Genomic DNA, 144,179 nt, shown 5'->3' on the forward strand with positions numbered 1-144,179 from the left:
CTATAGAAATTGTGAGATAGTATGATTTTAAAAATTATTAATGTAACTCCAGAAATGTGCTGCTAGTGACAAATTGTAGTATAGTGTAAGAGAATAAATTAGAATTCTAACTTCAGGAACGTAGAGCAGTAAGAAAGCTTATATTGAATGGTGTAGGGGTAAAAATTATGATTATAACTCCAGTAACGTAGAGCAGTAGGGAAAGCGTTGGATGGTGTAGGGGTAAAAATTACTGTTCTAACTCCAGGAAGGTGCAGCAGTAGGGAAAGTGTTGGATGGTGTAGGGGTAAAATTAACTTTTCTAACTCCAGAAAGTTAGAAATGGTGTAGGGGTAAAAATTCCTATTCTAATTCCATAAAGTTAGAGCAGTAGAAAAAGTGTTGCATGGTGTAGAGGTATCAATTACTATTCTAACTCCAGTAAGTTGTAGCAGTAGTAAAACTTTTCAAAACAGTACAGATACACTATAATAAATTATCATCAAAGCACAGAAATGTTTACATATTTTAAATTTTAAATAAACGTTTTTATAAATGTACATGAACATTTTTTTTCTTATAGATCCTGACACAAATCTATTCAACTCTTGAACAAAACTCGAAGCACATAGAACCAGCCAACCCAAATCACCAGAAAATTACAACATAGAAGACAGGAAGCCAGACCAAAAAGAAATCACCCAAACCAAAAGGTATTTGAAATAAACACACCCAAATACTGCACAAATTAATAGTTAAAACTTTTTATAAACTAATCAATATAGCTTAAAAAATACAGAAATTGTAGGATCCTCTAGGGGTAAAAATTTCTATTCTAACTCCATGAAGGTGCAGCAGTAGGGAAAGTAATGAATGCTGTAAGGGTAAAAATGACTATTCTAACTCCAGTAACATGCAGCAGTAGAGAAAGTGTTGGATAGTGTAGGTGTAAAAATTACTATTCTAACTCCAGGAAGGTGCAGCAGTATGGAAAGTGATAGATGCAGTAGGAAAAAAAATTACTATTCTAACTGCAGTAAGATGCAGCAGTACGGAAATTGTTGGATATTTTTAGGGTATCAATTAATATTGTAACTCAAGGAAGGTGCAGCAGTAGAGAAAGTGATGGATGGTGTAGGGGAAAACATTACTATTCTAACTCCAGGAAGATGCAGCAGTAGAGAAAGTTTTGAATGGTGTAGGCATAAAAATTAATATTCTAACTCCAGGAAGGTAGAGCAGTAGAAAAAGTGTTGCATGGTAAACAGGTATCAATTACTATTCTAACTCCTGGAAGATGTAGCAGTAGTAAAACTTTTTAAAACAGTACAGGTACACTATAATAAATGATCATCAAAGCACAGAAATGTTTACATATTTGCAATTTTAAATATAGGTTTGCATAAATGTACATTAACATTTTTTATTCTTATAGATCCTGACACAAATCTATTCAACTCTTGAACAAAACTCGAATCACATAAAACCAGCCAACCCAAATCACCAGAAAATTTCAACATAGAAGACAAAAAGCCAGAGCAAGAAAAAATCACCCAAACCAAAAGGTATTTGAAATAAACACTCCTAAATACTGCACTAATTAATATTCAAAACTTTTTTAAATAATCAATATAGCTTAAAAAATAAAGAAATTGTGGGATACTCTACGAGTAAAAATTACTATTCTAACTCCAGGAAGTTGCAGCAGAAGGGTAAATGATGGTTAATTTTGGTGTATCAATTACTAATCTAACTCCAGAAGGTGCAGCAGTAGGGAAAGTGTTAGATAGTGTAGGGGCAAAAATTACTATTCTTACTCCAGGAAGGTGCAGCAGTAGGGAGATTGATGGATGCTGTAGGGGTAAAAATGACTATTCAAACTCCAGTAAGATACAGCAGTAGAGAAAGTGTTGGATAGTGTAAGTGTAAAAATTACTATTCTAACTCCAAGAAGATGCAGCAATCGTGAAATTGATGGATGCTGTAGGGGTAAAAATGACTATTCAAACTCCAGTAAGATGCAGCAGTAGGGAAAGCGTTGGATGGTGTAGGGGTAAAAATTACTATTCTAACTCCAGGAAGATGCAGCAGTAGTGAAATTGATGGATGCTGTAGGGGAAAAAATAACTATTCTAACTCCAGTAAGATGCAGCAGTAGGGAAACTGTTGGATAGTTTTGGTGTATCAATTAATATTCTAACTCAAGGAAGGTGCAGCAGTAGAGAAAGTGATGGATGGTGTAGGGGAAAACATTACTATTCTAACTCCAGGAAGATGCAGCAGTAGGGAAAGTTTTGAATGGTGTAGGGATAAAAATTAATATTCTAACTCCAGGAAAGTATAGCATTAGAAAACGTGTTGCATGGTAAAGAGGTATCAAATACTATTCTAACTCCAGAAAGGTGTAGCAGTAGTTAAACTTTTTAAAACAGTACATGTACACTATAATAAATTATCATCAAAGCACAGAAATGTTTACATATTTGCAATTGTAAATAAAGGTTTGCATAAATGTACATTTTCCTTTTTTATTCTTATAGATCCTGACACAAATCTATTCAACTCTTGAACAAAACTCGAATCACATAAAACCAGCCAACCCAAATCACCAGAAAATTACAACATAGAAGACAGGAAGCCAGACCAAGAAAAAATCACCCAAACCAAAAGGTATTTGAAATAAACACACCTAAATACTGTACAAATTAATAGTTAAAACGTTTTTTAAAATAATCAATATAGCTTAAAAAATACAGAAATTGTGGCATACTCTAGGAGTAAAAATTATTATTCTAACTCCAGGAAGGTGCAGCAGCAGGGAACATAATGGATACTTTTGGTGTATCAATTACTATTCTAACTCCAGAAGGTGCAGCAGTAGGGAAAGTGTTGGATAGTGTAGGGGTAAAAATGACTATTCTAACTCCAGGAAGGTGCAGCAGTAGGAAAAGTGATGGATGCTGTAGGGGTAAAAATTACTATTCTAACTCCAGTAACATGCAGCAGTAGAGAAAGTGTTGGCTAGTGTAGGTGTTAAAATGACTATTTTAACTCCAAGAAGATGCAGCAATAGTGAAAGTGATGGATGCTGTAGGGGTAAAAATGACTATTCTAACTCCAGTAAGATGCAGCAGTAGGGAAAGTATTGGAAGGTGTAGCAGTAGACTTATTGTGGAATATTTTAAAGTACCTCTAAAGCCATTTTTTTGTAAAACTAAATAAATTAGAACACAGATTTTTCGATAAATGCAGCATATGCTTCACTCATATATCTCATTTTAATTTTTAAAGTTAATTTTTTCTTTTTTTCTTCACAGATAATGTCTACACAAGAAACTGCTACCTATATTAAATCTAGAAAAGGGAAAAACTTACTAAACCATGCTGGATACATATATTGTAAAGAAAGAATAAGTTTCCCAAGAAATCATTGGAGGTGTGTGCAATACTACTCTACCCATTGCACTGGCAGTGCGGTAACACGTGATAATTTCAGAGAGGTTGCACAGCATGTCCCCAGTCATGTTGCTAGTAATATGCCTATAATTCCTAATTTGAGACGAATTATTCAAAGACAAAAGCAGGCAAGTAACACACAAACCACTACACTTCATACATTTTCTGAAATTATTATTCCACATGAACTTTCTATTTCTTTTGCTGATGAACCCTTCCTCCTGCATGACAACGAAAACCCTCAAAAACATATTCTTATCTTTAGTACACCACGTAACCTTGTTAAATTAGAAAATAGTGAAATTTGGATGATGGATGGGACATTTAAAAGTACACCCCATCCTTTCCCTCAAATTTACACTATACATGCTAAAATTAACCATAATGTGATCCCCTTAGTATATAGTTTGCTACCTGATAAGACTTCTGCTACTTACTCTGAACTTTTATCAGTTATTAAAAATTCTACATCAAAAAGTCCTAGGAAAATTATAGTTGATTTTGAATTGAGCATGATCAATGTGATCAGTCAAACGTACATGGATACCCAAATTCAGGGATGTTTTTTCCATTTTTCCCAGGCATTTTGGCGTAAATTACAAAAAACATCCCTGGTAGCAGAATACTCTCGTGATAGCAAACTACAATTTGAATTAAAAAAATTAACAGCTCTTTGTTTTGTTCCTCCCGATAGTGTGGACGAGTACTACACTTCCATTACAGAATCAGAATTTTACAATGTAAATGAAGAAAAATTGGCCACCATTCTAAATTATTTTGAAGACACATGGATTGGACACCTAAGCAGATCTGGTCACAGGAGGAAGCCACGTTTCCATGTGGAGTGGTGGAACTGCTATACGAGCTGCTTAGAGGGAGAAGCTAAAACAAATAATGCCATTGAGGGATGGCATAACTCCTTCAATCATACCATTGGTAAACCACACCCTAACTTCTAATCTTTCTTGGAAAATTTGAAGAAGGAGCAAAGTTTTCAAGAAATGAGACTTTCACAAACACTAGCTGGTAGTCTAAACCCACGAGTTTCTCTAAAAACAAAGGAAATGTCTGAAAGACTATTGGCTGTTATACAACAATTTTCGTTGTGTGTGGCTTTAGACTACCTTGAAAATCTTGCTAACATTCCTAACTTCTAATTATCTTTTTCAAGATACTTTCCTGCTTTGCATTAAATTTTATTCCACATTAATTCCAATTGGCAATAACATTTTTCTAAAACATTTTTCTAAATTAATAGTCGGGTCAGCCTATGTTATTTTTCCATTTCCCTATTTCATCTCCTTATTCCATCAAAATAAGATTTATTTTTCAAACAACCAAACTCTAAATCTACAGTACATTTTTCTAAATGTGAAAAACCATTCCTATATTACAATTACTACTACCTACAAAATTATAATCTCACTACCTCTGCAAATTACCCAATATAAAACCACAACCTGAATAAATCAATAAACCTTTTTCCACAGTAAATAAAGGACATTTTTTTTACCCCTAACAAAACAATTTTTTTTTTATCGATCTTTATTTAAATCGCCTTTTTAAATTCCTAAATTTTGTTTCGAACATATATTATCAAACAGTTTTTGGTTTTTCACAAAATAATAAGAATAAATAACTTTACAATGTAACTTTCAGCGACCCGACATAGGCATACGCTATTAACTCGATTGGGGACATGCATTTTTACAATTTTTACATCTAATTGTTAAACCGCAACCTCTCCTTATTCTTTCTTTACAATATATGTATCCTTTTTTTAAATTACAAATATAAATAAAGTTAAAATAGTTTCCAACCTGGACGTAGATCAGCTTCCAGCTGCTTCCTCCATCGATGCTGTTCAAAATGGCCGCTTATGTTCACGTTTACGTGTTGACGTCATTGCTGCAAAGAAGAAAAACGGACTATTTTTTTATATATTTTTGTTTTAAATATATGTTTTATTTTATAAAAAAATATTATGTTAAGTTTATTAAAAAATGTAAAAATATGATATTTAAAAATGTAAAAGCATTTTTTCCAATATTTTGTTTAATAAAAAAAAATGTTTTAAACCATATGTGCAATATTTCTTATAATCTTTATATTTATCCTTTACATGTAACTTGTATGTTATATGTTCTTAAATAACCTTAAATCATCCTTACCTCGACAATATTTCGTATTTCTTTCCAAACTTCCCCTTTCTTCTTTTTTCACTCCTTCCTTTCCAGTTCCGCGGGTTGATACTGCTTGAGCTATAGAAATAAATAAAGGACAGTTTTTCACATTGACTTCAATACAAAAGCGTGGGAAAAATATTAAATTACATTCTTTTTTTTAAACCAGATTGGTCGCACACTGCTACACCTACCAGGCGTGTTCCCCCAATGAAAATGGTCCCTGAAGGTCAGCGTCGGCGGATACACCTATGCTCGAGTGTGAATGCAAGTATGCGTGGCATGTGCCATCCCTGGACACGTGTTTCGAGGTAGTTGCCTCTCGTCAGCAGGGAGTAGGAAAATGTGTGGGGTTGCTGTGTAAGCTGCTAAAATCGTTATCAAGTCTAGTACCTCTCGTAGCGCGCAGGTGCGTAACCATGAGTCCGTCGACTCCACCGGCTCAAGGGAGCCTGAATATAAAGTTAAACCAGATTGGTCACACACTGCTACACCTACCAGGCGTGTTCCCCCAATGAAAATGGTCCCTGAAGGTCAGCGTCGGCGGATACACCTATGCTCGAGTGTGAATGCAAGTATGCGTGGCGTGTGCCATCCCTGGACACGTGTTTCGAGGTAGTTGCCTCTCGTCAGCAGGGAGTAGGAAAATGTGTGGGGTTGCTGTGTAAGCTGCTAAAATCATTATTAGGTCTAGTACCTCTCGTAGCGCGCAGGTGCGTAACCATGAGTCCGTCGACTCCACCGGCTCAAGGGAGCCTGAATATAAAGTTAAACCAGATTGGTCGCACACTGCTACACCTACCAGGCGTGTTCCGCCAATGAAAATGGTCCCTGAAGGTCAGCGTCGGCGGATACACCTATGCTCGAGTGTGAATGCAAGTATGCGTGGCGTGTGCCATCCCTGGACACGTGTTTCGAGGTAGTTGCCTCTCGTCAGCAGGGAGTAGGAAAATGTGTGGGGTTGCTGTGTAAGCTGCTAAAATCGTTATCAGGTCTAGTACCTCGCCGTGAGAGGTACTAGACCTGATAATTTTTGGCAGTCTACAGCACCCCGCATACGTACCTGCTCCCTGCTGACGAGAGGCAATTACCTCGAAACACGTGTCCAGGGATGGCATTTTAAACTTTTTACTCGTGGCATAAGTGTACCCGCCGCTGTCACTACATCCTACAGAATCCTATGGGGCTATTTGCTAGTATGACGAGCGGTGTGCGACCCACTTCGCATTTTACATTCTTTTTTTTAAATACATTTTTTTTTTATGTAATTAATAAATATATATTTTAGAAATAATGTTGAAGTTTGTCATACATTTAGATCATGATAATTTCAATGTTTAAAAATTATAATAAACAACTTTTTTTTTTTCTATACCTTAACACTAATATTTTTTTTGCTGAACTGTATTAATAATTATTAACTTTTTATTCACACACTTAACATGTTTTATAAAAAAAAAATTTAATAATATTTTTAATAAACTTTGTATTCGTTTTAAATATTTAATTCATAATTTTTAAATTTTTTAAATGTTTTCACCCTTTATTAATATGTTTAAAAATGTACACAGTTTATTTTAACCCATTAATACAACTTTATCAATACAGTAATATAAATCTTTATTTGTTTTTTATTTTCCTTAAATAATATATACACTTTATATTAAATAAAATAAATACTTGAGTATCTTTTTTTTTTAAACCTCTATCAATAATTTATAGTCTGTTATTTTTTTTTATTCTTGAGTAATTTTTTGAGATAATTTTGGGAACTATTAATAAAACTAAATTACATTTTTTTTTCATTTTTAAATAATATTATTTTTTATCATCCCAAAATGTTTTTGTTTTTTAAATGAATTTATTACCAAATTATTACATATACTAAATACTTGCGTTTTGTTCAAATAATTAATACTCAAGTATTTTTTTAATACTATAGTACTAAATACATATTAAATTTGTATAATATTAATATAACAAAATCACTTTATTTCTTCATTTTGAAACACAATTTTTATTATACATCACAAAAAAAATTATATATTATTGTTACATTATTTAAAAAAAAATACAGATAATAAATACTTACATTTTGAAGGTACTTTAGCGTTGTAAAAGTATGCGTGGTAATGCAACTTGCGTTGTAAATGCATGCGTTGTAAAATTCTGCGATGTAAATGAAACAGCGTTGTAAAAGTTGCGTTGTAATGGTAGTGCGTTGTAAAAGTTGCGTTGTAAAGGTTGTTAACCAATAATAAGTGAACTAAGTTGGTGAGCAAACTGACAGAAAACAATGTTGCTTATGTGATGTTATTGTGTGTTGCGCTTATAATTAACATGCCTTAATTGCTTATGATGTCGCAAATGGCTAGATAAATACACACACATAAGGGTATTAGCAGGGGAATAACACTGTTTAATCATTTCTATGCAGTAATTATGTTTTATGTTTCTTTACTCTTAAGTTGACAATTGTGGCCTACTGAAAGATGGCCACCTCCTGCAGCCTGCAGTCTAGTAGATGACATAATGGAGAATCTGCAAGAAGGCTTCGCGTTGCCTGTGACCTTGCACCTCCGGTGAACCAAAAAGTCATATGCAGGATGACAAGTCTGGGCCGTCTGCCAAGCGCCCCTGAACACCAAGAACTGTTGCAAAACTGTGGAAAACTGACCCGTTGAACTTATTAGCCTTTTAAACAAGATACATTTTATCCTGATTGAACATCCGTGGAAATAACAAATTTGACATGAACATTCAATTTTTTCTATTCATTATTGGGACAATCTAAGTGTGAGAAAATTCCGCAAAGTAACGTAAATGTACCAAGATGACATTATTTCCGCCATTCATCCGTTCTGAATTACAAATTGTAACTATACAGAATGTAAATTTTAGTATAAATATACGTAGACTAGAGAGGTCTAGCGCCACTTCTTCCCGAGCTGATGATCCGAGGTCCCTATGCTGACGGAGAGGACGATGACTCTACATGACATCAGGAGACTTTAATTCTTCCACAGAGGACCGATTCTGACTTAGGATCTGACATTTAGACAGAATAGGTAAATATAAGAGAAATGTCTTTTTGCATATAATTGGCTTTTCATGAAATATTAGATAAATGAACCATTTGTTTGAATTCCTGTCTCGGGTGATTATTTCTGGTCATGTATATTGATTTTATTGTGTATTCTTTGATATGTATTTCGCTAGATCTATAGCAACTAAGCAGGTCACATTGACCTCAAAGTACAGGCAGATTAGATAGAACATATGTGAAAGGTGTTTTCTCCTTTACAGAGCACGGATAGGGTGAAATAGGGTGAATGTTGGTGTAATGGGCCCCACCAGCGTGTGATGTGTGTATGCGTGTGTGACTGTGGAATCATTCCATCCGTGGAAGTAGAGGGGATTTGGAAGCTCTGATCTGCACCACCTGCACGCCAGAAAAAGGACAAGAAAAACTCATACTATGCACCCAGTAAGGGTAATACTAAGCGCGTGCAGGAATGACCTCGAGAAGAGATCTGAATATTGTGCACTGTCAAAAAAAACATGACCAACGCTAGACACCTTAGGAAAGGTAAAACGTGCACTGCAGTGAAGGCATAAGACATGTAATGTGATGTCCATGTACGGACGCACCTCGACTGTGGGTCAACTGATATGCACTTTAAAGTGGGAAATAAATCCAAAACACCCCTCGCGGAGAGGTCATTAGTGTATGAGTGAGTGGGACAACAGTCCACGCAACACCTCGTATACATGAAGAGAGACACTGTACACTGCAACAATGGGCGAAAACAACGCAATAAACGCCACGTGTGAGGAAAGAAACGTTGTGCACTAGTGAGGTAAGATAAACAAAACAAGCAGTAAAGACACCTCGTAAGGAGGTAAATATTGTGTACCCCCATGCTGTGACCAAAAATCCTCACGACACCCTATGTATAATGACAACGTAAGAGGTTGCACCTCGATTGGCGGTCAATGTGTATGCACATGAGAAAAGTGAGACCCAAAAGACACACCTCACGGAGAGGTCAAGAGACATTGTGCATTGAAGAATAGGGTGAAACAGTGTACATGGAACAAAACCCTTTAAACTGTAAACAAAAATGTAGACCTTCAAAATTGACGTATCAATACAGAACAATGAGGCACTGAACATGGAGCTAACAGATACAGACTTGCGAACATTGAACTCTATGTATAAAAACAGACAAGCAGTAGGAATAAATTCCATTCATTATACCACAGTGCAGAGAAAACAGCTCCGTAGCACTAGTGTACTGTTAATAGAGCTACAAAAAGACTGAGAACTTAGCATACGTCTCTGAACAGGTTCAACATATCACCATCAAACTAGATCTGTAATAAGGAAGTGATTCAAGACCTGTACAACACGATGTGTAAAACAGGCTTAACCAGGGTGGTGAGCGATCTCTCACCCGAGTAGTGTGAACGGAACACACCCCAAATTGCACACCCAGATATCAAACCTGTAAAGAAAACAGTCATGAATAGTAACATGTAGACTCTGTAAAGCCAAAAAAAAAATTGCAATGGCACATCAGATGGAGAAATGTCATTAGTGTTGGAGAAAATGTCAAAACTGCAGAAAAAGATTACATTCAAAACGAATATGTGACATACGGAACTGCAGCGTGTGAAGTCCGAAATTACACAGGTAGGATCTCGCTCGAGGAATCCCTTTAATTCTGACGAAAAGTACAGTTTGTAGATGGACAGTAACAGCATACGTACGTTAATAGATACATGTGACGAATGAAAGGGGAAAGCACGGTGTCGGCTACACAGCTGACAGTCTTGTGGAGTACGCAAAAATGAAGCGATGAGGACGTACACCTTGCGTTGTCCCCAGATGAAATTGAGTTTCACTAGAACTTTATTGAATAAACAAAACTTGGTTGGCAAAGCAGGCTGGATAAAGCAGATGTAACCCCAGATGGCTCCCGGCACGTCTGTGGATACGAAATGCCAATGAAGCACTGCGACCATGAGAGCACCATGACCGGAGGAGTCTAGAGGCAACAGCACATCATCACAATGCAGGTGAGACACCGCGCGCCGTTGCGTGCTCGTGTCCCAACAACTTCAAATTTGAAAGCGGCAGTTGACACTGCAAACATCAGGTAAAAAAAAATGACAAAAAATCAGAGTTAAAAAACAATGATAAGTCTCACCTGACATTGCCCATCGTAGTACTGCAGTAGTATTGCCCTTAACCAGCGCTGCCACCCAACAACAGACAGCCAACCAAAATGAGGGGAGACTCTTACAACAGTAGCTTGTCCTGAGACTCTGAGCTAAATCCAGAACTCTCCGTCATCCACAGCAAACAAATGACTTTTGAGCATGACAAGTGTAGGGTCTCTATACCTGTAGTATGAGAGGACAAACTGGACCAAAAAAATGGATGTTGGTAAGAGGGTATCCCCAATCCTAGTGTTGACTTGAGGCACTGTAGAAACATTTGTTGTATCGTAGAAACATCTGTACAACGTAGGCAGCATTGAGATAGGCTGTAGGAACAGCATGAAGAGACTATTTGGGACGCTGTAGGAACAGCAATAACAGACCTTTTGAGATTCTGTGGAGACTACATCACACGAAGCATAGATAAACATAAAATATTCATTAGAACGACGTAGATGGGTGACCCACCCACTACAAAAACATGGGACATGAACCCATAATAACCATGTAGATGGGACTAACACCCACTACAAACACATGAGACTTGTACCCATAAGAACGAGGTAGGTGGGACTAACACCCACTACAAACACATGAGACTTGTACCCATAAGAACGAAGTAGATGGGACTAACACCCCCTACAAACACATGAGACTTGTACCCATAAGAACGAGGTAGGTGGGACTAACACCCACTACAAACACATGAGACTTGTACCCATAAGAACGAGGTAGGTGGGACTAACACCCACTACAAACACATGAGACTTGTACCCATAAGAACGAGGTAGGTGGGACTAACACCCACTACAAACACATGGGACTTGTACCATAAGAACAAAGTAGATGGGACTAACACCCCCTACAAACACATGGGACTTGTACACATAAGAGACAACATGGGACTTGAACTCATTAGAAACACGTGTGCAGAGGTTGAAAAAGTGAAGACACAAACCACAAAAATGGGACTAATACCCATTTGAACATAAGTGAGAGCACTGCACAATTAGGCACTCATGTCTTACATAGACAATAACATTAACAATAATGCGGCAAAAAAAAAATGTGAGTACCTCACCAAATTTTTTAAACCAACATATGTGTGTAACAAACTTCAACACCACGACCCAAGAGTCTATGTAAATGCGATGCGGTGTGCATGTCACCATAGTTTAGCAGGAGATTGCCTGTAAATATCAAAGGAATTGCATGCAGTGTAATAGTACATTTGGCTGAGAGCCGTAAAAAAAACATAGCACAGGCAATACATTAATTACCATTTTCATGAAAACATGGTCTCAACACAAGAATGTCATTTAGAAAACGTCTAATCTTACACGCTAGACTTGTCGTTTGGCAATAAATACATTTTCCCTTAAACTAAAGCATCTGTGGCAGCCTGAATAAAACAATTTAAAAGCACGTACCCTGCAGCGACATTCAAGCAAAGTATCCACGACATGACAAGCTTTCTCCATGGTTTTGTAACACCACACCAAACCATTCCTTTGATCAACAGAAAAGCAGCCCACTTTGATACATCGACGTACCCGGTCTCCTTCTGTGTCATTTACAACTTTAAGCAGGTCTAGGGTCAACACTTGTCATGCTTACAAAACGTCCGATGAATGCCACAGCGGAGATCCAGCATCTGGTCTGCGGGTGAAAAAAAATGGCAGTCTTAACTGCAGAGCGCACCACGAAAACCACAACGTAGATTGTCAGCTGCGCGCTGAAGAAAGACAAAGATGGTGGCACGCTGTCAGTACCGCGCCGGGTGGCTTGCGGTAAAAGCGTGCTCTCCAACATTGCACAGCAGCAGGAAAGATGGTGGCACGCTGTCAGTACCGTGCCGGCTGGCTAGGGGTAAAAGCATGCTCTCCAACGTTGCACAGCAGCAGGCTGTGGCGCGAAGAGGAATATCATCACAGAAAATCCGTGGCACGGAGAAGGACGAAGGTAGGTGTGCACATGCTATTTATGACTCGCGCCACCGTTTTTAAAAGAGAACAAAACGGATCAACTGGCACTGTCGGCGAAAAAGCTCAAAAACACCAAACAATAAAATACAACAAATGTCTCACCTCAAACGTCCAATGTGCAGACATCATGTCAATATCCTTATGAAGTTGCCTCCAATGTAGCAAGACTTGCCAAGCAAACACTACCAAACACTCCTTGCCAGCATTAAGATCACAATGTATAGAATAGTTCCTTCGAACGCCCACACCATATGGAAATGATGATTGATCCCTTTGTGTTTGTTAGAGGTAATCAAAACACACTTTGCAGTTTACAAAGATGATAAAATGTCTATGAGAATCACGATGTGCGCAGCGTCGACAAAATCAGAGTTCCCATCTAGAACAGCAAAGATGAAGTGGCTTACTTTATTTGAAGGCGCAATCCTTGATGAGGCCACGTGAGACAGAGTGCTGCACGCTTGAGTAGGATGTGATGGACAATGGTGGAGTGCTGAGGGTCACACAAGCTGTCACAGAAACTGGAAAAGACAAGAAGTACAAGCCGGCTGGAGGTGTCTTCTTAATTTTCTGTAGGTTTCCTTTGAAGATGTCTTGTTTCAAGAGTCCTTTTTAAAACACGCGTAGTTTCTTTTGATGAATCCTCGCTGAAATGTTGATGAATGGTTGGCTTACACTCACGAAGGCACAGCTCAGGACCAAGGTGATGTAGAGTGCCAGGCTTACCCTCACTGAGGGCACAGCACGGGAACCGACTGAAAACTGATGCGGGCGACCGATGTAGGGGTCACTGGTGGGGCTGACATGGCAGTTTGATGGTAGTACGCAAACAGGTACAGAAGAAGATTGCTCGAGGTTCCCAGACACTTCCACTTGAACTTGAGAGGTAGATATTGCAGGTTCTTTTTTAACTCGTCACCAATAAAATGGAGTAATCAAGTCCACATCCAGAATGAAGTTTGAAGTAGATTTATTGAAGTTGGTTACAGGATATAGGTTCAGGGGAGAATCAGCCCCACCAGGAGCAGCCAGCAAGGCGCTCAGCCCTTCTCCAGCTGTGGGTTTCATAGATGAACATTCCACATTACATCATCTCCACAGTGTTCCACTGGAGAAGCAGTGGATGACATGAACAGCACTAACACCAAGATACCACAGCATTCCACCGTGACGTGAATGTAGTCAGGTGCCATGGTGTGTGCACATTGTTACAGCATGGCATGCAACTCTAGATGCAATGCGCACAGATGACAAAACAATGAATTCACCTAATAGATACAACTGAGAGGTATTTAATTATTTATTTCACCCAGCATACCGCCACACCTTTCTTTTTAAATAAATTGCATTTCCCCTTTCTACTGTTATGTCATCTGTGCGCATTGCATCTACAGATGCGCGCCATTCTGTAACTTTGTGCACACACCATGGCACCTGACTACATTCACTTCACGGTGGAATGCAAAGGATTTCAAGCAGCAGGTGTGTTTCATTTACTTTCCCATATGGGTCCCCGCAGTACACCGCCGGCTCCTCTTTTGTCTTTATTTAAGTTGCCATCTAACCAGAACAGGAACTACTATTAAATGTAATCCTTGTGAATAATGCCATCAGGTACATACCAGGCACAAGAGCCTCAGCTGGCAGTGAACCTGATTCTGAAATCCATCTCTATGTGACGTGGTTCAGAACACTTTGCATTATTTTCTCTTGTGTCTCCTATCTTTCTTTGGACACCAGAATTCATTCTCAGTGTCTCTCAGTGCTTGTATCCATCATCTGTTCTTTAACTTCCTCTTCTGTCTACTTGATGTAATAATCCACTACCAATATAATATATTTGATTTGTTACCCTCACACCTGAATAGGACCAACACCAGCACACACAACTTCCTCCTAAAACATGCCAAGGCATGCCAAAGGCACCAATGATGGGCAGAGTTTTGTGACACTTGAGGTGGACCGAACCTTTATATCCTGGTATTGGGTATAGCTCAACGTCACACCTCCCCCCAAATCACTGTCCCACAACTCTCTCTCTCTCATTCTCTCTCACACCACTGTCTCACTTTCACACACTAATCCAGCATTTATCATATTAATTCACTTCATATCTTTCGGCACACTTTCAATACCATAACTTTTCAAAAAATAACAACAAACACGCGTTCGCCTCTTCTTCTTTCACTTTGTTCTACATACACAACGTCAGCCTCTTTATACGTCTATAATATTCTCTCCCCTTCTATCTCTCTTTATTTTATACTACTTGGGGGCATAATATCAAGACAGGAGATAAAATGATCGCTGTTGCCGCTAAAACAGCGATAATGGGCTTGATAATATGCTCTATGGAATTCCAATAGAAGCCCATGTTCGATGTGAAGGACATCTAACCTGAGCTTCAATTGGAATTCCATAGAGGATATTATCAAGCCCATTGTAGTGTCCTGCGAGACACGTTCTGGTGTCCCGCAGGAAGCTGTACTTCCAGCCACTCCCCTGGACACACTGCACCCGACACCCATCCATCACGGGTGTCACGAGTGACGTGGCCCCGTCAATAAAAGAGCTCGAGTGCACGTGCTCGTGGCTAGTTGCTACCTGATATATCCATGTGTCTGTGTCGCTCCTTCATCCTCATGCGGGCCTGAGGCCCAACATTACACTGGCGACAAGGCGGGTCTGACCCCGTGTGCCTGCGTCTCGGCGCTTCATCGTCCCTCGAGGGGAGGGAACATGCCAGAGATGTGACTTTCCCGCAGCCCGTGGAGCGTGCTTGACATCGTCACGGGGTGTCCACCGGAGACTGGCTGTCTCCCAACCTCATCAGCTAGGGTGAAACGGAGAGAAGACGCCGATGCCCAGCTCCGGTGCGAGGGTGATAAGCCTACGGCCCCCACTGCGACGCTTGCACCCCCCCCCCCCCCGAGGGCAGTAGCCAGCCACCTCGGCGTCAGCCGACTGGCGACCATCGCGGCGCAGCTGAACGCCTCCTGAAGCACCTACACCGGAGGGAAAAGTGGGCCACCCTATGACACCCCTGCAGAGCGCCGGCATCAGTGAGCCCTGCCACAGGAGAGCACCAGCGGACACCGGTGCACCAGAGCGGCTGTAGCACCTGAGGTAGGACTGAAATTGCCCCGGGAGGACACGCTGCACCCCCACTCAGCGACTTCTCAGTGAGCGCCGGGGAGGAAGTGACAGTGAGGCGGCATTGCGGGGAATGGGTCCGTGCCCCCTTACCTGCTCAGGAGTGGGTAGTCCATCTTGCCTGGCGCCGGCTGCCCAGCAAAGCCGCGTCACAGCAGAAGGTTCCGATCAATCGCCGCGAAATGACCCGGCAAATGCCTCTGTCTCCCACACCCGGATGCGGCCCACAAAAGGAGAAGCCCGCCTAACTCCGACATCACGCTCGTGAGCTAAGAAACGTCTACGACGGCTGAGAGAGCGGCCCGCAGCACCACCTGGCGGTTGCCCGGGAATTCCGCAGCGTCCCACAAGAAGCGGCACAAAGGAAAAGCCCCGATTGTCCCGCAAACTCAATGCACGCACCAAAGCCCGTAAAGTGCTGGAAAGGAAAAGGGGGCCTCAACACACAAAGACACTCGTGAGGTTCAAGCCAACTCTGCCCCAGGCACGGCTGCACAGCCTGCAATACCCTTGCGTACCTTGGAAGCCTCCCGCGCTATCGCCTGACTGCGCTCCTCTCTCCTGCAGAGCCGCACCTGCCCAGTAGTAGAGTCTGCCCCTCGTGTGCTGGGAGGCGGTGAGCGTATCCGGAGTGCCACAGAGTCACCGCGCTAACGCCAAGGAAGATCGTGGGAGGGGCGAAGAACTTTGGCCTCCGTTGACATCCACAGAGCACTGTTTCTGCACCCACTGCCTCACCGTGCATGGTGTGCACCGCACGGCGCATGAGCGGGTCTGCCAGCATGAGCAGTATGTCTGGCCTGGAAGCATGAAGTCAAACTGCCGTGACCTCTCTACAAGCGCTTGCTGGTGCATAATCCCTATCACAGTGCATCGAAACAACACAAGCCGGTACTGGCATCGCCTGCACCAGCAGAAGCCCACAGTCCAAGGACAGACTTACCCTGAGGCCCATGAAGCCAGTACCACGAAAGAGGGGTAAATGTCATTGTCATGGTACTTATAGAGCGCACTGTCACCAGACGGTCACCTTGCGGTGTCGCCTATCGGTTTCCTGGCGCTGATACTCATACCGCTGTGGAACCCCTCCTGGCTTTCCCTGTGAAGTGTCCACTTCTGGGCACCCCCAGGGTGAAGCCAGGCATCCTTAGCGCTGTTGGGGCCGGTGTGGAGGCTAAGCAAGCTATTGCCCAGAGTTGCAGCGTGGGGCCCGTGATTAGAATAGGCACCGAGGCGAGAATTAACAGGTCCGAGGAAATTGAGCCCGAGCCCCGCCGAGGCAGGAATCGAACCCTGGTCCCTGGCCAGAACTTTGCATCAGGGTCTGCCGCTCTAACCATTGAGCCACACAGGGGTGCCTCATATGCCTCTCCAAGCACACAGGCCAGCAAGCATCAACTGCAACAGCCTTTGCAGACAAGGGCAGTAGCCCCTAATGATGGTGTGCAGTACGGCAGGAAGGGAATCGTACCCCTACACCCTGTCTCACAGGGATTGTCCACAGTACACCCTAGCGGTCGTCTGGCCACATCGCACAGAAAATTAGCAGGCTGCAGGATGCCAACATGTTTCCTTCGCCAGGCTGACACAGCTGAGGTTGCTGAGGAAGGAAGATAAGCCAGGGAGGCCGCGTATAGCTCCCACCACTCCTGCAAGACAAAAGCCAAGACTTACCTCGCTGGCAACCGCAAGAAGGACTGACCGGGGTCTCCTACAGTGACCACGTTTCCCCGCAGACAGGATTGAAGAAGGACGTGCTGCCCCGTCACAGAAGCACCAAGCCTCAACACACGTCGGCCTCTCACTGCACGTCAATGAAGAAGGGGCAAGACATCTGCTAAGATCTGCCAGCACATGTAGTCACCGCATGACTGAGATACAACCAGAGGCCCAGGACTACGACAGCACGAGAAAGTGCCGAGACGCACAAGACAGCAAACTCCAAGAGAAGCATATGGCGGCGGGGTGCGTAGCGCGACACCCTAACAGGCTGTTTAGACTTTGACAAGAAAATACTGTTACACAACACTGAGTACTCCTTGGAAGCCCATAACTTTCTCCAGCCCAGGCAAGCACCGACCAAGCTCAAGCAGCAACACCAACTACGCTGCGACACAAGCCACACGAGCAAGAGCGGACGACCAGCCGAGACAGCAACGTCTCAAGGGAGCAGCCTCCAGCAATAGCACAAGAACGACTGGTGCAGAGCACGCACCACACGTGGCTGCCCAACACCACCACCAGGGAAGAGGTTGCATCACCCACCTGTACTGGTGAATAGGCATAACCACCGACCACACCACAGGCACCGCAAGTGCCAGGAGAAAGCGTCCAAGAACGAGACGTCTCAACAAAGAAACACAGCTGAACGCAGCACAGAGAGCGACCACGTCTCCACTGCTCAGCAAAGCACCCGCAGCGGCCCGAAAGCGGCACAGTGTCCGCGATACAGTGTCCTCCTCAACACAGCCTCAAGATGGAGTTGGCGGTGACCCACGACAGGCAAGAAATGAGTCGCACCCGCAGCGGCCCGAAAGCGACACAGTGTCCGCGACACAGTGTCCTCCTCAACACAGCCTCAAGATGGAGTCGGCGGTGACCCACGACAGGCAAGAGAGGAGTCGCCCACTCCACGTGGCAGGCCGCCACAGCAACAGGCGCTCCAACGCCAGCGACACGCGACTGGACATCACGTCGCCCAGCAAGCAAGGAGCGCGCCGGAGCGAAGGCAGAAGCCGGCGCCATGACAGCGCCGCCTCGAGGTCCAAGTGCAATGCCCTCGAAGAAAGAAGAGTGACAGCCCTGTCACCCTGAAAAACCGGAAGACACAGGTAGACTGAATAGACCAGCAAAAGGAGAAGACCAGGGACTCACGGCAAGCCAAGAGCTCACCCTGACACATCTGAGAGCCACCAAGGCGGACCACCGTCCCTGGACCCAGCCTCATGGGAGAACCGAATGTAAGTCGCAGCAGTCGCGAACTGCGTCTCTCCACAACGCTTCCCCAGGTGAACGGCCACTCCCCAAGTGTTGGACGTCCAAGTCAAGTGGCACCCCTGCTCCTGTCCGCAGATGCCACGGGTGACGATCTGCTCTGAGTGTCCGTCCTCACACCGCCTCAAGATGGAGTCGGCAGTGGCCCCAAGCCAGGCAAGAGAGGATCAACACACTCTACGGGTTAAGCCGCCACAGACACTCAACATCAGCAAGGCGGAGGCACGTGGCTGCCCAGGTCCATCATAACATCCGAACTCTCCCAGCAAATCACCACCACCTGTCATTCTGAATCACCACATGGCTGGCAACCATCACCACGCCAGCCATCGGCACATGCGTCAAGCACCACTCCCTGAGTACCGATGGACTGGAGTCCGAAACCGTTGCCACACAAGCCGACTAAATGGAACCCAAAACCACCTGTGAACCTGGCTGTGAGACCGGCCTCGCGGCGTTGCCCTCCCAATCATCCAGCCAACCTGCAACCACCCTCAAGACACGACATCTCCGACTCCGGCCGCCCCAGCCACCCAGATCCGAGGGCCGGCCAGAGCCCTGACAGACTCGACACCCTACCACGCATGTCCGACCAAGGGAGCGGGAACCCTCGAGCCAGACCCAGAGGCGCCAGCCCAGTCACATCTCGGGTCGCCTTCCCCCGGGAAGACTCGATCGGCCACCAGGCCCCTGGGGAGCAGGCGCCTCCTCTGCCGAGCGTCTGGGGTCCCTCCCAGACCCACCAGAAAAGACCAAAGAAGTGAGCGGCAGGAAATCCCGCCGAACCCCCTCCGTCACCCCAGGCCCCCCTCTGCGAGGACTCCGGACTTCAAAGGGCAGGGGGAGTATAACAAGGGGTGCCGGGGGAACGAAGGTAGAGAAGACCTGGAACCATCCAAGCCTGCTGACGCGGCTCCTGAACGCTGAAGTCACCTGGGCCTGCTGAGTGACTCGCGGCCTCCCGCTATTGAACCATCTGAGCCCTGCTGACGAGATCGCGGCTCCCGAACACTGAACCACCTGGGCCTGCTGAGTGACTCGCGGCCCCCAGCTATTGAACCATCTGAGCCCTGCTGACGGAATCGCGGCTCCCGAACTCCGACCACCTGTGCCTGCTGAGAGACTCGCGGCGCTCCCCTTGAGGACGACTCTGTAAGAGATCGCCCAGAGGCACGACACCCTCCAGCTCTAGGATTGTGAGCTATCCGCAGGGTACTTCGCAGAGACACTACCTTTAAAGACTGTCCCGCTACCCCCATTCCCCAACTACCGATTTGTGGTACCTTGTGCCACTGCTGTACTGCTTGCACCTTGGATCATAAAGATCCCTTGAAACCATTGATAAAAGAACCTATCGTCCTACAAAGAATACGTGTGGTGTCACTCTGTTCGCAGTGTTAGCTCAGGGTGTGCGCGCCTGGTTCGGCCTACTTGGGAGAGGTGGGTCAAAGGGGTGGGCAAGACCGGTATCGAACCCCCCTCCGGCGAACGCCTTTCCAACATTTGGTGGCAGACGACGGGATCCGAGCCGACACCGAAAGAGAGCGTGCAGTGAACGACTGACGCACTACCAAACAGAGATGGAAGGAGAAACCTCCCTGGGTGCCGCAGGTACCGAAATAAGCTCACCGTTCCGAGAGGATCAATTGGACTATTACACGCATAGAGAATTAAAACAGTTTTGCAAGGACCTTGGCATCGCTACCACCGGATTAAGCACAAAGGAAGACTTCCAGAAAGTATTGAAAACCTGGGTCGAGACGGGGGCGCCCCCGACCCAAACAGAAGGCGACTCTGCCCATGAACCACCAAGCATCCCGGTGAGAAACAACGGGCCAGGGGGGAACCTGTCCCCCGAGGAGCTAGCGGACCGAGAGAGATGCCACAACCACGAACTTGAACTGGCAAAGCTAAAAATCGAGGGAGAAATAAAACTGGCAGAGAAAAAGTTAGCCGTCGAGCAGTTACGGCTACAAGGGGAACTCGAGGAGAAGAGACGCCAAAGAGAGCACGACGAAAAAAAACTCCAGCTGGAACATGAACGCAGCCTGAAGGAGATCGAGTGGCGGGCTAAAAACGAAAAGTCACAGCCGTCCGGGAATCTACCGTCCGCTTCCACCGGGGAAGCCAAAGTCCACATCCCCAAGGATGTGGTAAAAGAGTATTACAAAAACGACGATATCCAGCAGTGGTTTAAGGCCTACGAAGTCGCCATGACCTCTCACCGAGTCCCGCAGAAGGATTGGGGGGCTGGCCTATGGGGCCGGTTCTTAAGCGAAGGAAGAGACACCCTGCTAGATCTGCCCTCCACGGTCATGAACTCCTACAGCCACATGAAGGAAGCCCTCGTGGGCCGGTATGGACTCACCCCCGAAATGTACCGACAACGGTTCCGAGATTGCAAGAAGATAGCGGGCACCACGTGGGTAGAGTACGTGAACTTTTACAGCCGAGCCTTGGACGGGTGGATCAAGGGCAGCAAGGTCTCCACCTTCGAAGAACTGTTTGATCTGATTGCCTGGGAACATTTAGCGGCCAATTGCTTTGTAGAACTGCGCCAACATCTCCTGGACAGTAAACTCACCGACCCTCGGAAGCTGGCCGCTGAGGCTGATCGTTGGGTGAACACCCGGGCCACCCGGGGCCCCGTGGGGGACTACGGTCGCCACAGTCAAGGGCCCCCCCGCCAGAGGGACGGAGGAAACCACGGCCGACCAAGAGACTTCCCCGGGGGGCCCTCACACAGCCCCCCCAGCAGCCCACCAGCGGCAGGTTCAGCCCCGTCCCCAGCCAGCGCCGGAGCCCCAGGATGGCTAGGTCCACGAGCTAGGATCACCTGCTTCCGCTGCCAACAGCCCGGACACTACGCCAATGACCCCCAGTGTCCCCAGTATCAGCGAACCGCAACGACCAACCCCCCAGCCCGGCAGATGGCCTCCGTGGCTCTGGGGGAAGAGATGGAGGACTCCGAAGAATGGGAACCAGTGGCCATGGCCCTGGTCTCCCTTGGTGATCGAGAAATGGTCCCCGGGACACCCTTGCCCGCCAACACAAAGAAATACCGACAGCAGGTGACCATCAACGGCCACCGAGTCGAAGGCCTCCGCGACACCGGGGCGAGTGTCACCGCGGTCCACCGCAGCCTAATCTCAAAAGACCAGATCCTAACCGGTGCCCTCTGTCCGGTCATATCCTCCGACAATTCTGAGAGCCTCTGCCAGATGGCTCTGGTGCCTTTCGAGTGGGGAGGGGTCTCCGGAGAATTGAAGGTAGCCGTCCGAACATCACAGCCCGTAGACTGCCTCCTGGGCAACGACCTGGAGAGTTCCCCGTGGGGGCAAGTGGAACGAAGAGCCCATCTCGAGATGATGGGCCTACCAGAATGGGTCTGCGCCACCACGCGCTCCATGACCGCGCGATTGCCTCTCGCCGCGGGTAGCGAGGGCCGCGCCCCGAACACTGTCCCTGAGGACCGGGACGCCCTACCAAAGCTGGACAACCCTCCTTTGGACGGAGGAGAAGCCACTGACCCGGGAGAGGGGCCGGAACTGTCCGCCCCTGAGGCACTGACTGAGCTCGGAGAACTGCCCGAGATGGCCCAATGGCGCTGTGAGGGAGGGCCCTCCCATGAAGAGTTCTGCCAGGAACAGGCCACCTGCCCTTCCCTCGTGGGACTCAGACAACAAGCCGAAGCCCAGTCCGCCGGTGACCGAACCGGAACCCATTGGGTCTATTGGGACAATGGCCTCCTATACAGCGAACAAAAGTCAGCCGAGCTAGGCGCAGCCCGAGTACTGGTGGTACCCCTGCGCTTCCGAAGCCTCCTCCTGGGCCTGGCCCACGATGTACCCTTGGCAGGACACTTAGGCCAAGACAAAACATATCAGCGATTAGTTACCCACTTCTATTGGCCCAAGATGCGAGCGAATGTAGAAGTACACTGCAAATCCTGCCTCACGTGCCAGGGCAGTGGGAAGAGTGGCGGAAAACGCAAAGCTCCCTTACAACCGTTTCCCGTTGTGAGTACCCCGTTCGAGCGGGTCGGCATCGACATCGTGGGACACCTGGATCCGAAGACCGCCCAGGGCCACCGCTTCATCCTTGTCCTGGTGGACCATGCCACCCGCTACCCCGAGGCCATTCCCCTCCGCACCTTGACGGCTCCCGTGGTGGGCCGGGCTCTCATGGGGATCTTCTCCCGTGTCGGATTTCCCCGCGAGGTTGTGAGTGATCGCGGCACTAACTTCATATCCCGCTACATGAAGTCCCTGTGGCAGCAGTGCGGAGTCACATATAAGTTCACGACCCCCTACCATCCCCAGGGCAACGGCCTAGTGGAACGCTTCAACCGAACCCTGAAGGGGATGATCCTGGGCCTCGAAGAGCCCCTGCGCCGGAGATGGGACGTCCTCCTCCCTTGCCTCCTGTTCGCGTACCGAGAAGTTCCCCAGAAGTCTCTGGGGTTCAGCCCCTTCAAACTGCTATACGGACACCCCGTCCGAGGGCCCCTGAGCCTGGTCAAAGAGGGCTGGGAGACAAGCCCCCGGGGGACACCCCCTGATGTGTTCCGCTACATCCTGGCGCTCCGCAACCAGACGAGGAAGTTCAGAGAACTCGCAGAGGCTAACCTCGAGGCCAGCCAAGAAGAAATGAAGCGCTGGTATGACCAGAACGCAACCCTGGTCGAGTTCCAGCCGGGCCAGCAGGTTTGGGTCATGGCCCCGGTGAAGCCCTGCGCCCTACAAGACAAATGGACTGGTCCCTTCAAGGTGATCGAGCGGAAGAGTCAGGTCACGTACCTGATCGATGTACAGTCCCCACGGAACCCCCTCCGGGTCCTCCACGTGAACCGTCTCAAGCCCCACTTTGTGAGAACGGAGTTAAGTTTGCTACTGGCCACCGATGATGGGGCGGAAGAAGACACCGAACCCCTGCCCGACCCCCTGTGCGCTAAAGACCTGGATGGTTCCGTGGAGGGAGTGAAACTTTCAACCACCCTCACTCCCCAACAGTCCGACGACTGCCGCCAGCTGCTCAGACAATTCGCAGACCTCTTCTCCCTCATTCCAAGGGTCACCGACTGGTGTGTCCACGACGTGGACACCGGCGACAGCCCGCCTGTGAGACACCGAGCCTACCGGGTGCCTGACCGGGTCCGCACCTGCATCAAGACCGAGGTACAGAAGATGCTAACCCTTGGAGTAATCGAACCCTCCGACAGCCCCTGGGCCAGCCCGGTAGTCCTGGTCCCGAAAGCGGCTTCCCCTGGGGTCGCCCCCGAACTAAGATTCTGTGTGGACTACCGGGGGCTCAATGCGGTCACCCGAGCAGACGCTCACCCTATTCCCCGCGCCGACGAGCTCATCGACCGCCTTGGGGCCGCACGGTTCCTCAGCACTTTCGACCTGACCTGCGGATACTGGCAGATTGCTCTCACGGAGGGAGCGAAAGAACGCTCCGCCTTCTCCACGCCAGATGGACACTACCGCTTCAGGGTCATGCCGTTCGGGATGAAGAACGCCCCAGCCACGTTCCAGCGGTTGGTAAACAAGGTCCTGGCCGGACTCGAGGAGTTCAGCGCAGCGTACCTTGACGACATCGCCGTATTCAGCTCTCAATGGCACGAGCATCTCCAGCACCTCCGGCAAGTACTAATGGCCCTGCGCCAAACCGGACTAACCGTGAAGGCCAGCAAATGCCAGCTCGGGCAAGGCTTCGTGGTCTACCTGGGGCATCAGGTGGGCAGCGGGCAGGTCGCCCCCCTCCAACCGAAGATCGACACCATCAAGTCCTGGGAGCCCCCCACCACTCAGACGGAGGTCCGGGCCTTCCTGGGCCTTACAGGGTACTACCGGCGGTTCATTAAAAACTATGGTAGCCTCGCGGGGCCCCTCACGGAGTTGACCTCCAAAAAGCTCCCGAAGAAGGTGCAGTGGACCCCCCCGTGCCAGCAGGCGTTCGACGCCTTGAAAACCGCCATGTGCACCGCCCCCGTACTCAAGGCCCCCGACTACTCCCAAGAGTTTGTGGTCCAGACCGACGCATCCGAACACGGCATCGGGGCCGTCCTCTCGCAGTTCAACGACAAGGGCATCGATCAGCCCATAGCCTTCATCAGCCGAAGGCTGCTGCCGCGAGAGCAACGTTGGAGTACTATAGAACGAGAGACCTTCGCCGTAGTCTGGGCCCTCAAGAAACTACGGCCCTACTTGTTCGGAACCCATTTCCGAGTACAGACGGACCACCGGCCTTTGCGGTGGCTAATGCAGATGAGGGGGGAGAACCCCAAGCTACTACGATGGTCCATCTCCCTCCAAGGGATGGACTTCACTGTCGAGCATCGCCCCGGGACGGATCATGCCAACGCTGACGGCCTGTCCCGGTTCTTCCGCTTCGGCGAGGAGAACCCCCCAGTGGATGGGTAGTTCTCCACGCCTTTCAGCTGGGGGGGACGCGTGTGAGACCGGCCTCGCGGCGTTGCCCTCCCAATCATCCAGCCAACCTGCAACCACCCTCAAGACACGACATCTCCGACTCCGGCTGCCCCAGCCACCCAGATCCGAGGGCCGGCCAGAGCCCTGACAGACTCGACACCCTACCACGCATGTCCGACCAAGGGAGCGGGAACCCTCGAGCCAGACCCAGAGGCGCCAGCCCAGTCACACCTCGGGTCGCCTTCCCCCGGGAAGACTCGATCGGCCACCAGGCCCCTGGGGAGCAGGCGCCTCCCCTGCCGAGCGTCTGGGGTCCCTCCCAGACCCACCTGAAAAGACCAAAGAAGTGAGCGGCAGGAAATCCCGCCGAACCCCCTCCGTCACCCCAGGCCCCCCTCTGCGAGGACTCCGGACTTCAAAGGGCAGGGGGAGTATAACAAGGGGTGCCGGGGGAACGAAGGTAGAGAAGACCTGGAACCATCCAAGCCTGCTGACGCGGCTCCTGAACGCTGAAGTCACCTGGGCCTGCTGAGTGACTCGCGGCCTCCCGCTATTGAACCATCTGAGCCCTGCTGACGAGATCGCGGCTCCCGAACACTGAACCACCTGGGCCTGCTGAGTGACTCGCGGCCCCCAGCTATTGAACCATCTGAGCCCTGCTGACGGAATCGCGGCTCCCGAACTCCGACCACCTGTGCCTGCTGAGAGACTCGCGGCGCTCCCCTTGAGGACGACTCTGTAAGAGATCGCCCAGAGGCACGACACCCTCCAGCTCTAGGATTGTGAGCTATCCGCAGGGTACTTCGCAGAGACACTACCTTTAAAGACTGTCCCGCTACCCCCATTCCCCAACTACCGATTTGTGGTACCTTGTGCCACTGCTGTACTGCTTGCACCTTGGATCATAAAGATCCCTTGAAACCATCGATAAAAGAACCTATCGTCCTACAAAGAATACGTGTGGTGTCACTCTGTTCGCAGTGTTAGCTCAGGGTGTGCGCGCCTGGTTCGGCCTACTTGGGAGAGGTGGGTCAAAGGGGTGGGCAAGACCGGTATCGAACCCCCCTCCGGCGAACGCCTTTCCAACATTGGCCTACACTGGAACCGCGGCAGCGAGTGCAAGTCTTGGCCAAGCCTCGTCCACCCGGGAGGGTTGTGCGTGCGACCAAGCCAGGGCTCCTCGGCGGTCCTGCAGCTGCCCCCAGACGGCACACAAGCAGCGGCTCCAGTGCAGCCTTCCTATAGTCCCGCAGCAACCCCGACGACGGGCCTCCCCAGGCGGGAGAGCGAGAAGAGACATTGCCCCACCGACAGGGTACCGGTCACAGCCAAGTAGTTCAACAGGGACAGTCGGTCAAGCAACACCTCCGTGAACTCTCACGTTAGACTCCATCCATGGTCATGACGCAGCCCACCAAAAGAACTGGTAGATCTCACCACAGACCATCACCGACGTCAGCCAAGAGGAAGCCATGCAAGACACGTCATTGTAAGCGAACGGACGGTATGCCGCGGACATCTCCAAGCCAGCAGTCGTGTCCTGAGTCCCTCAGGTTAAATTACGGGTCTCCGCCGAGAAGGTCCTGCGGCTAGCCAAGTTCACCAGCCCATGTCTGATGTCGTCCTGCCACCTGACTCGTGAGACTGATGGACCCTGTGGTATTCAATTAACCGTTTGTTTCTTCCCCACAGGTTGGACTGACACTTTTTTTGTCCTTCAATAAAGTTGGGGAGGAATGTAGTGTCCTGCGAGACACGTTCTAGTGTCCCGCAGGAAGCTGTACTTCCAGCCACTCCCCTGAGGACTGGACATACTGCACCCGACACCCATCCATCACGGGTGCCACGAGTGACGTGGCCCCGTCAATAAAAGAGCCCGAGTGCACGTGCTCGTGGCTAGTTGCTACCTGATATATCCATGTGTCTGTGTCGCTTCTTCATCCTCATTACACCGATTATCGCCGTTTTAGCGGCAGTTTTCTGTCGCTAAAGCGGCGATAATTTAATCTCCTGTCTTGATAATATGCCCCTTGATCTGCACTTCATTCACCACTTCATACACAAACTACTATCCCTCTCATTCTTATCTTCAATCTATTCTATAGCTCTTACCCCGATCTCTTCACCATACAACATATTTGCAATATACAAATACACTACACAATTCAATCCCACACAATGCAGCAACTAACATTCCATGTTCAAACACATAATCTCACTACAAACCTACATCTACTGCACTGCAGACTACACATAGACAATTAACTTTACAGATGAGAATATCCGCAATTTAGCCTCACTACAAGACATTCAGTTCGCAGCATTACTGTCCTTAACGTAACCAGGTAGACCTCAAGGGTCCTCAAAAATTACCGAATTCTCGTGTTCAGCCACCACACGTAGTGCAACTGATAACAAGAACGGGTCGTCTATGGAATAGTGCAAATATGACGGAAACTTTGATGTCCACTGATTGCACTTTGGTGGATGTTAGAGTGTCTTTACGGAATCAAAGGGGAGAGACGCAGAAGGATGATTACCATGTACAGTACAAAAAAAAAAGACAATAACGTCTAATTAAATGAAAAGTTGAATGTGTTTAGTTAGATGCGAAAGTGTTTGTCATCCTTGCAATGCATTATGGGCAGCCGGATATCCGTTCACAGTTTTGTCATGTTGCAGGAAGTGCTACGCTCAGCGTCGCTCCTGGATAAACAAAGCAGGCGTGGTGACGTCACACCTTTAATCCGCCAGCCGTCTCTAGTTGTCCCTGTATAGCTCGGACGCCTGCTGCAATGGGACACCTAGTGACGTCGTGTGGTAATGCACCCTGGTATTCTGTGGGAGCCTTTGACCTCACTTCTCTTGTGCAAAGCATCACAGAATCTATACTATTTTCTTAATGCAGCCCGACCACAGACCTCAAGATAAAAAACCCAGAAAAAATATTGCACCACTCACATGTGCTTTAAAAACTGAGCATGTTGACAAAGTCTCTGCAAATATTATGACATCTTATCTATCACCACACGAACAAGCATTGGCATAGCCAATAGGTCTCGCCTTTGGGACCTTATAGTGTTTAGCTATCCAGCACAATATCCTTGGTGCAACAACATCAAGTGTTGCATTGCTGAACACTAAGGGGCAGATTTATGACGACTGGCGCATCCCTGCATATCAGCAGGGATGCGCCAGTTATTATGCGCCACTGCTGCGCCACCATGGATGTGCCGCATTTATAAAGTGGCGCATTGCTGGAGTTGCGTCGCAAGCGCGACGCAGCTCCAGCAATGATCTGGGGGGCCCTATCTTGACAATGCTGCGTCAATCCTTACGCCTGCTTCAAGCAGGCGCAGGGTTTTGACGCAGCATGGGCCTAAAAGTGACTGAGTGAAATCTTGTAGATTTCACTCAGCCACTTTTAGGAGGCGTTCCTGCGCCGGAATGCCCCCACCTGCCCTGGAACGCCTACATGTGGCGCAGGACTTTTGCGCCGCCGTTGCGTCACTTTTGTGACGCAGCAGCGGCGCAAATCCTGCGCCATGGTGCGGGATATTTACAACGTGACGCATCTCAATATTGAAGTGCTGAACATCCCGTCATGCATAAAGGTATTGCAGATTCTTGTTACAGATTTCACCCTCCATTATTGGCGAACTGTACTTCAGTGCGACGCACTGCACATACGTACTGTCGATTATTGTTAGCGATTCTGCAGCACTTTCTGGTAGTACTGTGTTTCTCACTGTTCCACTCTGTACAGCACTGCACAGAGGCACCCCCATTTGCTGTTAACACGTATACAGTCAAGCACAGCTAGTGCTTGAAATGGAATTATTAAAGTGCAGGTACTCACTGTCCCTCAGTATCTTTTAGCTACTGAGAAGTGCTGGAATGCTCTTGCATTAAAAGTCCTTCACCCATGCTGAGAAGTGCCGATACACCCCAGTCCAAGTTAAGGAAGTGCAGTGATCAGCACCTGCCCATTTCAAGCACTGTCCATAGTGTAGTGCCTGCTCCGCTTACAGCGTTTGTAGTCCTGCACAGAATTGTTGTACATTACAGTTAAAGCTTATGCAGCTCTAAACAGAAGAAGCATAGAACACTTCTACATGGAGCTGCATAAACTATAAGCACTTTCTTTTAAACCTTTTGAATGACGTTCAGCCTGCATACCTGCTGTACTTTTGCCACGCCTCTAGGAAGGGATTGTACTTTCCAGATAAAGCGTGTACATAACTGCCTACAGGTATTGTACTCCAGTTTACAGCTTCTTAAAGTGCTGCACCCTCATGTTAAAATGTGGGCAGACTTGCATGGAACCCCCGATGACACAGACACACTGTCCTTTTCTGTTATGCCATGCACAGTCCTATTTTGAAGCGCTGTATCCTTCTGTTTAAAATGATGCCAGCCTGTATAGAAGTAACACACTCCTTTTAAAGCATAGGTGTACTATACCATCCTGTTGAGTGCTGTATGCAAATGCATGCACTCCTTGTTAAGGTTTTCACAGACCTCCACGGGGGTTCTGTATACTGAACCCTTCCTCTTTCTAGTGCAGCTGGGTATGATTGCCGCCCCCCCCGCCTGTTAGAAAAGGTAGACGGACCGGGAGGGCCGGCCGGGGTCAGGAGGAGAGGTCTCCGGGGAGAGCCGTCTCCAGCGATCGTACAGACAAGTAACTTCCCCCCCACAGACAGATACCACACACGGATAAGGTTCAGTGTTCTTTATAAGCACTTCTTAAGGTACGGTTGAATGGTACAAGGAGGTCTGGACTCAGGGGTCCCCTCGATTCGAGTCTCGCAAGATAGGGAAGGGGGTAGCAGGACAGTCTGTTACCAGTCAGGTAGTTCGGATGAGCTCACAATCCTCGAGCTTGGTGGTTAGGTGGTACGGGCCGCGGCAGCGCCAGCAGGTCCCAGAAAGATGGACGATGTACGGTCAGCGGCAGCGCCAGCAGGTCCCGGTGAGGATGGTCGTTACAACGGGCCGCGGCAGCGCCAGCAGGTCCCAGGAAGATGGTCGATGTACGGTCCGCGGCAGCGCCAGCAGGTCCCGGTGAGGATGGTCGTTACAACGGGCCGCGGCAGCGCCAGCAGGTCCCAGGAAGATGGTCGATGTACGGTCCGCGGCAGCGCCAGCAGGTCCCGGTGAGGATGGTCGTTACAGAAGGCCGCGGCAGCGCCAGCAGGCAGGACGATGGTTCACAAGAGCGGGCTACGGCAGCACCAGTAGACCGTCAAGGCTGAGTTCACTCGGTGTCTCTCGACTCCAGGATACAACTGCCTTCCTGCTCTGGAGCTGCCCCAGTTATAGGGCTGGTGCCCTTTGATGTCCGGACCCTCGCACTTGGAGGTCAGAGGGTCCAGGATGAAGGTGTCCAGACACCCAGCAGGGGGTGGAGCCAGTGCCTGGGGGAGCTGGGGGCGATCGGCACCTGGCGGGGGAGAGCCCTTGACACTTCGTTCTCCCATTGACCTGCCAAGTGGTCCGCTCACCTCCTGGGTGGATGGTGGTGCCGGGATGTCGGGGCCGGCCAGGCCCGGGGTTAGGGTCGGGGTGAGGCCACACGGCTGCGTGGTGCAGGGCCCAAGATGGCGGCTTGACCCGGCCGGAGAAGCCGGTGGGGCTGGACCCCGTGATGAGTAGAGGTCCGAGGGCAGAAGATCTGTCGGGAGACGGGGTACAGGTGCTTGTCGCGGGGATATGCCTGGTGGGCCGGAGCTCGGGCCCTGTCGTGCGGGGAGGGCGCAAGCCATCTGTGTGGCCTGTCCAACATGCGTCCCCCCCAGCTGAAGGCGGGGAGAGTCACCCATCTCCTTGGGGACTCTCTTCGTCGAGGCGGAAAAAGCGGGACAGGCCATCCGCGTTGGCGTGGTCTTGGCCTGGTCGGTGCTCCACTGTGAAGTCCATTCCCTGCAGGGAAATGGACCAGCGCAAGAGTTTTGGGTTCTCCCCCCGCATCTGCATGAGCCATTGCAGGGGTCGATGGTCGGTTTGTACCCAGAAGTGGGTACCGAAGAGATAGGGTCGGAGCTTTTTGAGGGCCCACACTACTGCAAATGCCTCCCTCTCGATGGTGCTCCAACGCTGTTCTCGGGCCAGGAGACGTCGACTGATGAAGGCCACCGGCTGGTCATGACCTTCGGGGTTCAACTGAGAGAGGACGGCTCCGATGCCGTGGTCGGAGGCGTCGGTCTGCACCACAAATTCCCGACTGTAATCGGGGGCCTGGAGCACAGGGGCGGTGCACAGGGCGGCCTTCAGCTTCTCGAAGGCCGCTTGACAATCAGGAGTCCAGTTGATCCGCTTCGGTTGGTTCTTGGACGTGAGACCCGTGAGGGGCCCCACGATGCTGCCGTAGTCCTTCACGAACCGCCGGTAGTAGCCGGTGAGCCCCAAGAAGGCTCGGACCTCGGTCTGGGTGACGGGGTGCTGCCAGGACTGGATGGCAGCAATCTTAAGTTGTAGTGGGGCCACCAGCCCGCTTCCCACTTGGTGCCCAAGGTAGGTCACAGACCCTTGGCCAATTTGGCACTTGCCGGCCTTAATGGTGAGGCCGGCCCGCTGGAGGGCTTGTAGGACCTCTTGGAGGTGACGGAGGTGGTCGGACCAGTGGCGGCTGTATACAGCGATATCGTCCAGGTAGGCAGCGCTGAACTCTTCGAGCCCCGCCAAGACCTGGTTCACAAGGCGTTGAAACGTGGCGGGGGCATTCTTCATGCCAAAGGGCATGACCTTGAATTGATAGTGGCCATCGGGGGTAGAGAAGGCTGACCGTTCCTGAGCCCTGGGTGTGAGGCCGATCTGCCAGTAGCCCGCTGTTAGGTCAAAGATACTAAGGTAGCGGGCGGCCCCCAGCCGGTCGATCAGCTCGTCTGCTCGGGGGATGGGATGAGCGTCGGTCCGGGTGACAGCGTTCAAGCCCCGGTAGTCGACGCAGAATCTCAGTTCAGGTGCGGTGCCGGGGGCAGCGGCTTTGGGAACCAATACAACCGGACTGGCCCAGGGACTGTCCGAGGGCTCGATGACCCCGATCGTGAGCATCTTGGCCACTTCCTCCTGTATGCAGGCCCGCACCCGATCTGGTACGCGGTAGGCCCGGTGTCGGACAGGGGGACTGTCCCCGGTGTCTACGTCGTGCAAACACCAGGGGGTGACCCCGGGGGTGAGGGAGAACAGGGCAGCGAACTGCAGCAGGAGGTTCCGGCAGTCCTGGCGTTGCTCCGAAGTGAGGGCGTCAGAGAGCCGGACCCCGTCCACGGAGCCGTCATTCTCCTGAGTCTCCAGGAGATCCGGGAGGGGTTCGGAGTCTTCTTCTGCACCACTGTCCGTAGCCATCAGGAGGCTAAGTTCTGAGCGCACAAAGTGTGGTTTGAGTCGGTTGGTGTGGAGGACCCGAAGGGGGTTCCGGGAGGACCCCATGTCGATGAGGTAAGTGACGGGGCTTTTGCGCTCGACCACTTTGAAGGGCCCCGTCCACTTATCTTGCAAGGCACAGGGTTCGGTGGGGGACATCACCCATACTTGCTGACCAGGCTCGAATTCAACGGAGGAGGCATTGTGATCATACCACCTCTTCATGTCCTCCTGGCTGGTCTCGAGGTTCGCCTTGGCCATCTCCCTGAAGCGCCGGGTCTGGTTTCGTAGGGCCAGGATGTATTTGAAGACGTCTGGGGGGGTCGTTAGGGGGGCCATCTCCCAACCTTCCTTGACTAGGCTGAGGGGCCCTCGCACAGGGTGCCCGTACAGGAGTTCGAAAGGGCTAAAACTGAGGGACTTCTGGGGAACTTCCCGGTAGGCGAAGAGGAGGCACGGGAGTAGTACATCCCACTGGCGACGGAGGGGCTCTTCCAATCCCCCAATCATCCCCTTGAGAGTGCGGTTAAAACGCTCCACTAGTCCGTTCCCTTGGGGGTGATAGGGGGTCGTGAATCTGTAGGTGACCCCGCATTGTTGCCAGAGGGACTTCATGTATTTGGATATGAAATTCGTGCCTCGGTCGCTGACGACTTCTCGGGGGAAGCCTACCCGGGAGAAGATCCCCATTAGGGCCCGGCCAACCACCGGAGCTGTCACGGTCCGTAGGGGCACCGCCTCGGGGTAGCGGGTGGCATGGTCCACCAGTACTAAGATGAACCTGTGTCCTTGTGCCGTGCGGGGGTCCAGAGGCCCCACAATGTCTATCCCCACCCTCTCGAACGGGGTGGTGACCACAGGGAAGGGTTGCAGAGGGGCTTTCAGCTTCCGACCACTCTTCCCGCTGGCTTGGCATGTGGGGCAAGATCGGCAGTGGTTCAGGACGTCATTCCTCATTTTTGGCCAGAAAAAGTGGGTCACTAGGCGACTGTACGTTTTGTCCTGGCCCAGGTGTCCAGCCAGGGGGACATCGTGGGCTAAGTTGAGCAGAAAGTCTCTGAAGCGGAGAGGTACCACCAGAACTCGACCGGCCCCCAGCTCGGCGATTCTTTGCTCGCTGTAGAGCAGGTCGTTATCCCAGTAGACCCAGTGAGTTCCGGTGGCGTCCCCTGCGTTTTGGGCGCTGGCTTGTTGGCGGAGTCCCTCGAGGGAGGGACAGGTCTTTTGTTCCTGGCGGAACTGTTCTTGGGTGGGCCCCCCTTCTTGACGCCACTGAGCCAGATCCGGAAGGTCCTGGGGTTGCGCGTCCTCTTCGGTCGTCGGGTCCGGGAGGCCGGCCTCGCCGTTGTCCTCTACGGGGGCGACCGGGGGCGGAGGTGCTGGCCATTCGGGTTCTTCTGATCGGGGGGCGGCACGGGCGGCCATGGACCGGGTGGTTATGCAGGCCCAGTCCGGGAGGCCCAGCATCCCCAGGTGCTCTCTTCTCTCGACGGTGGCCCACGGGGAACTCTCGAGGTCATTCCCCAGGAGGCAGTCCACGGGGGCATCGTCCCGGACCGTCACCTTCAGCAGGCCGGAGACCCCTCCCCATTCAAATGGGACGCAGGCCATTTTACACATACTCTCAGAGTTATCTGCCGAGCGGACGGGGCAGAGAATGTTCGGCAGGACCTGCTCGGGCTTCACCAGGTGACAGCGGACGGCCGTCACACTGGCGCCGGTGTCACGCAAGGCCTCGGCTCTCTGTCCATTAATGGTCACCCACTGACCGTATTTCCTGGTGTTGGCGGGTAGGGGAGCCCGCGGGACCATGTCTCTTCCCCCTAAGCACGCCAGGACCATGGCGGCCGGTTCCCACCCTTGCTGGGCCGGCTCATACTCTTCGGGTTCCTCCGATAATCGCTCTTCCCCTAGGGCGGCGGCAGCTACCTGGCGGGGCTTGGGTGTTTGGTTTAGCGGGCAGCTCGGGTCATTGGCGTAGTGGCCTAGTCGCTGGCACCGGTGGCACGTGACGTTGGCTCGGAACCCAGGCCGCAACGGGGGGTTGCCCCGGCCGGCTGGAGGCGGGGTGCTGGCCACGGGTGTTGCTGGCAAGGCGTCTCTCCCTCGACCCTGGCCCCCTCCTCCTCCCCGAGGACGGTGCTGGCCTTGGCTGCTTCTGTTCTGGTCGTGTGGCCCTTTCCGGCCCACTCGGGTGCTTTCCCATCGGTCAGCTTCGGCGGCGAGTTGCCGGGGGTCAGTCAGCTTACTGTCGAGGAGGTGCTGCCTGAGCTCGACGAAACAGTTGTTTGACAGGTGCTCCCATACCATAAGGTTGAAGAGTTGTTCGTAGGTGGTGACCTGACTCCCCTTGATCCAACCCTCGAAGGCACGGCTGAAATAGTTCACGTATTCCACCCAAGTTGTACCTGGGATCCGGGTGCAATCTCTGAACCTCTGGCGGTACATCTCGGGTGTGAGGCCGTAGCGGGTGAGGAGGGCAGCCTTCATGTGGTCGTAGGACGACATTTGGTGATCTGGGAGCTGCAGTAGGGCATCGCGACCCTCGTTGATAAACCTCCCCCAAAGTCCGGCTCCCCAATCACTCCGGTCGATCCGGTGGGAGGTCATGGCGATCTCATAGGCTTTAAACCACTGTTGTATGTCGTCTTCTCGGACATACTCGCGGACAACATCCTTGGGGATATGGACTTTTTTCTCAATTGGCCCCGGGGTGTGTGGTCGCTCAGGCACCCCCAGTTCCTTATTCTGTTTTCGCAGTTCTATTTCCGCTAGTCGGCGCTCGTGCTCGAGCGTTATTTTTTTCTCTTCCAGCTCTCTCTGTCTCTGCTTTTCTTCTCGTTCCTCTCGAAGCCGCATATGCTCGAGGTTGAGTTTCTGTTCAGCTAACTTGAGTTCCCCATCCATCTTGAGTCGTGCCATCTCCAACTCGTGTAATCTGATTCTGTCTCTTTCTCGGATCTCCTCCTGTGAGAGGCCCGTTCCCCGCTCCTCGGGAGCCGTGGCGTTCCCCTCTGGTGTGATGCTGTTTTGGTCTGGTGTGACGCTGCTTTGGTCGGAGGGTCCTGCGACCCCAGTTTCTGTCCATGACTCAAGAGCGCGCTTTAGATCATCCTTGGTACTCAGGCCGGTGGTAGCAATGCCAAGTTCTATGCAAAATTGTCTCAGTTCGCGGTGGTTGTATTCTTCTAATTTCTCCATTTGGAATTTCTCGGTGGGGCTGCTATCTTTGGTCGACATCGTGTTTTTGTCGTGGGGTGAGCTACTCTCTGTACGATTACGCGTTGATTCGGATCGCGCCGCTGGCCACCAATGTTAGAAAAGGTAGACGGACCGGGAGGGCCGGCCGGGGTCAGGAGGAGAGGTCTCCGGGGAGAGCCGTCTCCAGCGATCGTACAGACAAGTAACTTCCCCCCCACAGACAGATACCACACACGGATAAGGTTCAGTGTTCTTTATAAGCACTTCTTAAGGTACGGTTGAATGGTACAAGGAGGTCTGGACTCAGGGGTCCCCTCGATTCGAGTCTCGCAAGATAGGGAAGGGGGTAGCGGGACAGTCTGTTACCAGTCAGGTAGTTCGGATGAGCTCACAATCCTCGAGCTTGGTGGTTAGGTGGTACGGGCCGCGGCAGCGCCAGCAGGTCCCAGAAAGATGGACGATGTACGGTCCGCGGCAGCGCCAGCAGGTCCCGGTGAGGATGGTCGTTACAACGGGCCGCGGCAGCGCCAGCAGGTCCCAGGAAGATGGTCGATGTACGGTCCGCGGCAGCGCCAGCAGGTCCCGGTGAGGATGGTCGTTACAACGGGCCGCGGCAGCGCCAGCAGGTCCCAGGAAGATGGTCGATGTACGGTCCGCGGCAGCGCCAGCAGGTCCCGGTGAGGATGGTCGTTACAGAAGGCCGCGGCAGCGCCAGCAGGCAGGACGATGGTTCACAAGAGCGGGCTACGGCAGCGCCAGTAGACCGTCAAGGCTGAGTTCACTCGGTGTCTCTCGACTCCAGGATACAACTGCGTTCCTGCTCCGGAGCTGCCCCAGTTATAGGGCTGGTGCCCTTTGATGTCCGGACCCTCGCACTTGGAGGTCGGAGGGTCCGGGATGAAGGTGTCCAGACACCCAGCAGGGGGTGGAGCCAGTGCCTGGGGGAGCTGGGGGCGATCGGCACCTGGCGGGGGAGAGCCCTTGACACTTCGTTCTCCCATTGACCTGCCAAGTGGTCCGCTCACCTCCTGGGTGGATGGTGGTGCCGGGATGTCGGGGCCGGCCAGGCCCGGGGTTAGGGTCGGGGTGAGGCCACACGGCCGCGTGGTGCAGGGCCCAAGATGGCGGCTTGACCCGGCCGGGGAAGCCGGTGGGGCTGGACCCAGTGATGAGTAGAGGTCCGAGGGCAGAAGATCTGTCGGGAGACGGGGTACAGGTGCTTGTCGCGGGGATATGCCTGGTGGGCCGGAGCTCGGGCCCTGTCGTGCGGGGAGGGCGCAAGCCATCTGTGTGGCCTGTCCAACACCGCCCCTCGCCCCCCTTCCCGGGACAGAGAAGCTTTGAAAATCACACATACTGCAGAAAATACATATCTTTTTCTTTGAATAAAACAAAGACCTTCCATTGTAATTCTAGCCACAAAATCACAGGCTGGTGGGGAGAAACCCGACATGTTTCTCATATTATTTACACAAAACGCTATAAATGGTCTGGCGGCTCAGTCCTGACCTCACTGCTTTGTTATTTCATAACAATCCCATTTTTAGGTTGCGGAGTGATGTTTAGGTGATAAAGAAGGGACACTTCCTTTTTCTGCAGCTTGTCCAATGTTGTCTAGCGTGTGTAGGAGCCACACAAATTCTTACAACAATCGTTTTCGACTGATGGGCATGCAAGCCATTCCAAGTTTAGGCATTGAAAAGAATAGAGCTGCTCTTATAAGGCACTTCCGAGTAGGTAAGACCTGCTGGGAATCTACCAGGCAAGATCATTCATCCAAACATCCACCATCAAAAGCACCACCAAACTGCTACAGAATTATGGGGCATATCAGCAACAACCGGCGATACTTATCGCTACGCGCACTTAACGCTAGGATAATTATCGCGGGCTATCGCTGGTTTCTATTGCTGAGATAGCGTGCTATCAGAGACGCTTATCTCAAAAGTGATAGAAATACCAGCGATAGCTACATATTGTGCGATTATCGCTGGAAATCCAGCAATAATCGTACAACGATCGGCGAAAAGTAAAGTTAGGAAAACATGCCTTTTTGAGAAACCCCACCTCCTTTTCGTTATACTTAAAACATTAAGGCAGTGTTTTGCAAAAAGATACAATACGCAAATGTGGGACACTTTTTTAGGGTGCCTGGCCCATTTTTGATCCAATCCAACCCCGTAAACATGAACATCAATGACCCTCGCTCCTCGATATCACAGCGTGAGACACCCTCAGTAAAGGCTCATTCGCCCCACATACCTTGCCCCATACAATTCAGCCCTCTATGACTCGCCTATAGGGTTTCCCTGAGGTTTCTCAGCCCCCCTGCGTACTTGCTGCGGTCACACCCCTGCGGTGAGGTACAAGGGATGTGGGGGCGAATGAGCCTTTACTAAGGGGGGGCGGGGGTTAACAAGCAATCAGCTGAAACCATTCAACACGCACGCCTGCAGCGTGCCCTCCCTTGAGCCCCTATGCGGCGCCCAGGCACCTGCACCTGGCCCGCTGCCAGACCACACCCCCTGCGGCACCAGACAGGCCTACCGCACTACCCCTCCCTCCTCTGCGAGTTCAGCCGCCACCAGTCCCTGAGAGAAGAACTCCTGTATCCAGTCAGAAGCTGCCATATGTAAACGGAGCCTCCACCCCCACGCTTGTGACTTGGGAGTTTCCAGGGAGCAGCTCAGAGCACCGGCCGCGTCCAAGGAGGGCCGCCCTGGGGTGGGCGTGGAGCGCACTGTTTATGTTTCTTTGCGCTACAGATAGATGGCTGCCTTTTTGAAAGGGAGCATGGAAGAGTGACTGCACCCCCCTCCACAGCACTGCTTCCTCCTGTAGGCCGAGGCCTGTGACGGAGACACCTGTGGGCGAGCAGGTGTGCAGGCCGAGGCCTGTGAGGGAGACACCTGTGGGCGAGCCAGTGTGCAGGCCGAGGCCTGTGACGGAGACACCTGTGGGCGAGCCGGTGTACAGGCCGAGGCCTGTGACGGAGACACCTGTGGGCGAGCAGGTGTGCAGGCCGAGGCCTGTGACGGAGACACCTGTGGGCGAGCAGGTGTGCAGGCCGAGGCATGTGACGGAGGACACCTGTGGGCGAGCAGGTGTGCAGGCCGAGGACTTGACGGAGACACCTGTGAGCAAGCAGGTGGGAAGGCCAAGGCCTGTGACGGAGGACACCTGTGGGCGCGCAGGTGTGCAGGCCGAGACCTGTGACGGAGACACCTGTGGGCGAGCAGGTGTGCAGGCCGAGGCCTGTGAGGGAGGACACTTGTGGGCGAGCAGGTGTGCAGGCCGAGGCCTGTGACGGAGACACCTGTGGGCGAGCCGGTGTGCATGCCGAGGCCTGTGACGGACACACCTGTGGGTGAGCAGGTGTGCAGGCCGAGGCCTGTGAGGGAGGACACTTGTGGGCGAGCAGGTGTGCAGGCCGAGGCCTGTGACGGAGACACCTGTGGGCGAGCAGGTGTGCAGGCCGAGGCCTGTGACGGAGGGCACCTGTGGGCGAGCAGGTGTGCAGGCAGAGGCCTGTGACGGAGGACACCTGTGGGCGAGCAGGTGTGCAGGCCAAGGCCTGTGATGGAGGACACCTGTGGGTGAGCAGGTGTGCAGGCCGAGGCCTGTGACGGAGACACCTGTGGGCGAGCAGGTGTGCAGGCCGAGGCCTGTGAGGGAGGACACTTATGGGCGTGCAGGTGTGCAGGCCGAGGCTTGTGACGGAGACACCTGTGGGTGAGCAGGTGTGCAGGCCGAGGCCTGTGAGGGATACACCTGTGGGCGAGCAGGTGTGCAGGCTGAGGCCTGTGACGAAGACACCTGTGGGCGAGCAGGTGTGCAGGCCGAGGCCTGTGACGGAGGACACCTGTGGGCGAGCAGATGGGCAGGCTGAGGCCTGTGACGAGGACACCTGTGGGCGAGCAGGTGCGCAGGCCGAGCCCTGTGACGGAGACACCTGTGGGTGAGCAGGTGCGCAGGCCGAGGCCTGTGACGGAGGACACCTGTGGGCGAGCAGGTGTGCAGGCCGAGGCCTGTGAGGGAGACACCTGTGGGCGAGCAGGTGTGCAGGCCGAGGCATGTGACGGAGGACACCTGTGGGCGCGCCGGTGTGCAGGCCGAGGCCTGTGACGGAGACACCTGTGGGTGAGCAGGTGTGCAGGCCGAGGCCTGTGACGGAGACACCTGTGGGCGAGCCGGTGTGCAGGCCGAGGCCTGTGACGGACACACCTGTGGGTGAGCAGGTGTGCAGGCCGAGGCCTGTGAGGGAGACACCTGTGGGCGAGCAGGTGTGCAGGCTGAGGCATGTGACGGAGGACACCTGTGGGCGAGCAGGTGTGCAGGCCGAGGACTGTGACGGAGACACCTGTGAGCAAGCAGGTGTGAAGGCCGAGGCCTGTGACGGAGGACACCTGTGGGCGCGCCGGTGTGCAGGCCGAGGCCTGTGACGGAGACACCTGTGGGTGAGCAGGTGTGCAGGCCGAGGCCTGTGACGGAGACACCTGTGGGCGAGCCGGTGTGCAGGCCGAGGCCTGTGACGGACACACCTGTGGGTGAGCAGGTGTGCAGGCCGAGGCCTGTGAGGGAGGACACTTTTGGGCGAGCAGGTGTGCAGGCCGAGGCCTGTGACGGAGACACCTGTGGGCGAGCAGGTGTGCAGGCCGAGGCCTGTGACGGAGGGCACCTGTGGGCGAGCAGGTGTGCAGGCAGAGGCCTGTGACGGAGGACACCTGTGGGCGAGCAGGTATGCAGGCCAAGGCCTGTGACGGAGGACACCTGTGGGTGAGCAGGTGTGCAGGCCGAGGCCTGTGACGGAGACACCTGTGGGCGAGCAGGTGTGCAGGCCGAGGCCTGTGAGGGGGGACACTTGTGGGCGAGCAGGTGTGCAGGCCGAGGCTTGTGACGGAGACACCTGTGGGTGAGCAGGTGTGCAGGCCGAGGCCTGTGAGGGAGACACCTGTGGACGAGCAGGTGTGCAGGCTGAGGCCTGTGACGAAGACACCTGTGGGCGAGCAGGTGTGCAGGCCGAGGCCTGTGACGGAGGACACCTGTGGGCGAGCAGGTGTGCAGGCTGAGGCCTGTGACGAAGACAACTGTGGGCGAGCAGGTGTGCAGGCCGAGCCCTGTGACGGAGACACCTATGGGCGAGCAGGTGCGCAGGCCGAGGCCTGTGACGGAGGACACCTGTGGGCGAGTGTTGGAAAGGCGTTCGCCGGAGAGGGGTTCGATACACGTCTTGCCCACCCCTTTGACCCACCTCTCCCCAACTAGGCCGAACCAGGCGCGCACACCTTGCTGACGCTACGAACAGAGGGACACCACAACGTATTTTCTTGTAAGACGATAGGTTTGTTTATCGAAGGGTTCAAGGGATCTTTATGATCCAAATTGCGAGTAGTACATCAGTGGCCCAAGGGGCTACAAATCGGTGGTAGGGAATGGGGTAGCGGGTCAGTCTTTGAATAAGTGTCTCTGCCAAGTACCCGGTGGACAGCTCACAATCCTCGAGCTGGAGGGGTTGCTTCTCTTGGCGATGTCTTGCCACTCTTCTCGAAGGGGAGCGCCGCGAGTCACTCAGCAGGCACAGATGGTTCGGAGTTCGGGGAGCCGCGAGTCACTCGGCAGGCTCAGATGTTTCAGAGGTCGGGGGCCGCGAGTCGCTCAGCAGGCTCAGATGTTTCAGAGTTCCGGGAGCCGCGAGTCGCTCAGCGGGCTCAGATGTTTCAGAGTTTGGGGGCCGCGAGTCGCTCAGCAGGCTCAGATGTTTCAGAGTTCCGGGAGCCGCGAGTCGCTCAGCGGGCTCAGATGTTTCAGCGTTCGGGGGCCGCGAGTCACTCAGCAGGTCCAGGTGCTTCGGTGTTCACGAGCCGCGACAGCGTCAGCAGGGCTCCGTTGGTTCCAGGTCTTCTCTAGCTCCCGTCTCTCCGGCACCCCTTATTATACTCCCCAGGCCCTTTGAAGTCCGGAGTCCTCGCAGAGAGGGGCCTTGGTGACTGAGGGGGTTCGGCGGGATTTCCGGCCGCTCGTTCCTTGGGTCTTTTGAGGTGGTTCGGGGAGGGACCCCAGACGCTCGGCAGGCGAGGCGCCTACGCCGCAGGGGCCGGGTTGCCGATCAAGCCCTCCCGGGGGAAGGCGATCCGAGGTGTGACTGGGCTGGTGCCTCTTGGTCTGGCTCGGGGGGGTCCTGTTCCCGTGGTCGGGCATGCGTGGTAGGGTGTCGAGGCTGGCGGGGTTCTGGCCGGCCCTCGGGTCTGTGTGGCTGGGGCGGCCGGAGTCGGAGATGTCGTGTCGTGGGGTGGTTGCAGGTTGGCTGGATGGTCGGGAGGGCCTACGCCGTGAGGCCGGTCTCACACGCGTCCCCCCCAGCTGAAAGGCGTGGAGAACTACCCATCCACTGGGGGGTTCTCCTCGCTGAAGCAGAAGAATCGGGACAGGCCGTCGGCGTTGGCATGATCCGCCCCGGGGCGATGCTCGACGGTGAAGTCCATCCCTTGGAGGGAGATCGACCATCGTAATAGCTTGGGGTTCTCTCCCCTCATCTGCATCAACCACCGCAAGGGTCGGTGGTCCGTCTGCACTCGGAAGTGGGTTCCGAATAAGTAGGGCCGTAGTTTCTTGAGGGCCCAGACTACGGCGAAGGTCTCTTGTTCTATGGTACTCCAGCGCTGTTCTCGAGGCAGCAGCCTTCGGCTGATGAAGGCTATGGGTTGATCGATGCCCTTGTCGTTGAACTGCGAGAGGACGGCCCCGATGCCGTGTTCGGAGGCGTCGGTCTGAACCACAAACTCTTGGGAGTAGTCGGGGGCCTTGAGTACCGGAGCAGTGCACATGGCGGTTTTCAAGGCGTCGAACGCTTGCTGGCACGGGAGGGTCCACTGCACCTTCTTCGGGAGCTTTTTGGAGGTCAACTCTGTGAGAGGCCCTGCGAGGCTACCATAGTTCTTAATGAACCGCCGGTAGTATCCTGTGAGGCCCAGGAAGGCCCGGACTTCCGTCTGTGTGGTGGGGGGCTCCCAGGACTTGATGGCGTCGATCTTTGGTTGGAGGGGGGCGACCTGCCCGCTGCCCACCTGATGCCCCAGATAGACCACGGAGCCTTGCCCGAGCTGACATTTGCTGGCTTTCACGGTTAGGCCGGCTTGGCGCAGGGCCAGGAGTACTTGCCGGAGGTGCTGGAGATGTTCGTGCCACTGAGAGCTGAATACGGCTATGTCGTCAAGGTACGCTGCGCTGAACCCCTCGAGTCCCGCCAAGACCTTGTTTACCAACCGTTGGAAGGTGGCCGGGGCATTTTTCATTCCAAACGGCATGACCCTGAAGCGGTAGTGTCCATCGGGTGTGGAGAAGGCGGAGCGTTCCTTCGCTCCCTCCGTGAGCGCAATCTGCCAGTACCCGCAGGTCAGGGCAAAGGTACGGTGGGCCATCAACCTTCAACCTTCAACAATACCACCTCACTGTAGTATATAGGCCAGGGGCCAAAAACCCCGCAGACTTCCTATCCCGACACCCCGAGGCCCATAGCAAACCGGCACCGATGGATGGGGAAGAGGAAGCGGAAGGTCATCTCGACATGGTAGCTGCCCTGGCGTGCCCCCGGGCCTTAACGCTAGAAGAAATCATGGAGGCGGCCGAACAAGACCTGGTGCTCATCAAGGTCAAGGACACCATACTCGCGGGGACCTGGCAGCATTTTCTCCAGGCAGCAAACTCATGGTCTCATGAAGGGAGAGATGATCTCCAACACATGTGGAGAGTGCGTCACGAGCTAAGCATGACTAGAGGAGGGCTCGTTATCCGAGGATCCAGAATCGTCATCCAGGCTGCTCTCAGGACCAGGGCCACGCAACTGGCGCATAAAGGTCACCAAGGAACCGAGAGAATGAAGGCTCGGATGAGGGAGAAAGTGTGGTTCCCGAGCATGGACGCATACGTGGACGACGTGGTTCGCAGCTGCCAGTCATGCCAGTTGACCAGCGGAGCCCAACCGCCGGCTCCCATCATCACCGACGAGCATGGGAAAGGCCCGTGGGAGAAGATCAGTGTGGACTTCGGGAGCCTACCGGACGGGCGAGTCACGCTGGTGGTCATTGACAGTTACTCGAAATACCCAATAGCGGAGGCGTTGCCGTCCACGGCCTTCGTGCACGTAGGCCCTGGAAAAGATATTCGGGATGTTTGGATGTCCCGAGGAGCTGCGGGGCGACAACGCGCCCCCATTTCAAGGACACGAATTTGGAGAACTCCTAAAGTCCCATGGCATACGCCATCGACGCATCACCCCGCAGTGGCCACAAGCCAATGGAGAGGTAGAGAGGCTCATGCGTACCATCAACAAGATACTGCGCATTGCCGTATCAGAACAATCGGACCCAGAACAAGAACTGCAGCGGTTTCTGGGGGAATACCGCAGCACCCCACACGGCTCCACTCGTCAAGCACCTTGGGCCTTGATTTTCAAAGGGGTTCGCCGAGACGGGCTACCAGTCGCCCCGGGATGGACAGCCCCGCCGTTCGACGTGGAGTGTGCGTTCCGGAGGTGCCAGGAGCGCAACGACAAAGTCAGCAAAGCGTGGAGGGCGGTGCCCAGGGAGGTCCATGCGGGAGACCTGGTGGTTCTACGAGAGCGGCGACCTGGAGGAAAGTTCAAGACTCGGTATGAACAGGGCTACTGGAGAGTAGTCGACCGACAAGGAACTATGGTGACAGCGCGCCAGGGAAGCAAACTGGTCACCCGGATCATCTCATGGTTCAAGGTGGTAAGGAGGCCTGCAGCCGACCATGAAGCTACAGTTGTAGGTGAAGAGCCTGACCCAGAGGTCCTCCCAGCGGGTGTGCCGAGCCCCACCCCGCAGGACAACCCAAGGGCCGGTCCAGATAGTGCCGGACGCCCGGACGACGGGCTGGAGCAAGAAGCCGCACCAATGGCCCAAGCCCCAACTCATCGGGGAACTGCGGGGTATGGACTGAGAGAAAATCCCAGGCCCAGCAGCCGATTGCGGGACTTTGCATGTCAAGTAAGTGGCGCCGCGAAGTGACGTTGGGACTATTGTCAAGGGCTAACTTGGAGAGGGATGTTACAGTTAGCACTCTAGACTTCAGCTAGAGCGCAATACAAAATGCGTAGTTTGCGCTCACGTCGGCGGACGTGAGCGCGTATATAAAAATAAAGGGGCGGGCGAACCAAGGCAGTTCGCGCCCGACTATCCAACAGTGTGTGCCTCCTTTCTTGCGCGCTGCTCGCGCTAGGCCCGACGCACGTGGCGCGCCCCCACCAAGCATGCCTTATGCCCCTGCTGCACAGCAGACACTCTAATCATAACATCACTGTCCCTCAGTATCTTTTAGCTACTGAGAAGTGCAGGAATGCTCTTGCATTAAAAGTCCTTCACCCATGCTGAGAAGTGCCGATACACCCCAGTCCAAGTTAAGGAAGTGCAGTGCTCAGCACCTGCCCATTTCAAGCACTGTCCATAGTGTAGTACCTGCTCCGCTTACAGAGTTTGTAGTCCTGCACAGAATTGTTGTACATTACAGTTAAAGCTTATGCAGCCCTAAACAGAAGAAGCATAGAACACTTCTACGTGGAGCTGCATAAACTATAAGCACTTTCTTTTAAACCTTTTAAATGATGTTTAGCCTGCATACCTGCTGCACTTTTGCCACTCCTCTAGGAAGGTATTGTACTTCCCAGATAAAGCGTGTACATAACTGCCTACAGGTATTGTACTCCAGTTTACAGCTTCATAAAGTGCTGCACCCTCATGTTAAAATGTGGGCAGACTTGCATGGAACCCCCGATGACACAGACACACTGCCTTTTTCTGTTATGCCATGCACAGTCCTATTTTGAAGCGCTGTATACTTCTGTTTAAAATGATGCCAGCCTGTATAGAAGTAACACACTCCTTTTAAAGCATAGGTGTACTATACCATCCTGTTGAGTGCTGTATGCAAATGCATGCACTCCTTGTTAAGGTTTTCACAGACCTCCACGGGGGTTCTGTATACTGAACCCTTCCTCTTTCTAGTGCAGCTGGGGATGATTGCCCCCCCCCTGACCTCCCCCCCCCGCCCCTCGCCCCCCTTCCCGGGACAGAGAAGCATTGAAAATCATACTGCAGAAAAGACATATCTTTTTCTTTGAATAAAACAAAGACCTTCCATTGTAATTCTAGCCACAAAATCACAGGCTGGTGGGGAGAAACCCGACATGTTTCTCATATTATTTACACAAAACGCTATAAATGGTCTGGCGGCTCAGTCCTGACCTCACTGCTTTGTTATTTCATAACAATCCCATTTTTAGGTTGCGGAGTGATGTTTACGTGATAAAGAAGGGACACTTCCTTTTTCTGCAGCTTGTCCAATGTTGTCTAGCGCGTGTAGGAGCCACACAAATTCTTATAACAATCGTTTTCGACTGATGGGCATGCAAGCCCTTCCAAGTTTAGGCATTGAAAAGAATAGAGCTGCTCTTATAAGGCACTTCCGAGTAGGTAAGACCTGCTGGGAATCTACCAGGCAAGATCATTCATACAAACATCCACCATCAAAAGCACCACCAAACTGCTACAGAATTATGGGGCATATCAGCAACAACCAGCGATACTTATCGCTATGCGCACTTAGCGCTAGGATAATTATCGCGGGCTATTGCTGGTTTCTATTGCGGAGATAGCGCGCTATCAGAGACGCTTATCTCAAAACTGATAGAAATACCAGCGATAGCTACATATTGTGCGATTATCGCTGGAAGTCAGATTAAAAGCAGGCGTAAGGAAAGTAGCAATAAGCGTGGTTAGCGCTACTTTTCTTATCGCCATGCCAGTTAGCTGGAGATTTGATAATAGAAGAAATGTCAGTTAGCGACATTTCTCCCATTATTTGGGAAGGAACGCCCACTTTGCATCTCATTAGAGATGCACAGCTGGGCGTTCAGGGAAAGGGTGAAAATGCATGGAAACACAAGCTATCGTGTCCATGCTGATAGGGCGTTAAGATTATCGCCGCTTTAGCAGCAAAAAGTGCCGCTAAAGTGGTGATAATGCCCTTGATGATATGCCCCTATGATCCTACGCCCACACTCCCACAATTAGACAGACATTCGCGCAACCCTAGGCTAATAATCCAACACCACAACCATCACTAAACCTCTACAGGACCAGTATACGTCCATGCACCCCAGTCATCCACAAACACAACCATCAATAAATGTGTACAAAACAGACGTCATAAGCCCTCACTCCCCCCATTGGACATCCATATACCAACACAATCACCACCATGATCTTACACAACCATCACATGCCCGCACTCCACACAGCCATCACCATACACACACAGAAAAGCCATATTGAGCAAAAAAAAACATTAAATCCCCCTCCCCCAATTCTTTTTTAATTAAGTTCTCCTGGAGCTTAGGTTTAGTAATGGGGTTAATTGACTTCCCATAAAAACTAAAAAGTCATGGAATTTATGAATGAGGGTGTTACCTTCACCTAATGTCAACTTTCACTCCCACCCCAGGATACAATATTCACAACTTCAAACACCTTTTCAAAAATGAACACGCTACATAATGTCAAACATCATTAACGACACAATGCGGCAACACCGCAACCATCATGTTTCCATCCACGCGATCAACATCATATCTCACTTGGAAGTGCAAGTCAAGTGTCCTAACGGGCTCCAGAGCTGCGGTCACTTGGAGCACAGCGACAGTCACCAGATGTCTCCATGCCACTGTGGGCTCCTTTTGTCTTCAAATCAAAGACACAAAAAGATGAACACGTCCTCCTTGTGATACTCCTTGGGCATTTCACATGGAGCGTCAGCGCCAATCACAAACACATCACAGCTTGCAGGAAATTCAATAAAGTATTGCTCCTTAGCTTAAATACAAAAGACTACTCATGTTTCCCTGTAATAGAAAAATATTAAGATAATAAAATATTAACAGCACTGGGTGAAACAGTCTCCTAAAACAAGAAGCAATACGTAGAGAATACACCTAACACCCAGTGTACTGAAACCCTGTGATGGAGCAGGGTTTTACTTTTAAAACCGAATACCTGTTTCATTTTCGCATGTTATAACTAAAAGTACTATTTTTTTTTTTTTTTTTTTTAAAACCTTTATTCTTCAAAAACATGTACACAGCTATTCAGCCGACAACCCGGAGGTTCGGCAGCTTTAAGAGAGCAGAACAAGAAGCGTCCACAGTACATAAAAGGAGAAGTAAAAAACGTTCTATTTTAAATAAACACAAACACACACCAAACCCAAGCAAGGCGAAAAACACTGAATACCACTGGTGATTGCCCCTCAGGGGAGACCGGACCCCCCTCGTCTAACCGTCACAGTGCTGTGATAAGAGGAAAAAGGGGGAAAAGCAGAGGCCCAAGAAATCAACTAACAATCAGATATATATACAGAGCTGGAAAGAATGTTAAGGAGAGAGCTGCTCCTCGGGGGGATCCAGATCAGGGGCAAGACATATGCCCCCCCTATATTGGTTCCACCGCCCCCAAATGGCATGCCACTTCCGAGGGCGCCCTCTAGCGCAATATACTGTCTTTTCCCTGAGCATACTCCAGTCCATATTTTCCTTCCACGCAGTCAATGTGGGGGGTCCCGCAGATCCCCACAGGCGCGCGATGTCTCGCTTAGCCACCATGTTACCCAGAGTCACCCACAGGGTCTGTGCCTCATCGTGATCAGTAGGCCCCCAAACATTCAGGAGACAACACCGCGCCTCCGGCTGCATAGCAATGCCCGTCACCTCCCCCATTACCGCATGGATTCTCCTCCAAAATTCCATGATGACGCCACATTCCCAAATGATATGCAGGAAGGTACCCACCATACCACAGCCCCTCCTACATAAGCCCTCCTCAGAGAATCCCATATGAACCAGCCTTGGCCCCGTGACATAGACTCTGTGGAGTATTTTGAGCTGCACCAGCCTCAGACGCGATGGGATCGCGACCTCCTTAGGAGAGGAAACCGCAGACTGCCAGTCCTCGTCACCCAGCTCAAGTCCGTCCCTAGTCCACTGGTCCCGCAGCCCCAATAGCAGGTCCGCCCGAACATTAATCAATTTCTTATAGATGAGAGAGATCGTGCTCTCTGGCATATGGCCATCGAGGATCCGGTCCTCCAATGGAGAGGACTCAGGCACCTTCTCACCTTCTACGAGGACTGACCGCAGGGCATGACGCACCTGAACATAGCGGAAGAACTCGGATTTCCCCAACTCATACTCCTTCTGCAGCTCTTCAAAGGACTTCACCCTCCCCTTAATCAGCAAATCTCCAACCCTGGAGATACCGATCAAGTCCCATTTATCAAAACCTTTCGTATGCCAAAGCCTCCCCAATTTTTCAGATTCAAACAACGGGGTAGCAAGGGTGAGCCTATCCTTCCAGCCCAGCGAGTCAGTCGCCAACTTCCACACGCGCACCGCCACCCCAGTGGGCCCTGTGAGGGACGAGTCCAGCGACCGCGAGTACAACGCTCTGTGATAATTACCGCCGCGCAACAACCATCGGTCCATGGCGTAGCCGGGGCTTAGAGCCGGACCATAGAAACCATGATTAATCGCGCTCAACTGGGTGGCCCAATAATAGCGTCGTATGTCCGGAAGCGCAATACCCCCGTCGTACCACGGAAGCGTCAACTTAGCAATCGCTATGCGCAGCCGCCCATCCCACAACAACGATCGTTGGAGGCTTTCGACCTCCCGAAAGTAACTGGCCGGTACCCAATCAAGAGTATTCTGCAAGGCGTAGAGGAACCGGGGAAGAGACATCATTTTGAACAAGGCGGCGCGCCCGACGAGGGAGAGCGGCAGCCTCCGCCAGCCCGCGACATCCCGCCGCAAATGCGCCAGGGGGGGGAGCAGGTTCTTCTCATACCGCAAAGTGGAATCAGTGGAGATAAAAATCCCCAGGTACACGAAGCCCTGCTGGGCGATCTGGATCGAACAAGTTCGCGGGACAGGTGGAACATCGCCGCTCAGAACATACAGATATGATTTACTCCAATTGATGACGAGACCCGAGTTCCTACCAAAAGATGTCAGAACGTCACAAACCACTATAAGCGAGTTCTTGGGCGAGGCGAGATATAACAGGATGTCATCGGCATATAGCGAAATACGGTCCTCGTGCTCGGGCGACCATCTAAGTCCACGTATATCCGGGTGCCAGCGTATCCACGCCGCCAGCGGCTCGAGGGCGAACAACAAAGGCGACAGGGGGCAACCCTGCCGGGTGCCCCTCCCAAGCTGGAACGGAGTCGACGCCCGCCCGTTCACCACAACACTCGCAAGGGGACCCTCATAAAGCAACCTCACCCAGCTCACAAAACCAGGGCCAAAGCCGAACTTGGCAAGCACAGCCCACAGATATGCCCATTCCACCGTATCAAAAGCCATCGTGGCATCAAGAGACGCCACAATAGCTGGTTCTCGCAGCGTGCTCGCCCTGGCAATCACTCCATGAAGACGCCGAAGGTTTAACGCAGTGTTACGGTGCGGGATAAAACCGGATTGATCCGGGTGGATCAAGTCTCCAAGCACCCTGACCAAGCGGCCCGCCAGAATTTAGGCAGAATTTTCGGCTCAGCATTAAGGAGTGATATTGGCCGATAGGAGGCACACTTGTCTCGGGGTTTACCATCCTTGTGTATCACAACAATCGTCGCCAGTCGCTGGTACAACGGAAGGGGCCCACTCCCCCGCGCCTCCACGAACATGGCGCGCAGGTGAGGGGCAACCCTATCCGGGAACAGCTTATACAAGTCAATCGGCAAACCATTAGGGCCTGAGGCCTTGCCCGAGTTCAGCGCGCGGATAGCACCCGCCACCTCATCAACCGGTATATCTCCATCGAGGTCATCTCTATCTACGTCAGAAAGGCAGGGCAGAGCGATGTCACGCAGGAGGTCAAGCGAATCCTCAGTCGGCCTATCCGAAACTGAGGCATAAACCATACGGAAATAATCCGAAAAACACTGTACTATACCCTCGGAATCAACAACCACCTCTCCCCCCTCTCTCGTCAGCTCCGGCACCACTCTATTAACACGTTCTTTTTTGTCCAGCCAAGCTAGAAGTTTCCCGGCCTTATCGCCAACATCGTACAAGCGACCCTGCTGTTCCCTACTGAGGGTCTTGGCGGCATTCGTCACCAGATCCTTATATTCCGCTTGCTTCAAGCTCAGATCATGCAGTGAGGCCGCTGTAACCTCCCCCTCAAGGGCCACCTTTAAAGCCGCGATCTCCTCCTCAACCTGTATAACCTCGCCATCTCTCCGTCGCTTGGCTGCCACTACCAAGGAGAGGGCCTCTCCTCTCAGCACGGTCTTAAATGCTTCCCACAACGACACGGCCGAGTCAACAGAACCCTGATTGTCCTTAAAATAGTGATCAACTGTCTTCAACAGTGCACTGCGCATCTTGGGATCACGAAAGTACCAGGGGTTAATAGGAGCAACCCTGCCCCCTCCCTCGCGGCCGACATCCAGCCGGACCCACACTGGCGAATGATCAGATATGCCCCGCGCCATATGCCTAGCCTCAGATACCAATGAGGCGTGCGCAGCCAGAGTGAGCAGGTAATCAATCCGAGAGAGACTACCATGCGCCCCGGAGTGGAAGGTATATTGGCTTTGTGTGGGGTGCCGGAGCCTCCAGCAGTCTACCAAGCCGAGTGTATCTATAAAGTCTGGAAGCCACTTCTGAGCCCCCCCGGTGTCCCTGGGCGGGTACCTATCCAGCAACCCAGAGCCGACAGCATTAAAGTCTCCCCCCACCACTAGCATACCCCCCGGGAGGTCCAACAAAGCCCTACCCAGATCTGCAAACGTGGAGGCCTGCAGGGCAGGAGGGACATAAACCGAAACCAAAACCAACGTTCTTCCCTCCCACCTCCCCGCCACCGCCACAAACCTCCCCCTATCATCAACAATGGTGGAGTCCACCTCGAAAGGTAGTGAAGCTCTAACAAGGATGCCCACACCCCTGGAGCCGGAGGAGAATCCCGAGTGAGCTATGAATTTGTAACCTTTTCTATTAAGAGCATAGCAAGTATTACCTATAAGGTGTGTCTCCTGCAGTAGGGCCACATCCGGCAAAGACCGTTTCAAGAACTGCAAGACTATCCCCCGCTTAATACGATCTCCCAAACCATTAACATTCCAGCTAATAACATTTAAGCCCCTACCCCCCATCCCCACACACAAAGAGGCCCACCCCACACCCGAAGAGCCACCATTGAACAACCCTGACAGTCATTACTACGCCTTGCAAAAACAAACCCCCCAACAACAACCCCAAAATCCCAACTCTCCCCCCCACCCTGCACCCCTGCTGCAGCTTACAAAGCCCCCCCAACTTGCAGTGTGCTTGTCGCCCTACCAGAACCCAAAACTACAAAAAGTACCCTGAGGGGGGAAAGAGCACCCATCTTCCTCCCGCAACCCTCCGTATTTACTGCAATCAGCTCAAGTCATTGTCTGGAACCAAAGCAAGTCAGTCCGGCTCCAAAGGCATCAACCCTGCCCATCCCGGCCACTCTCCCCGTCTGTGGCAGCATCCTCGCCAGTCCGTCGTCAGGGCAAAGCGTCCAACCATTCTCCGGCCATAGCAGGCGACTCAAAGAAGAAAGTTCGGTCCTCATACACCACACGTAATCTGGCAGGGAAAAGCATGGCATACTTCAGGTCCCTCTCCCGAAGACGTCTCTTCACCCCCAGGAAACTCTGCCTTTGCTTTTGCACCAGCTGGGTGAAGTCAGGATAGAAACTCAATGATGCGTTCTGAAAAGGGACCGGGCCCGTCACCCGCGATGCTTGCAGGATAGCGTCCCGATCTCGGAAGTGAAAGAGCCGGGCGACAATCGGTCTCGGAGGGGCTCCCGCCCTGGGCCTCCCGCCAGGAACTCTGTGAGCCCGCTCGACTGCAAAAAACTTCCCAAGGCCCTTAGGCTTCAGATGGTTAAGCACCAAGTCCTCCACGAGCAGGTCTGCGGAGATCTCATCCGAGGATTCCGGGACCCCAATAATGCGCACGTTGTTGCGCCTGGCCCGGACCTCAAAGTCCTCAAGCCTACGGGCGGAGAGGTCACCCTCGGCCCGCAGCTTACGAACTTCAGTCTGAAGTTCCGAGACATCATCTGCGAGGCCTGTGGTCTTGAGATCAAGGGTTTTAAGCCGCTCATTAGTTTTGCCCAAATCCGCGCGGATCAGGTTAACATCCACCAAGATGGTATCCACTTTGTGCGCCAGGGCATCGAACTGTCTCCCAATCGAGGCCTGCATCCCCTCGAGCGCGCCCATGACATCCTGCAACGAGAGCTCCGAGGTCGGGGATGAGGCAGTCTTCTGTACATCCGGCGACTGGCCCGATCCACCAGGCGATCCCTTCTGCTGGGCATAGCGATCCATATTATTGGATTGAATATAGGCTCCCCGCCTGGTAGCCTTGGGTTTCAGCCTATCCACCTCTGCTTTACCCGACATGTCTGGCACCGGGCAGTCCGGTGCAAAAAAGACGACCCTCTCTCAGTCAAAGGGAACAGGAGAAGCCAGATCTGCAATAACCAGTCTGAGTAGGGCGCAGGACGTCCAGAGGATAGTGAAGCATCTGAAGGCACTCCCGGGCCAAGGCAAACAAAGGGCGAGAAAGTGAAAGTGAAAGTACGGCGTTCTCCGTCCGCCAGTTCACACCTCGCCAGGCCGCTGTTGTTCAATTAGAGGCCGGGCATCCTGCCAACGCCAGCCCCTGGCATCCCTCGGAGATAGGTCTCAATCTTCCGCAGTGCACAACTCCGGTTCCCGGTGGGCGATCCGAACTCGGGCAGCATCAATCGCCTCCACAACGAGTCATCTGCAAGATGCCGTGCATATAAAACAGGATTTAAGACAGGATAATCGACGGAGGGCGCGTGGGTCCCGGGAGCTCAAAGCTCACGCAGCCATCTTGGTCAAGCGCTAGGCTCCTCCCCCACTAAAAGTACTATTGACTAATAATTAATGATTTAAAAGTTTGTCGAATGTTGACTAATCAACCTTATTAACAAGAGAATTACACGTGGGAATGCTATTGCATGGCTAAATAATAAGTGAACTAAGTTGGTGAGCAAACTGACAGAAAACGATGTTGCTTATGTGATGTTATTGTGTGTTGCGCTTATAATTAACATGCCTTAATTGCTTATGATGTCGCAAATGGCTAGATAAATACACACCCCTAAGGGTATTAGCAGGGGAATAACACTGTTTAATCATTTCTATGCAGTAATTATGTTTTATGTTTCTTTACTCTTAAGTTGACAATTGTGGCCTACTGAAAGATGGCCACCTCCTGCAGCCTGCAGTCGAGTAGATGACATAATGGAGAATCTGCAAGAAGGCTTCGCGTTGCCTGTGACCTTGCACCTCCGGTGAACCAAAAAGTCATATGCAGGATGACAAGTCTGGGCCGTCTGCCAAGCGCCCCTGAACACCGCGAACTGTTGCAAAACTGTGGAAAACTGACCCGTTGAAGTTATTAGCCTTTTAAACAATATACATTTTATCCTGATTGAACATCCGTGGAAATAACAAATTTGACATGAACATTCAATTTTTTCTATTCATTATTGGGACAATCTAAGTGTGAGAAAATTCCGCAAAGTAACGTAAATGTACCAAGATGACATTATTTCCGCCATTCATCCGTTCTGAATTACAAATTGTAACTATACAGAATGTAAATTTTAGTATAAATATACGTAGACTAGAGAGGTCTAGCGCCACTTCTTCCCGAGCTGATGATCCGAGGGCCCTATGCTGACGGAGAGGACGATGACTCTACATGACATCAGGAGACTTTAATTCTTCCACAGAGGACCGATTCTGACTTAGGATCTGACATTTAGACAGAATAGGTATATATGAGAGAAATGTCTTTTTGCATATAATTGGCTTTTCATGAAATATTAGATAAATGAACCATTTGTTTGAATTCCTGTCTCGGGTGATTATTTCTGGTCATGTATATTGATTTTATTGTGTATTCTTTGATATGTATTTCGCTAGATCTATAGCAACTAAGCAGGTCGCATTGACCTCAAAGTACAGGCAGATTAGATAGAACATATGTGAAAGGTGTTTTCTCCTTTACAGAGCACGGATAGGGTGAAATAGGGTGAATGTTGGTGTAATGGGCCCCACCAGCGTGTGATGTGTGTATGCGTGTGTGACTGTGGAATCATTCCATCCGTGGAAGTAGAGGGGATGTATGACGTTACAACGCATGCTATTACAACGCATGTCTTTGCAACGTATATTTTACAACGCAAATACTTTTACAACGCATGTTGTTACTACGAAAACTGTTACAATGCGAGAAAGAGATATTAAATAAAAAGTACTTTTACAACGAACACAATTATATCGCATACCTTTACAACGCATCAATAAATATATATATATATTTTTTTGATAAATAAAACCTGGCACGGGATGCAGGGAAATTAGGGTTTTTTGGGTGGGGGAGTGTTTTAAAACGTAGAGAAAAACTGAACGTAAATGTATTGAAAAGCATATTATTTTTAAAAATTAATACTCGAGTACTAAAATTAATACTCGAGTATTAAAATTAATACTTGTATATTAAAAAAATATCTATTATTCAACATTTATAAAAGTATACCACAAACAACAATTTATTAAATATAATAAACATACAAAACACTATTAACTAACAAAACAAATGAACGAAAAAAAACATGTCACATACACATAGTCGCCATTTTAAACATTCTACTTCCAAAACATGTCCTACAACACTTTCCATGAAAATAATACCCCAACACTACTTTCAAAATGGATGCCAAAACGGAACTTAAAAGTAAAAACAACACATCTTAAAATGTTTTTTAAATTATAAGTTTCCACAGCAAATGAAACCACATTAAAAATTATAACCAACGCTGTGTTTAAAAAAATTAATAATGACACTGACTAAAACTTATAAATACAAGCAAGACACCATTTTTAAACCAGTTGATTCTCAACTCCCAGAGAGACCAGACTCAGAAACCTGACCCTCTGACCTCTTCACCGAGAAAACGCCGAAATACATTTGAGAAGCATTTTTCGTTTCGAAATACAAGTAAGTTTCTATTAAAATTAAACACAAACTGTTTCTTTATTCATTTTACATTTCAAACATTGCATACACTGCACCTAATAAAATACAAACATTATTTTGTAATCACAAACATGTTAAGCAAAATTATCAATAAATGAAATATATGTTAACTAAATATTAAGATGTATTATTTTTCAAAAAATACAAACAAATTCTTTTTTTTACTATAGCATAAGTTGTATCAACTGTGACGAAAAAGACAACGTAAAAAAAAAGTTTATCTAAAGAACCTACACTCCTCATCTTTACTAATGTGAAGGTATATTACTAAATAATTGTATGCACAATTTTAAAATAGGAAATAGAAAATATTTGTTGCGTAGCATAAATATTTTATATGTTTATCATACAAATCCAACATCGTAAATAAAGTTTTTTTTTTGTTAAACTATAGAAATTGTGAGATAGTATGATTTTAAAAATTATTAATGTAACTCCAGAAATGTGCTGCTAGTGACAAATTGTAGTATAGTGTAAGAGAATAAATTAGAATTCTAACTTCAGGAACGTAGAGCAGTAAGAAAGCTTATATTGAATGGTGTAGGGGTAAAAATGATGATTATAACTCCAGTAACGTAGAGCAGTAGGGAAAGCGTTGGATGGTGTAGGGGTAAAAATTACTATTCTAACTCCAGGAAGGTGCAGCAGTAGGGAAAGTGTTGGATGGTGTAGGGGTAAAATTAACTTTTCTAACTCCAGAAAGTTAGAAATGGTGTAGGGGTAAAAATTACTATTCTAATTCCATAAAGTTAGAGCAGTAGAAAAAGTGTTGCATGGTGTAGAGGTATCAATTACTATTCTAACTCCAGTAAGTTGAAGCAGTAGTAAAACTTTTCAAAACAGTACAGATACACTATAATAAATTATCATCAAAGCACAGAAATGTTTACATATTTTAAATTTTAAATAAACGTTTTTATAAATGTACATGAACATTTTTTTTCTTATAGATCCTGACACAAATCTATTCAACTCTTGAACAAAACTCGAAGCACATAGAACCAGCCAACCCAAATCACCAGAAAATTACAACATAGAAGACAGGAAGCCAGACCAAAAAGAAATCACCCAAACCAAAAGGTATTTGAAATAAACACACCCAAATACTGCACAAATTAATAGTTAAAACTTTTTATAAACTAATCAATATAGCTTAAAAAATACAGAAATTGTAGGATCCTCTAGGGGTAAAAATTTCTATTCTAACTCCATGAAGGTGCAGCAGTAGGGAAAGTAATGAATGCTGTAAGGGTAAAAATTACTATTCTAACTCCAGTAACATGCAGCAGTAGAGAAAGTGTTGGATAGTGTAGGTGTAAAAATTACTATTCTAACTCCAGGAAGGTGCAGCAGTATGGAAAGTGATAGATGCAGTAGGAAAAAAAATGACTATTCTAACTGCAGTAAGATGCAGCAGTACGGAAATTGTTGGATATTTTTAGGGTATCAATTAATATTGTAACTCAAGGAAGGTGCAGCAGTAGAGAAAGTGATGGATGGTGTAGGGGAAAACATTACTATTCTAACTCCAGGAAGATGCAGCAGTAGAGAAAGTTTTGAATGGTGTAGGCATAAAAATTAATATTCTAACTCCAGGAAGGTAGAGCAGTAGAAAAAGTGTTGCATGGTAAACAGGTATCAATTACTATTCTAACTCCTGGAAGATGTAGCAGTAGTAAAACTTTTTAAAACAGTAAAGGTACACTATAATAAATTATCATCAAAGCACAGAAATGTTTACATATTTGCAATTTTAAATATAGGTTTGCATAAATGTACATTAAAATTTTTTATTCTTATAGATCCTGACACAAATCTATTCAACTCTTGAACAAAACTCGAATCACATAAAACCAGCCAACCCAAATCACCAGAAAATTTCAACATAGAAGACAAAAAGCCAGAGCAAGAAAAAATCACCCAAACCAAAAGGTATTTGAAATAAACACTCCTAAATACTGCACTAATTAATATTCAAAACTTTTTTAAATAATCAATATAGCTTAAAAAATAAAGAAATTGTGGGATACTCTACGAGTAAAAATTACTATTCTAACTCCAGGAAGTTGCAGCAGAAGGGTAAATGATGGTTAATTTTGGTGTATCAATTACTAATCTAACTCCAGAAGGTGCAGCAGTAGGGAAAGTGTTAGATAGTGTAGGGGCAAAAATTACTATTCTTACTCCAGGAAGGTGCAGCAGTAGGGAGATTGATGGATGCTGTAGGGGTAAAAATGACTATTCAAACTCCAGTAAGATACAGCAGTAGAGAAAGTGTTGGATAGTGTAAGTGTAAAAATTACTATTCTAACTCCAAGAAGATGCAGCAATAGTGAAATTGATGGATGCTGTAGGGGTAAAAATGACTATTCAAACTCCAGTAAGATGCAGCAGTAGGGAAAGCGTTGGATGGTGTAGGGGTAAAAATTACTATTCTAACTCCAGGAAGATGCAGCAGTAGTGAAATTGATGGATGCTGTAGGGGAAAAAATAACTATTCTAACTCCAGTAAGATGCAGCAGTAGGGAAACTGTTGGATAGTTTTGGTGTATCAATTAATATTCTAACTCAAGGAAGGTGCAGCAGTAGAGAAAGTGATGGATGGTGTAGGGGAAAACATTACTATTCTAACTCCAGGAAGATGCAGCAGTAGGGAAAGTTTTGAATGGTGTAGGGATAAAAATTAATATTCTAACTCCAGGAAAGTATAGCATTAGAAAACGTGTTGCATGGTAAAGAGGTATCAAATACTATTCTAACTCCAGAAAGGTGTAGCAGTAGTTAAACTTTTTAAAACAGTACATGTACACTATAATAAATTATCATCAAAGCACAGAAATGTTTACATATTTGCAATTGTAAATAAAGGTTTGCATAAATGTACATTTTCCTTTTTTATTCTTATAGATCCTGACACAAATCTATTCAACTCTTGAACAAAACTCGAATCACATAAAACCAGCCAACCCAAATCACCAGAAAATTACAACATAGAAGACAGGAAGCCAGACCAATAAAAAATCACCCAAACCAAAAGGTATTTGAAATAAACACACCTAAATACTGCACAAATTAATAGTTAAAACGTTTTTTAAAATAATCAATATAGCTTAAAAAATACAGAAATTGTGGCATACTCTAGGGGTAAAAATTATTATTCTAACTCCAGGAAGGTGCAGCAGCAGGGAACATAATGGATACTTTTGGTGTATCAATTACTATTCTAACTCCAGAAGGTGCAGCAGTAGGGAAAGTGTTGGATAGTGTAGGGGTAAAAATGACTAGTCTAACCCCAGGAAGGTGCAGCAGTAGGAAAAGTGATGGATGCTGTAGGGGTAAAAATTACTATTCTAACTCCAGTAACATGCAGCAGTAGAGAAAGTGTTGGCTAGTGTAGGTGTTAAAATGACTATTCTAACTCCAAGAAGATGCAGCAATAGTGAAAGTGATGGATGCTGTAGGGGTAAAAATGACTATTCTAACTCCAGTAAGATGCAGCAGTAGGGAAAGTATTGGAAGGTGTAGCAGTAGACTTATTGTGGAATATTTTAAAGTACCTCTAAAGCCATTATTTGTAAAACTAAATAAATTAGAACACAGATTTTTCGATAAATGCAGCATATGCTTCACTCATATATCTCATTTTAATTTTTAAAGTTAATTTTTTCTTTTTTTCTTCACAGATAATGTCTACACAAGAAACTGCTACCTATATTAAATCTAGAAAAGGGAAAAACTTACTAAACCATGCTGGATACATATATTGTAAAGAAAGAATAAGTTTCCCAAGAAATCATTGGAGGTGTGTGCAATACTACTCTACCCATTGCACTGGCAGTGCGGTAACACATGATAATTTCATTGTAAAAACAACTGAACATAACCACTCTGCCTCTGCAATTGAGGTAGAAGTAAGAGAAACCTTAAACGAAATTAAAGCAATTGCAAGCACCTCCAATGATTCAACAGGATCCATTCCAAGAGAGGTTGCACAGCATGTCCCCAGTCATGTTGCTAGTAATATGCCTATAATTCCTAATTTGAGACAAATTATTCAAAGACAAAAGCAGGCAAGTAACACACAAACCACTACACCTCATACATTTTCTGACATTATTATTCCACATGAACTTTCTATTTCTTTTGCTGATGAACCCTTCCTCCTGCATGACAACGAAAACCCTCAAAAACATATTCTTATCTTCAGTACACCACGTAACCTTGTTAAATTAGAAAATAGTGAAATTTGGATGATGGATGGGACATTTAAAAGTACACCCCATCCTTTCCCTCAAATTTACACTATACATGCTAAAATTAACCATAATGTGATCCCCTTAGTATATAGTTTGCTACCTGATAAGACTTCTGCTACTTACTCTGAACTTTTATCAGTTATTAAAAATTCTACATCAAAAAGTCCTAGGAAAATTATAGTTGATTTTGAATTGAGCATGATCAATGTGATCAGTAAAACGTACATGGATACCCAAATTCAGGGATGTTTTTTCCATTTTTCCCAGGCATTTTGGCATAAATTACAAAAAACATCCCTGGTAGCAGAATACTCTCGTGATAGCAAACTACAATTTGAATTAAAAAAATTAACAGCTCTTTGTTTTGTTCCTCCCGATAGTGTGGATGAGTACTACACTTCCATTACAGAATCAGAATTTTACAATGTAAATGAAGAAAAATTGGCCCCCATTCTAAATTATTTTGAAGACACATGGATTGGACACCTAAGCAGATCTGGTCGCAGGAGGAATCCACGTTTCCATGTGGAGTGGTGGAACTGCTACACGAGCTGCTTAGAGGGAGAAGCTAAAACAAATAATGCCATTGAGGGATGGCATAACTCCTTCAATCATACCATTGGTAAACCACACCCTAACTTCTACTCTTTCTTGGAAACTTTGAAGAAGGAGCAAAGTTTTCAAGAAATGAGACTTTCACAAACACTAGCTGGTAGTCTAAACCCACGAGTTTCTCTAAAAACAGAGGAAATGTCTGAAAGACTATTGGCTGTTATACAACAATTTTCGTTGTGTGTGGCTTTAGACTACCTTGAAAATCTTGCTAACATTCTTAACTTCTAATTATCTTTTTCAAGATACTTTCCTGCTTTGCATTAAATTTTATTCCACATTAATTCCAATTGGCAATAACATTTTTCTAAAACATTTTTCTAAATTAATAGTCGGGTCAGCCTATGTTATTTTTCCATTTCCCTATTTCATCTCCTTATTCCATCAAAATAAGATTTATTTTTCAAACAACCAAACTCTAAATCTACAGTACATTTTTCTAAATGTGAAAAACCATTCCTATATTACAATTACTACTACCTACAAAATTATAATCTCACTACCTCTGCAAATTACCCAATATAAAACCACAACCTGAATAAATCAATAAATCTTTTTCCACTGTAAATAAAGGACATTTTTCTTACCCCTACCAAAACAATTTTTTTTTTTTTTCGATCTTTATTTAAATCGCCTTTTTAAATTCCTAAATTTTGTTTCGAACATATATTATCAAACAGTTTTTGGTTTTTCACAAAATAATAAGAATAAATAACTTTACAATGTAACTTTCAGCGACCCGACATAGGCATACGCTATTAACACGATTGGGGACATGCATTTTTACAATTTTTACATCTAATTGTTAAACCACAACCTCTCCTTATTCTTTCTTTACAATATATGTATCCTTTTTTTAAATTACAAATATAAATAAAGTTAAAATAGTTTCCTACCTGGACGTAGATCAGCTTCCAGCTGCTTCCTCCATCGATGCTGTTCAAAATGGCCGCTTATGTTCACGTTTACGTGTTGACGTCATTGCTGCAAAGAAGAAAAACGGACTATTTTTTTATATATTTTTGTTTTAAATATATGTTTTATTTTATAAATAAATATTATGTTAAGTTTATTAAAAAATGTAAAAATATGATAATATTTAAAAATGTAAAAGCATTTTTTCCAATATTTTGTTTAATAAAAAAAATTGTTTTAAACCATATGTGCAATATTTCTTATAATCTTTATATTTATCCTTTACATGTAACTTGTATGTTATATGTTCTTAAATAACCTTAAATCATCCTTACCTCGACAATATTTCGTATTTCTTTCCAAACTTCCCCTTTCTTCTTTTTTCACTCCTTCCTTTCCAGTTCCGCGGGTTGATACTGCTTGAGCTATAGAAATAAATAAAGGACAGTTTTTCACATTGACTTCAATACAAAAGCGTGGGAAAAATATTAAATTACATTCTTTTTTTTAAACCAGATTGGTCGCACACTGCTACACCTACCAGGCGTGTTCCCCCAATGAAAATGGTCCCTGAAGGTCAGCGTCGGCGGATACACCTATGCTCGAGTGTGAATGCAAGTATGCGTGGCGTGTGCCATCCCTGGACACGTGTTTCGAGGTAGTTGCCTCTCGTCAGCAGGGAGTAGGAAAATGTGTGGGGTTGCTGTGTAAGCTGCTAAAATCGTTATCAGGTCTAGTACCTCTCGTAGCGCGCAGGTGCGTAACCATGAGTCCGTCGACTCCACCGGCTCAAGGGAGCCTGAATATAAAGTTAGACCAGATTGGTCGCACACTGCTACACCTACCAGGCGTGTTCCCCCAATGAAAATGGTCCCTGAAGGTCAGCGTCGGCGGATACACCTATGCTCGAGTGTGAATGCAAGTATGCGTGGCGTGTGCCATCCCTGGACACGTGTTTCGAGGTAGTTGCCTCTCGTCAGCAGGGAGTAGGAAAATGTGTGGGGTTGCTGTGTAAGCTGCTAAAATCATTATTAGGTCTAGTACCTCTCGTAGCGCGCAGGTGCGTAACCATGAGTCCGTCGACTCCACCGGCTCAAGGGAGCCTGAATATAAAGTTAAACCAGATTGGTCGCACACTTCTACACCTACCAGGCGTGTTCCGCCAATGAAAATGGTCCCTGAAGGTCAGCGTCGGCGGATACACCTATGCTCGAGTGTGAATGCAAGTATGCGTGGCGTGTGCCATCCCTGGACACGTGTTTCGAGGTAGTTGCCTCTCGTCAGCAGGGAGTAGGAAAATGTGTGGGGTTGCTGTGTAAGCTGCTAAAATCGTTATCAGGTCTAGTACCTCGCCGTGAGAGGTACTAGACCTCATAATTTTTGGCAGTCTACAGCACCCCGCATACGTACCTGCTCCCTGCTGACGAGAGGCAATTACCTCGAAACATGTGTCCAGGGATGGCATTTTAAACTTTTTACTCGTGGCATAGGTGTACCCGCCGCTGTCACTACATCCTACAGAATCCTATGGGGCTATTTGCTAGTATGACGAGCGGTGTGCGACCCACTTCGCATTTTACATTCTTTTTTTTAAATACATTTTTTTTTAATGTAATTAATAAATATATATTTTAGAAATAATGTTGAAGTTTGTCATACATTTAGATCATGATAATTTCAATGTTTAAAAATTATAATAAACAACTTTATTTTTTTTCTATACCTTAACACTAATATTTTTTTTGCTGAACTGTATTAATAATTATTAACTTTTTATTCACACACTTAACATGTTTTATAAAAAAAAAAATTGATAATATTTTTAATAAACTTTGTATTCGTTTTAAATATTTAATTCATAATTTTTAATTTTTTTAAATGTTTTCACCCTTTATTAATATGTTTAAAAATGTACACAGTTTATTTTAACCCATTAATACAACTTTATCAATACAGTAATATAAATCTTTATTTGTTTTTTATTTTCCTTAAATAATATATACACTTTATATTAAATAAAATAAATACTTGAGTATCTTTTTTTTTTTAAACCTCTATCAATAATTTATAGTCTGTTATTTTTTTTTATTCTTGAGTAATTTTTTGAGATAATTTTGGGAACTATTAATAAAACTAAATAACATTTTTTTTTCATTTTTAAATAATATTATTTTTTATCATCCCAAAATGTTTTTTTTTTTAAATGAATTTATTACCAAATTATTACATATACTAAATACTTGCGTTTTGTTCAAATAATTAATACTCAAGTATTTTTTTAATACTATAGTACTAAATACATATTAAATTTGTATAATATTAATATAACAAAATCACTTTATTTCTTCATTTTGAAACACAATTTTTATTATACATCACAAAAAAAATTATATATTATTGTTACATTATTTTAAAAAAAAATACAGATAATAAATACTTACATTTTTAAGGTACTTTAGCGTTGTAAAAGTATGCGTGGTAATGCAACTTGCGTTGTAAATGCATGCGTTGTAAAATTCTGCGATGTAAATGAAACAGCGTTGTAAAAGTTGCGTTGTAATGGTAGTGCGTTGTAAAAGTTGCGTTGTAAAGGTTGTTAACCAATAATAAGTGAACTAAGTTGGTGAGCAAACTGACAGAAAACAATGTTGCTTATGTGATGTTATTGTGTGTTGCGCTTTTAATTAACATGCCTTAATTGCTTATGATGTCGCAAATGGCTAGATAAATACACACACATAAGGGTATTAGCAGGGGAATAACACTGTTTAATCATTTCTATGCAGTAATTATGTTTTATGTTTCTTTACTCTTAAGTTGACAATTGTGGCCTACTGAAAGATGGCCACCTCCTGCAGCCTGCAGTCTAGTAGATGACATAATGGAGAATCTGCAAGAAGGCTTCGCGTTGCCTGTGACCTTGCACCTCCGGTGAACCAAAAAGTCATATGCAGGATGACAAGTCTGGGCCGTCTGCCAAGCGCCCCTGAACACCAAGAACTGTTGCAAAACTGTGGAAAACTGACCCGTTGAACTTATTAGCCTTTTAAACAAGATACATTTTATCCTGATTGAACATCCGTGGAAATAACAAATTTGACATGAACATTCAATTTTTTCTATTCATTATTGGGACAATCTAAGTGTGAGAAAATTCCGCAAAGTAACGTAAATGTACCAAGATGACATTATTTCCGCCATTCATCCGTTCTGAATTACAAATTGTAACTATACAGAATGTAAATTTTAGTATAAATATACGTAGACTAGAGAGGTCTAGCGCCACTTCTTCCCGAGCTGATGATCCGAGGTCCCTATGCTGACGGAGAGGACGATGACTCTACATGACATCAGGAGACTTTAATTCTTCCACAGAGGACCGATTCTGACTTAGGATCTGACATTTAGACAGAATAGGTAAATATGAGAGAAATGTCTTTTTGCATATAATTGGCTTTTCATGAAATATTAGATAAATGAACCATTTGTTTGAATTCCTGTCTCGGGTGATTATTTCTGGTCATGTATATTGATTTTATTGTGTATTCTTTGATATGTATTTCGCTAGATCTATAGCAACTAAGCAGGTCACATTGACCTCAAAGTACAGGCAGATTAGATAGAACATATGTGAAAGGTGTTTTCTCCTTTACAGAGCACGGATAGGGTGAAATAGGGTGAATGTTGGTGTAATGGGCCCCACCAGCGTGTGATGTGTGTATGCGTGTGTGACTGTGGAATCATTCCATCAGTGGAAGTAGAGGGGATTTGGAAGCTCTGATCTGCACCACCTGCACGCCAGAAAAAGGACAAGAAAAACTCATACTATGCACCCAGTAAGGGTAATACTAAGCGCGTGCAGGAATGACCTCGAGAAGAGATCTGAATATTGTGCACTGTCAAAAAAAACATGACCAACGCTAGACACCTTAGGAAAGGTAAAACGTGCACTGCAGTGAAGGCATAAGACATGTAATGTGATGTCCATGTACGGACGCACCTCGACTGTGGGTCAACAGATATGCACTTTAAAGTGGGAAATAAATCCAAAACACACCTCGCGGAGAGGTCATTAGTGTATGAGTGAGTGGGACAACAGTCCACGCAACACCTCGTATACATGAGGAGAGACACTGTACACTGCAACAATGGGCGAAAACAACGCAAAAAACGCCACGTGTGAGGAAAGAAACGTTGTGCACTAGTGAGGTAAGATAAACAAAACAAGCAGTAAAGACACCTCGTAAGGAGGTAAATATTGTGTACCCCCATGCTGTGACCAAAAATCCTCACGACACCCTATGTATAATGACAACGTAAGAGGTTGCACCTCGATTGGCGGTCAATGTGTATGCACATGAGAAAAGTGAGACCCAAAAGACACACCTCACGGAGAGGTCAAGAGACATTGTGCATTGAAGAATAGGGTGAAACAGTGTACATGGAACAAAACCCTTTAAACTGTAAACAAAAATGTAGACCTTCAAAATTGACGTATCAATACAGAACAATGAGGCACTGAACATGGAGCTAACAGATACAGACTTGCGAACATTGAACTCTATGTATAAAAACAGACAAGCAGTAGGAATAAATTCCATTCATTATACCACAGTGCAGAGAAAACAGCTCCGTAGCACTAGTGTACTGTTAATAGAGCTACAAAAAGACTGAGAACTTAGCATACGTCTCTGAACAGGTTCAACATATCACCATCAAACTAGATCTGTAATAAGGAAGTGATTCAAGACCTGTACAACACGATGTGTAAAACAGGCTTAACCAGGGTGGTGAGCGATCTCTCACCCGAGTAGTGTGAACGGAACACACCCCAAATTGCACACCCAGATATCAAACCTGTAAAGAAAACAGTCATGAATAGTAACATGTAGACTCTGTAAAGCCAAAAAAAAATTGCAATGGCACATCAGATGGAGAAATGTCATTAGTGTTGGAGAAAATGTCAAAACTGCAGAAAAAGATTACATTCAAAACGAATATGTGACATACGGAACTGCAGCGTGTGAAGTCCGAAATTTCACAGGTAGGATCTCGCTCGAGGAATCCCTTTAATTCTGAAGAAAAGTACAGTTTGTAGATGGACAGTAACAGCATACGTACGTTAATAGATACATGTGACGAATGAAAGGGGAAAGCACGGTGTCGGCTACACAGCTGACAGTCTTGTGGAGTACGCAAAAATGAAGCGATGAGGACGTACACCTTGCGTTGTCCCCAGATGACATTGAGTTTCACTAGAACTTTATTGAATAAACAAAACTTGGTTGGCAAAGCAGGCTGGATAAAGCAGATGTAACCCCAGATGGCTCCCGGCACGTCTGTGGATACGAAATGCCAATGAAGCACTGCGACCATGAGAGCACCATGACCGGAGGAGTCTAGAGGCAACAGCACATCATCACAATGCAGGTGAGACAGCGCGCGCCGTTGCGTGCTCGTGTCCCAACAACTTCAAATTTGAAAGCGGCGGTTGACACTGCAAACATCAGGTAAAAAAAAAATGACAAAAAATCAGAGTTAAAAAACAATGATAAGTCTCACCTGACATTGCCCATCGTAGTACTGCAGTAGTATTGCCCTTAACCAGCGCTGCCACCCAACAACAGACAGCCAACCAAAATGAGGGGAGACTCTTACAACAGTAGCTTGTCCTGAGACTCTGAGCTAAATCCAGAACTCTCCGTCATCCACAGCAAACAAATGACTTTTGAGCATGACAAGTGTAGGGTCTCTATACCTGTAGTATGAGAGGACAAACTGGACCAAAAAAATGGATGTTGGTAAGAGGGTATCCCCAATCCTAGTGTTGACTTGAGGCACTGTAGAAACATTTGTTGTATCGTAGAAACATCTGTACAACGTAGGCAGCATTGAGATAGGCTGTAGGAACAGCATGAAGAGACTATTTGGGACGCTGTAGGAACAGCAATAACAGACCTTTTGAGATTCTGTGGAGACTACATCACACAAGGCATAGATAAACATAAAATATTCATTAGAACGACGTAGATGGGTGACCCACCCACTACAAAAACATGGGACATGAACCCATAATAACCATGTAGATGGGACTAACACCCACTACAAACACATGAGACTTGTACCCATAAGAACGAGGTAGGTGGGACTAACACCCACTACAAACACATGAGACTTGTACCCATAAGAACGAAGTAGATGGGACTACCACCCCCTACAAACACATGAGACTTGTACCCATAAGAACGAGGTAGGTGGGACTAACACCCACTACAAACACATGGGACTTGTACCCATAAGAGACAACATGGGACTTGAACTCATTAGAAACACGTGTGCAGAGGTTGAAAAAGTGAAGACACAAACCACAAAAATGGGACTAATACCCATTTGAACATAAGTGAGAGCACTGCACAATTAGGCACTCATGTCTTACATAGACAATACCATTAACAATAATGCGGCAAAAAAAAAATGTTAGTACCTCACCAAATTGTTTAAACCAACATATGTGTGTAACAAACTTCAACACCACGACCCAAGAGTCTATGTAAATGCGATGCGGTGTGCATGTCACCATAGATTAGCAGGAGATTGCCTGTAAATATCAAAGGAATTGCATGCAGTGTAATAGTACATTTGGCTGAGAGCCGTAAAAAAAAAATAGCACAGGCAATACATTAATTACCATTTTGCATGAAAACATGGTCTCAACACAAGAATGTCATTTAGAAAACGTCTAATCTTACATGCTAGACTTGTAGTTTGGCAATAAATAAATTTTCCCTTAAACTAAAGCATCCGTGGCAGCCTGAATAAAACAATTTAAAAGCACGTACCCTGCAGCGACATTCAAGCAAAGTATCCACGACATGACGAGCTTTCTCCATGGTTTTGTAACACCACACCAAACCATTCCTTTGATCAACAGAGAAGCAGTCCACTTTGATACATCGACGTACCCGGTCTCCTTCTGTGTCATTTACAACTTTAAGCAGGTCTAGGGTCAACACTTGTCATGCTTACAAAACGTCCGATGAATGCCACAGCGGAGATCCAGCATCTGGTCTGCGGGTGAAAAAAAATGGCAGTCTTAACTGCAGAGCGCACCACGAAAACCACAACGTAGATTGTCAGCTGCGCGGTGAAGAAAAACAAAGATGGTGGCACGCTGTCAGTACCGCGCCGGGTGGCTTGCGGTAAAAGCGTGCTCTCCAACATTGCACAGCAGCAGGAAAGATGGTGGCACGCTGTCAGTACCGCGCCGGGTGGCTTGCAGTAAAAGCGTGCTCTCCAACATTGCACAGCAGCAGGAAAGATGGTGGCACGCTGTCAGTACCACGCCGGCTGGCTTGCGGCTCTCCAACGTTGCACAGCAGCAGGCTGTGGCGCGAAGAGTAATGTCGTCACAGAAAATCCGTGGCACGGAGAAGGACGAAGGTAGGTGTGCACGTGCTATTTATGACTCGCCCCTCCGTTTTTAAAAGAGAACAAAACGGATCAACTGGCACTGTCGGCGAAAAAGCTCAAAAACACCAAACAATAAAATACAACAGATGTCTCATCTCAAACGTCCAATGCGCAGACATCATGTCAATATCCTTATGAAGTTGCCTCCAATGTAGCAAGACTTGCCAAGCAAACACTACCAAACACTCCTTGCCAGGATTAAGATCACAATGTGTAGAATAGTTCCTTCGAACGCCCACACCATATGGAAATGATGATTGATCCCTTTGTGTTTGTTAGAGGTAATCAAAACACACTTTGCAGTTTACAAAGATGATAAAATGTCTATGAGAATCACGATGTGCGCAGCGTCGACAAAATCAGAGTTCCCATCTAGAACAGCAAAGATGAAGTGGCTTACTTTATTTGAAGGCGCAATCCTTGTTGATGAGGCCACGTGAGACAGAGTGCTGCACGGTTGAGTAGGATGTGATGGACAATGGTGGAGTGCTGAGGGTCACACAAGCTGTCACAGAAACTGGAAAAGACAAGAAGTACAAGCAGTGGCGAAGCTAGAGCTTGTGGCGCCTGGGGCTATCCCTCAGATTGCCGTCCTGGTGGGGGGGGGGAGAAGAAAGGACAGCACGCACTTGAAAGAGGTCCGAGAGACACGTAGTATCGACGTTAATAGTTACCTCGATCATGCAAGTTACATGCACATACATGACACGGTCCAAGGCTACACAGTTGAATACACCAGTGACCGGCAGTACAAAGGAGGACACACAGACTGCATGATCTATCTGGGGACTCAGAAAAACCACATGCGACATCTATCAGAAAGCTGCGTGAACGATTACCTGGTAATCACCTCAGCACAATGTAAACATGAACATACATGACACTGTTCGGGGATCCGTCATTTACAGCTGACAATAAATGACCAAACATCATGGTCCCCCCCCTTAAAGCAGTGGGGACGGGCACAAACGTGATGTGCTCTGAGGACCCAGAGCCAACTTAACAGTGTCGAAGCCTGTAATTATTTATCTTTCAAAAACAGAAATTATTCACAGGGAATGACTCACTGTGTGCCCTTAGAACTAAACTCAGCACAAAGGGGTCAGTCAGCTCCACAACCTTGCCAACACAGACCAGATACAAAGCCCGCTCTGGTGGCCCAATGGCAACAACCAGGGATCACGCCCTGTCATTACTTCTAAGCAGCAGCAACCAACTCCCTGGGACCCAAAGCCAGCTTGTAATAGTGCATCTCTCCTTCAGAGCAGCCTCAGCACACACATGGTGCACAGCCTACCCAGGGGCCCAAAGCTAAAATACAGGGAGTGAAGACACATTGTCATCACAATCCTTAAACACAGCTGTAGGGGCCATGGGAATATGTTCAACCCTATCCAGGGACTCCGTGAATAATCAGAAGAAACAAGAAACATTAAATTTTTCTGCAAGTTTGTTTTCACATTACTTTCATGGTAACCAAGTGTTAAAAGTCCGCAAAAACAGTAAAATCATAATAACGTGTCTAGTATGGAACGCCAAGGCTGTGTAACACACGTCCCTGTAACACACGTCTTCAGCTGCCTCCCAGACCCGAACGTAGGCATGGCAGAACCAAGGTCTGGAGAAAAGTAACCACTTAAAAGAAGTCCGAATATGAAGTAAGTTATGTGTGCTTTTACGCATGTGTGTTTCAAAATGTCCACGGCTCAATCATTGGACAGTGGTAGCTTGCTACTACTGGTATCGCTCTACTCACAGACATCCGGGAATAAAGCCCTTCATCAGATCCCTTACGCATTTCAAAAGGTTCATAACCTTAGTGGACACAGACCTGGATGCGCCTAGACAACTGCTGACTAACTGGAGCAATCACACTGGCAACCTGCGATCACAACTGGAGCTCTCGTAACCTAGGCCCTGGTGCCCTGGGATCAGAGAATACCAGGTTCTTCTCTTGTATCTTGTATCTCAATCTTTTGTATTCCTTTCCTCTCACAAGCCAAAATGCTTAAGGTAAATAGCTCACGCAACATTCAACTCTCTCTAGAACTCTAGGCTCTACAGATGAATGCATTATTTAGGAAGAGAGAGTAGAAAGGCTTGCCTGTGCTCGCAGGTAAATGTATCAATGAGAGAATGGAAGCAGAGAGGTCAGTTTATCCCTGCTGTTTCCTGAGCAGAATTACAAGAACACATCAACATAAGGGCAGGATACAGACTGACATTTACCCAGAGACAGGTGCAATAACCCACATGTCTAACTGGCGCTAACAGCACAGCCACCACTTGCTCAGATGAAGACTTATTCCACACTCAGCGCTTATAGTACAAGTATCACTCATATGTCACAGATAGCAAAAGTACTACTTACGTGCCACAGTGACCACAGCTATCATCACATGTCAAAGGCAGCTGATTAGTACCATTCATCTGATCAATCCCTTGCTGTGAGAAGTTGGCCTGGCATATGCTGGTCACTAGTTATAGTGGCCACCTTGCACCAGTCCAATTCGACTCTTGGTAGATAGGTTTAAAGACAACCTTTTAAAGAAAGCTATCCTAGTGGTAGCTGTGGAGAGCAGCCTTCTGGCTAAGTCTCTGAGGTATGTAAAGCAGCTTGTTTTACCTTATAATCTCTTGAATTACCAAATGAAAAGACACCACACAGGTATATATATCAAATATATATGTATTTATTTCTAAATATACTCTACTAATCTCTTTATGAGATTAGAGCCAGGTAAACATTCAAAAGATCAACAGTTCTCAATAAATTAAGCACAAATATGGCTGTAGCCCTAGGGGCGTACCAGACCATATACTAAAATAGTGGTATAACAAACTCGACTTGCAATATGAAGAGGCCTAGGGCCTTGGGTATCGCTGGGGCTTCACTGCTGCAGTGTTTACAGGTAAGTAATCAGCCCACAGGCGGCGCGTGCAGTGTCTAAACACGCACGCGGGTTTCTCATAGGTTTCAATGCAAAAATGTCGCGGTTTGTAATTTACAGTTCTAGGGCACTTCGGAGTGGACAACAAGCAAACAACTTACAGGGTAAGTACTTCGATAGCCAATGCACACTTGGGCACCATAATGCCAGAGTTACCTCACCCAGGGAAGCCGGGTGCAGAGGTGTCCTTTAGTGTCGGGTCGCGATGCTGTTTTCAATGGGAATCGAGGTGTTCTTGCTGCTTGTGTCGTCGGGTGAAGTGTCCGTGGAAATCCAACGATGGATTGGAGTTGCAGGCGACCTAGAAATTGAGGGACAGAGTTCAGAGTCACTTGCCAGTGACCGGTGGCCTTCAGGATAGATGACCACAGCTGTCGCGTCTCTTCACGTCGCTGATGTCGTTTTGTCTCTTCGCTCACAAGGTCCAGGAGGGGTTGATGAAGACCAGCAGCTGGATTCATGAGGTCCCACAACGTCTGCAGCTGTTGGCGGTGTCGGCACGCGAATTGAAGTCAACAAACCTTGGCAACTGCAAGTCTTGTGTGGATGGAAGAATGTCGATGGATCAGACCAGCAAGGTCCGATGGATTTACCCAGCAAGGGTAAATGAGGGCAGGCCCAGAGCAACCAGGCAAGCCCTTGAAATCGATGTGGAAGTCTTCTGGAGGGCAGCTAGCCAGCGGGCAAGCAACCGCAAAGACGCCTTTGCAGGAAAACTTCAGCAACAGCCCACGGTCACTCGGGACGAGGTAGGCCACTGTTCTTTGGTTTCAGACTAGCTAGGGACTTGGACATTAAGTGGTCCAAAGCACAAGTTTGTAGTTTGTCGTTCAGGGCTTGCACTTGAAATCAGTGCATGGTTCCCTGGTATTGCTGTTCCTCGTCACTCGTGGGGTCCAGACGCCACAGCTTCGCTGGGGACTCAAAATGGCAGACGAGAGGTTAGGAAATCAGCTTCAGGGGACACAGGGACTTCGGGCTCCGGCGGGAGCGGTAAAGTTTGCAACTGTTGTTCAGTCCTTTTGGTGCCTGCCAAGCAGGGGAGTCACTCCTTGACTCCAAGGGAGATCCTTCGGTCTTCTAAAGATAGTAGAAAGTTGAAGGGCCAGCATTCTTCTTCGTTGAGCGTCATCCAGGTGTAATCTAAATTGCATTGGCAATGTGTGGTATCTTATACTGATAAGATGGGAGGGACTAGCTCTATGGCCACTCCTCTAGGAGGGCCAGGGTAGTGGGTGGTTACACCCACTTCCCTTTGTCCAGTTTCGCGCCAGGACAGGGGCAAGCAGCCCCTGAACCGGTTTGAGCTGGCATATGCACAGGGGAGCCTACTGCTCCCCCAGTGCAGGACTTCAAAGCACTCTAAGAGTGCACCCACCCAGCTCCAATACACTAAATCCTGTCTGGGAGGTGGTGACACCTCCCTGTGACAGGAAACCCTTTGTTGAGCTCCCTCCACTGCGAGTTTCGGTCAGCAGCAGGAGGGCAGCCCGGTGTCTGTGCTGGTGGCATCCATTTTGTGATGCCAGGGCCTTAGAAGATTTCTACCGGTTAGTACAGTGTGTACATGTCGTCCGCTCTAGAAGGGTGGGATCCTACTCCCACACCAGTTACTGGTGTGGGGGTAGGATTCCAAGTTGTTTGACACCAAACACGACATGTTTTGATGCAGTCATTCCAAAGTTAGCATTTACCGCGAGGTTATAATGCACTTAAGAGTATATGGTTTAACCGCATCCACAAACAGCAGCAGAGAATAGACTCTGCCAGCTGCAGAGGGGTCCTGCTCAGGCAGAAGCACCCCCTCACATAGTAAACCAAGCAACCTGCCCTTGGGATTGATAGGGCCTACCATAGGGGTGGCTGATAGGTTTATATGTGTGTGTATGGTGAGATATAGGAACCTCGTGAAGAGTGCCAACACTACCTCACACAGGCTGCAGTAGCAGGCCTGTGGTGTCAGATTGTGAATGCTTCCCAGGGGTGGCATAATACATGCTGCAGCCCCTGGTAGGCCTGTGAAGTACCAATGCCCTAGGTACCTAAGGTACCATATACTAGGGGCTCATAAGGTACCACAGTATCCAATCACTAGTGCATCTAATATGCACACCAATCATTTTAGGGAGTAAGCAGATAGGCTGGGGTCCTGGATAGCAGGATCCCAGCCAGACTAGTCAAAACCATTCAAACAACAGGAAAAAAGTGGGGGCAACCATATAGTCAGATTCCACCTTCCTACATAACCCCCCCCCCAAACGAAAGGAGATAAGGCTAACCTTGCCCAGTTAAGCCTTTATTTCCTGAGTGGCCATATAAGGAAGAACCTGCACTAGCATGGTTGCTCCCTGTCTCATTGTCCACTTGGGAAATCCTACCCCAAGGGGTTTTGGAGTTTCTCCAAAGTCTAGGGAAATTGCCTGTATTGTTTTCTGGTACAGAAGTAGGCTGGTGGGGTGTCTGAGTCTGGAAGTGAGGCCCTATTTGGGGTGGTCTCAACTTCCTCAGCACACTGGTCACCATGGAAGCCTTTCTGTCCATGACTGTGTCATATCTGGCCCTAAGGGTCAACCTCTGGCTGCCTACAGCTGGGGGTTGGGTCCCTCTGGTTGGAATAGTGGAGGGCATTGGAATGTTTGGGGCAACTATGCCCCAGGTTTCCCTGTGCCCAACAAAGTCCATCTGGGGGGTACCTGTACCTATGGGTAAGGGGGATCCCTCAGTTTGTAGAGGAATTTTCACCTGGCTAGAACTACTCTGCTGGGTCTCCCTAATCTGCTGATGAGGGGGTTCCTCTGGGCAGGGGCCCACTAGGGGTCCACTGACCTCCCTGACCTCTGCAGCCCTGGGCTGTCTGAGGCAGGGCAGAGAGGGGCAGGATACCTGCTCCAGACTGGATGCCACCGTGGAAGGATCCCCTGCCATCAGAGTTGTGGCCAAGACAGGCCTGACCACTTCTGGGGCAGTTACTTCACAAGGGGCAGGGTCACTTCCCTTAGAAAGCTGACCCCTACCTTTAGTCTGGTGGGGGGAGGACTGTTCCTCACCCCCTATGCTCTCTGTTTGTGTGGAGTGATCCCTAGTTTCAGGCTTCACTCCCCTTACTTTCTCCTGGGGTGGAGGTGAGGCCCTCAGGGTCTCATCCACTCTCTCAGGGATGCCTAACATTCTTAAATGGGCATTGTGGTCTACCTCAGCCCAGGCTGAGATCTCTAGATCATTCCCCAGTAAACAATCTACAGGCAAGGTTGGGGACACTGCCACTCTCTTGGGGCCAGTGACCCCTCCCCAGCTGAGATTTACTACTGCCATGGGATGGTCTGTCCTAACTCCATCAATATTGGTCACCTGGTAGCTAAACTCAGGTAAAAGCTGTTCTAGGGGCACTAGTCTCCTTGTCACCATGGTGACACTAGTCCCTGTGTCCCTGTAGGCCACAGCCTTCTGACCATTGATCATGGGCTCTTGTCTGTACCTGCCCAAGATATTGGGACTCATGGTAAAGTTGGCAAACCCCATGCCACCATCACAGACTAGAGTTGCTGGTGTAGGGGACCTGGTTAGGCCAGAGTCCACCTGTGTTCCCCAAGAAAGCCCAACTAATTTTTTGGGTGCACTCCCACCACCTGGGGGATTACTACTGGTAGTAACAGGAGGTGTTGGAGCTGCATTGGGAGGAACATTTTCTTTATTGCCATTCTTTGGACAGCTGGAGTCAGTTTTCCAGTGTCCAGGTTGCTTGCACACATGGCAAAATGGTTTCTTATTGGAAGAGGAAGGATTTTGGGACCCACCCCCAGAACTGGGTTTTTGGGGCCCTTCAGAGGACTTTTCTGTTTTATCATCCCCACCTTTCTCTTCGGGCTTTGTGGAATCTTTCTTCTGGTCACCACCTTGGTTCTTGGGCCTAACCCTGGTTCTGACCCATTTGTCTGCCTTCTTTCCCAATTCTTGGGGAGAGGTCAGATCAGAGTCCACCAGGTACTGGTGTAAGAGTTGGTTTTGACAATTATTAAGGATCTGCTCTCTCATAATCAAATTATACAATCCCTTAAAGTCAGTGACTCTACTGCCAACTATCCAACCCTCCAGAGCCTTGGTAGCACAATCTACAAAGTCCACCCAATCCTGTGTCTGTGCTTTCTGGGTGTCTCTGAACTTGAACCTGTACTAATCAGTGGTTAAGCCAAACCCATCTATTAATGCACTCTTCAGGGATTCATAATCATTAGCATCCTCTTCTCTAACAGTGAGGAGCTTGTCTCTCCCTTTGTCTGAAAAGGAGAGCCACAAGATTGCTGCCCACTGTTTCTGGGGGACCTGTTGAACTTTACAGGCCCTCTCCATAGCAGTTATCCATTTGTGGATATCATCCCCACTCTGGTAGGGAGGAACAACCTTGGACAGGTTCCTATGATCTGGCATGTAACCTCTGCCTCTAGGGACACTGTTGCTGCCACCAGGGGCATCTAACCCCTCCTTCTTTGAAGCTCTTTGGAGCTCGAAGGCTTCCCTATCTAAGGCCAATTGCTTGGTTCTGAGGGCAAGCCTAGCTTCCTCATACTGGAGCATCTTGAACTTTCTTTCAGAGGAAGACTCCCTGGGAAAGTTGGAGTTCCTCTGTGGAATAGATTCTCTTCCAGAGTGATATGACCTGTCAGAGTCTCTTGAGAGGGACCTAGGCCTGTCTCCCACTCTTTCAGCTCTCTTAGGGAGATTTCCTCTATTCCTTTCAGACTCTTCTGAGTCTGGTCCATCATCCACAGACTCCAGGTCATCTTGATTTTCATCATCAGACCCAGAGACTATGTTTGACCAACCCCCTGATGCAGACCCACTTGCTCCTAGAGCTTGTTTCAGGTCATCTGCTACTAACAGATCTATCAGGTGCTGTGATGAGGGACTCCTGCCCACCCTCAGTTGTCTTGCAAAGCACAAGGCCTTCAAGTCAGTGTAGGCTATGTCTTTGTACTGAGATGGGATGGACCCACTGGCTCCATCCTGGTGAGGCATACTAGTGTTGTGCAGTGTTGTACTACCTACACTAGTTGTGGCCTACTAAACATAGCTTGGGCTGTAGCAAGGGTGTGCTTATCCCTTCACAAACAGCTCTAAGTTCAGTAGAACTTATTAATACTAGCTTGACTTTATATGTACCTTGAGTACCTTAAGTGGTTTTCAGTTAGTAATTCAAACAGAGATTTTCTGGTAAAACAATGGCAAGCTGGAATCCCACACGCTGCCCACCAATGTGAGAAGTTGGCCTGGCATATGCTGGTCACTAGTTATAGTGGCCACCTTGCACCAGTCCAATTCGACTCTTGGTAGATAGGTTTAAAGACAACCTTTTAAAGAAAGCTATCCTAGTGGTAGCTGTGGAGAGCAGCCTTCAGGCTAAGTCTCTGAGGAATGTAAAGCAGCTTGTTTTACCTTATAATCTCTTGAATTACCAAATGAAAAGACACCACACAGGTATATATATCAAATATATATGTATTTATTTCTAAATATACTCTACTAATCTCTTTATGAGATTAGAGCCAGGTAAACATTCAAAAGATCAAGTTCTCAATAAATTAAGCACAAATATGGCTGTAGCCCTAGGGGCGTACCAGACCATATACTAAAATAGTGGTATAACAAACTCGACTTGCAATATGAAGAGGCCTAGGGCCTTGGGTATCGCTGGGGCTTCACTGCTGCAGTGTTTACAGGTAAGTAATCAGCCCACAGGCGGCGCGTGCAGTGTCTAAACACGCACGCGGGTTTCTCATAGGTTTCAATGCAAAAATGTCGCGGTTTGTAATTTACAGTTCTAGGGCACTTCGGAGTGGACAACAAGCAAACAACTTACAGGGTAAGTACTTCGATAGCCAATGCACACTTGGGCACCGTAATGCCAGAGTTACCTCACCCAGGGAAGCCGGGTGCAGAGGTGTCCTTTAGTGTCGGGTCGCGATGCTGTTTTCAATGGGAATCGAGGTGTTCTTGCTGCTTGTGTCGTCGGGTGAAGTGTCCGTGGAAATCCAATGATGGATTGGAGTTGCAGGCGACCTAGAAATTGAGGGGACAGAGATCAGAGTCACTTGCCAGTGACCGGTGGCCTTCAGGATAGATGACCACAGCTGTCACGTCTCTTCACGTCGCTGATGTTGTTTTGTCTCTTCGCTCACGAGGTCCAGGAGGTGTCGATGAAGACCAGCAGCTGGATTCCAGAGGTCCCACAATGTCTGCAGCTGTTGGCGGTGTCGGCACGCGAATTGTCGTCAACAAACCTTGGCAACTGCAAGTCTTGCGTGGATGGAAGAATCTCGATGGATAAGACCAGCAAGGTCCGATGGACTTACTCAGCAAGGGTAAATGAGGGCAGGCCCAGAGCAACCAGGCGAGCCCTTGAAATTCATGTGGAAGTCTTCTGGACGGCAGCTAGCCAGCGGGCAAGCAACCGCAAAGACGCCTTTGCAGGAAAACTTCAGCAACAGCCCACGGTCACTCGGGACAAGGTAGGCCGCTGTTCTTTGGTTCCAGACCTGCTAGGGACTTGGACATTAAGTGGTCCAAAGCACAAGTTTGTAGTTTGTTGTTCAGTGCTAACACTCGAAATCAGTGCACGGTTCCCTGGTATTGCTGTTCCTCGTCACTTCTGGGGTCCAGACGCCACAGCTTCGCTGGGGACTCAAAATGGCCGACGAGAGGTCAGGAAATCAGCTTCAGGGGACGCAGGAACTTCGGGCTCCGGCGGGAGCGGTAAAGTTTGCAACCGTTGTTCAGTCCTTTTGGTGCCTGCCAAGCAGGGGAGTCACTCCTTGACTCCAAGGGAGATCCTTCGGTCTTCTAAAGATAGTAGAAAGTTGAAGGGCCAGGATTCTTCTTTGTTGATAGTCATCCAGGTGTAATCTAAATTGCATTGGCAATGTGTGGTATCTTATACTGATAAGATGGGAGGGACTAGCTCTATGGCCACTCCTCTAGGAGGGCCAGGGTAGTGGGTGGTTACACCCACTTCCCTTTGTCCAGTTTTGCGCCAGGACAGGGGCAAGCAGCCCCTGAACCGGTTTGAGCTGGCATATGCACAGGGGAGCCTACTGCTCCCCCAGTGCAGGACTTCAAAGCACTCTAAGAGTGCACCCACCCAGCTCCAATACACTAAATCCTGTCTGGGAGGTGGTGACACCTCCCTGTGACAGGAAACCCTTTGTTGAGCTCCCTCCACTGCGAGTTTCGGTCAGCAGCAGGAGGGCAGCCCGGTGTCTGTGCTGGTGGCATCCATTTTGTGATGCCAGGGCCTTAGAAGATTTCTACCGGTTAGTACAGTGTGTACATGTCGTCCCCTCTAGAAGGGTGGGATCCTACTCCCACACCAGTTACTGGTGTGGGGGTAGGATTCCAAGTTGTTTGACACCAAACACGACATGTTTTGATGCAGTCATTCCAAAGTTAGCATTTACCGCGAGGTTATAATGCACTTAAGAGTATATGGTTTAACCGCATCCACAAACAGCAGCAGAGAATAGACTCTGCCAACTGCAGAGGTGTCCTGCTCCGGCAGAAGCACCCCCTCACATAGTAAACCAAGCACCCTGCCCTTGGGATTGATAGGGCCTACCATAGGGGTGGCTGATAGGTTTATATGTGTGTGTATGGTGAGATATAGGAACCTATACCTCAGTGAGGAGTGCTAACACTACCTCACACAGGCTGCAGTAGCAGGCCTGTGGTGTCAGATTGTGAATGCTTCCCAGGGGTGGCATAATACATGCTGCAGCCCCTGGTAGGCCTGTGAAGTACCAATGCCCTAGGTACCTAAGGTATCATATACTAGGGGCTCATAAGGTACCACAGTATCCAATCACTAGTGCATCTAATATGCACACCAATCATTTTAGGGAGTAAGCAGATAGGCTGGGGTCCTGGATAGCAGGATCCCAGCCAGACTAGTCAAAAACCATTCAAACAACAGGAAAAAAGCGGGGGCAACCATATAGTCAGATTTCAGCTTCCTACACTTGCTCTTCTGGTTAATTTCTTACTCAGTACAAACAGCAAATCTATCCTTTAAGGTCTTTGTCAGCAGAGCTACTCTCACCAGACAACAGAGCATTCCCAAACAAGTTACAGGGAGCAAAGCTATGCCTTAATAGCAGCTGAGCTATCCCTGAATAGGTGATTGTCCTTCTGACAATCTGTCTGCACGGTGTTTAAGCAACTAGGGAACAGGGAACCAGTGAACAAGAGGGGTTCACGAACTAATGCTTGCAGGATGGCGTTTGGAGAAAGAGAGCCTCTCATACTTTAGTGGGACAGGTAAAACAAAGGAACCGGGAGACACAATAAATAGGCCTTGGAGACAGAGAGACCTCAATATTGAGCAGCTTTAGGCTGGGAAACATCAGGCAGAGTAGAAATGGAAGGCTAGAACAAGACAACAGAGACATTGAAAGCAAGAGACAGGCCAGTTACAACTACAAGGATACAGGCAAATAAGAACCTAGGGTGGAATGTTTGAATTTGAACCTAGATGAGGAACAATGCATACCAAAGGAGAAACATAAAATCCACAAATATTGCACTAGAATGACTCTTACATCAACCACCTGTGTCATTTAGAAGGGCACATGGCATTACTTTCAAACAACACTACCATGGCTGACACTAATTAGGGGGAAGGATTCAAGGCCCTAACCTCCACTGTGAACCACCATGCAGAACCCCCAAACACACTCAACATTAACACAGGTTAGGCTGGAAAGTGTCAAGAGTCTCTCCTCCCCCCCCAACTCCCTTTATAGAACAGCTCTATGAGGACAACCAATGTCTTCCAAGCCAGCCACCCACATTAATGTGATTCAGTTCCTCTACTGGAAAACCTCTGACGGACGAATCACAAACGCAGACGGATGTCTGCATAAAGTGCCGGGGCCAAGTAATTGGCTGACTCTGAACCATATCTGGCAGGTCAACATAACAGAACTGCTGCTGCGCATGCTAAACCTCTTCTCTGCGTGTTTGGAAACGTTGCATACCAGCCGTCCATACTGTCCCTATGCTGTGTGTGAATACCAGCCGTCCATACTGTCCCTATGCTGTGTGTGCATACCAGCCGTCCATACTGTCCCTATGCTGTGTGTGCATACCAGCCGTCCATACTGTCCCTATGCTGTGTGTGAATACCAGCCGTCCATACTGTCCCTATGCTGTGTGTGAATTAGCGAAGCTTTAAGAGACCGTTCCACTTAAAAAAAAAAAGAAATCAAAATGACTGTCCTTGCCAATTTTTTTTTATATTTAGCTGCTTACAATTGTGTTTCCATTATTTTTTTATAAAATTTCCCAAATTAAGCTTGAATATTGACGTTCAAACAGTTTGAATCAAACTTCTATGTAGGTACACCAGGAATACACTGTTGTATGTATCAAGTCCGCATCAACTAGGGCTGTAAGGGCACAGCCTGTCACCATTTCACATAATTATATTAAAAAGTAACGAAGAAAGCCTTTGTGTGCAAGGATAAACGTTTCCTGTCTCTGTCCCCATTTCTCTCACAAGAGGAACCTAATAGACAAGAACTGCGCCGGGCCTTACCTGTTTGAATGAAGCTCCCCTCACGCTACATTCCACAAACAGTGCTCCAGGTTTAAATGTTCCGTCCTCGCAAGCACCAGGAGACCCCAAGCCAAGGCACCCCAAGCTCCGCTGCACAGCGCCGTCCACAGGAAGCGCAAGCACTACTTTGTGTCCCGACCCGGACCAGACCCCAGGCGGCGCGCACAATTAACCCGGACGCCTCCGCCCAGCGTGCACTCAACCTTGCAGAAGCTCGTGCGACGTCACGGGCCTATGCTAGGTGGTGGTGGCGGCATGCGTACGCTGCAGGCAGCAGTTGCAAGCAGCAGGTGGCGGTGCGCATGCGCTCGTACTTCAAACAGGGCCGCGTGCGTGGCACTGGTGGCCCATTGCAGTGGCCTTTATAATTTATTTGGGGACACTGACACTACTGTAACAGTAGTGTCAGTTTCCCCAAATAAATTATAAAGGCCGCTGCAATGGGCCACCAGTGCTGCGCGACCGCCACCCCAAAAATAGTGCCGCCTGGGGCGGACCGCCCCCCTCTTAGCTACGCCCCTGGAATCAGGTGAGTGAGATGGGGCGTGAGAAGATGGGATGAAATGGGAAAAGGGAGGGTGTGGACGGGAGATGCAATGGTGACTGAAGTGTAATGGATGGAATGTAAGTGGATGGAAAGAGATGGGAGAATGGTGGGATGAAATGCAATGGGATAGGGGATGGGAAAGTAAAAGGGTTGGGATGGTCTTTGGGATGGGCTATGATGCGAGGTGGTGTGATGAGGAGAGGGTAGGTGGGGTTGGGGTTTGATCTTTTAGCGTTCGGATGGGATGGATTGAGAAGATGGTGAGATGGGATTTGATGCAAATGGGATGGGGTGGGGTGAGATGTGAGGGAAGAAATGAGATGTGAGGGAAAGGGATGAGATGGGCATGGTGGGGGTTTGGTTTGATGGGACAGGGTAGGGTTGTGGTATAGGGTGGGACAGAAAGGAGTGGGCCAGGGTAAAATGAGGTGTGATGAGAAGGCAGGGTACAGTGCTGCATGGTAATTGTTACTTCAATGCTGCACACTGGAGAACTGAATGTCAGCCTTGGATACATGGAGAATGTGAGAAAGGACAATTGTAAGAGCACTTTTCAAAAACTTCAAATAAATAAGAGTTATTGGCACCTGAAGCATTACTACAATAACAGTAAATTGGATTTTTTTTCAAATTAAATAACATATTCTATAATTACTCACAGCGTGCTCTGGTTATCAACCTTGAAAGGATGAAAGGTTAAGATCCACTTTACTGCGATTCAAACTTCTGACCTGCAGGTAAAACTAGAGGTCTTAACTTGCTGGGCCTTCTTGCTGGCTGCTGACGTATTACCACTCCTCCACCCACTCCTTCGGCATCGTAGTGCAGTGTGTGCACATTTTGAACCATAACTAATCAGTCCGGAAAGAAGTGCGGAGGAGCTATTCAGTTTCACAGTCCCGCAGGCTTTATATTACTAAAGAGAGAGAACGCACATATTAGCCCCACCTTCAGGGGCTGGAGCCTACTTCTGCTGCTAAATTAGCTGGGGTAAGGCTGGTTTTGGATATTCGCGCTGAAGAGGAGAGAAAGAGTTGATTTGCTGCAGAAGACGCAGGGCCAGCGCCACTAAAACATTTTAGAAATGCAGTGCTCCAACTTCACGAGCGGGCAGTGGGGAGGGCAAAAGTTTAAGCATTATCACAATTTCACTGTCACTTTTGTAAAATGCGAGGCATTTTTACAAAAGTGTTGAGATTGTGATTTTTTTTGCAATCATGACATCCTGAAGGGTTTGATTTACACCTTAAACAATAAGCATGCTAAATGTATTCATCGGTTTCTATGAAATGGTAAATGCAATTCATCCCGAAAGTTTCCAACAGTCAGTTTATGTGGCATTTAACCGTTTTTCTATGAAATCACATACAACCCTGTGGAGCAGGTAGGCACAGACTATGGCTGGTGCTTTGAAGAGACAGCCATTCTCACTTGGTGCTGTGTATCTGTGAAAGCATGCAGAACTTCCACAGATCTGACCCAGTGATGGCTCTCTGTGATCTCACTTCCAAGCAATCACCTGCTCGCACACAATCACCTGCTCACTCGCACGCAATCACCAGGCCTCGGGTCATCTACTGCATGCATTAGCTAGGCTGTGGAACAGTGGCGGTCTGTAGCCAATCAGTTCATGGACTGTCCAGTGCATCACACGTGAAAAAATATTTCAAGATGTTATGCACCTACCACATGTTTACTGCAGAATGTGTAACGTCATGCATATGGTTGCTAGATATCACAGCTCAACACTGACACACAGGTTCACCATAAACCCATGGCAAGTTTAATTCAAGAAACTAAAGAAGCCATAAACATATCACAAACACACCTTCCTTCACCCCCACTCAGTGGAGTGTGAACACGGAAGCACATTGGAGCAATTGTGCTTCTAGCAGAACTCACAAAACTTGTGTACTTTGACATTTTTTTTTTTTTTGCATATTTATATAGCGCAAACTCAACCCGAAGGTATTAGAGCCAGGGCCAGCTTAAGTGCTGGTGGCGCCCTGTGCGACAATGTTTGTTAGCGCCCCCCCAATGACCACCTCCACCACCACAGGTATCTCTCGCTAGCACCCTTTAACAGTGACCAAGTCTCCATAACCACACTCTCTCAGATGCACTGAATTAGTTATAGCGCCACTCATACCAGTGTAGGGTGTCCGAGCACTTTGCATCACACACACATTACACAGAGACAATCAATCATACGCGTGTAAATCAGTGTATAGGAAATGTTACATAAGCCAAAGGACTAAAAGTGTAGGAGTCACATGTCATCCATACTGATAGGCAGTATAGTTTAAGAGTGCTTGGTGTGGAGAAGCACAAACTTCGAGGCGAAAATGAAACCGCAAAGTTGGGAGTTTTCTTTAATAATAAGAATCGATTTCTAGCCAAATTAACCCTTTTTGCAACATTAATCAATGTTCTAATAATGTATACTTTGCAGTCTGTATGCAGTTCCAGGATGAAAGTTAATAGCTCACTATACTATATTAGGACTTTAATTTATAAATTGCAAGTAACAAAAGGATGTCTCTTTTGACAGCAGTAATCTGCTGACCTGTTTACATCATACGCACTCTGTAATCTACTTGGAACACGTTCTTTGCAGCAGGCATATTAACCCTCTGCACTAACTTCACCTAAATCAAAACCTCAACTATACAAAATGCTGATCTCTGGCCAGGAAGGTAATTAATCACACGAGTTATCTGACATTTATGTGAGGCCTGGTAATTGCGGGGGGAAGAAACGCTGCAGCAGGTGCTTCAAAAGCTTAATGAACTTTCAAACACGGCGCCCCCAGGAAGCCAGCACCCGGTGTGGTGACATCGAGGCTCGAACTCTTGTTTCCAGCACCAAAGGCGGCAGTTTAGGCCGACGGACCACATCCTCTCCCCTTCATCTAACATCACTTACTTCTTGCGCCCGGCGTTCTCAGAAAGTGCCGTGGACCCTTCCTCTGGTCTCTGCCCTGCCTGTAGTCCACGTCCCCGAAGTGCCGCCCCAAAAATAGTGCCGCCTGGGGCGGACCGCCCCCACCGCCCCCCCCCTAGCTACGCCCCTGAGTACAAGCAGGCTGGAGGTGTCTTCTTAATTTTCTGTAGGTTTCCTTTGAAGATGTCTTGTTTCAAGAGTCCTTTTTAAAACACGCGTAGTTTCTTTTGATGAATCCTCGCTGAAATGTTGATGAATGGTTGGCTTACACTCACGAAGGCACAGCTCAGGACCAAGGTGATGTAGAGTGCCAGGCTTACCCTCACTGAGGGCACAGCACGGGAACCGACTGAAAACTGATGCGGGCGACCGATGTAGGGGTCACTGGAGGGGCTGACATGGCAGTTTGATGGTAGTACGCAAACAGGTACAGAAGAAGATTGCTTGAGGTTCCCAGACACTTCCACTTGAACTTGAGAGGTAGATATTGCAGGTTCTTTTTTAACTCGTCGCCAATAAAATGGAGTAATCAAGTCCACATCCAGAATGAAGTTTGAAGTAGATTTATTGAAGTTGGTTACAGGATATAGGTTCAGGAGAGAATCAGCCCCACCAGGAGCAGCCAGGAAGGCGCTCAGCCCTTCTCCAGCTGTGGGTTTCATAGATGAACATTCCACATTACATCATCTCCACAGTGTTCCACTGGAGAAGCAGTGGATGACATGAACAGCACTAACACCAAGATACCACAGCATTCCACCGTGAAGTGAATGTAGTCAGGTGCCATGGTGTGTGCACATTGTTACAGCATGGCATGCAACTCTAGATGCAATGCGCACAGATGACAAAACAATGAATTCACCTAATAGATACAACTGAGAGGTATTTAATTATTTATTTCACCCAGCATACCGCAACACCTTTCTTTTGAAATAAATTGCATTTCCCCTTTCTACTGTTATGTCATCTGTGCGCATTGCATCTACAGATGCGCGCCATTCTGTAACTATGTGCACACACCATGGCGCCGGCCTACATTCACTTCACGGTGGAATGCAAAGGATTTCAAGCAGCAGGTGTGTTTCATTTACTTTCCCATATGGGTCCCCGCAGTACACCGCCGGCGCCTCTTTTGTCTTTATTTAAGTTGCCATCTAACCAGAACAGGAACTACTATTAAATGTAATCCTTGTGAATAATGCCATCAGGTACATACCAGGCACAAGAGCCTCAGCTGGCAGTGAACCTGATTCTGAAATCCATCTCTATGTGACGTGGTTCAGAACACTTTGCATTATTTTCTCTTGTGTCTCCTATCTGTGGGGCATATCAACAACAACCGGCGATAATTATCTCTAAGCGCACTTAGCGCTCGGATAATTATCGCCGGCTAGCGTGAATTTTTATCGCTGAGATAGCGTGCTATTAGCAACGCTTACCTCAATAGCGATAAAAATCCTCACGCTAACAGGCTAACGTGAGATTATCGCTGGAAACCCAGCGATAATCTCACGTTACCTTGTTGATAGGGACAGGCAAACTTAGTCATGATATCCTCCTTCCATAGGATATCATGGCTAAGTCAGAAAAATACCAGACGTAAAAAAGCAGCATTAACCGCGGTTAGCGCTGCTTTTTTTGTCTCTAACAGGGATAGCGACATTCTTGATAATAGGAGAAATGTCGCTTAGTGACATTTCTCCTATTATTTTACTCTGGAACGCCCCCTTTGCATCTCATTAGAGATGCAAGGGGAAGCGTAGAGTAAAAGGGTGCTAACATGCAAATTTGCATGTTAGCACCCTGTTGTTGATAGGGCGCTAGTTTTATCTCTCCTTTTTTGGCTTTTAAAGCCAAAAAAGCAGAGATAAAGCCCTTGTTGATATGCCCCTGTCTTTGGACACCAGAATTCATTCTCAGTGTCTCTCAGTGCTTGTATCCATCATCTGTTCTTTAACTTCCTCTTCTGTCTACTTGATGTAATAATCCACTACCAAAATAATATATTTGATTTGTTACCCTCACACCTGAATAGGACCAACGCCAGCACACACAACTTCCTCCTAAAACATGCCAAGGCATGCCAAAGGCACCAATGATGGGCAGAGTTTTGTGACACTTGAGGGGGACCGAACCTTTATATCCTGGTATTGGGTATAGCTCAACGTCACACCTCCCCCCAAATCACTGTCCCACAACTCTCTCTCTCTCATTCTCTCTCACACCACTGTCTCACTTTCACACACTAATCCAGCATTTATCATATTAATTCACTTCATATATTTCGGCACACTTTCAATACCATAACTTTTCAAAAAATAACAACAAACACGCGTTCGCCTCCTCTTCTTTTACTTTGTTCTACATACACAACTACAGCCTCTTTATACATCTATAAAATTCTCTCCCTTTCTATCTCTCTTTGGGGCATTTCAACAACAACCGGCGATAATTATCGCAAAGCGCACTTAGCGCTAGGATAATTATCGCCGGCTAGTGTTAGCAACGCTTATCTCAATAGCGATAAAAATCCTCACGCTAAGTGGCTAACGTGAGATTATCGCTGGAAACCCAGCGATAATCTCACGTTAGCTTGTTGATAGGGACAGACAAACTTAGCCATGATATCCTCCTTCCATAGGATATCATGGCTAAGTCTGAAAATTAGCAGACGTTAAAAAGCAGCGTTAACCGCGGTTAGCGCTGCTTTTTTTGTCCCTAACAGGGTTAGCGATATTCTTGATAATAGGAGAAATGTTGCTTAGCGACATTTCTCCTATTATTTTACTCTGGAACGCCCCCTTTGCATCTCATTAGAGATGCAAGGGGAAGCGTAGAGTAAAAGGGTGCTAACATGCAAATTTGCATGTTAGCACCCTGTTGTTGATAGGGTGCTAGTTTTATCTCTGCTTTTTTGGCTTTTAAAGACAAAAAAAGCAGACATAAAGCCCTTGTTGATATGCCCCTAAATTTTATACTACTTGGGGGCATATTATCAAGACAGGAGATAAAATGATTGCTGCTGCCGCTAAAACAGCGATAATGGGCTTGATAATATGCTCTATGGAATTCCAATTGAAGCCCATGCTCGATGTGAAGGACATCTAACCTGAGCTTCAATTGGAATTCCATAGAGCATATTATTAAGCCCATTATCGCCGTTTTAGCTGCAGTTTTCTGTCGCTAAAGCGGCGATAATTTTATCTCCTGTCTTGATAATATGCCCCTTGATCTGCACTTCATTCACCACTTCATACACAAACTATTATCCCTCTCATTCTTACCTTCAATCTTTTCTATAGCTCTTACCCCTATATATGCACCATACAACATATTTGCAATACACAAATACACTACACAACTTAATCCCACACAATGCAGCAACTAACATTCCATGTTCAAACTACATAATTTCACTACCATCCTACATACTAAACATACACAATTAACATTCCCGCTGAGAACATACTTGCTGTTATAATAAATGTGTTGGAAGCTTAACTCTCTTTAACATAACCATGTGGACCTCATAAGGTCTCCAAAAATTGCCAGATTCTCATGTTCAGCCACCACACGTGGTGCAACTGATAACAAGAGATTACTTTATGTACCATAAACATACGTATTTGTGACGGAAACTTTTATGTCCACTGATTGTACTCTGGTGGATATTAGAGTGATTTTACGGAATCAAAGGGGAGAGACGCAGAAGGATGATTAACATGTACAGTACAAAAAAAAAAAGAGAATAACGTCTAATTAAATGAAAAGTTGAATGTGTTTAGTTAGATGCGAAAGGGATTGTCATCCTTGCAATGCATTATGGGCAGCCGGATATCAGTTCACAGTTTTGTCATGTTGCAGGAAGTGCTTCGCTCAGCGTCGCTCCGGGATAAACAAATCAGGCGTGGTGACGTCACACCTTTAATCCGCCAGCCTTCTCTAGTTGTCCCTGTATAGCTCGGACGCCTGCTGCAATGGGACACCTAGTGACGTCGTGTGGTACTGCACCCTAGTATTCTGTGGGAGCCTTTGACCTCACTTCTCTTGTGCAAAGCATCACAGAATCTATACTATTTTCTAAATGCAGCCCGACCACAGACCTCAAGATAAAAACCCAGACAAAATATTGCACCACTCACATGTGCTTTAAAAACTGAGCATGTTGACAAAGTCTCTGCAAATATTATGACATCTTATCTATCACCACACGAACAAGCATTGGCATAGCCAATAGGTCTCGCCTTTGGGACCTTATAGTGTTTAGCTATCCAGCACAATATCCTTGGTGCAACAACATCAAGTGTTGCATGGCTAGACACTTATAACATCCCAAAAGCTAGCCGATGCTTGTTGTTAAAGGTCGTGCAGTGCTATTTAAAAGTACTGTACTTTACCACCGAAGCCTGCACACAGGGGCACTGCAAATTTCTGTTAAAGGTTGTACAGTCCTGTTTAGAATTACTTGCTTCACAGTTAGGACAGGCACAGAAAGTACTGTACATTCCTGTTAAAGGCTGCGCATTCTATACAGAAGTGCCATTACTCCACTGACTCAGCTTTTAAAAAGGTGCCATATTCTCTTGTTAAAAGGTTGTGCAGTCCTGTTCAGAAGTACCACACATTGCTGTCACATGTGAGAACCACTGTACCTTCTAACAAAAGGTTGTGCAGCCCTGTACAAAAATACAGTCCCTTAATGTCACAGCATGCACAAAAATACTGTGCATGCTCCTTAAACGTCGTGCATCTCAATATTGAAGTGCTGAACATCCCGTCATGCATAAAGGTATTGCAGATTCTTGTTACAGATTTCACCTTCCATTATTGGCGAACTGTACTTCAGTGCGACGCACTGCACATACGTACTGTCGATTATTGTTAGCGATTGTGCAGCCCTTTCTGGTAGTACTGTGTTTTTCACTGTTCCACTCTGTACAGTACTGCACAGAGGCACCCCCATTTGCTGTTAACACGTATACAGTCAAGCACAGCTAGTGCTTGAAATGGAATTATTAAAGTGCAGCTACTCACTTGTTACAGTTAGCGCTACAAAAGGCGTAGTTTGCGCGTGAGCGCGTATATAAAAATAAAGGGGCGGGCGAACCAAGGCAGTTCGCGCCCGACTATCCAACAGTGTGTGCCTCCTTTCTTGCGCGCTGCTCGCGCTAGGCCCCACGCACGTGGCGCGCCCCCACCAAGCATGCCTTATGCCCCTGCTGCACAGCAGACACTCTAATCATAACACTGGCGACGAGGTGGGCCCTCACTACACCCCCTTCCACCACAGCTCTCCGAGGCTACGGACAGCCCAGTAGCTCCCACTCAGAACAGCTGCTGTCACCGGAGATGTGACTGCGACGGGCCTGGAGGTCACGAGGCCACAGCACCAGCTGCCAGAGCAACAGAAGGCCTGCAGGCCTGAAAAGTGCATCGCCTGGCAGGGCGGCGCGACGCGCGCCGAAACTGAAGTTGAGAAGTTGCTGAGAAGGTCAGTGGTCACTGTACTAGTGTACCGGGCACGTGGTTCCTGCGCCACGATGAGCGACACAGAACAACAGGACCAGGCCAGAGCGCTGCCCCATCACCCCCGACTGGGGTCCTGCCCCCATTCAGCGAAGCTGCTGACCCCACGACGGCTGCCCCGCGATGGCAAACCTGGCTGGGTAGACTAGAGAACTACTTCATTGGGTCGAGGGAGAAAGACGGAGCAGTGAAGAGGTCCCTTCTGCTTCCCTACGCGGGGGAAGAAGTGCACCTCCTTTTCAAGCACCTGCCCAACACGGGGAACCAGGATGACTACGGAGCGGGAGTGGCAGCTCTAAATGCGCACTATGACCCGCAGGTCAACCCGGACTATGAACACTTCAAACTGGGCCAGGCAAGACAGCGCGAAGGGGAGTAAGTGGACGCATTCCATGCACGTGTAAGAGCCCTCGCGGACACGCATCTCGTAGGTGACAGGGCCAAAGAGGAGATCAGGGCACAATTGATTCTAGGGATCCGGAGCAAGACGCTGCGAGGGCTGATACTCCGCAGACCCAACATCCCTATGAACGACATCCTAGTCCTAGCCAGGACGCATGATCTATCGGCAGCTCGGGCAGAGGAAATGGACCAGGCCCTAATGAAAGGGATGGACAAACAAGTGGAGGTGAAGACAGAGAAGGCGGATGCGGTGCGGACACGAGACAGGCCGCAGAGGCCCCGAGATCGGCGACCCCCAGCCCAAACCCGGCTGTGCGGGTACTGCGGGTACGAAGACCACCCGCCCAAGGCATGCCCGGCCAGAGGGAAGGTGTGCACAAACTGTGGAATCGAAAATCACTTCGCATCAGTCTGCCGGAGAAAGACACAGAAGGGCAGAAGCAAGTGGGACAAGCCGCAGAGACAGCTGGTAAGACAGCTCTCAAACACGTCATTGTCATCCCAACCGCCGCTCAGGCCTGAGAAAACCAGGGGCCACCAGGACTCGAGCACCGAGTCTGAGGATGGCGAAGACACGTACTTCATATCCTTCACGAAAGCTCTGAAAAGCACCAGGCGACCGCAGCCGCGATGCGACATACTAATAGCAGGAACAGAAGTCAACGCAGTGATAGACACAGGTGCGTCCGTGACAGTAATGGGCGTCCAGCAGTACAACCCTCTCAGGCCGAGACCGGAGCTCCGACAGTCCAAGGCCAAGATATACGCCTATGGGAGCGACACGCCGTTACCGCTAAAAGGGAAGATGACGGTGGCGGTGAGTGCGGAAAACTCAGAAATAGTCATTGACATTCACGTCAGTGACCAGGAGGTGGACACCTTGCTCAGCGGTCACACAGCCGAAGACCTCGGGCTGATCGCGTTCCTCAGGAAGATCCAGGTCAAGCAAGCCGAAAACCTGCTGGATACGTTCAAAGGCCTCTTCTCAGGGCTAGGGAAGATCAAGAGGCCACCGGTACGCCTTCACATCGACCCGGCGGTGGTGCCGACGGCCCTCAGGCACAGGCGGATACCGTTCCACCTATGGCCGCTGGTGGAGGAGGAACTCCAGAGGTTGGAAGAGCAAGGAGTGATCGAGAAGGTGACCGGACCCACACCATGGGTATCACCCATGGTGATCGCCGAAAAGCCTCGCCAACCTGGGACAATCCAGTTGTGCATAGACATGCGGTTGCCAAACAAAGCTATCAAGCGCGAGAGACACATCACACCCACTATGGATGACATTGTGTCTGATTTAAACGGAGCTCGGTGGTTCTCCAAACTAGACCTGAACGCAGGATACCACCAGCTCACCTTGGCAAAGGAAAGCTGATACATTACTACATTCAGCACGCACCTAGGATTGAGGAGATACAAACGCCTGAATTTCGGAATCTCCTCAGCAGCAGAGATCTTCCAAAACACCATCAAAGATATCCTGCTCGGGCTACCTGGTGTCTTGAACGTGAGTGACGACATCCTCATCTACTCCAAGACGGTGGAAGAACACTATCGGCATGTCCGCGCCACACTATCACGGCTGCAAGAACATGGTGTCACCCTGCACCGGCAGAAGTGCCAACCATTTCAACAAACCATCGAATTCTTCGGTTACGTATTAACCAAAGAAGGCATCCAAGTGGATCCCCGGAAGTCCCACGCCATCAAAGTGGTCGCAGCTCCGGCATCAGTAGCTGAGGTCCGCAGCTTCTTGGGGATGGCCACTTACTGTGGGCGGTTTATCCCGAACTTGGCCACAATAGCCAAACCTCTCAGACACCTCACCAAGACCGAGGTAATGTGGCAGTGGACAGATGCCGAAGAGGCAGCGTTCAGGGCAATCAAGACAGCCCTCTTGGACCAGACTACACTGGTCTACTTTGACCCGAGCAAAAAGACAGAAGTCCTAGTAGGTGCAAGCCCGGTAGGACTAGGAGCCGTCCTGATGCAAGAGCAGGAACCCGGGCAGTGGGCAGCCCTGGCGTACGCCAGCAAGGCCCTCACGGACACGGAAAAGCGCTACTCCCAAATCGAGCGCGAAGCCCTAGCAATCCGGTGGAGCTGCCGTCACTTTCATCTGTACGTGTGCGGACATCCATTCACAGTGGTGACGGACCACCAACCGCTAGTGCCACTGTTCCGAGGGACGGCGCCACATCCACCCCCACGAATAGAACGGTGGGCCATCAACCTTCAACAATACCACCTCACTGTAGTATATAGGCCAGGGGCCAAAAACCCCGCAGACTTCCTATCCCGACACCCCGAGGCCCATAGCAAACCGACACCGATGGATGGGGAAGAGGAAGCGGAAGGTCATCTCGACATGGTAGCTGCCCTGGCGTGCCCCCGGGCCTTAACTCTAGAAGAAATCATGGAGGCGGCCGAACAAGACCTGGTGCTCATCAAGGTCAAGGACACCATACTCGCGGGGACCTGGCAGCATTTTCTCCAGGCAGCTAATTCATGGTCTCATGAAGGGAGAGATGATCTCCAACACGTGTGGAGAGTGCGTCACGAGCTAAGCATGACTAGAGGAGGGCTCGTTATCCGAGGATCCAGAATCGTCATCCCGGCTGCTCTCAGGACCAGGGCCACGCAACTGGCGCATAAAGGTCACCAAGGAACCGAGAGAATGAAGGCTCGGATGAGGGAGAAAGTGTGGTTCCCGAGCATGGACGCATACGTGGACGACGTGGTTCGCAGCTGCCAGTCATGCCAGTTGACCAGCAGAGCCCAACCGCCGGCTCCCATCATCACCGAGGAGCATGGGAAAGGGCCGTGGGAGAAGATCAGTGTGGACTTCGGGAGCCTACCGGACGGGCGAGTCACGCTGGTGGTCATTGACAGTTACTCGAAATACCCAATAGCGGAGGCGTTGCCGTCCACGGCCTTCGTGCACGTAGGCCCTGGAAAAGATATTCGGGATGTTTGGATGTCCCGAGGAGCTGCGGGGCGACAACGGGCCCCCATTTCAAGGACACGAATTCGGAGAACTCCTAAAGTCCCATGGCATACGCCATCAGCGCATCATCCCGCAGTGGCCACAAGCCAATGGAGAGGTAGAGAGGCTCATGCGTACCATCAACAAGATACTGCGCATCGCCGTATCAGAACAATCGGACCGAGAACAAGAACTGCAGCGGTTTCTGGGGGAATACCGCAGCACCCCACACTGCTCCAGTCGTCAAGCACCTTGGGCCTTGATGTTCAAAGGGGTTCGCCGAGACGGGCTACCAGTCGCCCCGGGCTGGACAGCCCCGCCGTTCGACGTGGAGTGTGCGTTCCGGAGGCGCCAGGAGCGCAACGACAAAGTCAGCAAAGCGCGGAGGGCGGTGCCCAGGGAGGTCCATGCGGGAGACCTGGTGGTTCTACGAGAGCGGCGACCTGGAGGAAAGTTCAAGACTCGGTATGAACAGGGCTACTGGAGAGTTGTCGACCGACTAGGAACTATGGTGACAGCGCGCCGGGGAAGCAAATTGGTCATCCTGAACATCTCATGGTTCAAGGTGGTAAGGAGGCCTGCAGCCGACCATGAAGCTACAGTTGTAGGTGAAGAGCCTGACCCAGAGGTCCTCCCAGCGGGTGTTCCGAGCCCCACCCCGCAGGACAACCCAAGGGCCGGTCCAGATAGTGCGTGACGCCCGGACGACGGGCCGGAGCAAGAAACCGCACCAACGGCCCAAGCCCCAACTCATCGGGGAACTGCGGGGTATGGACTGAGAGAAAACCCCAGGCCCAGCAGCCGATTGCGGGACTTTGCATGTCAAGTAAGTGGCGCCGCGAAGTGACGTTGGGACTATTGTCAAGGGCTAACTTGGAGAGGGATGTTACAGTTAGCGCTCTAGCCTTCGGCTAGAGCGCAATACAAAATGCATAGTTTGCGCTCACGTCGGCGGACGTGAGCGCGTATATAAAAATAAAGGGGCGAGCGAACCAAGGCAGTTTGCGCCCGACTATCCAACAGTTTGTGCCTCCTTTCTTGCGCGCTGCTCGCGCTAGGCCCCACGCACGTGGCGCGCCCCCACCAAGCATGCCTTATGCCCCTGCTGCACAGCAGACACTCTAATCATAACATCATTGTCCCTCAGTATCTTTTAGCTACTGAGAAGTGATGGAATGCTCTTGCGTTAAAAGTCCTTCACCCATGCTGAAAAGTGCCGATACACCCCAGTCCAAGTTAAGGAAGTGCAGTGCTCAGCACCTGCCCATTTCAAGCACTGTCCATAGTGTAGTACCTGCTCCGCTTACAGCGTTTGTAGTCCTGCACAGAATTGTTGTACATTACAATTAAAGCTTATGCAGCTCTAAACAGAAGAAGCATAGAACACTTCTACGTGGAGCTGCATAAACTATAAGCACTTTCTTTTAAACCTTTTAAATGATGTTCAGCCTGCATACCTGCTGCACTTTTGCCACTCCTCTAGGAAGGTATTGTACTTCCCAGATAAAGCGTGTACATAACTGCCTACAGGTATTGTACTCCAGTTTACAGCTTCATAAAGTGCTGCACCCTCATGTTAAAATGTGGGCAGACTTGCATGGAACCCCCGATGACACAGACACACTGTCTTTTTCTGTAATGCCATGCACAGTCCTATTTTGAAGCACTGTATACTTCTGTTTAAAATGATGCCAGCCTGTATAGAAGTAACACACTCCTTTTAAAGCATAGGTGTACTATACCATCTTGTTGAGTGCTGTATGCAAATGCATGCACTCCTTGTTAAGGTTTTCACAGACCTCCACGGGGGTTCTGTATACTGAACCCTTCCTCTTTCTAGTGCAGCTGGGGATGATTGCCGCCCCCCACCCCCGCCCCTCGCCCCCCTTCCCGGGACAGAGAAGCTTTGAAAATCACACATACTTGAAGAACCGGGCTTTTTAAGCCTGGCAGCGCAGGTTACGCCTGAAATCTTCTTAGTTCGCCTTCCAAATTACAGAGACACGGAACACTCTGCTGGGCATAGGAACTTTTGTTTATTAGCTGCAGCTAGGTACAGTTGTCCTATCAGTGGTAGGTTCTCAGGAGACTGCCACTTCAATCCGTGGCTCACAGTCTTTTGTAGCGCTTGAATCCCCTAAAGCAACAACCCCCTCAATGTGCAATAAAAATACAAATCATCCACAAGAAAACATTCTTTGTACAAGATACAGGATAATGGGTGAAAGAAATTCCTTCCCTAAGGTCGTGTTCTCTACCTGACCCTATAGGTCAGGTGGCATAGCCATTCCTTGGTTAAATTAATTTACGACAGCACGTGTTTGCGCGTGGAAAGATGGTGAGTCGTAAAACAACTGTAGAGGCCGAGAACGGTCACCAAGGGTCAAAGAGATGCTTATCTCGGGGATTAGTTGCTTCGAGCCGGGTCTCAGAATGGACTTAGCTCGGGGAAACAGGAAAGGTCGTGTAATATGTGCAACTGTATATTTTGTAAAGAAACGTTACAGAGGTTGAAGGTGCCTGAGTGAGGGCAACAGCGTAATGGTGTTACAAGAAAAGATGGGGCCGTATTTGAATTTCCTCATACTGCAGAAAAGACATATCTTTTTCTTTGAATAAAACAAAGACCTTCCATTGTAATTCTAGCCACAAAATCACAGGCTGGTGGGGAGAAACCCGACATGTTTCTCACATTATTTACTCAAAACGCTTTAAATGGTCTGGCGGCTCAGTCCGTGACCTCACTGATTTGTTATTTCATAACAATCCCATTTTTAGGTTGCGGAGTGATGTTTAGGTGATAAAGAAGGGACACTTCCTTTTTCTGCAGCTTGTCCAATGTTGTCTAGCGCGTGTAGGAGCCTCACAAATTCTTATAACAATCGTTTTTGACTGATGGGCATGGAAGCCCTTCCAAGTTTAGGCATTGAAAAGAATAGAGCTGCTCTTATAAGGCACTTCCGAGTAGGTAAGACCTGCTGGGAATCTACCAGGCAAGATCATTCATCCAAACATCCACCATCAAAAGCACCACCAACCTGCTACAGAATTATGGGGCATATCAGCAACAACCAGTGATACTTATCGGTACGCGCACTTAGCGCTAGGATAATTATCGCGGGCTATCGCTGGTTTCTATCGCTGAGATAGCGCGCTATCAGAGACGCTTATCTCAAAAGTGATAGAAATACCAGCGCTAGCTACATATTGTGCGATTATCGCTGGAAATCCAGCAATAATCGTACAACGATCTGCGAAACGTTGGTGATAGGGGAGGGCAGACTTAACCATTATATCCACCTTCCATTGGATATAATGGCTAAGTCAGATTAAAAGCAGGCGTAAGGAAAGTAGCGATAAGCGTGGTTAGCGCTACTTTTCTTATCGCCATGCCAGTTAGCGGGAGATTTGATAATAGGAGAAATGTCGGTTAGCGACATTTCTCCCATTATTTGGCGGAGGAACACCCACTTTGCATCTCATTAGAGATGCACAGCTGGGCGTTCAGGGAAAGGGTGAAAATGCATGGAAACACAAGCTAACGTGTCCATGCTGATAGGGCGTTATGATTATCGCCGCTTTAGCGGCAAAAAGTGCCGCTAAAGTGGTGATAATGCCCTTGATGATATGCCCCTATGATCCTACGCCCACACTCCCACAATTAGACAGACATTCGCGCAACCCTAGGCTAATCATCCAACACCACAACCATCATTAAACCTCTACAGGACCAGTATACGTCCATGCACCCCAGTCATCCACAAACACAACCATCAATAAATTTGTACAAAACAGACGTCATAAACCCTCACTCCCCCCATTGTACATCCATATACCAACACAATCAACACCATGATTTTACACAACCATCACATGCCCGCACTCCACACAGCCATCACCATACACACACAGAAAAGCCATATTGAGCAAAAAAAAACATTAAATCCTCCTCTCCCCAAATCTTTTTTAATTAAGTTCTCCTGGAGTTTAGGTTTAGTAATGGGGTTAATTGACTTCCCATAAAAACTAAAAAGTCATGGAATTTATGAATGAGGGTGTTACCTTCACCTAATGTCAACTTTCACTCCCTCCCCTGAAGAACCTAGCTTTTTAAGCCTGGCGGCGCAGGGTACGCCTGAAATCTTCTTAGTTCGCCTTCCAAATTACAGAGACACGGAACACTCTGCTGGGCATAGGAACTTTTGTTTATTAGCTGCAGCTAGGTACAGTTGTCCTAGAAGTACATCAGTGGTAGGTTCTCAGGAGACTGCCACTTCAATCCGTGGCTCACAATCTTTTGTAGCGCCTGAATGCCCTAAAGCAACAACCCCCTCAATGTGCAATAAAAATACAAATCATCCACAAGAAAACATTCTTTGTACAAGATACAGGATAATGGGTAATAGAAATTCCTTCCCTAAGATCGTGTTCTCTACCCGACCCTATAGGTCAGGTGGCATAGCCATTCCTTGGTTAAATTAATTTACGGCAGCACATGTTTGCGCGTGGAAAGATGGTGATTCATAAAACAACTGTAGAGGCCGAGAACGGTCACCAAGGGTCAAAGAGATGCTTATCTCGGGGATTAGTTGCTTCGAGACGGATCTCAGAATGGACTTAGCTCTGGGAAACAGGAAAGGTTGTGTAATATGTGCAACAGTAAAGTTTGTAAAGAAACGTTACAGAGGGTGAAAGTGCCTGAGTGAGGGCAACAGCGCAATGGTGTTACAAGGAAAGATGGGGCCGTATTTGAATTTCCTCAGACCCTCCTTTTGCCATTACTCAGGCAAAGAAACCAGAAGCTGCTGTTAGTCTGAATCGACTTCAATAGTCATGAGATCTACAAGCTGTTGTTGCAGGATTATCTTTGTGTTCGCTGCTTTCTGTGATACCGGATTTGGAACACACAGGCTGGCGCAGAGCCCGCATTTAGAGGGACTACATTGTAGGCAAAGGCAACATGAGAAGAGAATGGCCAAAGTCGCTCCGACAAAGGTAAGAATCTTCCATCCCCATGTAGACAGTAGTCCCCCAAACCATCCCATCAGAGACCAATTCCCTTCATCCTGGTGAACGGACTCAGCGATCTTATGTAGCTTAGAGATGGCTTGGTATACTGTAGGGGCGTTGTCTGGAATAAAAATGCAACAGCTAGATCCGATCAATCTGCATATGCCCCCACGGTCAGCAAGGATGATATCTAATACCATCCTGTTCTGAAGCGTGACAAGGCGGTCAGCAGCGAGTTCTGCAGTGATGTTACTCACAGCTCCAGCTGTTTCATTAACAGTGGCTTCTACAACTCGAAATAGTTGCCTTATGTCTCTACTGTTGGCTATTGGGCCCCAGAATGGAAGGAGTCCTTTCAAGACATCCCGACTCCTTGCCCTGACGTATCCTGGTCAGACATCGCCCCTCTTTTCTGTAAATGATGCTTGGCATCTGCTATATATGTAGGGGGCAACAACCAAGCGATATAACAAGTGCCTCTCAAATTACCTGGTAGAAGAGTGTAAGCCTTATTTCCACACACGAAGTGTGTATTACGTGAGGGAACCATGCGAGGCCAATCTGTCCCATTCAATGTCACAATATGTTGGCAATTGCTTGTACCTTTATATTCTAACCCTCCTTTCCTTTTCCTAATACAGAATGGTGCTTGTCCAGGTACCACTAGAAAAGTTTGTCCTTTTCGAGAGGTTCTATTAGAGGGCATAAAATACAAATCCGTAGATTTGGTTTGGCGATCAGCATATTCTGACTTCTCACTATCCGTCCCATATATATACTTTTCCTGTCCTGCCAACATAAATGGTATAGATGTACTCCCAGGCTTCTTACTTCTCGAGTATCCCCATCTCCGGAAAATACCCAACTGGCGCTCAATTCCCACCATGCACTACAAGAGCCATTAAATGAAAAAGGAAGGGTAATGTATGGCATTCCAGTATTCACCGAACTTGGCAGAAGACCACAAACCGAACAGTTCGTCGCGTTAGTGGCCAGTTGATGTTGGTGTAGCATGGAAACAAATGTGTTGTTGCGGAATTCACTCCTTCTTGACTCAACATGAGGTGGTGGAGTGACGTGTGTATGCATTTCGATCGTAATTTTGGGAGTAGGCTGTGTAAAAATTACATGTAGTCCCCATCCTATACAAGACAATATAATACGCATCAAAATCAATATTATTAAAGCCACTATAAAACGATTATGCAATAATTTACAATGCTTTGTGCTCACTGTTGGTATTTCGTCCATTCCCTTGTTAACAGTCATTTCCAGCTCTAAATATTGCCCGTGACGGGAGGTTGCTTCACTCAGCTGTGATTGTCTGTAGTTCTTTATACTGTACTACAACTCCCACAGGCCTAGAGCCACATCTTGGGTCACAAATCTGAGACTTACGATCACGGCCCTGCAATCATGTGGAAATCGGGATAAAGACAAAGTCAATGAAGCACTATTGAGGTATTTTTGTTCAGTCTTGGCCTCAAATTGTACCTCCGGGAACCAGGCACAGTTTGCTCTTGAAAAAGAAGATGTGGTTTAGTAGTGTCCAATTTCACTGCCGGTGGTATAGCTGTCTGGAGGACCTTGTTGTCGTCCTGTCCTGCTCCGGCAAAGTCTAGGCTTGCATCGCTGAATAGTCCAAATCTTGGTATTCTTCCGGTTTTAGAGTCACTAATTTGTTTATGAACCCATTGATCATAAGGCAATGGCAGAGGCACTTTCTTGCAATGTACCCCATGTACCCAGTTCTTTTTGCCGACCACCTTTACTGCAGTACGCGTCGTCAGTAGTACCTGACGAGGTTCTCTCCAGCGAGGTTCCAAGTTCTTTGACCTCTGGAAGTTTTTGACGCAGATCCAGTCTCCCGGCCGTATGGTGTGACCAGGATCCGTTGAAGCCTGGGGCAAAGTATCTTGTACCTGTTGGTGAAGGACACGTAACTTAGTGGTTAAGTCATGTAAATAGTCAATCAACAATGGATGCTCTATCTCTGAGTATTTCTTTGGCCTTGGGACTCCCCAAACATTTGCAGGGCGTCCAAAGACAACCTCATAAGGACTAAGCCCCATACGGGAATGGGTGGTTGTTCTGGTGGATAAGAGAGCCAAGGGCAAGGCATCGGGCAAGACCCGTGCTGGCTTGTATTTCCGCCAGTTTAAGCTTAAGGGTGCCATTATAGCATTCCACCAAACCTGCTGACTGAGGATGGTTTGCTGCGAGGAACTTTTGCTTAATGCCAAGGCCTGTACACACTTTCTGCATGATCTGACCCACAAATTAACTTCCGTGTCACTCCAAATGATTCTCAGTAACCCAAATCTTGGCAGAAACTCCTTCAAAAGGACTTTTGCCGTGGATAGAGCAGTATTATCTTTAGGGGATAGGCCTCTACCCATTGGGAGAAGGCACATACCACAACAAGAACGTACTTCAGATTGTTACATCGTTCCATGTGGATATAATCTATTTGTAAAACCTCAAAAGGGTAAGTTGGGGAAGCAAAGTGTCCTGCTGGTGTTGGTGTTCCCTTCCCCGGGTTATGCATCAAGCATACAATACAATATTTAACCAGATTGTCTGCACATTTAGGGATCCCCACATTCTTCCATACCGGAGCCAGGAGCTTGCATATACCTTTAGCGCTAATATGGGCTGGACCATGTGCCATGGTAACGACTGGGAGTACATAAGCATCTGGTAACAACCAGCGTTGATGTTCTGACAAGTCTGTCCAGCTCCCTGTCACATCCAATCTTCCTATACTTTCTTTCCAGGTACTCAATTCTCTCTCTGTGGTCTCTGCCTGGATCATTTTCACACTGTCCACAGTATTCTCACACATCCCTCCTTGTGCAACCCATCTAGCAGAGTCCGCAACATACATGCGGCTTGTAGTGTCTCTAGCTGTCTCTTTCGCTATGTGGTCTGCGAAAGCATTTCCTTGCTTATGTGCACTACACTTCACAATCGCTATCTGAGTGGGCAAGGTGAGTGATTCAAGGAGGTCAGTTACCAATTGGCCATGCTGTATCTTAGTGCCATGGGATGTGAGAAACCCTCTTTCCTTCCACAGGCGGCCAAAACTATGGGCCACTCCAAACGCATACTGACTATCAGTATATACATTCACCCTTTTTCTTTCAGCCAACACACAAGCTCTAGTCAGTGCTATCAATTCAGCTGCCTGGGATGAGTTATGTATAATACCTGCTGTTTCTACAATAGTGTATAATGTAGTGACTGCATAGGCTGAGGTCGTTTCACCATTGGGAAGCTTAAAACAAGAACCGTCCACCCACAAGGTCCCGTCCGGGTCCGGGAGTGGAGTATTGTGGTACTGTAAATTTCAGAACCATGTTGGTAGCATGGTCCTACCATGCTGAATTTGGTATCAGCGAACCGCAAATGACTAATGCGGTATGTATGAGTGTTTTCGTCATGTTTCCCCGATGAATTCACCGCGTATATGTATACTACATATAAAACCCTCGGGTTCCATTTTAGAATGGTAACCATTTTGTGGTTGCCCTCACATAGGCTGTGCATTAAAACCATGTGTAGGCCTAACGGACACACAATCCTCCTGTGACTTCTTTGTGACCTGTGAAAACTGACTCCGCTGCCCGAGGTCAGTCCTGTCCGGCCGGTTCCTTTTACTGCGGCCAAATGGGATTAGCATCAGGGCCCGACACATCATAAAGTCATGCATCCCACACGAACCCTGACTAATCTCTTTCACACCTGACTCTGTTTCCTACTTTATGGCTTGTTTCACGAGAAGGAGGTGCCCATTTTATTGGGGTCTACTGATATCTGATGAGGGTTCTGAGCCTCGCTGGGTAAATAATTATGTGCTGTCCGAGCTGAAATGTGGGATTATCATCATGACTGTGCTTTTTCTTTGAAGCGAAAATATGTGAACAACCACTTGTAAAATAGGGGCGGTGTTGCCCAGAGCGTAATATTCTGTATATAAGAAAAGACTGATTTTGATTCGGGGGCAGTCTCCTGAGAACATACACCGTGTTGTACTTCTCGGATACCTGTTATTGGTCTGCAGCCAATAAATACGATCTTTGACTTCATCTAGAAGACTCTGTGTTTCTGTGGTCTGAAACAGAAAGAACTCGAAGTCTTCGGGTGTGTCCCCTGGCACCGCTGGGTTGGTTCTGAAAAACCCAGTACTTCAGTTTGCACCCAACAAGGGGCGATTTCAGCGGTACCGGTCCAAGCCAGAGGTTCGTGAGGAGCTTCGTGTGGAAATTCTGGAGGAAGGCCGCCACTTCATCGACCCCTGCATGTCGACGTGGTCCGAAAGTCTTTACTGCGAGGTTCTCCGCGTCCCGACGGCTACGAAGGACTGCTGCCCTGACTATCGCCCTGTTTTGGACCCTTGATGATTTGGTAGAGCAAAACGATTTAACGAGTCTTCTGGTGACGTCATCGATACCTCAGTTAAGTATAAGTGGAGCGTCTCCCAGTCCTTAGTTTGGTTCTTAGTTTGGTATCCCTTTGGGATCTCTTTGATTTGGAACTTGCAAGTGCCAAAGCCGAAGGACTCGTGTATTCACGAGACTATCGTATTCGATAATCCTTTGAAGTTTGAAACTAGACTAGTGAGCGAAGATGCCTGGTTCTAGTATATTTGGAAATTTGTTTTGTCTGGGTTGTAATAAGGACTCCCGATTAGAGGATTCGTGTCCGGTCCCTCCAATTGGAACTCCAACTTATGAGCTTTATGTGAAACATGGCGTGGGCCCCATTACGTACAATGAAGTATGGATCCGATACACCAGGAAAGATGGTGATTTAAAATGGCCCCAATATGGTAGTTTCGACACAGAGATCCTGGATAATCTAGAGGTTAAATTATTTAAAAAGAAAGCCCGGCCGGCGATGTTTGATTCTTTCCGCCTATGGCGAAAGGAAGCCAAACAGAAAGAAATCAAATTGGCGAAGAAAAATAAAAGAGAGAAAGGTATGTCGATAATGCAAGCAGCTTTACAGTTTAAAGATAATGAAGAAGAACAAACGAATGAGCAGTTGCGAAGGCAACGTAAACTAGTGATTGATAAATGTTACCCAGTTTTGCCGCCCCTTCAGCAAGATGCATCAAAAGAAAAGGAGAAAGATCCCTGTTCTGCTTGGGTTTTCGGATCAGATAGAACTCGCTCATCAGAGCCTCTCTAACCCAGCCAGAACGTTACCCCCTCCCTAGGGCCTATTCACAATAAGTAACCACATGGATATATATATACCACCTAAGGACAGGGAATTCCTACTATATATACCAAGATCGGCGGCCTCGCGATCCCAGACGGACCCAGGACTTCCTACCCAGACGGCAGCCTCAGCCTCGCGATCCCAGACGGACCCAGGACTTCCTACCCAGACGGCAGCCTCAGCCTCGCGATCCCATACGGACCCAGGACTTCCTACCCAGACGGCAGCCTCAGCCTCGCGATCCCAGACGGACCCAGGACTTCCTACCCAGACGGCAGCCTCAGCCTCGCGATCCCATACGGACCCAGGACTTCCTACCCAGACGGCAGCCTCAGCCTCGCGATCCCAGACGGACCCAGGACTTCCTACCCAGACGGCAGCCTCAGCCTCGCGATCCCAGACGGACCCAGGACTTCCTACCCAGACGGCAACCTCAGCCTCGCGATCCCATACGGACCCAGGACTTCCTACCCAGACGGCAGCCTCAGCCTCGCGATCCCAGACGGACCCAGGACTTCCTACCCAGACGGCAGCCTCAGCCTCGCGATCCCATACGGACCCAGGACTTCCTACCCAGACGGCAGCCTCAGCACAAGTTCATCCTATGATCACCATAACATACAACAAGGGAATCAGTCTCACTATTTATCAGATCACACAAGAACTGCCAGTTCGAGCACGGCCTGTTCTCTGGTTCGAGGGGCTCCTCTCTCCCTTATTCAGTTACCACTTACCTGATCAGGGTTAACATCTGTTCATATCAAGTCACAGCTGACTAGAAGAATAGGCTACCCTCTCATACAAGAACACGCAGCACATGTTGGTTCACTACAAACTGGGTACTTTATTACTCATTACATACGCAATCACGTAACATTACAATATAACACATAACCTACAAAGAAAAGTGAAAGGTTAAGTTGTACGCTCTAATAAGAAAGGGTCGACATCACCTTAGTAGTGTGTAGCCTGTACTCCGTGGTCATCTAGGTTCCCTTCTCGTCTATGCCTCGGCTCGCCTGGAAGTCACCCTTCTCCGAGTCACTAGAACCTCTTCCTCATCGGCTACTCTCTCCTCTCTGGCTATTCTCTCCTCTCGGCCTCAAGATGGCGTCTGTCTTCCCTGGAATAAGTAGTAGCTTTACTGCTAACGGCTAGGTGCCGCCTACGGACTGAAGCAAGTGCCAAGTATCTGCCTCGGACTTTCACTAATATAGAGGTGCATTTCCTCATGGAAAATTCCGGCCCGTAACCTGCCGCCCACCAAATTCTTGTACCTCCCCGTACCAAGGACACGTTCCCAGCCGGCCGGCCTGATGTAGTGTCTTCGGTATGAAGAAAAATACAATCCTTCGATAAGGGCCGGCCTGAACCGGTTCTCTCCAAGCGAATAACACCTCATAACTAAAACATCACATTTGACCTAGAAGCATCCCAAGCTGCCGGAGCAGAAAGAAAGATGGAGTCTCTCCCGTTTGAGGCCTACCAGGCCTGAATTCAGCACGGCTCCATGAAATACCCTCACTACAGGACAGGTTATCCCTAATACTAATGAATCTATCCCCTAGGCTATGTGTGCAAGCCCTGACCTATGGGGAAGGGCACCGGATCATGTCGAAGTGCCTAGTAAATAGGCTCCACTCACTACTCTAACCCTTAGACTTGGATGGTAAGAGACTGAAGTCACATTAATTACCCTTCAACACAAGAAGGCCGGGAAAATCGAGCAGTACATTTCACCCTTGACTTCAGTCTATTATACATCCATTAAACAGAACTAACATCTGTGGAAGAATAATATGAAACAAAACTAACTGATCTATGTCTAGTACCAAGTGTGCAGAATTGAAGGAGTGAAGGAATACACTGAATAAAGCAACAGATCGAAATCAAAATAGCAATAGTAATCAGAATACCTCCTAATATTTGACGTAACATATATAAATCAGGTAACCAATAAAAGAGCCAGTCAAACCAGCCTTGGTCAATGTGTTTTCTAACTTCTTCTGTCAAGTCATGTAATTTGTCAATATGAACTCGAATGGATTGTGTATGATCAGACAAGTTAAAACAACAAAGACCCTCAAAATCAGAACAATCGTGTCCATGTTTAAGCAAAAGATAATCAATGGCCGCTCGATTTTGCAAGATAGCTCTGCGTTCACCCTGGGCGTCTAATAGCATGTCAGACAGGATTGTAGAAGTATGATTAATGGATTTCACCATCCAGCAGGCCATTTTCTCAATAGATTTGGCATTATAAACCGCCAAAGCAGGAACACCAATAATTGAAATAGCCAGGCTAAGATATTCAGACTTGGAATATAAATGCAAAGACGAGTCACAATCCTCCTGTAACCTCACTGTATCTCGAATCACACGAGAGTTGGCATTCGGATGTGAGGAAAACATCAGCAAACTGAGTCTAGTAATGGCACAAGGGCCTCCAGAAATATTTGCGGGGACATATGGCCAGGAAGTATTACCACATGAGAAAAGCCATCCGGCAGGTAGTAACATCGTGCGATAATGACTGGGGGTAACTACCAGACTCTTGCAAGTCATATTATTCTGAACAGAAGCACATGTTTTCGGTGTCCTTTGAAAGCACAAAGTTCGTTCATGAGAGGTAAAGGAAGTGGCACCTTTCAATTTTAAACGCAGACATTCAGAAATTGCACTAGGATTACACGTAAGGAAAAAACACAAATCACCCTGTGTGATATTATAGGTAACTATTTGGGACTGGATGGGGGGTATCGGGTCTGATAGTTCAGTACACAAGGGGCAATACTCATGGGTAGCAAAATCGCCCAGAAGAACATTGGGACGAGCATTCGATATATTGAAAATATGAGTCAAAGTCTCCAGCGACGCAGGGACAGCAACCAAACAGGTCGCCAAAATGTCGTGCACAGATCTCATCGGTGTCAAACAGAAGTGAGGGGCGTTAGTCACCCGTTTCGCCAGTGAGGTCCAAAAGTTCGACGACGAATCCCACGCAGCGAAGGAGCGCGACACTCGGGTTCTCAACTCATCCCGGGTTGACGGGATCCCTCCTCTCTCGTCGTACCAACCCAAAAATAGTCCGACGCCGACACATCCTGCAGCAACAGTCCAAAGAATGATCTGAAAAAGATTAAAATACAGGCATTATTCATTCTGGTAAGTAACATTTGTCAGCCGGGACTGCTTCCCAGCTATCTTTCCCTGGTCTCATGACTAAAATGGTATTGTCTTGACCGGTGGCAATGACCTCTGCTTGTTCAGGGGGATTCTTAGGCGACTGCACCCAAACTCTGGCCCCAGGATTATCTGTGGAGCCAAAACCTTTCTGGCCTCGTACAGTTAGCAACATTGGGGCAGTGCCTTTCGTTATCTCACCACTGAAAACAGGCATTATTAGTAATTGAGCCACTCGGTCAGTTTGATGTATCAGTAAGTCAACCTCACTGCTATTCAGCAGGAGCACCTTAATCTCTCCCTGATAATCACTGTCAATGATTCCTCCAAGCACCTGAATGCCTTTTACAGCCAGCCCCGATCTAGGGGCGATTAATCCGAAATTCCCAGTTGGTATATGAACACCAACACCGGTTTCAATGATGACCCGATCTTTACTTTTTATAACGGTGTCATCCATGGCATGCAAGTCTAAACCTGCCGACCCTGGGGTCGCTCTACATGGAGCCAAAGCTCTGGGAGTAATTTCCCAGTACATCACAGTCTCTCTGATTTCATTTGGTTTGACGTCAACATTCGGAGGAAACAAACGCATAAGTGGGGATTCAGCATTTAGAAAAGGACGGTTATTCAAAATTAATAGCGCTTGAGGCAAAAAGTCTCGCCAATTCTTATACTTGTCATCTGTTAACTTTCTTAATTGCTCTTTCAGCAGACCATGCAACCTCTCCACAAGACCCGAGGCCTGTGGATAATATGGTATATGAAACATCCATTCAATATTGTTTTCCACACAGAATTCCTGTACCAATCTTCCACGAAAATGGGATGCATTATCAGATTGAATTTGGAATGGCACACCATAATACATCATAATCAATTCCAATGTTTTAATAGTATTCAATTGGGTAGCTTGCTTACAGGGAAGGGCCACCAGCAGGCCACTGTATGTATCAACAATAGTGCAAACATATTGACAATTCCTACTCATAGGAAGTGGGCCGATGTAATCAATCTGCCAAATTTGAGCGGGCAATTTCCCGCGATGCAAATGACCTTTAACAATTTGGGGCACTTTGCGCTGCCTGATATGCTGACAAATGGGACAATGTAGAATAAAATTTTTAATTAAATCTAGGGGAATATAAATTCCTCGATCAGCAGCCCACCTGCTAGTGGCTTTCTCTCCAAAGTGTCCTGCTTTCTGGTGGGCCCATTTCGCCAATCCCGCAATATCAGGATCTTGCCTGTCCACCACTGCCTCAGCAATTTTAGATTTCTCATCTGCAATGTTATGAAAAAATTTGTCAAGAGAGTCTATCGGGGTATGAGCATCCACATGGAAGATTGTAACAGTACTCTGTGGGAGCATTTCCCAAATCTCCTGCCATAATTCTTTTCCCCACAGTTCTTTTGAATGCAATTTCCAACCATGGGAATGCCAAGTCGGTAACCAAACTGCCAGTCCATTGGCAGTAGACCAGGAATCGGTGAAAATATGACATGTACCAGGTAACTCTTGTTTCAGAACTTGATAAACAGCATAGAGTTCAGCAAATTGACTGCTCTTACCCTCACCAGTTGTGCTCAGCAATTTTTGTGTGATCGGATTATAGGACACCGCCTTCCAGTGCCGTTTCGTCCCTATGAACCTTGCTGAACCATCCGTAAACCAGACATGGTTTCTGTCCTCCGCGGACAAATCATCAAAAGGTCTACCCCACTTGACAGGAGACTCCTGTACTAAAGGTACGGAACATTCACTCTCAGTGTCAGTCGATGGCGCTCGCGCCACCTGCTCATGTAAAGATGCAACTCCTTTTTGTCCCACACGTGCCCTGTCTTGTATATACCATTTCCATTTAATCACACTCGCCTCTTGAGCATGTCCAATTCGGTGAGTTTTCGGCGAACTCATAACCCACTGCATGATAGGAATTTCAGGTCGCAAAACTATATCATGTCCCAAAGTCAATTGCTCGGTATCCACCAGAGCCCAATAACATGCAAGTAACTGTTTCTCAAAAGGTGTATAACGCTCACCAGCATCAGGCAACTTTTTGGTCCAGAAACCTAACGGTACTCTACTCCTGCCTTGTTTCTGCCACAAACTCCAATTCGCATAAAGGCCTTGTACAGACACATTCAAATCCACATCACCATCACGTACGGGCCATAAATTCAGAGCATGTTGAATTGCTTCTTTTGCCAAACTGAACGCATCTTGCTGTGGTTTATCCCATTCAAATGCATTCTTTTTACGAGTGACACGGTACAAAGGGGCCAATATTTGACTCAAATGAGGAATATGCTGGCGCCAAAAACCAAACAAACCAATGAAGCTTTGGGCTTCTTTCCTATTCCTCGGAACTGCAAAATCAAGAATTTTCTGTTTAACCTGAGGGATCACTTCTCGGTGCCCTTCATGCCAATTAATACCCAAAAATTTCACAGCCTGGGACGGACCTTGTAATTTATCCGGGTTGATTTCCCAACCTTTCTCACGCAGGCACTCAATGACTCTGTCCAATTGGGTCTGAACTTCCTCTTGTGTTTCGCCTTGGATCAAAATATCATCAATATAGTGACATATCTGAATTTGCGGATGAACCGGTACCTCAGCCAAATGCTCTGCCACCAGCCGGTGACATATCGTAGGACTATGCACATAGCCCTGAGGAAGACTTCTAAACGTCATCTGACGCCCGTTCCACGTAAAACTGAATTGTTCCTGACACTCAGGGGCAATCGGAATCGAAAAGAAAGCATTAGCAATATCAATGGACGCATACCATGTACCTGGATGTTTTTGGATTCTTTCAATTAGGGTAATAACATCCGGTACTGCAACAGTCAAAGAGGGTGTGTGTTTATTCAATTCTCGATAATCAACAGTCATGCGCCAAGAATTATCACTCTTACGCACAGGCCAAACAGGATTATTCCAAGCAGAAGTAACTGGGGTTATAACTCCTGCCTCCACCAACTCCTGAATAGTTGTACTAATCTCTTCATGACCACCTGGAATACGATACTGCTTCTGACAAACCACTTTTGTCGCCTGGGGAACTTTTATGGGGGGCATTCTTAAACGACCAACCCGTACAGGTCTGGACGATATATAATGTTTAGTTCCAAATTGGTAACATCCATCATCTAAGTGCAAAGTCATTCCTTTCAAAATATCAATTCCAATTATGAATTCTAAGAGTGGCACCACTAATACAGAGTATTCTTTTTTAGGAATTCTACCTATTCTCATTTCAAGTAAAGTTTGAACTGCGGGAGTTTCCTTTCCACCTAATCCGGTAATTGTAAAAGGCTGACCTTTAAACTTCTTTGATTTTCCATGAATAAGAGTGGCCTCCGCTCCTGTATCTACCAATGCTCGGGCCCTTTGGATATTACGATGTCTCCAATAAATATCAATATCTACATAGGGTCTATTATCTCTGTGAGCCCATCTGTGTACTGGAGCTTGACCTATTTCCTAGTCATTTTTACCGCATTCTGTGTACCAGGATAAATCAGGATAAAGACTCTCACGTTTCTTAGGTATCGATACCTCCTGTTCATATCCATTTCCATTACGAAATGGATTCCTGTCCTCTGCATTGTACTGCAAGTTTCGATCGGCCAATCTGTGTCGATCCTCTCTCCTTCTCAAGTAAGGGGATTGATCCCTATCATCTCTACGTCTGCTGTTAACATAATCTTCTCTCCCCCTCTCTCTTTCCCCCTCTCTCTCTCTGTCTCTCTCATGACGGGGGGACAAATCACGTACATAAAGTCGATCATCACGACGATCCGAGCGCCCACGGCGGTCGTCATCACCGCTCCCGTCAGAACAACCACGATCACACTCAGTCGTCCGAACACGCCGGGCACCCTCCTTTCGATCCAAGCCACGTTTGCGAAACATTTCCCACAAACGAGCAGTAGTCTCACCGTCAATGTCCTCCCTCCGCACACCATCGGCCAAAAGACCAGAAAAGATATCACGTCTAGTAAGTTTATTGTCACCAGGAGTACGAGTGTCAGGCAGGGACTGACGTTCAGGTTTAAACCACTCACCCAACTCACCGAGTTGGCGTACTGATTCCAGCACCATAGATAACGTATTACCAGTCTGATTAATCAACAAAGTCATCATGACCTGCTTATAAGCAACAGGGGAAGAACGAATAATACGATTCCGCACAGAAGATGTCAACAAACCATCAAGCAACCTGTCAGCAGTACCCAGAAAAATCGCCGTTTTCATCACCTCCTCTTTGAGACATTGTGCAGCGTCGCGCAAAGTATACCACGGCTTGTCATTCACAGGCCAATCAGACTCAGTAGGATATTTTTGATTACAACCCTCAGTCGCCAATTGAAGCAAAGAAATTTGACCACCACCATTAAAGGTACGAAAATGATCCTGCACAGTAGAATCCGAACTCAAGGAACAAAACTTCAAACAATCGCCAGTATCCAACATAATACCAGCAGCGCCCAGTTCATAAAGGCGCACCATCCAAGTGAGTAAGGTCTCACCAGCTCGCTGCCGAAATCGCTGCAAAATATCACTAATTTCTTGTTGAGTAAAATCCTCCAAAGAGTTCAAAGAAACACCATTCGGAGCATTGGGAGCATGCTGCAACTTCCGTCGAAAAACCGGGTGGGCCGAGACTGCGGGACGAGCATCAGAAGGAGCTCGATCAGGACATGTAGAGGAACAATCAGTACAAGAAGCATCGACCCCACTCGAAGGACGAGCGCAATCACGGGGTGCACCATCAGAGGTGCGAGAAGCAGACTTACAATCACGGCCGGAGCGAGAGGACTCGCGCTTGGCAGACTCCTCACCCGAGGAACAAGAATCACTCGAGTTCCAGATATTACCATCCCATTCATCAGGATTCCAATCTAGTCCGGCTTTCGCCACGACCAGACGCACCTTTCGCGTCGAAACCCGACCACGCCGATTCTTGTATTTATAACGAGCAATTCGCACATCCGCCCTCTCGGCAATAGTTTGGTAAGTCTCAAGTTTGTCAGCAAGCAACTTATTTTGACACCGCAACAGAGTATGAGAATTCTGAATCTCAACAAAGTGCGCTTCCACATCCTTAAGAGATATCTGTAACTTCAACAACCTCTCATGCAGAATCCTGTACGCAGACAGAACAATCCAACCTCTGCGCCCCAAAATGGGAACCTCCTCACCCTTCGATACGGGTGCCTTCTGTAAACAAGTAATCACATTAGCCGGCTCCGCCAGCTCCAAAGAAGAATTCCAATTCTCACTCAAACCAGTAGAATCAGCCCACTCACGGGCCAAGGCTTCATAAGGCGTCGAATCCCAGCCGGGAATATCAACGGGCAACTTAAAAGTAGATTTTGACTTTCTAGAAAACATCGTGGAAAATAAAAAAGAAAAAGAAGAAAAAGAAAAGAAAGAAGAAGAAAAACTATACACACAATTATACCACAAATAAAATACAAACAAAACCACGCACACGCCGAAAGCAAACACAGTACAACCACAACGCACACAGGTTTCGTAAACGGTTCGTGACGCCAAATGTTCTGCTTGGGTTTTCGGATCAGATAGAAGTCGCTCATCAGAGCCTCTCTAACCCAGCCAGAACGTTACCCCCTCCCTAGGGCCTATTCACAATAAGTAACCACATGTATATATATATACCACCTAAGGACAGGGAATTCCTACTATATATACCAAGATCGGCGGCCTCGCGATCCCAGACGGACCCAGGACTTCCTACCCAGACGGCAGCCTCAGCCTCGCGATCCCAGACGGACCCAGGACTTCCTACCCAGACGGCAGCCTCAGCCTCGCGATCCCATACGGACCCAGGACTTCCTACCCAGACGGCAGCCTCAGCCTCGCGATCCCAGACGGACCCAGGACTTCCTACCCAGACGGCAGCCTCAGCCTCGCGATCCCATACGGACCCAGGACTTCCTACCCAGACGGCAGCCTCAGCCTCGCGATCCCAGACGGACCCAGGACTTCCTACCCAGACGGCAGCCTCAGCCTCGCGATCCCAGACGGACCCAGGACTTCCTACCCAGACGGCAGCCTCAGCCTCGCGATCCCATACGGACCCAGGACTTCCTACCCAGACGGCAGCCTCAGCCTCGCGATCCCAGACGGACCCAGGACTTCCTACCCAGACGGCAGCCTCAGCCTCGCGATCCCAGACGGACCCAGGACTTCCTACCCAGACGGCAGCCTCAGCCTCGCGATCCCAGACGGACCCAGGACTTCCTACCCAGACGGCAGCCTCAGCCTCGCGATCCCAGACAGACCCAGGACTTCCTACCCAGACGGCAGCCTCAGCACAAGTTCATCCTATGATCACCATAACATACAACAAGGGAATCAGTCTCACTATTTATCAGATCACACAAGAACTGCCAGTTCGAGCACGGCCTGTTCTCTGGTTCGAGGGGCTCCTCTCTCCCTTATTCAGTTACCACTTACCTGATCAGGGTTAACATCTGTTCATATCAAGTCACAGCTGACTAGAAGAATAGGCTACCCTCTCATACAAGAACACGCAGCACATGTTGGTTCACTACAAACTGGGTACTTTATTACTCATTACATACGCAATCACGTAACATTACAATATAACACATAACCTACAAAGAAAAGTGAAAGGTTAAGTTGTACGCTCTAATAAGAAAGGGTCGACATCACCTTAGTAGTGTGTAGCCTGTACTCCGTGGTCATCTAGGTTCCCTTCTCGTCTATACCTCGGCTCGCCTGGAAGTCACCCTTCTCCGAGTCACTAGAACCTCTTCCTCATTGGCTACTCTCTCCTCTCTGGCTATTCTCTCCTCTCGGTTTTTCTCCGCCCTCAAGATGGCGTCTGTCTTCCCTGGAATAAGTAGTAGCTTTACTGCTAACGGCTAGGTGCCGCCTACGGACTGAAGCAAGTGCCAAGTATCTGCCTCGGACTTTCACTAATATAGAGGTGCATTTCCTCATGGAAAATTCCGGCCCGTAACCTGCTGCCCACCAAATTCTTGTACCTCCCCGTACCAAGGACACGTTCCCAGCCGGCCGGCCTGATGTAGTGTCTTCGGTATGAAGAAAAATACAATCCTTCGATAAGGGCCGGCCTGAACCGGTTCTCTCCAAGCGAATAACACCTCGGAGCAGAAAGAAAGATGGAGTCTCTCCCGTTTGAGGCCTACCAGGCCTGAATTCAGCACGGCTCCATGAAATACCCTCACTACAGGACAGGTTATCCCTAATACTAACGAATCTATCCCCTAGGCTATGTGTGCAAGCCCTGACCTATGGGGAAGGGCACCGGATCATGTCGAAGTGCCTAGTAAATAGGCTCCACTCACTACTCTAACCCTTAGACTTGGATGGTAAGAGACTGAAGTCACATTAATTACCCTTCAACACAAGAAGGCCGGGAAAATCGAGCAGTACAATCCCCTAATGTCACATTTGCTGAGTTCGCCACCCCCGTATGCGCAGAGTGCTACAGCACCTCCGCAACCCTTAAATGTACAGCCTCTAGTTAATTTGCCGCAAGCCTTCCTGCAGCCGCCAGCTCCTCCTCAGCCGGCTCCTATCCCTACAGCGCGGCTCTCTCAAGGGCCGCCGATTTCGCTACCTATCTCTTCTGCGCTTCCTGCGACTTTGCCTAGTACATCAGCTGCCTCTCTCGGCGCTCTTCCTGATACGATCCCTGTAGCTGTCTCTGCACCCGTTTTTCTTCCCTCTGTCTTTCCCCCTGTTCTTGCCTCAACTTCACCTTCTACACGACAACGAATAGCTAGTGCGGTCACTAGTTTTATATCGCCTCTCTTCGGGTCATCTATTACGACCCCTCTTTCACAACGTACGCAGTTGCGTAGTCAGCTGCCAGGTTCTGAAGAGAAAGAAGTATTAGACCGCATGGCATATAAATGGATTGTTTATCCTTCAAGATATGATGTGGAATCTGTTGTAAATGTTTTTCATCAATGGGAAGCACCAAAACAGAGATTCGTTTTCGAGAAAATGTGCGAATTCCTCTGCGAGGAATTGGAAGATCATGGTCTAGATTCAAGCCCGCAGGAGTTGTGTCATGTACGGTTCGATTTTGAGAAAGGCACGATTGTGGGCCCCGATGTTGATAGAGCAGTTACAACATTGTTGTCCTTCAGGAATGGGGATTGTCATCAGTCGTAGTTCGAACAGGAGTTCCCTGTAGGGAAAAAGGTAAAAGCGCACCAATATCCAATGCATGAGGTTCCTCCAGTTTGGAGACCTGGTGATTTGAATGCTAACCCACCTGTTCAGCCACATTTTCAGCGTGTTTGGGTACACGTGCCATGGAAGCGAGCTGAAGTAATAGCGCTTAAGCAGACATTGCCTGACCCCCATAAAAACCCTACAGGATATTATAAGGAGTTATCATAGACCGCAGAATCGTGTGTCATGAATTTAGCTGACATTGATATGTTGTTCGGGAATGTTGTTCCGCAGCCTTTGTGGGGATTGATTCGTAATGCAGATCATGCTGCAGAACTAGGTGACACATGGGCTAATATCATTGCTGCAGACACCAGACAAGTTGGTGGTGCCAAGCCTGAGCCCGCGGTAGCAGAACTCCCTGGTAGAATAATTAATTATATGAAAACTTTAATGCCCGCGATGCGGGTGAATTGGGATAAATTATTGGCATGCAAGCAGAAGAAAGATGAGCCAGTGTCCGATTTCTTCACCAGGTTCGAAGAAACGTTTATCGACCATAGTGGACAAGATATGAGTACGGAAGGTGGTCAACGATTATTTGTTGATAAATTTGTGCATAATTTACTTCCTGAGTTGTGCAAGAAATTGAAAGATTCTGAGAGTTCTTGGGCTGTTTCCTCTTCAGCACAAATACTGGCTACTGCACAGTATTACGAAAATAGGGATAAAGATGAGAAAGATAAAGCAGACAAGAAAACAAAAGAATTGAAAACAAAGGTTCTGTTACAACAGGCCTACCCACCACGCGGTAGTCAGAGTAACTATCAGTTTCAAAGAAACATGCAAAGGTTCGAATATTCACAACCGCGTGTTCCTGTAGGTCCCAATCAATGTTCGTATTGTAAAGAAGAAGGTCATTTTAAGTATAGTTGTCCTATATTGTTGCAGCGTACGAATAATGCTTATGACACGAGAGGTAGAGGTGGTCAGCAAGCTCCTAGAGGTAGAGGGCGTGGAAATGTTCCCCAGAACGCGCGTCCTCTTCCGCCTCAAAATACGATGAATAGTTTTGATCAACAAGCCAATGCAACTGGTAGGACAGCTCAGTACTATAACGATGACTATTATGCGGAAGATGAAAATGCGGAAGGTAATGATTACTAGGACAGCCATAGACAGAGAGAGGGAGTTGTTTTAGTGCCAGTAGACCAGAGTGGACCGTATGTCAAGGTGACTACAGCGGGTGTATCAGAGCCTTTTCTATTAGATACTGGTGCTGCAAAGAGTTCTATTATGCACTCAAAACTCCCTGGTGTGCCTTTGTCTGGCGAAATGAATGTTTCAGTAGGTTTTTCTGGTGCCCCGGTTAGGAACCCGATCTCTAGTCCTATGCCCCTTTCTGTTGGACCTTGTGAGCTGAAAGCACCCCTTATCCTAACGACAGGTTGTGGTGAAAACCTGTTAGGATTGGATTTTTTAAAGAGATTACATGCGACATTATATTGTTCTCCCTCAGGAGTACAGCTTACACTGGGTAGGGAAGTGATTTCTCCAATGTATTTGTCAAAGAATAAACTGCCAGCTGAATTGTCGTCTCTTCCAGATGTCCTTTGGGCTACTGGTCCTAATGATGTGGGCCTCTTGGAAATACCGCCATATGTGGTCACTTTGAAAGACAATGTTAAATTGCCACGCATTCCCCAGTACAAGATCTCTAATGAAGGTGAGAAAGCGTTGTTAGCGATCATCTATGACTTGATTGAAAAGGATGTAATTGAAGAGACAAGAGGCAACGTTTGCAATAGTCCGGTTCTGCCTGTTTTAAAACGTACTGACCCTTCTCAGCCACCTGTTTACAGATTTGTGATCGATCTTAGAGAGGTCAATAAGATAGTTGTGCCACAGTTTCCAGTTGTCCCTGATATAACTGCCTTGTTAACTATGATTCCAGCTTCCGCTGCTTGGTTCTCAGTGATCGATTTAAAGAATGCTTTCTTTAGCATCCCGATTGCAGAGGAGAGTAGGGATATTTTTGGTTTTAGTCTAGGAGGTCGAAGCTTCCGTTTTAAACGCGCTCCACAGGGCTACTGTGAAAGTCTATCAATATACAGTCAGGCTTTAAAAGCGCAGCTTGATGCAATTGTTCTACCTAGTGGTGCTACCCTTATTCAGTATGTTGACGATTTACTAATCGCCGCGGATACTGAGGAGATTTGTAAAGAAGCTACATTGTTATTGTTGCGTCATTTGTCTACCTTTCATCACAAAGTGTCTCTCTCAAAACTGCAATATTGTCGACAAGAAGTGACCTACTTAGGTCATCTCTTATCGAAAGAGGGAAGGAAACTGACCCCAGAAAGAATTCAGGCCATTGCACAATTGAGCGTGCCAAGAACACAGAGAGAAGTGCGTGCTTTCTTGGGTATTACTTCATACTGTAGGCAGTGGATCCCGAGTTTTTCTTTGCTGGCAAAACCTTTGATAGCATTAACATGTAAAGATACCCCGAATCCCGTCCCGTGGTCTGAAGAGTGTCAGAAAAGTTTTTCGGAATTGCGTAATGCATTATGGTCAGCTCCTGTGTTGGGTACCCCCGATTATAGTAAACCCTTTACATTGTATGTTTATGAGAAGGAAGGTTGCGCATTGTCAGTGTTAACACAGTCTTTTGGAGACAAACAGCGTCCATGTGCGTATTTCTCGTCAATTTTGAATCCGGTAGCTAAGGCATTGCCGAGTTGCTTGAGAGCCACAGCGGCAGCAGCTGTGTCTATTCGACAGTCTGCTGGGTTAGTAATGAATAACGCGTTGATTGTAATGGATCCGCATGCAGTGGACACGTTGTTGAACAGGACCAAGACACAGCACTTAACTAGTGCTCGATTGTCAGGTTATGAGTTAACACTGTTAGCGAGTCATGTGCACATAAAGAGGTGCAACACGTTGAATCCAGCTACTTTACTGCCGATTTCAGCAGACACAGATGAGATTGAACAACATGATTGTCTGTTCAGAACAGAAGAAGAAACAAAAGGGAGAGTGGACCTTAAAGATACTCCCCTGGTTGAGTGTGATGGTACCTTATGGGTGGATGGTTCGTGCTTCAAACTTCCGAATGGTGATACGACTGCTGCATATGCTATCACGACTTTGCACACGATTGTTGAAACTGCACGTATACCACATAATTCGGCTCAAGCAGCAGAATTAATTGCACTTACGAGAGCATGCGTGTTGTCGAAAGGAATGAAAGTGAACATATATACTGACAGTCAGTATGCCTTTGGCGTGGCCCATAGTTTTGGGCGCTTGTGGAAAGAACGTGGGTTCCTGACTTCGCATGGAACTAAGATTCAGAATGGTCAGTTGGTGAATGATCTCCTTGAGTCGTTGACCTTGCCGTTACAAGTTGCGATTGTAAAATGCAGTGCACACAAGAAGGTTACCGATGATGTTGGTCGTGGTAATGCTTTTGCTGACGAAATAGCGAAAGAAACAGCAAAAGATGTTACAACTCGAATGTATGTTGCCGGCCCTGCAAGATGGGTTGGTGATGTTGGAATGTGTGAAGACACGATAGAGAGTGTGAAGTCCCTTCAAGCTGAAGCCACAGAGAAAGAATTGAGTATGTGGAAAGAAAGTAAGGGTAAATTGGATGAAAATGGTTGTTGGGTTGATTTGTCAGAACACCGGCGATGGTTGTTACCTGATGCATATGTGCTTCCAGTGGTTACGATGGCACATGGAATGGCGCATATCAGCGTGAAAGGGATTTGTAAGTTGTTGGCTCCAGTATGGCAGAATGCTGGAATTCCCAAGTGTGCGGAGAATGTGGTCAAAAATTGCATGGTATATTTGAAATACAATCCTGGTAGGGGAACCCCAACTCCAGCTGGTCATTTTGCACCTCCAACGTATCCGTTTGAAGTTTTGCAGCTAGATTTCATCCACATGGAAAGGTGCAACAATTTGAAATATGTACTTGTTGTTGCTTGTGCTTTTTCAAGGTGGATAGAAGCATATCCCCTAAAAGACAACACTGCCTTATCAACAGCTAAAGCCCTTGTCAAGGAATTTTTCCCTAGGTTTGGAATGCCAAGAATGGTATGGAGTGATAATGGGAGTGAATTTGTGGGACGAGTGATGAAGAATGTATGTGAGGGACTAGGTATAAAGCAGAAATTCCACGCTGCCAATCACCCCCAATCAGCTGGACTAGTAGAGTGTTACAATGGCACTTTGAAACTTAAGTTGGCTAAGATTCAAGCAAGTTCTGGTCTTAAATGGCCTGATGCACTGCCCTTAGCACTCCTATCAACAAGAATGACTGCGCATTCACGAGTGGGACTTAGTCCCTACGAAATCGTGTTTGGCCGCCCGGCCAATATATGGGGAGTGCCAAGGCCTACAAAATTCAGTGAGATCGAACATCCAGTACTGCTTGATTATTTGTATGAATTGACGGCTAAATTGCGTGTTTTACACCAACAGGTGCATGATACTCTGCCCCAGGTCTCTGAAGCTCCAGGACATCCTATCAATCCTGGATCATGGGTGCTGGTCAAAAACTTCAAGAGGACAAAGAATGATGAGCCCCGTTGGACTGGCCCCCATCTCGTCCTCCTTTCAACGAGATCGGCTGTTCGAGTAAAAGGGAAAAAGAACTGGATACACGGCGTTCCCTGCAAGAGGGTCCCTTTGCCTTTGCCTTACGACCAGTGGGTCCAGGAAGGGATCGCTGACTCAGAGACTGAGACTGTGCCTCGTTTTCTGCCGTTTAGCGATGCACGAGTAAAAGGAACGCTTTCTGAGAAGGAAAGCGATGACATCTTGCAAGAAGCTGTGCAACCGTCAATTCGATTGGACACTACCGAGCCTGAACTCTTGTTTCGAGACCAAACAGTACCTACAAGAAGTCGTTACAATTTGAGGCCGAGAACTATGGACAAATAAAAATTCTTTTTCTTTGATTTTTTTTTTTTTGAGTAGTGCAGCTCTCTCTTCCATCTGAGGAACTTTCTTATTTTTGCTTTTTCGAACCGCCATCCGGGTTCAGCTGTAGGGTCGCGGTGCCAAGACTTTGGGGTACAAGCCGGAGACGTTAGGTCAACGGTCTGGTTGGTCTAGGGCGTTCCCTGGACTGACAGGTGTACTCCTTAGCAGAAGACACTCATCCGCCGCGAACAGCACGATTAGAGGATGGAGTTTTTCGAGATGAAGAGACCCGCTGAGGAAATAAATTTTAAGAGCAGGATATGTAAAGTAATGAATAGCAAACGTTTTGTAATATTATGTCTGTTTGTACTATTTAGCATGGTGATGTTTTCTGTAGGTTATGTATTATTGTCTTTTCAGGTGCCGTTTGCACACACTATACAGCCCATACCTCCTCCTACTGTTCCCTCGCACTCTTTCCACCCTCTGCCTGAACACGAACAAGCTAGACGTTCTTAGTTCGTAAACAATTCGTTTATTCAACTCCTGCACCAGCACCAACTAGTTATGAACACAACAAATTGCTGGGTGTGTGGTTTGATGCCGCATACCATCGATAAGGGTATCCCGTATCTAGTGCTGCCGTTTAGCTATAATGGGTCATCATGGACATTCCAGACTATGTTTCTTTTTGCACTTGAGACCTATTCCCCACGACCACCGCGTTCCAATAGACCTATCATGAACAATAAAGCCTTGATGAGAGGAGTTGCTGATATGAGTAGAGATATCGATGCATATTCATCTGTTCCCAAGGATGAGTTGCGAGCTTATGTGGGTTGGAACGCAACGGGGTATAGCATTAGTCTGGGCGAGAAACAGCGTTAAAGTTCATCCCCGATTTGGGTCGTACCCCACATAGGTCGGTTCTGTTTACAAGGCAATGGTCGGAATCCAAGAGCTCAATTAGGGAAGAGTGACTGTGCTGAAACGTACATTTTTCCATCACAGTTTTCCCCTGCATTTTTGGCTGCCAAGGGTACATACTTTGTTTGTAATGACCGAGCATATACGTGGTTGCCCCCTGATTTCTCAGGCACGTGTTATGTTGCAAATTTGCTACCGCCGACATTTACTGCCGCCTCTTATTATCACAAGACCAGAGTTGTGAGAGGCGTTGTTAGTAAGGAGGATACTCCCGGTCAGGAAGCGGGAGACTTTTTCCTGGGTTTCCTGCCGTTTTGGGGACCAATGGTCAATAGTAGGAACCTGAGACAACTGACTCGTGTAGTTGAATCCACTGTTAATGCAACGGCTGGTGCCCTTGGTAACTTGACAGCTGAGCTCCAAGTGGATCGCCTCATGACGTTGCAGAACCGTATGGTTCTAGATGTCATACTTGCAGACCATGGTGGAGTATGTAAGGTTATCCAATCAAGCTGCTGTATTTTCATACCAGATAACGCTCCGACAGTCTATCAGGCCATTTCCAAACTGCATAAGATTTCCGAATCCATTCATGTGGATAAAGGAGACTGGTCGATGATGGGGTGGTTCTGGGGACTGATATCAGCTTGGGGATGGAAGATTCTCATAGTCATTGGGACGATCTTAGCCATTCTTTTCCTGTTCTGTCTATGTATACAGTGTGCTCCTGTAATGTGTAGCCTCTGTGTTACATCATGTGTAAGGAAACCTGTATCAAGGGACGAGCTAAGCAATAGGATGATGCTACAGCAACATCTTCATGACTATATGAATATAGACCTGGACTCAGATTAGTATGAGTATAGTTATTGCCTATGTAAGGGCAAAAGGAGGGTCTGTAGTACTGTAAATTTCGGAACCATGTTGGTAGCATGGTCCTACCATGCCGAATTTGGTATCAGCGTACCGCAAATGACTAATGCGGTATGTATGAGTGTTTTCGTCATGTTTCCCCGATGAATTCACCGCGTATATGTATACTACATATAAAACCCTCGGGTTCCATTTTAGAATGGTAACCATTTTGTGGTTTCCCTCACATAGGCTGCACATTAAAACCATGTGTAGGCCTAACGGACACGCAATCCTCCTGTGACTTCTTTGTGACCTGTGAAAACTGACTCCGCTGCCCGAGGTCAGTCCTGTCCGGCCGGTTCCTTTTACTGCGGCCAAATGGGATTAGCATCAGGGCCCGACACATCAAAAAGTCGTGCATTCCACACGAACCCTGACTAATCTCTTTCACACCTGACTCTGTTTCCTACTTTATGGCTTGTTTCACGAGAAGGAGGTGCCCGTTTTATTGGGGTCTGCTGATATCTGATGAGGGTTCTGAGCCTCGCTGGGTAAATAATTATGTGCTGTCCGAGCTGAAATGTGAGATTATCATCATGACTGTGCTTTTTCTTTGAAGCGAAAATATGTGAACAACCACTTGTAAAATAGGGGCGGTGTTGCCCAGAGCGTAATATTCTGTATATAAGAAAAGACTGATTTTGGTTCGGGGGCAGTCTCCTGAGAACATACACCGTGTTGTACTTCTCGGATACCTGTGATTGGTCTGCAGCCAATAAATACGATCTTTGACTTCATCTAGAAGACTCTGTGTTTCTGTGGTCTGAAACAGGAAGAACTCGAAGTCTTCGGGTGTGTCCCCTGGCACCGCTGGGTTGGTTCTGAAAAACCCAGTACTTCAGTATCCTTTAAATCAACTCTGGCTTTTGTCTCTTCCTCCGTGCGGAGGAAGCAGTCGTGTTGCTCCTGAGTGTCATTTTCTACTGGAATTGGCAGCAATGTTGCCGGGTTCAAGGTATTACATCGCTTAATGTGTATGTGGCTAGCCAAGAGCGTTAATTCATACCCCGAAAGGCGTGCACTCGTGAGGTGTTGGGTCTTTGTTCTATTTAGGAGGGTGTCTACTGCATGTGGTACCATGACCATAAGGGTATTATCTAATACCAATCCAGCAGACTGGCGAATGGAAACTGCCGCCGCCGCTGTAGCCCTCAAACAGCTAGGTAATGCCTTGGCCACTGGTTCTAGCGTGGCCGAAAAATAGGCACAGGGGCGTTGCTTGTCCCCAAATCGTTGCGTTACAACTGATAACACGCAACCTTCTTTCTCGTGAACATAGAGTGTGAAAGGCTTACTGTAATCAGGAGTACCTAACACAGGGGCAGAGCACAAGGCAGTGCATAAATCAGTAAAACTTTTCTGACATTCCGCAGTCCATTGAAGCGGGTGTGGTGTATCTTTAAGAGTGAGTGTCAACAAAGGTTTTGCCAGAAGGGAAAAAGTGGGGATCCATTGTCTACAATAAGAGGTAATACCTAAAAAGGCACGCACCTCTCTTTGCGTACATGGAATAGGCATTTGGGCAATTGCTTGGATGTGTTCTGGGGTCAATCACCGTCCCTCCTTTGACAAGAGATGACCTAGATAGGTAACCTCTTGGCAGCAATATTGCAATTTAGATGGTGAAACCTTGTGGTTGTGGGCAGATAAGTGGCGTAACAGTAATATGGTAGCCTTTTTACAAGTGTCTTCAGAATCTGCTGCCACCAACAGGTCATCCACATACTGAATGAGAGTGGCCTCTGGTGGTAAACACAAAGTATCGAGCTGTGATTTCAATGCTTGACTATAAATGGAGGGGCTCTCGCAATAGCCTTGAGGAGCTCGCTTGAACCAGAAGCTTCGACCTGCTAAGGAGAAGCCAAAAATATCCCGACTTTCCGCAGCAATGGGAATGCTGAAGAAAGCATTTTTGAGGTCCATGACAGAAAACCAGGAAGCTGAGGCAGGTATCATTGTCAACAGGGCATTAATATCCGGGACAACAGGGAATTGAGGTACCACAATCTTGTTGACTTCTCTGAGATCAATCACAAAATGATAGACAGGTGGCTGAGAAGGGTTGGTTCATTTAAAAATAGGCAGAACAGGGCTATTGCATACATTTCCCCTAGTCTCTTTGATCACATCGTTTTGTACCAAATCATGAACTATAGTCAAAAGAGCTTTTTCGCCGTCACTGGAAATTTTATACTGTGGAATGCGAGGAAATTTAACATTAGGCTTGAGGGTTACAATGTAGGGAGGAATCCGTAGGAGGCCCACATCATTGGGGCCGGTGGCCCATAGGGTGGCGGGAAGAGATTGTAATTCAGGGGGGAGCTGGTCTTTAGATAAGTACATCGGTGAGGCCAATTTCTTACCTAAGGTAAGACGTACACCAGAAGGGGAACAGTGTAATGTCGCATACAATCTCTTCAATAAATCCAAGCCCAACAAATTCTCACCACAACCAGTTGTTAAAAGGAGCGGGGCCTTCAATGTGTAAGGACCTATTGAAATGGGCAATGGGCATGAAACTGGGTTTTGAACTGGGGCGCCAGAAAAACCTACAGAAACATTCGTACAGCCAGACAAAGGTGCCCTAGGGTGTTTAGAGTGAATCATAGAGCTCTTTGTTGCACCAGTGTCTAATAGGAATGGCTCTGTAACACCTAGTGCTTCCACATCAACATAAGGCCCGCTTTGGTCCACTGGAACTGATACTACTCCCTTACTTTGTCCATGGCTGTCCTAGCTAGGTTGGGAATTCTGACTCTCATCCTCAGTATAGTAATCACTGTTGTAATAGTTGGTAGACTGAACATTTTGCTGATCAAAATAATTTGTGGAGTTTCCAGGGGGCATGGAACGTTGGTTATTAGGCGGCATACCTCGTCCTCTACCTCTTGGTGCTGACTGGTAACCACCCTGGCCTCGCGACGCGGGAATACCGCTTGTGCGCTGTAACAAAACCGGGCAATTATACTTTAAATGGCCTTCTTCTTTACAGTAAGCGCATTGATTTTGGCCCAGTGGGGGTCGGGGAACTAAAGTCCCAGACCTCTGCAACTGTCTCTGGAATTGTGGAGACGGCTGATATTCACGTTGGGCAGGGCGAGGAGGATAAGCTTGTTGCAGAAGGACTTTTGTTTTCAACTCTTTGGTCTTTTTATCAAGTTTCTCTCTTTCCTCTTTATCCCTATTTTCATAATACTGGGCAGTAGCCAATATCTGGGCCGAAGAGGAGACCGCCCACGCACTTTCGTAATTCTTCAACTTATTAGATATTTCCGGAACCAAATTTGACACAAATTTGTCTACAAACAACCGTTGGCCACCTTCCGTGCTCATATCCTGACCATTATGATCGATGAACGTCTCCTCGAAACGAGTGAAGAAATCAGAGACGTTTTCATCCGCTTTCTGTTTACATGCTGCTAACTTATCCCAATTAACTCGCAGAGGGGGCATCATAGTTTTCAGTAAGGCAATGATCCTAGCTGGGAGTTCTGTAATTAGAGCCTCAGGTTTGGCACCACCCACTTGGAGTCTGTCCGCGGCGAGTATGGCAGCCCAATCACCCCCCAGTTCCCCCACATGGTCCTCCTTCCGAATCCTAGCCCATAACGGTTGTGGGACCACATTACCCATTAGCATGTCTATATCGGCCAAATTCATAATACATGCATCTACAGTTTGGGACAACTCTTTGTAGTACCCAGCAGGATTTTTACAGGGGTCCAGTAACGACTGCTTAAGGGCCAATACCTCAGATCGTTTCCAAGGAACATGTACCCACACACGTTGAAAGTGAGCAGGTACGAGAGGATTAGCACCCTGAGCTGCAACCTCCTCTCTCCACACTGGGGGAACCTCTCTCATGGGATAGTGTTTTAATTTTTGCCTGACGGCGGAATCGCGTTTTGGCAAGGACCGGCAGGCAAGCATCATTCTAAAAGTGACAAGCGTTCCTACCGCGTCCTCAACCTCTGCACCCACAATCAGCCCTTTATCAAATTCGGCCTATACATCGAGCAGGCCCTGAGGGGCTCATCCCAATCCCATATCCTCCCACTCTTGACTTAAAATGTAACACATAGTATCAAAAACATATCTCTGCGTTGGTGCCTCCCACTGCCGAAAGGTGACCATAATATCTTGTACACTATACTGGGGGCCATTCGTGATCCACCTTCGGGCTTGAAGATCCAGCACTTCCCGTTCCTCCGGACCTGGGAGCTGACTACGAGTTTGTCTACGAGGAGGAACAGGGGTCATTTGAAATGTCCCAAAGAGGTGGGACAAAAGGCCAGAAACAGTATCGATCATTCGCCTCCGAACGGAGGGAGAATTCGTCATTAGGACAGGAGACAGAATATTAGGCGGGGCAGAAGAGGGAGTAACATTTACGAAGGGATCCGAAGGTAAGGGAGAACTCGGTAATACCGGAGAAAGCTGTGGTGTGGGTGCAGGAACCAATTGAGGAGCGACAGGTGGGACAACAGGCGGAACAGGCGGGGCAGGTACTAATAATAAAGGAGCATTTGCGCCGGGGGCAGGCGGTAATCCAAAAGGTACATTAGCTCCCTGCGCATAAGGCGGGGGTAATCTCAACAGATGGGACATTAAAGGATCCTCCTCAGGGTCCATATTTTTCTCCGGAGGGGAAGTTGGCAACACTGGATAACATTTATCTACCGCCATACGATGTTGCCTATCTGAGACCTCAATCGCATGATCGGTTTCATTATTTTTAAACTGTTGCGCAGCTTGTAAAATAGACATATCCCTCCTATCTCTTTTAGCTTGTTTTATTTCTTTCTGTTTGGCCTCCTTACGCCATAAGCGAAAAGAGTCAAACATAGCCGGCCGGGCTTTTCGCTTAAACAAAGTGTTCTCCAAATTATCTAAAATATTGAGCTCAAAACTGCCGTTCTGTGGCCATCGTAAAACACCATCTTTCCTGGTATAGCGAACCCATGCCTCATTAAAAGCTATGGGGCCAATACCATGTTTAGAATATACTTCATAAGTGGGAGTTCCGGCCGGAGGAATTGGACAAGAGTTCTCCAGTCGGGAAGCCCTATCGCGATTACAACAAAACCATCTTCCAAACTTACTGAAACCAGGCATCGCTACCATAATAGTTTCTTTACAAACTTCAAGGGGTTAATTAGTCACTTTATAGTACAAAAACTGCACTCACCCCTCGGTTTCGGCTTTTGCAAGAGTCAAACAAAGACAAAACAAAGACAAAGGAGTGGCCACTATACTTAACTTAACCAGATGTTCTTGTACGCCAACAGAGGTCCGTCTGATGTCTCGCAATACCAATTACCAAGGGAGCCAAAGCGTGGTCGCAGTCAAGGCAACAGGTCTTTGCAGCCGTTGGAAGGGAGAAGCCACACGGTAAAAACCTTCGGTCCACTTACGACATGCAGGGGTCGATCACGTGGTGCGCGTCCTCCGGAATTTCCTCGCGGGGCTCCTCACGATCCTCGGGATGGACCCATGACCTATGAAGCGATCTCAGCAGTGCCTCCAATTGAAGAACCGGGCTTTTTAAGCCTGGCAGCGCAGGGTACGCCTGAAATCTTCTTAGTTCACCTTCCAAATTACAGAGACACGGAACACTCTGCTGGGCATAGGAACTTTTGTTTATTAGCTGCAGCTAGGTACAGTTGTCCTAGAAGTACATCAGTGGTAGGTTCTCAGGAGACTGCCACTTCAATCCGTGGCTCACAGTCTTTTGTAGCGCTTGAATCCCCTAAAGCAACAACCCCCTCAATGTGCAATCAAAATACAAATCATCCACAAGAAAACATTCTTTGTACAAGATTTGTACAAGATTTTTATGGTAAATAAAAATTCCTTTACCTGGACTGAATTCGATACAAAATCATAATAAAATAGCTCAGTATAATGAGAGGCAGAATCCGTGATATTAGAGTTTCTGAATGGGCTTTATTCCAATAATCGATTATAATCGGATGCTTCAAGTTCCATCACCACGGGGTTCAGGAAGTGAAGTACATACTTTATTGACAAAAAGTAACTTTTATAGCACATACGTTATAGGGAAGCAAATACAGTAGGCGTAACAATTGATAAGGAACTTGACGTGGTACCTGCGTAACCGAAAATGGGTGTAATAAGGAGTAAAAAGACACATGATTGGTTATGATGTCCTGCATAGGTGGATCTATAAGATAATACTTGGCATAGATGCGCGCGGGGGTGAAGGGGACTTGACATTAGCTCTACATGTGGAGACGAGAAGTCTGGGGGGTCAAGTCAACCTAATCCCAAATCATATCTAACATCCTATGTTTAAAGAACTATGTTATCCACAAAAGAAGGACTCTCTGACAGAATCTATTCTATACTGACTATGCGTGGGTGTACAAGCGTCTAAGTGTCTACACTAAATGCGAGGGGGTAGGAATATTCCATGGTGACAGGGCTATGAATTACTTGCATGAGGACAGAGAAGATGGGCCTTTTAGCTTGGTAACTGGAAGAATGTTTACTTAAACTACTAGGCAGGAATGCATCGGCTGAGGGAGAGGCAGATAATTCGAAGGTGAAATACAGTTCTTGGCAGAGAATAGGCTGATGTCAGGCTTCGTGAGCCGCGCAGAGAATGAGACAAAGTTCATGGTCACAGATGCAGGCTCGGACTGGAGCTTTCAGAGGCAGAAGGCAAAAAGAGTTTGATGACAGAATCAGGGCCTACTTGCCTGGACTGTAAAATGGCATAAGTGAACCATATAAAGCCGGTGGCCTTTCATATTTAGGAATGGAATATCCGGCCTATTCATGGCGGATCTGACAAAGGACATGTTGACGGTGGACGCACATGTATTTGCGTCTTCATAACTGGAACTGGAGGGAACATACATGTACTTGTGACATGCACATAGAACCGTTGGGGTCCAAGATAGGGGACATAACTGACCAGGAAAATCCACATTTCCACATTCCCTCCTTGTCCCCCTACTTGCCCTTCAAGAGATATCAATCTTCATCAATCCATTGATCTGTTCATATAGCATCATTTGTTCTTCTTTCTTCTCCCGGGATCTTGAACGTAAATCTTGATGTGGAATGCACGATGTGGCACACAGACCACAAATCGCTGGTCCACATTGTAGACATAGACAGCAACTGAATAGTATGAGAAGGCCAATACCTAGGAAGGATAAAACTCTCCATCCCCTGGCTGATACCGCATTCCAAAACCAACTGGACCAAGTCCAAGTGCCTGGGTTCTGGTGTATCTGGCTCACAATCTTATGAAGGCGAGTGATGGCTTTATATACAGATGGCGAATTTTCTGGTATGAATACGCAGCAACTTGATCCGATGACCCTACAAGCTCCGCCCCTATCAGCCAGGATGACGTCAAGGACAAGACGATTTTGAAGCACAACAATCCGCATAGCAGACTGTTCTTCTGTTAAATTGCCTAAGGCGGAAATAGTCTCATTCACTACTGCTTCAAGGGTTCTGGTTAATCTACGTATCAGCTTACTATTAGTAACAGTACCTATATAGGGAAAGATGCCTTTATTAAAATCTACATACTTGTCCCATGCCGTTTCAGTGTAATCGACAATGGGGAGATCTCTTCGTTCTCTGTTGTGTACTAAATGAATATTTCTGTAATAATCAGGAGGAGCTAGGAAAACGGGTGGCAGAAGGAATGCGATGTAGCAGGTACCATCCCAATCTGGAGGTAGACGCATATATGCAGTCTGACCACATATGAAGTAGGAGTGGCGAGAAGCTCTAAATGAAGATTTACCTTGATCACGGAATTCTACTATAGTATTGCATTTACTCTGGCCCATAGGTATGGAACCAACCTTTCTTACACACAATTCACCCTTCGCTGGGAATACTGACATGGTGGGCAAGACTAGTTCAACTTCGGATACAACATTTAGAATCATGAGATTAGGTGTAAAATTACCTAATCCATATACTTCATTTTCTAGATCAGTTCCTGTTCTTTTGGGGCGACCCTCCTTGTCAGGGTAGCAGACCTTGAGTAAAACTAGGTTCAGGTTTCCCCATATCCAATGATCTTGGTAAACTGCTGTGTCTGAGTCTATGGAATTGATTAGACTAAACCATGCTCCACAGGAGCCATTATGTGTAAATGGATGTGGAAAGAAAGGCAGGACTCCTTCATAATTCTGATAGGGAGGGAGTCGGCCACACACCCAACAATTGGTGGCATTACTAGTCTGATGGGAATGATGTAACATACTAATGAAAGTGTTATTGCGCAGCGCAAGTCTATAAGATAATTCATGCGGAGGTAAGTCACTAAAAGAATGTTCAGCAGCAACATTATAAACATGTCTAGAAATAGGGTAATATATGTGCAACAACATACTTGTAATAATTATTAAAAGACTCAATAAAAACAAAATTAATGATGTCACTATGCAGTGGCTACGCAGTGATTTACAATACGCCTGTTGTTTCAACACTTTACGGGTATTTCCTCTACTCAGGTCCAAGGGATACATGTCAGAGACAATTCAACCGCTTCACCTTGGAGAGGACTTAAACAATCAAATTGCTCGACTGGTTGGGCCTAAGCTTTAGTTTGTACTTTTCAGAATTGTTCGGTTCAACAAAAGGAAGCTTTGTATCAGTCTGTGAGGAAGTGCAGGGCACAGTGTCTATATCCAAAGATAGTCCATGAAATTTCTTAATATGGCTTGAATGAATCCAGCCCTTGCGGCCCTCGATCTTCACGGCTGTTCTTGTGGTCAACAGGACCAACTTGGGTGCTTTCCACCTGGGCTCCAGCTGGGTCTTTCGGTCGAAATTCCTCACAAACACAAGATCACCCGGAACAACGTCATGGGGTTTCACCTCAGTGTTGTCGGGAAAGGCTGCAGCTACCTGTGAACGACAAGATTGTAGTGCAGACATCAAGGAAGCCAAGTAATCTGTCAGCATATTACAGTCAATATCAGTTATTTTGCGTGGTATGGGCGTCCCCCACATATTCGGTGGTCTTCCGAAGATCACCTCATACGGGGATAGCCCTGTTCGTGAGTGTGCTACCATTCTCATGTAAAAGAGTGCAACGGGTAACGCTACTACCCAGTCGACACCTTTTTCTCTGAATATTTTGGACATTCTGATTTTCAGGATCTGGTTATGTCTTTCTACGAGACCTGCTGCCTCGGGGTGTCGGACACAGTGGAATTTCCACTGATATCCTAACAGAAGTGAAACGTGTTTCATTAATTCGGATGAGAACGGCTGGCCGTTATCTGAGTAAACAGCACGTGGTAAACCGTATCGTGGGAAGAATTCTCGAACCAACTGTTTGGCAGTAGTCGGGGCAGTGTAATCTGAAACCGGGTATGCCTCTGTCCAACGGGACAGAGCGCAGACAACTACAAGAACATATTTGAATCCTCGACATCGTTCCATCTGGATATAGTCCATCTGGAGTACTTCAAAAGGATGATTAGGAGTATGAAATCCACCCTGTTCTACGGGAACGCTTCTTCCTGTGTTAAACTGACAACAGATCATACAGGTACGGACCTTTTGTTTTGCTGCTGCTCGTAAATGTTTATTGAACCAAATGTGTTGAATGCTGTCTAGCATAGCTTTTTCTCCTAAATGTGCTGGACTATGTATAGTGTTGATTATAACTTGGACCATTGAGTCAGGAAGGAACCATACAGACTTTTCCTTCATCATCTATCCTTGGTCCGTTTGGATCCCTCCTAATTCAGTCCATTTCTTTATTTCATCTGATGTAGCATGTGTCTGTATGTCAATTACGTCAAGAGTAGGATCTTTAACTGTCATGCAATGTGTCGGTGTCGGGACTATTGTCTTTGTCACGTCGGGGGTTTGAGTTTGAGCAGTCTGTTTGGCTGTTCTGTCGGCTAGATCATTGCCCTGAGAAATGACATCAGTAACCTTCGTATGAGCCTTACATTTCATGATTGATATTGCAGTGGGTAGATGTATTGCATCTAATAAGGCATGAATGAGGGGTCCGTGCTGAATGTGGGCACCGTGGGAAGTTAAATAACCTCTCTCTCGCCACAGCACGCCGAAGTCGTGTACAACTCCGAATGCATAACGTGAGTCAGTGTATATGTTGACTTTTTTATTCGTGGCTTGAATACAGGCTTGTGTCAGAGCGATGAGCTCTGCGGCTTGAGCTGACAAAGTATTTATACGATTAGTTTCAATGACTTCAGTATCGGTTGTGACTGCGTAAGCGGCCACTAACTCTCCTGTACTCGTTCTCATGCATGAACCGTCTACATACAATGTCAGGTCTGGGTCTGACAATGGGACATCGGTTAAGTCTTGTCTGGGTTTCGTTGTTATCGTAATAACTTCAATACAGTCATGGGCTAGTGGGTCTGTTCCTATTACAGGTAGAAGTGTGGCAGGATTCAATGTGTTACAGCGTCTGATTTCTATATGTGGCTGAAACAATGTAAGCTCGTATCCTGTAAGTCGCGCTATAGTCAAGTGTTGTGTTTGCGTTCTATTTACAAGAACCTCTACTGCGTGTGGTACTTGAACTGTTAATGGATGTCCTAATACTATGGCATCGCTTTGTCTTATTGCTAAAGCTGTCGCTGCTACTGATTTCAGGCACGCAGGCAAAGCCTGAGCTACGGGATCTAATGTACTGGAAAAATAAGCACATGGTTTGTGTGCTCCTGCTTGTTCCTGTGTGAGTACTGACAAGGCAGTACCTTCGCGTTCTGTAACAAAGAGTGTAAACTGTTTGCTGTAACATGGTGTCGCTAAAACAGGTGCATGACATAGAGCTTTCTTTAAGCTTTCAAAAGCTTGTGTGTGTTCCTGAGTCCAAGGGAGAACAGTCGATGTGGCTGCCTCCTGTGTGGTTAACTGAATGAGTGGTTTTGCTAGAAATGCATACTGAGGGATCCACTGCCTACAATATGAAGTGAGGCCTATGAAAGCCCGCACCTCCTTTTGTGTCTTGGGTATTGACATGTTAGCTATTAACTGAATGCGGTCGGGTGTAAGCTGCCTTCCCTCCTTGGACAGCGAATGTCCAAGATAAACAACTCGCTGGACACAGAATTGCAGCTTAGAAGGGGACACCTTGTGCCCCTTTTCGGCTAGAAATTGTAAAACTGTCAGTGATGCCTTTTCACATTCCGGTTCGCTTCTCGCGGTGATCAGCAGATCATCGACGTATTGAAGCAGAGCAGTATTAACTGGCATGTGGATACTGTCAAGTTCTCGTTTCAGTGCTTGGCTATAGATGCTGGGGCTTTCTGTAAATCCTTGAGGTGCGCGTGAGAATTTAAAACTACGCCCATTTAAACTAAATCCGAACAAATATTGACTTTTCGGGTCTATTGGGACGCTGAAAAAGGCATTCTTGAGGTCAATTACAGTAAAGAATGTTGCTTCGGAATCAATAGCTGTCAATAATGACGAGATATCTGGGACCACAGGAAATTGTGGCACAATGCATTTGTTTAACTCGCGCAGATCAATGACCAATCGATATACCGGCGGAGCTGTAGGATCTGTTCGTTTAAGAATCGGAATTATCGGTGAATTACATACATTGGAGTCTGTTTCTACAACTACTCCTTGGGCAATAAGCTCGTCAATGATTTGTAGTAAAGCCACTACAGCATCTGGTGGTAACTTGTATTGTCGCATTCGTGGTAGCACCACTCCTGCCTTTAGTGTGACTCGATATGGTGTAATATTCATGCAACCAACATCAGTAGGGCCTTGTGCCCATAGATGTGTAGGTAAAGTCTGTAGTCGGGGATCCATGTCTCTAGACACATAGTGACCTTTAAAATCACGTAAAAACAACCTTACTCCTTCCGGAGAACAACATATTATGGCTCCTAGAGCTTTCAGGGTTTTAATTCCTAACAGATTTTCTGGGCATGATTTAGTAAGCAATAAATCTGTAGTTCGTGTCAAAGGTCCTATCGTAAGTGGAAGAGGCTGTGATACTTCATTAACAATAGGTTTTCCCGAAAAACCAAGGGAAATATTCTGAGAGCCTGAGAGGGGTGCCCCTGGAACTTCACTACGTTTTATAGTTGTTCGACTTGCCCCTGTATCGAGTAAGAATTTTCTATCTTGACCTAATAATTCACTATGTACATAAGGTCCTTCTTGATCTACAGGAATCTCAATAAGGGGTAAGTCAACTTCCCTCTCTAGGCTAGTTCATGCGTAACGCTGATACTCAGGATATTCATACTGTGCAGTCTGATACATTTGTCGTGTTGTGGTCTGTGTGGCAGCAGCAGGCAACGGTGGTGCAGCTGGCACAAACTGTATTGGCTGTTGTGCGGCTGGCATGGCCTGGGCATGCTGCATAGCTCCTTGTTCATTCTGATCTTGTCTGAGTGGCCGTGGTCTTTCTTGTGTTTTACCTATGGCGATATTATGTTTTAAAACTGGACAATCGTGTACGTAATGACCTGGCTTTTTACAATAATTGCATGTCCCTTTTACCGGTCCTGCTGAATCGGAATGTGTCATACCCTTTTTATGTCCTTCAGCTGGTACTGTCTGGGAAACTAGCATTTTCATTTTTGTGTCTTTCATGCGTCTGTGTTCATGTTCTTGTTCCTCTTTAATTCTATTGTGATGATACTGTAACATTTGTAACATTTGTGTTGGAGTGTTACCTTGCCAGGTACTCTCGAATTTTAATACTCTTTTCTTTACTGGGGGCAGGGCATTTTCCACTAATTTTGTTACAAACAGATGCGGGTATGATTCACTACTTGCTTTTATGCCACTATTTATACCAAAACATTTTTCGAATCGGGCATAGTAATCGCTAGTGTCTTCATCTTGCTTCTGTTTACAGGCTGAAATTGTACCCCAATCTTCCTTTTTCGTAGTTAATAAACGTGGCAGTACCTGTACTAATAAACCTGGTAGTGCTTTAGTTTTATCCCCGAGTCCTGCTCCTGCAGTTCGGGCCTTTTCTTCCGTTTCTAATGCTGTCCAATCTATTTTTTGGTCTCCCACTTCCCACTCTTTTTCTTTCAGCTTTTCATAAATGCCAGCAGGCATTAGCACCTTTAATATCGTCATAATATCAGGATATGTATACTCTCCCATCAGTAACATGTCTTTAATTTCTCGGTGAAAACCCGCTGGGTCTTTGTCATGACTAGGTACCACTTTCTTCATTTCTAACAGTTCTATTTTTGATATGGGCGTATATACAAATACGCGCCTAAATTCGTCGCCCTCGCCTTTTATTGGGTGCACTTCTCGTAAGGGATTCTGTCTATCCATGTGATACGTTGTTCTTTCCTTGCTGGGCAATGAGGTATGCTCTGAGCATACAAAAAGAATATACTGCTTTCTTGACATTAGAATTTCTTTAATTAATTCAGTACCTGGACCTCTCCATTTATTTGTAAGCAATTCAGTCAATATGTCAGGTAACGGACCAGGGTCCGAATGCTGACTCTGATATAGTATAATGAGTTGTTGAATCATATAAATCCCAGCTAACCTCTGTTCATCTGGGGTGAGATTCAAAAATGTGCGTACTACTGTAGCATCACTATATTTTCCGGGACTGTCCACCCAGTGGACAGCCGCCCTGGCTAAATCTTGTTCATCCATGGAATCGAGGAGGCGGTAACCCCTTCGTTCTCGGAGTATTTTATCTGCGGCTTGAAACAAATGTTCAGGAGACTTCAGATTTATTATAGGCGTCGGATACGTTCTGCTATTATTTGGACATACAGAGTGTATTGGATCAGAAAAACATCTAGTATTATTACAGGATCTTCCTCTACCTACATAGGCTATGGTGTCTGACTGTCTTACGGAATCCCCTGATTCGGACACTTCATCTTGCTCGAACTCGTCTGTTTCCAATCTTTCTTCATGAATACGTTCTATTTCTTTACGGATCTTTCGGCACATGGCTATTATACAATTTTGCTTATCGTGTCTCCCTTCTGATATATTCTGGCTCCATCTTGTAAGAATATGCATTGCATCCGGGTTTACCCCCGGTCGGTCTTGATTTCTGATCACACAGTTTATGAGGAAACGTAACAGTTCCCCCTGTATCTCTACTTTCTGGAATTCCATAGCTCTGTTAATACATTCTGGATCTCGCCCTGTTTGAACAAAATGATATATTTTATCTAGATGCGCAGTCATTCCTGGTAATTTCGCTAAATACCCTGCGGCTCGTCTGATACGTAATGATGCCAGGACCATTTCGTCCTCTTTACCGACCACCGGGTCATATCTACAATCTATAAGAAGTTCCTTAAGCGCACGTTCACTTACGAATTTGGGTGTACGTGAATGCGCTGACTCTTGAAAAACAAGTTTATTTATTCTAGGTGGCGTAAAAGTATTGCTAGCACCTCCCGTGGCCCCATCTGGGGCGTCGGGTGTGAAAGGATTCGTCGAACGTGACACAGCAACTATAGGTGTGGACACAGCCATGGAAGTACCTGTAGGGACAGATGCGGAAACAGATGTGCTTGCCGGAACTTGTGACTCGACTTGTTGCTGTAGGGATACGGGTGCTGGATCTTGGCGCTGGACCTCCCTGGTATGCGGTCTATGTGGGGCGGAATTAGCATACTCGGGAGCTACGTCATCTAAATATGAGGAAAGAAAAACATCTTCTGCTGTTCTAGGATGCCCCTTAGGATGTACCTTAATTGGAAATAATGGGGGTGGCAAGTCTTTCGGTATCTCTGGAGTAGCCTTAGGTAATCCTTCGGCTAGAAGGGGATACATACCATTCATAAGGGCATTTCTTTGTCTATCTACTTGTTCTGATTTCACTCGGATACCTTCCTCAATTAATAGATTTTCTTGAACTTTATTTGAACTTTCTTTACTCTTCTCTTCCTGTCTACGTGCTTTTTCTGTACGCCTATGAGACTCTTTACGCCATAACTCAACAGCGTCTTTCTGTGACTGTCTGACTTTTCTTTTCCATAATTCTTCCTCGACTTTCATGATGCACTCTGCATCCCAGGTTCCCGCTGCGGGCCATCTCTGACTTTCTGGTAATCCCTTGGTGTAGTCTACCCATAAATCAAGAAATAATATAGCGTCTAAGCCATGTTTGTGATACATGAAGTGCCCTGGAGTATCCCTAGGAGGAATAGGGACGGCTTCTTCGAGTACCCCTTTTCTAGTAGTAATCTGTCTTAATTTCAAAAAGAGCGGCATATTGACAACTGATCCGATACTTAATTTTGAACACACTTAATACAAAAGCACACTAATGAACAACCATTCATACCACAATATGCAAGACGTTTAACACATCAAACATTAAAACATTAAACCTTTAACTGAAACAACAATGATGATCGTCTGCATAACTAAATCACCATGCTTAATTCTTGATACTTCGGAATACTTGATATACTGCTAACCAGTACAGATACACTGCTAAAACAGTGCAGACCGGATTTGTGTACCCAAACCCGTCTTGACCGGCACAACCTATGTGCACGTCAGAAATGCCTCCCCAGTAATGGTACTCACCGGGTAGCTTCGGAAACGGAAGGCCTCGGTAACTTGAACTTGAACCGGACTGGACTCGACTCGCCTCGTCGGAAACTGGGCTTGACTTCGAACTGGTGGGTCTCTGTATACCTCGGATCTTGCTCTCTCAGCTAGGCTCTGGTCGGGATACTTCGCACTTCTCACCGCCTCGTCTGGGTGTTGATCGCAGTCTCAGTCGCCCCCGCTTGACCGGAGGGAGATACAGGAAATCCTGCTGGTACGCGTTATTGTCCGTCCAGCTGCGGCAGGAGACCGGGCCTGCTACTCACCGCCGGCGCGTGAGATGAGAAAGTGTCCCTGTTCGGGCGCCATCATGTGGTAAATAAAAATTCCTTTACCTGGACTGAATTCGATACAAAATCATAATAAAATAGCTCAGTATAATGAGAGGCAGAATCCGTGATATTAGAGTTTCTGAATGGGCTTTATTCCAATAATCGATTATAATCGGATGCTTCAAGTTCCATCACCACGGGGTTCAGGAAGTGAAGTACATACTTTATTGACAAAAAGTAACTTTTATAGCACATACGTTATAGGGAAGCAAATACAGTAGGCGTAACAATTGATAAGGAACTTGACGTGGTACCTGCGTAACCGAAAATGGGTGTAATAAGGAGTAAAAAGACACATGATTGGTTATGATGTCCTGCATAGGTGGATCTATAAGATAATACTTGGCATAGATGCGCGCGCTGCAGTATGACGTGTAATTGACGTGTAACTAGGGGGTGAAGGGGACTTGACATTAGCTCTACATGTGGAGACGAGAAGTCTGGGGTGTCAAGTCAACCTAATCCCAAATCATATCTAACATCCTATGTTTAAAGAACTATGTTATCCACAAAAGAAGGACTCTCTGACAGAATCTATTCTATACTGACTATGCGTGGGTGTACAAGCGTCTAAGTGTCTACACTAAATGCGAGGGGGTAGGAATATTCCATGGTGACAGGGCTATGAATTACTTGCATGAGGACAGAGAAGATGGGCCTTTTAGCTTGGTAACTGGAAGAATGTTTACTTAAACTACTAGGCAGGAATGCATCGGCTGAGGGAGAGGCAGATAATTCGAAGGTGAAATACAGTTCTTGGCAGAGAATAGGCTGATGTCAGGCTTCGTGAGCCGCGCAGAGAATGAGACAAAGTTCATGGTCACAGATGCAGGCACGGACTGGAGCTTTCAGAGGCAGAAGGCAAAAAGAGTTTGATGACAGAATCAGGGCCTACTTGCCTGGACTGTAAAATGGCATAAGTGAACCATATAAAGCCGGTGGCCTTTCATATTTAGGAATGGAATATCCGGCCTATTCATGGCGGATCTGACAAAGGACATGTTGACGGTGGACGCACATGTATTTGCGTCTTCATAACTGGAACTGGAGGGAACATACATGTACTTGTGACATGCACATAGAACCGTTGGGGTCCAAGATAGGGGACATAACTGACCAGGAAAATCCACATTTCCACAATGGGTAATAGAAATTCCTTCCCTAAGGTAGTGTTCTCTACCCGACCCTATAGGTCAGGTGGCATAGCCATTCCTTGGTTAAATTAATTTACAACAGCACGTGTTTGCGCGTGGAAAGATGGTGATTCGTAAAACAACTGTAGGGGCCGAGAACGGTCACCAAGGGTCAAAGAGATGCTTATCTCGGGGATTAGTTGCTTCGAGCTGGGTCTCAGAATGGACTTAGCTTGGGGAAACAGGAAAGGTTGTGTAATATGTGCAACAGTATAGTTTGTAAAGAAACGTTACAGAGGTTGAAGGTGCCTGAGTGAGGGCAACAGCGTAATGGTGTTACAAGAAAAGATGGGGCCGTATTTGAATTTCCTCATACTGCAGAAAAGACATATCTTTTTCTTTGAATAAAACAAAGACCTTCCATTGTAATTCTAGCCACAAAATCACAGGCTGGTGGGGAGAAACCCGACATGTTTCTCACATTATTTACACAAAACGCTTTAAATGGTCTGGCGGCTCACTCCGTGACCTCACTGATTTGTTATTTCATAACAATCCCATTTTTAGGTTGCGGAGTGATGTTTAGGTGATAAAGAAGGGACACTTCCTTTTTCTGCAGCTTGTCCAATGTTGTCTAGCGCGTGTAGGAGCCTCACAAATTCTTATAACAATCGTTTTCGACTGATGGGCATGCAAGCCCTTCCAAGTTTAGGCATTGAAAAGAATAGAGCTGCTCTTATAAGGCACTTCCGAGTAGGTAAGACCTGCTGGGAATCTACCAGGCAAGATCATTCATCCAAACATCCACCATCAAAAGCACCACCAACCTGCTACAGAATTATGGGGCATATCAGCAACAACCGGCGATACTTATCGCTACGCGCACTTAGCGCTAGGATAATTATCGCGGGCTATCGCTGGTTTCAATCCCTAAGGTAGCGCGCTATCAGAGACGCTTATCTCAAAAGTGATAGAAATACAGCGATAGCTACATATTGTGCGATTATCGCTGGAAATCCAGCAATAATCGTACAACGATAGGCGAAACATTGGTGATAGGGGATGGCAGACTTAACCATTATATCCGCCTTCCATTGGATATAATGGCTAAGTCAGTTTAAAAGCAGGCGTAAGGAAAGTAGCGATAAGCGTGGTTAGCGCTACTTTTCTTATCGCCATGCCAGTTAGCGGGAGATTTGATAATAGGAGAAATGTCGGTTAGCGACATTTCTCCCATTATTTGGGGGAGGAACGCCCACTTTGTATCTCATTAGAGATGCACAGCTGGGTATTCAGGGAAAGGGCGAAAATGCATGGAAACACAAGCTATCGTGTCCATGCTGATAGGGCGTTAAGATTATCGCTGCTTTAGCGGCAAAAAGTGCCGCTAAAGCGGTGATAATGCCCTTGATGATATGCCCCTATGATCCTACGCCCACACTCCCACAATTAGACAGACATTCGCGAAACCCTAGGCTAATCATCCAACACCACAACCATCACTAAACCTCTACAGGATCAGTATACGTCCATGCACCCCAGTCATCCACAAACACAACCATCAATAAATTTGTACAAAACAGACGTCATAAACCCTCACTCCCCCCATTGTACATCCATATACCAACACAATCACCACCATGATTTTACACAACCATCACATGCCCGCACTCCACACAGCCATCACCATACACACACAAAAAAGCGATATTGAGCAAAAAAAAACATTAAATCCCCCTCCCCCCAATTCTTTTTTAATTAAGTTCTCCTGGAGTTTAGGTTTAGTAATGGGGTTAATTGACTTCCCATAAAAACTAAAAAGTCATGGAATTTATGAATGAGGGTGTTACCTTCACCTAATGTCAACTTTCACTCCCACCCCTGAAGAACCGGGCTTTTTAAGCCTGGCGGCGCAGGGTACGCCTGAAATCTTCTTAGTTCGCCTTCCAAATTACAGAGACACGGAACACTCTGCTGGGCATAGGAACTTTTGTTTATTAGCTGCAGCTAGGTACAGTTGTCCTAGAAGTACATCAGTGGTGGGTTCTCAGGAGACTGCCACTTCAATCCGTGGCTCACAATCTTTTGTAGCGCTTGAATCCCCTAAAGCAACAACCCCCTCAATGTGCAATAAAAATACAAATCATCCACAAGAAAACATTCTTTGTACAAGATACAGGATAATGGGTAATAGAAATTCCTTCCCGAAGGTCGTGTTCTCTACCCGACCCTATAGGTCAGGTGGCATAGCCATTCCTTGGTTAAATTAATTTACGACAGCACATGTTTGCGCGTGGAAAGATGGTGATTCATAAAACAACTGTAGAGGCCGAGAACGGTCACCAAGGGTCAAAGAGATGCTTATCTCGGGGATTAGTTGCTTCGAGCCGGGTGTAGGAGAGTAGGGTCTGCAATCCTATGATCACCCAGATTTTTTGCTTTTGCTTCATTGGTTTACGACTTTCTCCGGCTGTGGGCCTGCCAATCAGACCCACAGCCTAGCTGTTCTCTCTCGAAATTAACACACATGTACGTTAGGTGCATCCACTAATTGGAACTGGGCCGCCTTGTCAGTCCCTGTCTCAGCATACCACAGGTATCCAGGGCATCGGTGTACCCAGGGCCTACCAGGGGCTGCAGCATGTATTATGCCACCCCTGGAATGGCCGCCCAAATCTGACACAACTGGCTGCACGACAGCTGGGGCCACGTGGTGTAATCACCCGTTGCTGTAGGTGTAGTATTCCTACACCTAACCCTAAAATGGACACATGGATTCCTATCAGTCACTCCTATGGCAGGCCTTATCAATCCTGAAGGCAGAGTGCGGGGAGTCATGTGGGATGGTGCTCTGGCGCGAGCCGAGCCCGTCGACGGCTTGCGGAACCAAGTCCTAATAGCCGTTCCATGGTGACGCGGGCCAACTATTTGCTAACTTTGGCATCGCATCACCTACACATGTCGCGTAAGGTGTCATACGAATTGGAATACGAACCCCTCGCTAGTTCTGGCGACGGGGTTAGCATTCCCCCCTTCTAGAGGGGCACGACATGGAAGTAACCCTGAACCCCGGTTAAAGTTGACTCAAGCCTCAGCATCACAAAATGGATGCTGCCACCAGACACAAGTCTGACCTCCTGCTGCTGGGGGACCTTCCAGCGAAGGGAGTTTGGACAAAGGGTTTCCTGTCGAGGGCGGTGTTAGCACCGTCCCAGACAGGGTTGTGTATCCCAGGTAGGCAGGGCTGAAAGGAAGGTGATTGCCAGTGGCACCCCGGTGCTCACTGTGCATAGCCCGGCCCAAACCAGTTTCGGGGGCACACCAGCCCCTGAGCTGGCGCGAAGCCGGACAAAGGATAGGGGTGTAACCACCCCCCTCCTCGCTCCACCCATAGGTAGAACCTAGTCACGGGCCAACCCCTTTTTCTTAGAATAAAGGTAGGAGCGAGTCCCCTTCCCAAATTGGAAAATTGGATAATCAGATAATCGGATACCTCCGAATCACGAACCACTTTCCACGAAAGGAACTCTTGACTATTTCTGAAGACTCTCCCTTGTGGCTAAGGAGTAGCCACCCTGCACCAGCAGGCACCAACTAAGCGCTTGCGGTTTGCTGTAAGTCTCTCCTACGGATCAAGACTGCCCAGCTCGACGAGACCCGAGTTCCCTGCCATCTCTGACCTTTTACCTCCCTCATCAGCTCAGCTGAGAGTCGTAGGTGTGACGAGACCTGCGGGACCGGCTATCTTCAGAACCTGCACGACGCTTATCTAGCACGCCCACCGAGGGACCCTCGAGTGAGTGCACCTAGGGTTTGAGAAGCCCTAAACCCTGAGCAGCTCCAGCATCGAAGTCTGTCTCCCCAGCATCCGCGAGATCTGCGTGGGGGGCCCTTCCGCTCCTTGCTGTTCACCGCGTTGTCCGACCACTTGCCGACCGGCTTGTGGCCCTCTTCACGACGCTCCAAGATTATTTTTCATCACTAGTCTGGTTGCTCCAGACTGGCACTTGCTCCCCTTCAACAGAGGAGTACCCCGGACCCTCCTGGTCCACTCCCGACGCCATCTTGACTCCCCCGCTTGGGTGGCCACTGCCAAGATCCGCTGCCCCTTCCCGGGCCCAGCATCATCGACAGCAGACACCTTCGTGGGACAGCTCGCCCTCCATCCTGGTCGCCGCCGCGCCTCCTGGTCCGAGGAACAGCCGAGTCCGACGTCACCCACTCACCTGGTCGAGGTGACTTCAGCCGGTACCCTCCTGGTACCCACACGATCGCTGGCTAGCGGTTGAGAACTGAGTCCCCTCTGCTTTCAGGTTTTCCTTCATCACCGATCCAGGCTTGGATC

Source organism: Triturus cristatus, chromosome 8, assembly GCF_964204655.1.
Source record: "Triturus cristatus chromosome 8, aTriCri1.1, whole genome shotgun sequence".
Lineage (NCBI taxonomy): Eukaryota > Metazoa > Chordata > Amphibia > Caudata > Salamandridae > Triturus > Triturus cristatus.